The sequence below is a fragment of the Coptis chinensis genome, chromosome 7 (assembly GCF_015680905.1).
Source record: "Coptis chinensis isolate HL-2020 chromosome 7, ASM1568090v1, whole genome shotgun sequence".
NCBI classification, from domain to species: Eukaryota; Viridiplantae; Streptophyta; class Magnoliopsida; order Ranunculales; family Ranunculaceae; genus Coptis; species Coptis chinensis.
The window spans coordinates 82,968,431-83,077,904 of NC_141462.1; the positions used below are offsets into that span (position 1 = coordinate 82,968,431).

The window sequence follows — 109,474 nt, forward strand, 5'->3', positions numbered from 1 at the left end:
ATAAGCCCAAGGGATATCAGCGACCAAGAGCCAAAATTTAACCTTCCCTTTTTATTCCTCACACCTCGATACCAACTTATCAATCTTTGTGGAAGCTCTGTTTCCTCTCCCCTAATCCCGCACTTCCATCACCATTACATTATTCTTGTCACCGCCACCAAACCGCTTGCTATCAAAGAATAATTTAATGGCGAGAAGATGTCGATATTATTGTTGCTCTTGGTCCGGATCCATGTGAGGATCTTCGAATCAATTCGAACTGTCAAGTCCTAAGCCCACCTCGGTGGTGTGATGGTTAAGATCATTATATCTGACCGTGCTTGACTTTTGAAATTGGAGGAAGGGATGATCAAATTTGAATGATGAGGTCTTCTTTGGTAGGACCGGACCGTTAGATGCATTATTTAAGTGGGTTTTGATAGAAAACTTTAGGAACTTCGAGTGGCTCAAAGATAATATCTTGTCCAATAAAGGGGACACATCAAAGTAAATCTGCCTCAAGACTGCAATCGGCATGAAGAAAAAGTAGAGTCAAATAACAATGCGAGTTCAAGCAATAGCCATCGAAAAGAGTAATTGAGCTCCCTGCCATTCACTTAGTTACTACACCCAAACTTTGCAGTCAATTCGAATGCCTCCGCTCCACGGGTATGTCGGGAAGCTCAAGGACTGACAGATCAACATCACTTGCTCCCGAGACAAATCTCCTTATGTATCCACACTTAGAGACCAATGGAAACTGAAATTGGATTCACCAATGAATCAACTTCAGTTAGACCCAATTACTCAGTTCCACTTGAAAAATGTGAATTTATATTTCTTAGCCGAGAGAACCCGTTGAAGTCCGCCCATGTCTTGCTCCATTGAAAGTAGAGACATGTAAAATTCTTGATATGGAGAAAGAGGTAGTTGAGAAATTAACAAAACAGGTTGTAAAGAACTTTATTTCACCCCATACCCTATTTAGTCCACTCACTCTCCATCACACGCGTTAGCATTCCCAGCTCTATCATATGTTCTTTGTAATCCTTATTGTATCCGAAGCAACTCTTGGTGACACTTTTCGCAGTTGTTGGAATGTCGTCACGGATGCTTGTCGAAGGGGTGCTTCCTGCTATGTTCAGTCTGAGTGCTTGGACCTGTAAGGTTCTCCGTTAGTGCTATTGTCATTGCAGTGACATTGAGCACGTTTGTTATCGTACTGCCTCAGTCCACACACACTATAGGTAAGCGAATTGCACCCTTTTGTTCTCAGGTACTTACACTTCAAATATTTATTTTTTGTAGATTATTACTGTGATTGTTGATATGCCAAATAGTTTTTCGCTATAAACATGTTACTTTTTCCTTAATTGCTATACTCTAGATATCCAAATCATATCCCTATCTGCGCTTGCATATGGTGAATTCTACGATCAGTATAGATAACTACAAGGAACAGTCCCACCATGCTTTAACTTCTAATTGTCAAACAAAAAAAAAATTATAGATATGTTCAAAATTAGAGTCATACTAATACTGGAATTCTAATGAAATAAGAAAACCTTTTCTTATCTTTCCACCAACCTATACATATACAAAACATAACGATCATATCTCCCCACTCCCAACGATATAAAAACACTGTGGGTAAACTTTTTGGTTCTCAAATATTTTTTCTGTGTTGAATCAAATATTACATATCTAATTGAATTCCTCTAAATTTTTTCATTGCATAGAATAGAAGATATTGAATTAAGGCTACAGAAAGAGTAACACAAACGGTTAAGGTAGACAAATTTTTCTTTTTACATATACTTCAATTTTATTTATTAGTATTAATAAACATGATTTCTTTAGTCAATGAATTCAACATCAAAAATATATGTTATTGCCTTCTATTAGTTTGTGTTCAAGTATTACTAGAGTTATTGTTGTTAGTTAGGGTAAAAAAAAAACATGCACATAAACTGAAACCTAGGATACAAATGCAAATTTATACAAATAAACTGTTAAGCTAAAAGTTGTGTATCTTAAACTGAGCATGCTAAGTGAGGAAAATATCATTTAGTAGTGTTGAAGACAAACTGGATCGGGGATGCTCGGATGCGATTATGGATCCCAATTCATCAAAAGATTCATATGAACTTTGCATCCAACTCCGGTTACTATTCCCATCATGTAGTTAAGAACCAAGGTTGCAATAACCATCATGCGCTCTCTGCACTGTGACAACCTGACTAAACATAATAAGAACAAGCAGTAAACAAAGTGAGAGAATCCAGGTGAAATTTCACCATATAATACGTTATTTTCCCTGAAACAACCGAAATCATAACCAGAAAAGGAAAGGACAAAAGGAAGTTGGATATGGTGAATGCACCAACTCCATAGTATCCACTGAACCTTTCATGACTAAAGACTTCTGTGAAACAAAAACCTTAAGATAAATACAGCTTTGCAAAATGCAACCTCACTTCTTAACTGTGGCCGTTATGTCACTATTTATTTGACAGAATTTTGGTTATGAAACTTTAGGTAGATTGCAATACTGCGTAGCTTAATGTATCTTGGATGTGTAGTTTACTTCGCTTATCAATGATTGAGTCTGTTTCTTGCTTAATGCTTTGTACAAATTTATATGTTTTGCTGCTATTGTCATTGTTTTGGATGTATAGAATTTGTCTTAAAGCTATTTCGCTACGATAGACTGTTGTTGTGTTTGTTGTGTCAGATAAATGCATTAGGCAAACTTAGGGTGAGATGCTTCTATAGTTGGATGCCTAATAGGACATAAATCATCTTAGTAAATTTTGCTTAATTGAACACAAACTGGGAAACTATGTCAATGTAGGATTTATTCAGTAACTAAAAGTAATTTAGTGGAGCCAGGATTACTGTAGTAAATTTTAATTTTTCTCATTCATAAGAAGGGTCTCATTCTTGACACAATCTCAAAAGGAGAGGTCAGAAACCATATGAAAATTAATATACTGAAAAATGGGATAAAGAAAGTGAAGAGTGAAGTAAAGATGCCATTAACGTAAGTATTTCCAAAACAAATAAGTCGTCTGACAATAACCAGTCTCCTCAAGAAGTATCTTGAAGGATTTGTCTCAACTCAGGAGATTGAAGCTTCCAATCCAATTTTCTACAATACGAAAGCAGATTTAGGAGGCAACAAAACCTATTAAGTCTAAAAATCAAGTATTAAAAATCGCTTGCCTTGAGCTTTGAAAATGTCAAATGTGTTGACAAATTACTAGGGCTATTAATGTTACCTTCTTCATTAAACCAAAAAACTTCGTCACCAATTGGTTAACAATTTGTAATTGTTCCCGTTCAAACTGTAAAACATTTTGTTGTCGTTACTATCACATTCAAAATCATTAACTAATGTAATTTTTAAAATGCAGCTCATGGAGTATGAAACCAAACATAGTATTTCACTCAAGACAGCGTTGAAGGAAATTCTCATCAAGGAAAAAATTGAGGGAGAACCAGTTTACATATCAAAGATTCAAAACAACCAATACGTTGCAGATGTCATAATAGATTTGCCGATAATGAGAGAAATCTTCAAAAATCCAAAATATCCTATAAGCCAATCATTTCCAGGGACGTATCAAACTAAGAAAGTGGACTCAGAAAATGCGGCTGCAGGAAGCATTATCACGCTTTCTACGGAGATATACAAATTTGAGGTTTTAGATGTCAACCACAAAGAAGTCATTACTAAACGTGAAGAGCTACATGAAGCAACTCATAGAGAAAAACAACTTCATCAATATATTGAAAACTTGAGAAAAGAAAATGCCTATTTGAAGTCAATAAATGAAGCATTGCTTATAGGAGGACCAAATTGGGAAATGGACTACCTAAGCATCCCAAATAATTCATCAGAATTCGATGAGGATTAGCGTAGTGTTAGATCAATCAAATTTATTTTTTTAGTTGTTTTCCAGCTGAATTCTATATTGGATGAGGATTAGCATAGTGTTAGATACATCAGATTTATGTTTTTGTTTTTTTTCGATTTGAATTATCTATAGTTCATCATAACTTAATGAAATATTTATTTTTCTCTACATTTGCATTAGATTTAGTCCCAAACATATTTCTTGCTTCAGCTTAGCGCCTTAGCTCCACGCGTTAATTTGCCAAAATGTACTTTGTCCACCGTCCACCAATAAAAGGAAAATAAACTTTTTCATCCATTCCCTGGTGAAAACGGGGGCAATGCGTATGTACTATGGCTATTATTTTGCAAATTTACATAGTCATGTGGTGAGGTTTATGGTCCAAACTCATTGTTTTTCGGTCATTACTTTCATCTCCTATTTATGGTCCAAACTCATTGATTAAAACTTTTGAGACACACTGAAGCCTTTCTCCTTCATACTTTCGAAAACTTTAAACGCTTCACTTAACATGATTGTTACGAATATGACTGCAACCAAAGTTGTCATTGCCATAATATCCGGGTGAATGCCACTTTCCAACATCTCATCATACAACTTGCATGCTTTATTGTAATGAGGAAGCTTTAGGAGTATGCCCGATTCTTTCATGTCTCGGAACATATCAAAAGCCTTAGAAACCTCATTTCTTCTCAAGTATCCATTGATAATACTCCCATAAATGTCTCCATCAAGCGACATTGTTTTGTTTCATAATGCTACAAATTTCTAAAACATCGGATATTTCCATCCCTACACAACCCTTGAACTAGAACCTCAAAATTCTCAGGATCAAGCATTATATTCTCATTATTAAGCTCACAAAGCAATTGTAGCGATTCTCTTATTCTCTTTCCAAAACAAAAACTTCTAAGAATGCATGAATAAACCTTTTGTTTGGAACACGGGAAACATTAATCATATCCTCTCCAACCAATCTAACATCCAATATATTCCCCGATCTTGACAAGCAATTCATTAACACATTATACAAATTCATATCCACTTCAATGTTCTTGCACACCATCTCCTTATAAAACTTCATCACAATATCTCCTTTCCCCGCATTACATAGAGCATAAACGATAACTTCATAAAGCGTTCCATCAGGCTAGAAACCACATTTCCGCATTCTCTCAAAAAGCATAAAAGTTTCGCCAATCAGTTTCGCATTCCCGTAACTAGATATAAGTATTGTCCATGTCTTAATATCCTTGGGGCAAGATGCCTTCTCCATCAGCTCAATTGACTACATACCAACAACAAGTTCACAATAACAACACCATTTAATTCCACCCCTTCACAAACCATGTTACTATATATACTTCTAAACTCAAGAATGGCTCCATATGTTTAGCATATCCACCAAACATACCGATTGGTAGCACAAGCTCTTAAGACTAAAGGAAGAGTATAATACTTTGAGATATAAATTTTATATGATTACATATTTTGTGTGTTTAAGATATAATTTTATTGGAACAAAACAATAATAAATTAAACCAAAACCTTAAACAAGGTGCCAATCAAATTAAGTTTTTTGTATTGAGATAAGGGTTTTATCTTAAACTTAAAGTAATGTCATACCTTATCTTCATCTTTGATTTTCAGCATAACAGTCGGCATATTTGGAGCTTAATAGAACACAAAGTGAGTTTTTGATAGTGAGAGAGTTCAAGGGGAAAGATAGTATAGAAACGTTAATTATACAAATCGAAACCTGTTTTAGTTTAGGATGAATCAATCCTATTTTGTGATGAGAGAAAGTTTTTGGAGCAATTTAGTGTGAAATGAAGCTGCGTGGGAAAAAGAGGTAGCAAGTCAAATTTGAATTGAATTTGAGTACCCGCTTAAAACATATGTTATAAATTTTGTTCGGCCTAGGCCCAATAGAAATAGTAAACCTACAGATTTCTAAACCCAATAACTTCTACCTAATTGAAAAAAAATATATAATAATTTAAAATAGGGTGATTTAGCTTTAGGTCGTCCCAATAATATGGGTATTTACATTGTACCCAAAGTTTTACGTTTCTTAGCTTTAGATAACCCTATCATTAGTTAACGATTCATTTACCAAGTTTGACCATCTATTGTGGTGTGTCTAGTGGTATGCCCTATTAAAATGCAACAACTACCCCTCACACGTTTTGCACGTGTCATAATCCATGCTCCTAATAAAGTCATAATCCATGCTCCTAATAGAGTGGTGGCTACAAAAAAGGAGAAGCTCGCTGTTCCAAAATATCAAAATTTAAGAGATATACAAAACTAAAAAACTAGGAAAAGTGAACTTCCAATCACTTAGTAATACATAATCTATTAACCTAAAAAAAACAATTTAACTACACATATCGAAAAACCAGGTAGCCTATTTTCTTCCTCTTCACCATTATTTATAATTATTTATTGACTTCATTTTATTATGTATATTGCAGATAATGGCGTATAAAAAAAAATGTTAAAGGAAATTCTAGAAGAAGGACTTAACATTCAACAAGAACCGGTCTACAACACAGAATTAGAGAGCGGACGATTCAAAAGATCTGTGACATTAAAGGTACCAAAAGACTTATTCTTTAACAGTGAAGACTTCATAGTTAGAGAAATTGATGGAAGCCCAACATATTCTGTTGCAAAAGTAGAGGATTCCGCAGCTTTTAACGCAATACAGTTTATAAAGGATGAACGTGATATGGAAATTGAAGACTTCAATTTCAAAGAACTTATGAAGAAAAGAATAGAAGTTGAAGAGAAACAGAATAAACTCGACATCCTCAAAAATATTATGCTAGATTGTTTCGTTGATGATAAACACAACAAAGATAAAATATATTCTCTCGAAGAAAAAATTAAAGGAATGAAGGACATGGAGAGTTCCATAATAAAGAAAAGAAAACCATAAGGATTAGTATTTTGATACCAAAATTTTAGTATGTTGATCACATATAATTTTTTTAATGGCCGAGGTTTAACGCTTCTTATTTATGAAAGTTTGTCACTATTAAGTCCTTTAATTTTTAGTTTAAATTTATAATATTAGCACGCTCACTTTTCCAATTCGACTAATTCAAAAAATATAAGTTATTTGTCAACTTTGGAATAGGTATTAAGAGATGGAACTGTACACCTAAAGGAAAAATCATGGTGTTAAACACACATGAAGCAACCAAAAGCAAGAGCTAAGAAAATCTAAGGTGCATCCTAGAGCAACTGCCATAGCTTGAATTTTTTTCCCAAAATGTACTACAGCTTGATGACCGGATAATTTGAGCGGAAACTAGAATTGCCTCTTTATATCAATATTGAAAGCAACATTGAAAAACACCGGAAGCACATCTTCTTTACATTCTCACATTGTTCACCAAAATCTGGATCACCAAATATGTTGAACAAGGCTATCTATATAAGGTCGCATGATGTAATTGGTCCTTGGATCAAGCTACAACTATCTCAATTTCTATTTGGACATCAAACACATAGTACACATAGAGTTCACACGCATTTGAAACCGGTCTCCATGAAATTTGTTACCATATTGCTTGCACCATTCTCTGTGCAAAAGGTCTTCCGGAACTCAAACTTCCCATTCATAAACATATCGTCCGTAGTTTGGTACAACAACAGATATCGCTAACCAACTATTTCATGTAACAAAGTCGCCGGGCGGATATAGAGTGGGAGTTTTGACAAGTAAAACTTCTCCTCAACACTGTCTAAAGATACCACATATAACACTACTCCACCGTACATGGTATACAACCCACTCAAAATGAAATAAAACACGCCTTTAACGGAAATGGACATATAATTAAGAGGGCACCATTTTATTATTTGCTGAAAGGTGTATTTATCCAGTCACATTTACTAGAGCCAAGAGCAAACACTTCACATCCCAGCAATCCAGTCAAATTGATAGCAAATGACACCACTTTGTACTCCCCAGTGCCCCAGTGGAATCAATCTTGGTAGCATTGTCCACAAACTCGCGGCTTAAATTACGAACACGTACTAATCTTAGTTTCACGTATTCATATCAGGACAAGCATATTGAGCACCCAAACGGAGGGTATAACATGTGAGTCGGGGAATAAGCCCAAGGGATATCAGCGACCCAAGAGCCAAAATTTAACCTTCCTTTTTATTCCTCACACCTCGATACCAACTTATCAATCAATTGTGAAGCCTCTGTTTCCTCTCCCTAATCCCGCACTTCCATCACCATTACATTTATTCTTCACACGCCACCAAACCGCTTATATCAAAGAATAATTTAATGGCGAGAAGATGTCGGATATTATTGTTGCTCTTGGTCGGATCCATGTGAGGATCTTCCTGAATCAATTGAGAATCCGTCAAGTCCTAAGCCCACCTCCGGTGGTGTGATGGTTAAGATCGTTATCTGACTTAGGTGCTTGACTTTTGAAATTGGAGGAAGGGATGATCAAATTTGAATGATGAGGTGTCTTCTTTGGTAGGACCGCACCGTTAGATGCATTATTTAAGTGGGTTTTGATAGAAAACTTTAGGAACTTCGAGTGGCAAGATAATAATCGGTCCATTCGGGGACACATCAAAGTAAATCTGCCTCAAGACCGCAATCAGCATGAAGAAAAAGTAGAGTCAAATAACAATGCAGTTCAAGCAATAGCCATCGCGAAAAGAGTAATTGAGCTCCCTGCCATTCACTTAGTTACTACACCCAAAACTTTGCGGTCAATTCGAATGCCTCGCCTCCACCGTATGTCGGGGAAGCTCAAGGTGACGGATCAACATCACTTGCTCGAGACAAATCTCCTTATGTATCCACACTTAGAGACCAATGGAACTGAAATTGGATTCACCAATGAATCAACTTCAGTTAGACCCAATTCACTCGGGCCCACTTGAAAAATGTGAATTTATATTTCTTAGCCGGAGAACCCGTTGAAGTCCGCCCATGTCTTGCTCCATTGAAAGTAGAGACATGTAAAATTCTTGATATGGAGAAAGAGGTAGTTGAGAAATTAACAAAACAGGGTTGTAAAGAACTTTATTTCACCCCATACCCTATTTAGTCCACTAAAATAAATATTTCATTAAGTTATGATGAACTATAGATAATTCAAAGTGAAAAAACAAAATATAAATTTGATGGATCTAACAATGTGCTAATCCTCATCCAATATATAATTCAAACTTTGAAAAACATTCACGTTAATCCTCATCCAAATCGATGAATTATTTGGGATGCTTAGGTAGTCCATATCCCAATTTGGTCCTCCTATAAGCAATGCTTCATTTTATTGACTTCAAATAGGCATTTTCTTTTCTCAAGATTTCAATATCTTGATGAAGTTGTTTTCTCTAGTATTTGCTTCATGCAGCTCTTCACGTTTAGTAATGACTTCTTTGTGGTTGACGCCTAAAACCTCAAATTTGTATATCTGCTTTGTAAGCGGATAAGCGTTTCCTGGCCGCATTTTCCGAGTCCACTTTCTTAGTTTGATCGTCCCCTTAAATAATTGGCTTATAGGATAATTAGGATTTTTGTAGATTTCTCATTATCGGCAAATCTATTATGACATCCGCACAGTGTCGGTTGTTTTCAATCTTTGATATGTAAACCTGGTTCTCCCTGAATTTTTCCTTGATTAGAATTTCTCTCAACGCTGTCTTGAGTGAAATTTTGTGTTTGGTTTCATACTCCATGAGCTGCATTTTAAAAATTGCATTAGTTTATATTATCTAGAAATATATAGTCTGACCATTGTCAGGGCATATAGTAATTTGGTATTTTTAGAACATGTAAATTTTAGGTTTTGTTTTATTGATGGATCTTTTACTATTTTGGAAGCTTTGTGGGAGGATACCAAATGTGTGTCAAAGTGGGCTATAGTGAATAAGTGCAGGTATATATATACTACTAAACTTGGTTCCAGCATTACATAATCTTGATATAAAAACATGTATTTTGTTATACTCTAGTTACATATATATACTATACCGTACCTTATACACACACACCTTTCCCCCTTGAAATAAATTTTTAATCATATGGATGATTTGAAAGTTGATATGTTCTCTTTTGGTTTGCTCTTATATTTCATATAATTTCATCAATAATTATCGTGTTGGATTGATTAACTCAATAGCTTCAACTTGAGAAACTTCACGAACCTAATAGCATGAAGTCAAGTATTTTCCCATTAGATCACCTATATATGGTTTGTATTTGTGAACTGTTACTTTAAAGTTTAAACCCGGTTCGCAACAATCTAAAGGCATAACGACTACCTGGACAATCTAAAGTTCAGTCAATTAGACCCATCTTACTTTTCTATTCAGACAAATTTGTAGTAAAAACTACGGTGTGAAATTAACTATGCTTAATTATAACAAAAATTCGCTCTGTAGGAGAAACTTTATAGTATATATTTTGACTTGGGTGTTGGCTAGGTGCTTAATACCCAAGTGGCCGTCATCAGGCCATGTACACACCACACTTAACAGCCTATGTCCCTAATAAGTTTGTATTTTTGTGCCCTGCGGATGGTGATGAGTGTGTTCTCATGTTTCTTACAATATTCGAAGCTTACTTTTTGAATCAAAACTCTAATTAATGAGCTTCATAGTATCTTCTTCTTTCGATTGAATCCCGGATAATAGAATCTGAGGCTCCGCCGATTCGCGATCTAAATCTCTTTGGTTCTAAGACTCCTAGTATAGGTTTGACTTTTCTATATCTCTTTGAAACTCTGAATAATAAAAAAAACATCCAAGTGATCCATAAATTGTGTAGAAGAAATATGTTTATATATGTATTACTACCTTGCCCGATCGAGTTGACTGTAGAGTTTTTCAATTTGTTGATGTCTTTGAAGCTCGACCTCATCAATGACCACCACCGCCTGAATGTTCGTGTATCATCCCACTAAACCGCTTTTATTACCTCCTCGTTGTTGTTTTAGCCACTTGTTCTTTGAACTTGTTCGCTTGTTTTCTAAATTGGCCCATTTCAAAATTTTCTAAATCATTATCCTTGTAGGTTATGTTAGGCACTTCAACAACCGCCTCACAAGAGAGAAATAAGTGAGAACTTTCGTCTTGACACAATCCAAGTCTCAATTTGAGGCATATGAGACTGCAAATAATTTTTGCTGAAGTGGTAATTGAAAACTATAAAGCAGGGGACATTGTTTGGTGCCATGATTACCATCTCATGTTTCTTCTGAATACACGAAGAAGCACAACAGTTGAAATGAAAGTTGGTTGGTTTATTCATGCGCCGTTTCCTTCTTCAAGTAAGTCTATATAATACTTCGCATTGAAAAGAGTCGCTTTATCTTTATTCTCCACGCTTGATTTGGTTGGGTATGTCATGATTTTTTTTTTTTTTTTTTTTAACTTCAAAGTTTGTTAAACCTTGTTTGTCTTGTTTAATTTAATGTACTCTGTTTGGTATATTCAACGACAATGCTCTAATTTTGATTAGAAATGCCTTTGCATGGATAAACTTTTTGTTCCAAGTGAGAAGTGTCCACTTGGCATAGATATGTGCTTATATAGCAGATTGCATCTCATTTTATGTGTTCATATATAGATATAATATGTAAAATATCTATAAACTTTATAGAGATAATTTGTCCCCATATCCAAAGTTGTGTCCTTAAATAGCTATTGAAAAGTTCAGTATATTAAACTATGCAATGCTTGGTTTTCTAATATATAGTTATATTGGCAGAAGGCCCTTAACGTAGAGTTCCTTGCTCTAATTTTCCTTTGCATCTCATGCTTCCATTTAGATCTATTCTTCATAACGTGAGTTATGTGGATGAATGTGTTACTCTATCTAGTTTCCTTATACTCAAGCTTGTAGGGCATCAATGATTCTAACTCATAAATATTATTCCAGCTTCGGACATATGATTATGCAAGACACTTTGTAAGTGCTTGTAATCGTGATTCTTGGGCTTGAAGGCACACCGAAGGAGTAGCGATTGTGTGAAGCCCGCTTCGGGTGGCAGCAGTAAGTTCGATTATACATTTTTCCTCGATTGTTTATGATTCTTATGATCAAATTTCTTTTTAATAGCCGTTCTACTTATAAAGGAACTAACATTTTTTCAAGAATTTGAAATGGTATATGGAATATCTACTTATTTATTCCAGCTCTTATTTTCCTTGGTTGTTTTGCTTTTGTTCTTCGGTTTCCTATTGGGATAGATCCCGATCGATTCATTAAGCGTATTGCACTTCGGAGGTCCAAAAGCGCATCGATTGTCCGATAAGTGAACTTTCCGAGAAGGTGGGATTTCACTCTCAATGTATGGTAGTATAAATAGAAAATATATGTCCGCTAATAATAATTTATTACTCGGTCAAGTTTCGTTTTGCACATTTGATAAGATTATCAAACTCGTAGAAACATCATCAAATTTTCATCCGGTTTGCTCATTGTATAAGTATCTCGACATCTATAGATTCATCTTCCAAATCAATATCCTTAATACCAAGTGTAGTAAATGTACAACAATTTAACTTGACAAAACAGGTCATAAACCAAAGAAATATAACTACATGCAAATTTGAAACAAAGTCTTACTTACTTGAGACACGGTGTCAAACAATTGCTTGACTTCAAGTTGATATTCATGCATAACGCTTTTTGTTTCTTTGACTGTTCTGTTTCATTTGCTTCTCTAGGAGCAAGTGCTGTTTTGGGATTCTTAAGCCCGGTCTGCCCTTTGATTACGTTAAAAGTCAAATACAAAAGATGCAGTAAAATCATTTGGAAAGTACCCTTTGTGACTCTTTGGACTTTGTCCTTAAAACTTGGAAAGCAGGAGGAGCCTTAAAATGTTATACTGAATTTCCTGTTTATTGTGTTAAGATTGCTCATTATGTCAAGGTAAGCTCTTCCTCACAGTATTTAAAGGTCATATAGGATTCTTTGTTGCGAAAAGGATTTCTTTATGATATTCTCCTTTCTCAGGGAAAATTCATTCCGACTTAACATCGTCCCTATATCGCCAGTAAGTGCTTTTTCTTTTTTCTCTTCACATATGTCAAATTTGTTTTTCATTTATAGTTGTGGAAATTGAGATTACAGGATTTCATATTCAATTGTGGTAGACTATCGGTAGCATTTGTTTTGTGACGTCTTTGGGATTACATTTGCATGTTCTCCATCTTTAGCGGGTAATATGTTTATTTCTTTTATTCTAACCGTTTTCCTTGAGCTCGGTCTGACATCATGATGTTACTCAAGGTGCGAAGGTTGAAAGGGCAATTCAGAAATCTCTATGTGATTATCGCCCGACCACGAGCAAAATGATTCCTTTGTTCATTCTTATTTCAAGTGAGTTGCCAATCACCTGTTATCAAACTGGTTTTACATGACAAAATTATGTTTTGAGGAACTTGGATATGTTGGTTTGGTAAGGTATGGCATGGAGATGACTTGCATTGAAATTAAGCCTTGAAGTGATTATTTCTAATTTTGTCTCTCTTGTAGATTTCCTTTGTATTTTTGTGAACCGATCTTTGGGCTTTTGTAGATATTGCTTTCTAGGCAAGTGGATGTCGCGAATTGCTACTGGGGGAATTGTTAGTTCCAACATCGCTCTATTTTCTCCTTAAGGTTTGCATTAAACTCTCACTCTCTTTTTGTTGGGTTATCCTTGAAAAGTGCTAAAACCAATAACTATATCTTTTTATGGATATAAGTCTATGACTAATAATAATCTATGATAGATCGTAACTTGTTTTCCTACAAAACGAGTCACCCGGACACCCTTTCATGGCACTATGCTTGATCTCTGGGAAGGGTGCTTGGATGGCATACCCAGTCTTGATAAGCTATTATGCTGATTCTGTACTTTCATAAAAAAAAATCTCAAATATTCGAGGACAAGACATAGAATTTGCTGTCTTCAAAAATGATTTAGATGCCATGCTCTTAATCAAGAGTTAACTTCGTTGTTTATGTAACCACACTAATATTATATAGTTGTTAATGGTGAAGAAGGTTGGTGATAAAAGAGAAAAAGAGGATCTGACCTTACTTGGTTGAACAACCATGTGCTGAGGGAAGTTGACTAACCTGTAATAGAACAAATTATTCTGATCATTCACATTTTTGCCTGCAAGAACCTTTTTTCAGCGTTGATTTATAAAATGCTTCTGGCGTTCCTTTGCTCCTGAGAGGATCGGAAGTATTTCAAATTCGTGGTGAGAAATAAACTGGGGAAAGTGATGGTATTTAAGAATACACTTGAAGGATATCAAAAGGACACGGTGGTGTTCTAGAGTTATACCAAGCTTCACACATTGCACTCCCGGATGAAATGTTTTTGGAAAAATTGAAATCCTAGTCCCATCAATATCTGAAATAGGAATTGTCTTTACGGCTCAATGCATGCTCTACTTAAGACTTATGAATCACAATCACAAAAATTCTAAACATATAAGAAACATAAACATGCTAGCTATAGTAAAGAGCTCCTTGGGTTCACCCGACCACGGGGAATGGTACTTATGTACATAGATACATCCAACCTAATTGAGTCTAAGTGTGTCGTATGCATTTTCATATGTATATTCAAAGTCGTTGAATTGGGGATGAGGCACTTGATATTTGTACAGGTGAGGCCCTAGTCTTGCTTCCGTTCAACTTCGGTGCAATCGCGATTGCGGCGTGTAAATGGAGGATTGTCTTGCAAAATGGCATTCATCATAAATATGATAATATACTGGTTTGACAAGAAGGCGTGTGATCTTACCTGTGCAACCTCCACCAGGGCACCCTCTTTTAGTTTGAATTGCATATCACTTCTTAAAGCATCCCTTAACTTTACTTTCAAAATAGCATTTCTTAACTTTACTTCTTGACTTATCTTGTATGGAATGTTTCTCATGTGTAGAGTACAAAATTCTTCAGAGTGGTTTTTGATTCTTGAAGACAACATCAGTGTCATCATAAGAAAATGTTAGTGTTCTCTATGCATATCTAAATTATAAATTATACAGGAACTATACATGAAGATAAGTAAATATCATTGGATATATATTCTGAATTTATAATGTCCAAGTTCTACTGCACACTAATGACCTTACAATGAGTTAGACTAAATCAAGCATTTGAATTGTAAGTTTCGATAAGAACAAACATTTGTTAGAAGTTGCACACTAAAAACTTGTGGCAGGAATTACATGAGACAACCTCTATTTCTCTTATATATATTCTATTACAAATTGACTTTTCTGTTACCACTTTAGTTAGAGTATGTATTCAAGTATGTTATATTGCTTGGATTGTGGCTTACTGTTAGTTTCTATAAATGCAGAATCGGGATCGAAATTTGGCTCAGGAATGTTTTTGCTTGTTCAAGTTGTTCTCTTGTTGGATTTCGTTCATGGATGGAACGACGCATGGGTTAAAAAAGATGAGCAATTACGGTTAATTAGTGGAGTTTCTTTATCTTTGTTGATATGTCTATAAACTATAAAACGTTTTAATTGCAGCTTGATTCTTAAGTTATTATAGCTCATCATCTAATTAAGGTGTAATAATAGTTAATCCTATAAATTAGACTCACTTCAAGCATACACTTTGAAAGATCATCTCTCCCTAGTTGATGGTTAGCCCGGTCGGCCAGAGTAGCGCCCCTATTAAAGTCTCTACTCACGCATCTAAAAAGATTAAAATTATTGAAACTAAATATTGAATGGAGTTTTTGAGGGCTTCGGTGCCCATTTACATCTTGGTTCATTAAAAGCCGTAATGACCTCCAATGACTCCTCAAAAGCAAATTTTGTTCCTCCTAATCTGCCCGGCTTAGCTTTACTACCACTTCGGGTGCTTACGTTTCTACTTCTTTAGCATTTGTAACTCTAAACGTCCTAGCTGCTGCCCTACTCATTTGTCTCCACTGTTCCCTACTATGCTCCCCCAGCAGCCCATCCAGTTCCCATTGTTAAGGAAGCATCAAACCTGAAAAGGATGCATTCATTAGGAAATATAGGAAAAATGCTAGTTTCTTATAAAAACTTACCTTATCATCAATCCCATGTAGTCTTCATAAGAAATAGTATTCTACGGTTTTTCTTGTAGTAACAGAGTCTATTTTGCTCAATTGTATTCCACGATCATTTAATGTTTCACTAATCATCATTCCAGCATTTATTGATCCAAGCAATTAGTTGCGTCCACATCTATGGTATCCATGTGGTTTACCTGCAGTATTTTAAATAATCTTAGTAGCTATTGATAGAAAATTATAATCTTATAATACTATAATCTTAGTACAATAATAATTATTAAGAAAAAAAAAAAAAAAAAAAAATCTTGGTACCTTTGCTTTGTAGCTTTTATTTTTGGTTGGACTTGTACTTTGATTAGAAGTTTTATTAATTAATACTTATCTAAATTAGATAGATATCAAAATTAGATATTTCACTTTGATTAGAAGTCTTATTAATTAATACTAATCTAAATTAGATAGATATCAAAATTAGAGGTTATCAATTGGTAAAAGATAGATTTAACAATAAAAAAGCTAAATGTTGTTTGAGCATTGTTTGGATTATTTTTTGGATTATTTGATATTGAATATTTATATCATAATTTTCCAAGGTTTATGTGTGATAGATAACACATCTTTATTGTCAAAGATGTATGCTACTTATCATAATGGGATCGGAGTCTGAACTGCATTATCTTCATTCTATATAATGATCTCGACTCTGACATTATTATCAAAAAAGTAATGAATGTATTATAATATCTTAATGATTAAGATAAAATCCTAATAAAAAGAAAAACAATTATTCAACTACTGAGAATTATTTATTCCTCTCCAAAAGATTCTTCATTTGCTTGATACTCTCTTTTGTCTTCATCACTTTACTCTTTATTTTTTTAGCTTTCTTTGATGGTCGAATTTCTTCAGTAATTTCTTTGGAAATCTGCTGCTTCATTTTAACATAACAATATATTGGTTATTTATTTTCTTAAAAATAGTAAATAAAATATTCAGAAGAGGAATTCTAATAAAATTTGAACATACCTTTGCATTTTCTGTCATTGATTCAACATCTTTATTATCTTCAGATACCATATTTGTTATGGTAAATGATGGAAACTTTTCATGCATACTATATTTATTGAGTTTGACTTGAAATATCCAATGACTACCAGTATTTTTTTCAAGTTCTTTTCGAATGTCATCAAAATCTTGACCCTGCAAATTATATAATAAATAGTTAATAATAATTTAATATTGAAATAAAATTAAATGTGTTTATGCTTTACTTGCCTTTTTCTCTAAATCAAGAACTTTTGCAATTGGTACTTTCACAATATCTTCTGCTTTGTTACCAAAAGCTACGAAAGCAGTCATTTCAGTTTCATCCTCAACCCGTAGTTTTAAAAGGTATCTCAGAATTAAAACATTTAGAATATTTGTACTCAATATCCTTTTATTAGACATTTGTTGGAAGACTTACCTTTTTTTTGGTCTTAAATATTTGGCTCCACAATCTGTGCATGTATGTTCTGAACCACTATCAACGTGTTTTATAGTACATTTAACGCAAGTTTCGTAGTACCAGTTGGTCCCTAACAACTTAACAAATTTTCCTCTGCATGTGAAGACCTTTCCCTGTAAAAAGTCATAGATTACAAAACTAACTATATAAATCATATGATATTGAAAATATATGACAAATAATGTAATAGTAAATGGCTAACCTGATTTGTTGGTTCCATCCCATATCTTATGAGTTCTTCTATTGTTATCCTGTCCTTGCTCATTTTTTCCTCTAATGAAATTGGTTCTTCGTTGTCTGTTTCTTCTATTCCAATTTTTTTTATCAGGGTCTTCAAATCTTCACAATTGAAAAAGAGAATCATTATAGAAAATATGAATAATTGAAAATTTTGTAAATAAAACTGATCATAAATTACCTTTTTCTCATTTCATGAACATATTTTAAATCCAAATTTATGTAAAGCTTTGTTGCTGATGAGACACATACTTGGAATTGCACTATTAAATTGGAAATAGTTTAGTATGATAAGAATTATTTTGGAAACTAATACAAAGATGATGTTAAAGCTTAAACTTACTTCCAATCTTTTTGAGAAATAGGGATGTCGAGGAATGACAATAACATTTTCTTCCTTATTGCTTATATTAGCAATTGTATCAGACATTTCTCCCCATAAAGCCACGGTCTTCTCATAACCCCTGTTAATTATCTCAAATTGTCAAATACAATTTAATAATAGAAGAAAAAATTGTGTACTTATGAATTAATGTTTACCTTTCGTCTACCAAAGTAATTTCTCTAAAACCTTGTGGTTTTTTATTACCAATTTTTTCAAAATTGTTATGATATCTGTATTACAAATATTGTTAGATCATTCGAATATGCATTATTAAAATATACAACAGATAATAAGTTTATAAAATACCTTTCAAGTCACATGCTGAGGCATCTTCTGTTGCAAGGAATTTTTCGAATTCAACAAAAGTGAACTTGTAATTTTCAATACTCTTGTCATCTTCATTGGTAGGAGTTACTATAGTTGCTTTTGTAAACAAAATTTTGCGTTAAATCAGGGATCGGTAACTCTTGTCTTCTTTGTCCACTTCAAATTTCTCAAAAGTATAAATTTTTCCCTCTTCCAGTTTTTCTCTAAATTTATCTTTTAGGCTGTCCTGTACCTTGGCATGGATTTGATCTCCCTATGATTACAAAATTAAATTATTAAGTAAAAAAAAGTGATTATTAATTAAATGTATATTTCTGACCTTTTCATCAATGAGAAGCATGTCTATTCCAAAAGTTTGTTTTCTGTTCAACGGATTAAAAGGGAACCACAATCTGCTGACACGTGCTTTCACTATACACTTGTCTGTTTTTTGGTTGAGCTCGGCAAGTCCCTGCGGTATTTATTTTCCATAGTGTAATGCCTGCGAAACAATATTATAACATTGTGAATTAGTTCCTTAACAAAAAAATATCAATATATATTGATTGAGAAATTATTGCGTAATAAATCACAAATAGACACTTGGGCACCGCCATCTTGAAGTTTGATGACTGGCATAAGATTCACGTCCAGTTCAAAAAGGTATTATTATTGTTTAGTGCTTGTGCTAAGGAGTTAAACAGCCTTTGACCATAGGGAAAGTAGTCAAACTGGATTGAGATGCAGTGGTCGCATCACCGTAAGAGATTAAGCTAATTATATTTGAATCATCATCGCTGGCAGAGGTATGGGGAAGGCAGGAGTAGGAGTTTACCCAAATAAGAATGAATCGAACCTGATGCGGTCTTGTTTGCCACAGTCTTGTGATAAAACTCACCGCTTTAACTGCAAATGGGATTGATGTGACTCCTTTACACCCGATGTACCTTCAAAGACTCTGATCTGATGTGCCACCCAAATCTGATCGGTTCTAACACGGTATTTATATGTGTTTCACGGTTTTGTTTTGAAGCCGAAGCTAGTAAGCTTTTTACAAATTGTCATATTACAACCTGGATCCGACACGCTCGATTGGGCCTTAATTTGATATTTCTTTTTACGCCTACACACACGGTTTGTAAGAGTGGACGCAAACTACTAAGGTCACCGTTCTTAAAATTGGTCTAGGTGGTCTCTTTGGCTTAGCGGTGTCCAACCGACTTGCCTATGCCCAAATCATTTAAAAATTTGTGGACCGATTCGACGGGTCTAGGTCGATCGATTAAGGGGTCTAGGCGACCTCTAGGCGGTCTAGTCATTTTTTTATCTCTTGTGATATAGCCAAGTAACTCAAAAATGACCACTTAGAGTAGTCAAACAAATGTTATGGTCAAGGTGTTTGGCCCGAGTAGGGAGGTTACCTGGAAGTCTATAAACTACATTTTGAGGCATCGGTAAAAACAAAAATGATGGCACAATAGGGCAAAATAGAAAAACCACAATAACAACATGACTACAAAATCCAACTAATGCTTTTAATATAGTAAGACAATAGTCACCGCATCGACGGCTTGTGAGCACAAATACTCTAAACAATGCAAATGTAAAAGTAGCAATGGTGATTGTGAGGCATCCATTATACCTCATTGGCAGCAAGCAATGGCAGAAAAGTGATCGGCGTTATAGTGGACAATGGACCAGGGATCCTGGTTCCTCTTCCGAGGGTAAGAAAGTTATAGGGCTTAATTTGATACTATTCTCACCTATCCTTTATTGGCAGTTTGAGAGCACATTGCAGGGGGCACTTTAAGGCCCCGTGGGGAGGTAGCAAGTGTGTCTCTCCCAAAGGATTACTTAATTCGATGTTATTTTCTAGTTATGAGATATTATTTTTACTACAATCTACACTTGCAATTGTGGTCAGTGGCGTGTAATTAAATCTAGGTATGATACAAAGTCTATTAGAAATTTAAAATAAGTTACATATGTTATCCTAAATAAAAAAGTTACATAGAAGTTACATAAACAAAAGTTGAAGAAACAAAAGAGGAACATGTTACTTTATAAATTTTGTTAATTAGAGGAATATGTTGTACTGTATGATTGCTTAACTTGAATTATAGAATAACCCGCAATATACAATAGAAGAATTTAGAAACCTGTCAAAATATTTTGATTAATCGTTAGGATTTATATTTATAGTTCTTGTTTTTCTAATAATACCTTTGTTAATTTGAGGAGAGAAGCTTTGTAGATTAGTGGAGTATGGTTTTGGTTGTGATTTATAGTTGTTTTTGGATAAACATCCGTAGGTAGTAATAGAGTTCTAATACTTCTAAGACTGTGAAGTGTTGTGTTAGTTTTAGAGTTTTAATTGTTTAAGACTTCTAATTGTCTAAGAACCGGCGATAGATATCCTGAAAACTCAATGATAGATATCTGGAAAAACTCACGATTCAATTGTAATTTAGGACTGACTTACAATTGTAATACCTAAAGAAATCATTCCAAGGCATAGTAAAAGACTTAGAACCGATTATAAAAACATTATGTCCAAAATAAAAGGGCCAACACCGAACCGAACAATTAGTATAAATTATGCTTAATTAATCGGTTATCGCGATTTCAAACATAATGTGAACATGAGAGTAAATTGTATTACAACCAACCGGACCGGATACCTGAATTGATGCCTAAGCCCTATGTAACAAATAAGTGCCTAACAATTATGATTTGAGGAAAGCTCGATTAATCTTTTCTTCGGGAATCATAACAGGCCAAGTCTCATTATTATCACGATACATTTGCTCGGTCTCTCTAAATCGCCCTTCTCCAAAATCATCTATCTAATGCTCTGTGTAGATGTGTTGGCAAAGATCAAAAACTTGCTCAACTCCGTTAACAAATGTGACTTTGATTTACGGTGGATGGTCATCGGTTCATCTTTGCACTTGAAGTTGACAGGTGGGTTGGATTCCTTGGCTTTTCTAGCATTGCATTGGGCTAAAAATTCCAAATACCGATAAGAAATTTAAATAAAAACTCACTTACGGGAGTGATGTGCATTGTTGACTAACTTGTTTAAGATGAACAAATTTATTACGATTAGAGAGCTAGGTTATTGGTTAGAGTAACTCGATAAAATAAACAAACATTAAAAAAATCAAGTGAGCGAGATAAAGAAGCCGCAAAAAAAACAAGAAAGTACCGATTTCGCAAACTCAACATTATGTCACATTAAATACAATATCGATGCATCATATATATACAAGTATATATATGATGTTCATCGAAGTCCCTTTATATACAGTATATCTTTGTATTGAGTGTAATGTTTCTTGCCTTAGACCCGCTACTTGGTACATTCGACAAATAAGAGTAGTTCTTCTGCTGGGTTACAAACAGAGGATAGATCATTTCTTCGTCGCCAGAGCTATGAATTAAGGAAAAATATGGTAACCTTGTATAAGATGGTAAACTTGGACTATCGCTGTAAATGTAACTAAAATTGAGCAATTGTGCTAACCCATCATTTTGACCACACGTGAAAACTTCGAATTTTGTCACCGGTCGGTTTTCACGCCCTCAGATATCTGCCTCATGTACTTGTCGGTTGCTACTCTAATAAGAGTGTGTCACTACATGGCACACTAATATTTTGCTCATAGTGTGTGAAAAGACTCTACTTAGTAATTACTTAAGGTTTACCATTAATCTATTATACTTGAGAAATCATTGAACCCGTGGATTGGACAAAGATAGGAGGTTGTGTCCTGTGATTCTAAATTTTTTGAGCCATTGCCCGTGGTTTGAGGAGTGCATTAGTCCTTACCGGTGCGAATGTAAGTGGTCAGCTAGTGTATGCATCCGATATTTCGTAAACCTTTGGGAGCACTGTGCATGTGTGTATGATGGTGGTTTGCTACCTTTGGGACGTCTTGGACCAACTCTTGTGGTCCTGTCGGTGCCGTGGAAATTCAAGATTCTCGAGACACGGAAGGTAAAACCAAGTAGATTAGTTTAGAAATTTGTCTCATTACCCAGTTAAATTTAAGTTTCTTTATTTGGATATGCATAGCACCTTGAAAACACACGTTCTTGATGTCTAAATTGGATTGGGCAAGGCTCGGTTGAGTACCGGGTCAAGTTATTGAAGTACTCTTTTGAGTTCTTTGATTATCTAGAAACCATAATAACCTGGCCTGTCCTTAACTATCTTCGGAGCTATAAAATAAACAAACATTAAAAATCAAGTGAGCGAGATAAAGAAGCGGCAAAAAAACATAAGGTACCGATTTCGCAAACTCAACATTATGTCACATTAAATACAATATCGATGCATCATATATATATACAAGTATATATATGATGTTCATCGAGTCCCTTTATATACAGTATATATCTGTATTGAGTGTAATGTTTCTTGCCTTAGACCCGCTACTTGGCTGCGTTCGACAAATGAAAGAGTAGTTCTTGCTTGGGTTACAATCGAAGATAGATCATTTGTTTGTCGCCAGAGCTATGAATTAAGGAAAAATATGGTAACCTTGTATAAGATGGTAAACTTGGACTATCGCTGTAAATGTAACTAAAATTGAGCAATTGTGCTTAACCTATCATTTTGACCACACGTGAAAACTCGGTAATTTGTCACTCCGGTTGGTTTTCACGCCTCAGATATATCTGGCGTCATGTACTTGTCGGGTTGCTACTCTAATAAGAGTGTGTCACTACATGGCACACTAATATTTTGCTCATAGTGTGTGAAAAGACTCTACTTAGTAATTACTTAAGGTTTACCATTAATCTATTATACTTGAGAAATCATTGAACCGAGGATTGGACAAAGATAGGAGGTTGTGTCCCGTGATTCTAAATTTTTTGAGCCATTGCTCGTGGTTTGAGGAGTGCATTAGTCCTTACCGGTGCGAATGTAAGTGGTCAGCTAGTGTATGCATCCGATATTTTCAGTAAACCTTTGGGAGCAATTGTGCATGTGTGTATGATGGTGGTTTGCTACCTTTGGGACGTCTTGGACCAACTCTTGTGGTCCTGTCGGTGCCGTGGAAATTCAAGATTCGAGACACGGAAGGTAAAACCAAGTAGATTAGTTTAGAAATTTGTCTCATTACCTAGTTAAATTTAAGTTTCTTTATTTGGATATGCATAGCACCTTGAAAACACAGTTCTTGATGTCTAAATTGGATTGGGCAAGGCTCGGTTAGTTACCGGTCAAGTTATTGAAGTACTCTTTTTGAGTTCTTTGATTATCTAGAAACCATAATAACTGGCCCCGTCCTTAACTATCTTCGGAGCTATAAAATAAACAAACATTAAAAAATCAAGTGAGTGAGATAAAGAAGGCCAAAAAAACGGTAAGTACCGATTTTCGCAAACTCAACATTATGTCACATTAAATACAATATCGATGCATCATATATATACAAGATATATATATGATGTTCACTGAAGTCCCTTTATATACGAGATATATCTTGTATTGAGTGTAATGTTTTTTTGCGTTAGACCCGCTATTTTGGTCGTTCGACAAATAAGAGTAGTTCTTCTTGCCGGGTTACAATCGGAGGATAGATCATTTTTTGTCGCCAGAGCTATGAATTAAGGAAAAATATGGTAACCTTGTATAAGATGGTAAACTTGGACTATCATTTGTAAATGTAACTAAAATTGAGCAATTGTGCGAACCCATCATTTTGACCACACGTGAAAACTTCGGTAATTTGTCACTCGGGTCGGTTTTCACGCCTCAGATATCTGCCTCATGTACTTGTCGGGTTGCTACTCTAATAAGAGTGTGTCAATACATGGCACACTAATATTTTGCTCATAGTGTGTGAAAAGACTCTACTTAGTAATTACTTAAGGTTTACCATTAATCTAGTATAGTTGAGAAATCATTGAACCCGTGGATTGGACAAACATAGGAGTTTGTGTCCCGTGATTCTAAATTTTTGAGCCATTGCCTGTGGTTCGAGGAGTGCATTAGTCCTTACCGGTGCGAATGTAAGTGGTCAGCTAGTGTATGCATCCGAGATTTCGTAAACATTTGGGAGCACTGTGCATGTGTGTATGATGGTGGTTTGCTACCTTTGGGACGTACTGGACCAACTCTTGTGGTCCTGTCTGGTGCGAGGAAATTCAAGATTCGAGACACGGAAGGTAAAACCAAGTAGATTAGTTTAGAAATTTGTCTCATTACCTAGTTAAATTTAAGTTTCTTTATTTGGATATGCATAGCACCTTGAAAACACAGTTCTTGATGTCTAAATTGGATTGGGCAAGGCTCCGTTGAGTACCTGGTCATGTTATTGAAATACTCTTTTGAGTTCTTTGATTATCTAGAAACCATAATAACCTGGCCCTGTCCTTAACTATCTTTCGAGCTATAAAAAGTAAGTTGATTAGAATGTTTTCTTGCTCTTTGCTTTAGAACTGTGCTTTTATCCTTTGCAACATGAAAAGGGAGAAAATAATAAAACAAAAGGTAGTGGAACCATTTTGGTTTCTTGCCGATTGAATAAGAATTTGGAGGTTGTTGAGTTCGACCTTATGTAATCATCGCTTGTTATTAATTCAATTAGAGCAGAATTCAATCATTACGTTCAAGAAAAGAAGTGTAAAAGTTCCACTAATCTTGCCTGCGCGGCATATGCACTTTGTAGAAGTTAAATTAGTGGTGGTACATCTTTGTAGGTCAATGATGAGGAAGTTGAAGCCATCCCGCTGGCTGCTGCGTCATATGCACTTGCAAAAATTCATATGCATCTTGTATCGGTTAAGACCACCATGAGTTAGGGTTTTCAGTTCCTTGCGGTAGGGCAACACTTTTCTCGGAAGGTCTGTTTTCATTGTAGATAGTGACATGACCTTATCGGGAGAGAGCATGATACATTGTCAGCGATTTTGGTTTCTTGATTTCATTTACATTCCATCTTCTTTTTTTTTTCCGGTACCTATTAGATTACATTTACCACGGCAAAGGGAGGGTTCTACTATTGAGGAAGAGAATGTTTTCGAATTTAGCGCAAGGTAACATCCATTTTCCATCTTTACTTATATCTTCTATGTGGTCCCATGTATCTTAGAAATTAGTTTTACCATTTCCTTAAATTGTTAAGCAAGGGCATTGGCTTCCAACTTGAAATAACAAATCGTTATAATAATACAAATGCTACAATAAGGGTTTACAATATAATTGATTGGAAAAATTAACTATTCAAACTACGATATTCTCTGAACAAATAGTTAGAACTAACTTCAACTCTCCAAAAGCCATGTAGTTGACATCCTTGCAACCCTTTCTCTATAGCTTCTAGCTCCGAAAAGAACATAATTCCTTCCGGAACCACCACAAAAAGCCAAGACAACTTCACCTAGATGATCGCTGCTTGCAGCACCACCATATCCAACGCCAAGACCTGTTTAGATTAAAGTAAACACTTTTTACAAATTGTATCCTAAACCTACGTAAGAGACAATCAATCTAATTCCCTGTGAGATCTTTTGCCATGCCATTGTATTATGCAAGAAATTAATATATATTTATTTAACTTGTTTTTATTTTAATCTTGTATGTGATTCATCTTGAATGTAAAATAGCTATATTAGGACATACCTTGAGTTGATATGTTCATATTGAATTGAAAACTTCTTTATACACGATGTTCTTTTTGTGCCCCCGGGTTCATTTCCGTCCTTTTTATTAGAATTTCAATCCCTTTCTTGAGGTGGTTCATGACAAAGAACATATAATCGGGCCATGTGTGAAGATTGGTCTTGGTAAATAAACACCAACCTTATCAAAAGTCCGACCTTGACTTTTGTTTATAGTCATAGCGAAACAAACTTTGACAGAAACTGTTTCCTCCCCCAAGACGAAAGGCCATTTTGTGTCACTTGGAGACATAATCATTCGGGAATAAAACCGGTTCTCCTATCTTTGTTCCGGTAATAATTGTTGCTTCTATGACTTTTGGAGCAATATTTGTCACCGTGGAGTCTAGTACCATTACACAGTCCTTCACTTTGATTCATGTTTTCGTGATCAAAGATAATAGGGACTCCACGCTTAAGCTTCGATTGTGGTTTGGTAATTCGAAAATTCCAAGTCGTTTAAAAATTCTGTTGGATACGTAACATCTTGTTCTCATGCGACTTTCTGGGATTGGACATAGAGAGTCCCAGACTTAAGTAGCTTTTTAAATCTCCAGGAATTTTTGAAACAACCGCAGAATTTATTTCGCTTCACCGTGTCATTCTTCGGGTGCTAGAATACTCCTCTCTTTCAAGTACTTAACTTCTGTATACTTATTCACCAACACGGATAAATGGTGTCGATGATATCTTCAACCGAGTTGTCACTTTCTGAAATGAGTAAGTCATCGTATTTTGATCCAAGTCGGCTCTATTTCTTCGTTCATCGCCTTTGCGGTAGGTTCCCATCTCCTAAATCTAGAACCCATTTGCTAAACTCATCTACGAGAACTAATAGTGTCATAGTCCATCACGCCACTCTTGAGTCTCATGTTTTCACTCAAGTGAAAAACTTGGCGCTTTTTCCAAAGTTTTGATTTGTTAATCGAAGCTTTAACAACATCAATTCTTTTACCTCTTGGTATGACTGGCAAAATTTGTCTGAAATCTCCACCCATGAGAAATGTCTTTCCACCAAAATCTCTAGTATCTGGTTTCAATAAGTCTTTCAGAGTACGGTCAACGGCCTCAAAGCCGTGCCTATGAGTCATTGGAGCTTCGTCCCACACAATAAGGTCAGCTTTTGAAATAAGCTTGTGTAGTTTTGAACCATGAGAAATATCACAACTTGTGGTCTCATCTGTAGGTATCATAATTTTAAACCTTGAATGTGCTGTTCGTCCACCTGGTAAAAGAAGTGATGCTATTCCCGAAGAAGCAACTGCAAGAACAATTTTACTTTCAGAACGGAGTTTTGAAATGATAGTCTTGTAGAGATATGTTTTCCCAGTTCCCCCACTTCCGTAGACAAAAAAAACACCTCCAGATTGCGTCTCAACTGCATTAGTTACACAGTTGTAAACATTTTTCTGTTCATTGTTGAGACCGTTATAGAGTTTGATATGTTCGTTGTGCAACTCTAAGCAGTTGTAATCCAATTCTTCAAAGAATCAATTTGTTACCATAGGATGCTTGTGAAGAAATATTGAATTTAGGAAAACCTTCAATATCTGTAAGTGTTTTCCCCCTACGAACCATGATATTCTCAATCTCGCAAAGAGTATCATTCTTTATCTGGTCATCACTTAGCTGGAGACTTTGGTTGTGGTTGGTTTTTTCAGAAGCTAAACAAAATATCTTCACCAAGGCTTTTTCTCGATGATTTTCAAAAAGTATTTCTGGAGATGTAACCCACACAGCAAGATTAAAGTGACAAAAAGTTCTCTTAAAGAAGCTGGATTTGCCCACTCGCTTGCTTGCTTCATAGCATCATTCCATTCACTGTCGTCCTCTAGCAAACCGTATGCCTGTAATCCAAAAATGATATAATATAAAATGAAAAACTTGATATTAAGAAATAAATTAACAGGACTTAAAGTAGACTCTTCAGGAATGCCACATCTCAGGCAATGAAAGATTATGGACTAATGTCCTCTCTTGTGAGTATAAAATATTTTGAAATTGTATTGTTGTATTTCTGCTATGATAAAAGTTGAAGTGCACTTGATTGAGTTAGTGCTATGAGAATAGGAGATATCATTAAGTACCTATTGTAATATATATTTTGTTGTCAAATGACATATAACTTTAATAATAATGTTAGACTTTTATTGGAATATAATAATGGTCGAGAGGGATACTGCTTAATATGTTACTTATTATATATGTTACTTACTATATCACAAAAAAGCTGTTAGTAGTAGATGGACAATTGAAATAGTTGAAAGATTACCTGACACGCTGCTTTAAAAGTTGGATGTGGGGTTCCATTAACTGTACGAATATCTTCATAACTCATAGGTCCTTTAACAATATTAAGCAACATTCTTAAGTAGAACCTTTCACCTGATGTAGGATGTGCGTAGTAAACTCGTCCAACTGATATTCCTCGTTTTCGTAGAGTCCACTTATTATACTTTTTTTTCCAAACAAATTTAGTTGGGAAATCAACATATGTAAGTGTCCTGGCTAATTCATACTCTTCATTTGCCTTGAACCATTCTGTAAACTTTGTTTTGGACGCTTTTTCTCGACGCACTACTACTTTTGGATCATCTTTCTCGCTGTAGTATACAATATTCTGACCTTCAAGATGGAATGGCAGCCGCTCGACACTCGGATTTCTGTACTGTATATCAAAATTTAAAAGCCTCCAAACTCCTTCAGAAGAAGAAAGAAATCGACAGTCTAAGAAGTTTGATATTTCATCAACATCCCTGACAATTTGTTCCCATCTTGTTATTGTCAGTCACTACATTCTCAACAATCATTGCAGATGCTCTATCCTTTCCCTTGTTAATATACTTGAATAGGTACTTGATTGACCTTGCTTTGTTGCAGTGTTCAACATTTATGTGGGCTTGGAACTTCACAATCAAGTCCACATTGTGTGGAATGACCCATTTGTTATCAAGAGTTATTCCGTCTTTTTTTGCAGTTCGACCATTGTCTCTCCTCATATAGACTGTGAAGTCATTTTCATCAATCGTTGTCTCGCTACAGAATGGTTTCGGATAGTGCCTAGAACATTTTTGATTCCCATCATCAGTTTTTACCATGCAAGGAGAATCTGGTTTAGACTGGCCACATGGACCGTGAATCATGAATTCCACAACTGCATTATATGCAACTTTGTCGCCAGTGGTCGAGGCAATTCGGCAGATATAACTCGTTGACTTGTGAAGGGGTGGAAGGCTTTGCTGAATTTTCCAAAACAGCAAAATATGAGCATGGGGCAATCCTCTCTTTGGAACTCTATTGTGTAGAGAGCTGCAATTAATTGGAAGTTAGTATCAGATTTTCATACTTTAATAATATAATATTTACTAAAAGTTAATAGTAAATATAAAGACTTTGCAACAAATTGTTTTACGATGTTATGTAAAAAGTTGCAAACCAATGTAGCAATGGAAATAAACTAAGAAGTAGACCACTTCACCACTCTTTGATCGGGATTTGTTCCTTTTGGTATATTAGTTTCAAAATGATTAATTATTCATTTTAATTTCTTATGTTTTCGATTGATTCTCAGCATTTTAGAATTTTCTATTCATTCCCTATTGAAGGGGTAGCTTTTCTGTTGCACTTATGAGTTTTGACAATTATTTGAAGTATGTCGAAAGGAATCTAAGAAATAACAGGGGTACATGGCTGGTGTTACGCAACTTCAGTACAGTGCTGGGGCTGTAAGACAAAAAAGGTGGACTCGTCCTATTCCTTTAGAGATTGCATCGGCACTTGTTTCCTAATCGACCTCTATTCTTAGGTACCCCATGCACGTGGATTAAGAATATAACTCTTGTTGGTTCTATGTATGAGAGGTCAGAGTGAGGTAAAGCTCTGGTTAGTGCAGAATGGTGGTGTAGTCTAAACCCTAAAACATTTGTGTCGGAAGTCATGTTGGATTTCAGCTGGATGCTGGTAGTAGTGTGCTAACCCTCCTACTCTTTATTTGCTATATAAACAAAAGCCAGCATCAATCTGAACAGAATGGATCATGGTCACTCGCTGTCTCTGTATATTCTTTTGTGCTCTGTAAATCAGAGAATATTCAACCTTGACGAAAGAAGCAGCTCAGTTTTTTTATTCTGAAGATTGATTTTGTATCCAAGAGTTGTTTTTTTGTTATTCTAGTGTTCAATCTATTGACTATTTTATTTGATTTTTATATAGGTACGGTTCCTTGGCTGGGAGTGTGGACTTTGTAAAGATGGTGGTGTCCTTGTGTACTTCATTGTTAATAAACTTTATAGTTATTACACTAAGGCAATGATAGAGCTAAGTTATTATCAGTTAAGGTGTATTAAAAAATTTCAAGTGCTTTGACTGCGGTATTTGTACGTCAAATTTGATAAACTATTAATCTTTTCCAGGGAGTGAAGGGAGCAAGGTACAACATGAAGATAGAGCTAGAAGACATGTAAATTGGCATTTGTTAAGTTTGTACACTACTTTTGGTATGTCATAATCTATGAAGGCTAGTATGTCGTGGTCAAATCATGATCCTTTTATCGAGTATATTGGATATATACTTTTGATAGAAAACTGTTTAAAATGTTTTTCTAACTGTACTGTTATCTGGACAGTTTACCAACAGTTCAATTACTTATGTTATTAAAACTATAGTGAAAAAGGATGTTTATTTTCTTTATATGGAAACTAAAAAATTTGTCTTTGTATGCCGTCAGATCTTGATCATTGCTATAATATATTTAGGTGTCTCTACTCTCAAGAATACATCATAGAAATCTGGTCTAATTCCTTGGCTACTGCCAAGAAGAAGGAAAAAGTATCCTTGTTTATGACTATATGCACAATGGAACTCTCAAGGAGCATCTATATAGTGAGTGTGTCCTATCTCTGAAAACTGTCATCTTATTTCTATGGTCTAATGATTATTTGTATTCAGAGGACCCTTGGCACGGGAGAGAAGTATCAGTTGGATCAAGCGTCTTCAGATTGCTGAAGATGCAGCAAAAGGTTCGTATCATAATAATACTTTACTATACCATTTTTCTTTTTCCGGTCAAAGGAGCAAGTAAAAGTCTAATTGGTTTGCATCAACTCTGCAGTATAACCATATAGAGAGGTCTATGTAACTCTTGCAACCCTCAAAATTGTTTGTGGATTGAGTACTTGCATACGAGGTGGTGTGTTCCAACCATTATCCATAGGGATCTGAAAAGCAGCAACATCCTTCTTGACAATCACATGAGAGCAAAGGTGTCTGATTTTTGGTCATCCAAAGCTTCAGTAGATGGAGCTACACATGTGTCAAGCATAGTTCGATTTGTTGGAGTAATTTTGACATGGCGCATCCTAATGCATGTTATTACACTTGCAATTTTGAGATTTTAGTCACACTAATTAGCTAAGTAACATGGACACACCATATTTTGAAAATAAAATTGCGTCGGACATGACACACGGATATATTGTATGTGATATACCTCAATTTTTAGTATTTCGCTGTGTTGGATACTGATACGCATACACATGTCAATGTACCTCAGCTAATAAGTGTATAGTAGGGAATGGAGATAAATTGATTAAATTTTGGGTTTGGTCCCAACTTTTACATTTGAAGCACACATCGAGGTAACTTATGTTTCTTATTGTTTGTAGGTTTCCCCCTAAATCCAACAACTAACCCAGATGCTGAATTGGGTTATGGTGGTGGAAATATTGATCCTGTAAAGGTTGTAGGTCCTGGCTTAGTCTATGATGCTATTGAAGGCGACTACCTAAAATTTCTATGCAGCATATAGTATACTACGGAGCCGACAAAACTCGTATCATTCATGTATATTTCAAGATCTCAAAGATAGGTATGTGCCTGTCTATATTACAGCGTGTTATCATAGACTGCTTTCTTGTTTGGATCATTTAGGCATTTTTTTTTTCTATATTCAGCATTTATTTATAGATTAATTATATATTTGAAGGGGGAGATATTTTTTTCTTAGCAATATGATAGTCATAAAGTCTACAAATGAACTAAAAAGTTAAAAATTACGAAAGAATAAGTTATAAAAACAATTGAATTAGTAAATTACTTACCCCGCCCAAGCTTTTCCGAACCTTTTACGTTTTTGCAAATCCGGCCATAAGTTCATGCAGCTTGATCTCAAAAACTCTAGAGACAATTTCAGGGAAATCGACGTGTGAATATCCAGGAGCAATCTTGTCAATACATTTTTGAACTTCAGGCCATTTAGGATTGCAAGTAAAAGTTATGAATAGATCAGGAGATCCAGCCCATCGACAAATCGCAATAGCGTCTTGGTAGTTTTGCAGCATATAACGTGGACCTCCGGTGAAAGAAGATGGTAAAACTATTCGCCTTCCAACAAAACCTGGTTTTGAATCTCCGAAAGAAATCTTTGCATCAACTAATCCTTGATAAAGCTCAAGACGAATAGTCCTCACGGGTTATTTCTAACCCAATCAACTCTAATCTGTTCTACAGCACAGTAAGAATCAACAATAAGTTGTTGTTTCAAGCGTCCACCAAGAACAATTGTTTTTCCTTCTTGTAGTCTCATTTGCAACCTGAAAGCATAGAACTCCCTCATGCTTATGTTTGTCCTTTTCCCAACTCTGACATTATTCCGATAAGGGATATCAATCCTGTACCCGTCTTCAGCATGAGGAAACAAAAGAGGGTATTGCATGGCCATGAAACTTGGGTGCAATTCATTTATTCTTTTCAGACCATATCCTTTTTTGTCCACCACAATATCACGGTAATTACTAAATTCACTCTCTTCCTCAACAATAAGTGCAGCAACTTCAGATGATGTCGGCATGTTATAAAGTCTCCCATCTTTTTGTCTTGTACTAATAAGCTTTATAACTGAAATCGCTTTACTTCGGACTCTTTAAACCTGTCCCTTGCCATTCTATAAGTTTCAGTAAGTTTGTTTGTATTGTTCAACATATTTATCAGGCCTTTCACAATATCTGGATCCAACTCTTCTTCAGACCCGTTTGTCAAAATTTTCTTACTAAGAGAGTTCATTACGCTCACAACTTCATTATCGATTATCATATATGTAAAGTTGGGAAAACTTAGGGGGTAAACCTTCAGGTGGAAGCAAGGTGCCAATTTTGTGGTGGTTTTGCCCTTTTATCTTGTAGACGTAAGGACCATGACCATTGTTTATTGATTCTTGAACATCACCTCCTGTTGATGTGAAAGCAAACATTTGTTATATACTCTGATATTTTTCATAAACTTTTTGGATCCGGAGCCGTAATTGCAGTCCATAAGCTCATTTAAAAAATCAGGTGTATCTTTCAAAAAAGGTAGCTGAACTTTCCCTCCACCGCAACATATAGAGAACTTTGGATTTTTAGGATTTTTCGTTCGGTCATTCCTTTCTTCATACCAAACAATGGCATCACAATAAGGACACACTGATGTTGGTTCTCCAAAATCCAATGGTTGGAAACAACGCCCTGAATTAAAATCAATATTAAAAACTATAACTAATAGTATAAAAAATAAAATAATATTAAAAATATAACTAATATAATACTTACTTTCATGCAAAACTTCACTTGCTTTCTCATTGGAAACTGCAACTTCCATATGGTCATTTGTATCGTTTTCATCTTCTACTTCAATCATTCCCACCGATTTGAGAATCGTAGTCATCGCCACTTTCTCCAACACGCCCGGGTTGATATAAGTGATTTTTTAGGGAATAATGGTTGTCATCGCTTGTTTCACCATCACAATTAACATAACCATGAGTTTCAACCGGGTGGATTTCTCTAGTACTCAATATCGCCTCCTTTTATATCGGCTATTTTTTGCTTTTTCATTATTTGATTGCGGTCCATCCACTGTATAAGAATAAAACATGTTAAGTACAACTCAAAGCCAAGTAACAATTGAACAATGAAGAATGTCTTACCAAGTTCATTAGGAAAAGGCTGTGAAGGAAAAAAACCATCAAGTTGATGTTTAGTAAATGTAGCATCTGTTGACAAAATTAAACAACATTATAATTATAACGGAAGAAGAAAGGATAATTAATCAAATATTTTTTAAAAGAAAAGACTTGTACTTATGGGATATTCAATAGTAGATCGTTCTATGTCTTGAATAGAGGTATTGTCATTATGATTTGAACCGTGGTTGATCTTTTTTCTGAATTTGATTCGACGGTTCTTGAACCAATTCTTTATATTATCTTCCGAAATTTGACCATGTACTGACAGCTGAGTTGTCAAAAGTTTGATTTCTTCCTTAGTATAATATAAACTCTTTTGATTAAATGCACTTTCAAGTATCTGAAGGTGCATCGTTGTTGGTGACCATCGCTTTCTTGCAAACATAGTTACCTAGTAAGAACTCAGAATCATGTTGGTGTGAAAGAGATAAATGCCGTTCATTGTTAATGTGAAGTTGCTAAGAGAACTCGAGATAGTGCTTTCTATATACTCGGGAGAAATTGAAAGAAGACTTGTATAAATAATACTTAGAAGTTCAAGAATTGGTCGCAGTTTTTTTCTCTTGATTTGAAGATTAATATATAAAGGAATCTCCTTATTTGAGGAGACTCTCTCACTGAAATAAGACTTGTAGAAAGAACTAATTAGGACTCTTCAAATTGTGTATAGATTAGGAAACTAAATTAGAACTCTTCACAGAAAAATAATTAAAGCAATGTTATTAAAGTGATTCTTTGTATAGGAGGTGCTTCTGGGAGCTACTCTCTTGCGTCCTCTGATGATGCTAGGCAAGTTGCCACATACCTATGGAACAACTTCTTGGGTGGGCAATCCTCATCTCGCGCAATTGGAGATGCTGTTTTGGATGGAATAGATTTTGACATTGAAGGATGTTCAAACCTATATTGGGATGACCTTGCTAGGTACCTCTCCGGATATAGCAAGAAAGGTAAGTAGGTGTATTTGACTGCTGCACCACAATGTCCATTTCCTGATGTTTGGTTTGGGGGTGGCTTGGCAACAGGCCTTTTCGATGCAACAAAAATAATGACTGAGCAACAGTGGTAGAGTCACTGGAAACGAAAAGGTACAACATAATTGTTGGGGATTACACCAATACCAATCGGTTCCCCCACTACACAGATAACTTGTATGAACACACTTCAACTCTAGATAAATCTCAAATATCACAAACTACCTATACTAACATGCCCAACTCGCTAAACAACTATCAACAACAAATAATAATGTAAAGCAGTTAAACAACAAACCACAAGACAAAGATTTACCGTGGTTCGGCCAATGATGCCTACTTCCACAAGAGTTCTTCTTAATAAAGTAGGAAGGAAGATTATAATCTCTCCTTACAGTCTCTCACCTTTACTAGATCACTTTTATCTCTTTACTGTGGTTGTATCTCTCGTAAAGGTTCTCTCTTTGTTTTAGTCCGATTCCAACTTTCCCGACTTTGTCCGGTTCTCATTAGGTTAGGTTTTCCAAAACCTTGATTTTTGGTTTTATCTCCAAAACCAAATTCGGCGGTATCGTGAGCAAGGGCCCACGAAAATAGACTCGAGCGCTGGCGCTCACTGAGCGAAGTCGCGCCAAGACTGGAAGACTCGAGCTGGCTGGCGCTGGCCACTTTGAGCTGGTCGCCTCTATGTTATCGAACTCGAAGCGAAGTCGCTTCTATCGTAGCGCTGGGCCTCGACTTACCGCGATGTCGAATTCGCTTGTTTCTCCAGCTCCAGTTCTCTCTCCTCATGTGAGGGATAACTCAACAATCTCCCCCTCAGCGGTGAGGGGGATACCTCCATGCAATTGCCAAATCATCAGAGGAGTGTGCCGCCATTCCGCAATAGCACAACAAACATCAAACTTACCTTTCGGTAAGACTTTGGTCATCATATCCGACCCGTTCTTGTCGGTATGGATCTTCTCGATACACAAATGCTTGTCTTCGAGTACTTCTCTAATCCAATGATAACGCACATGTATGTGCTTGGATCTAGAATGAAAACTCGGATTCTTGCTCAAGTGGATGGCGCTCTGACTGTCACATAGAACTACAAACTGTTTCTGTTTTAGCCCTAGTTCGTCGAAGAACCTCTTCATCCATAGCAACTCTTTGCAACACTCAGTGGCTGCAATATACTCGGCTTCTGTAGTGGAGAGGGCAACACACTTTTGCAACTTAGATTGCCAAGAAACTGCTCCCCCTGCAAAAGTAACCAGATAACCGGAGGTGGACTTCATCGAGTCAACATCACCTGCCATGTCTGCATCAGTGTAGCCTTCAAGTAAAGGCTTACTTCCACCAAAGCACAAACATGATTTGGAAGTGCCTTTGAGATATCTCAATATCCACTTAACACCTTCCCAATGCTCTTTACCCGGATTTGACAGAAATCTGCTTACCACCCCAACGGGCGAAAATGTCCGGTCTAGTCTAGTACACACCATGGCATACATCAAACCGCCCATCGCGGATGCATAAGGAATCTTTTTCCATCCGACTCGCCATGCTCACCCTTAGGACACATCTCTTTGGTCATGCGGAACCGCCACCAAGCGATAACCGACCGGGTTTCGCTTTGATCCATGTTGAATCTCTTCAACACCTTTCAATGTAGCTTTCGAGAAAGCCACAACTTCCCACTTTTTCGTCCACGAAAGTGATCCGTGATCCCAAGTATCTGCTTTGTTTGACCCAAATCCTTCATCTCAAAGGACTTACTCAAGTCTTTCTTCAAATTTTGATATCTTGTTGATGTTTGGGCCAACTATCAACATATCATCCACATACAAAGAATAGCACAATGAAATCTCCATCCGAAATCTCTCAACAAACGCGACAATGATCGGAAGCGGACTTCTTGTATCCTTGCTTTCGCCATAAAGGAGTCAAACTTTATGTACCACTGTCTCGGTGCTTGCTTTAATCCATACAAGCTCTTTATCAGCTTGCATACTAGGTGCTCCTTGCCTTTGACCTCAAACCCCTCGGTTGGTCCATGTAGACATCTTCTTCAAGGTCTCCATGAAGAAAAGTCGTCTTAACATCTAGTCCGCTCAACCTCTAGGTTCATACTTGCGGCCATACCCAATACCACCCGGATAGAAGTCATTTTCACTACAGAGAGAAAATCTCATCAAAGTCAATTCCTTTCCTTTGACCGAATCCCTTCACAACAAGGCGAAGCTTTGTGCCTTGGGTGAGGATTGTTCTCCCTCATGCTTGACTTTGTATATCCACTTATTCTTGAGAACTTTTCTCCCCGTGGGTTTCTCAACTAACTCATAAGTGTGATTCTTATGCAAAGAATCCATCTCGTCATGCATGGCCTTCAACCACTTTTCTTTGTGCGTACCTTCAAGTGCCTCTTGATAGTACATAGGTTCTCCACCATCCGATAGTAGCACGTGACATTATGTGGTGGATACCTGGTTGAAGCTAGTCTCTCTCTGTCGGACCTCCTTGCCCCATCCGGCGGTGCCTCGGGAGAGGTGCACTTCGCTTGCTTTCGGTGGTGGTTCATGCATCTCATCCGTGATCTTCTATACCAATAGGTTCTATCCCATCATGAGCAATAGGATTCTCATCATGAGCTTCAAACTCATGGTTCTCCGCGATTCTCAATGCCTTCTCGCGACGTTCCACAGTAGGAACTTTCGGTTCTCAATCAACAAGGTCATTGGTGAAAGCCCAGCTTTTTCACCTCCTCAAAGTCTGCTATGGTTTGGTCTTCCAGGAACACAACATCTAGACTTCGGTTACCTTCTTGTTAATCGGATCATAGAGTTTGTAACCAAACTTTTCATCTCCATAACCCAGAAAAATGCACCGCTTTGGCTTTGCAATCAAGCTTGGATCTCTCATCCTTCGGAATATGCACAAATGCCCTGCACCCAAATACCCTCAAGTATCCATAATCAACATCTCTGCCTGACCATACTCTCTCTGGATAATCACTATTCAGAGGCTTTTGCTGGTGACAAAGTTGATCACATGCACTACCAGACGCATTGCTTCTACCCAAGTAGCTTCTAGGTAGCTTAGAGTGAGATAGCATGCATCTCATCCCTCTACAATGGTACGGTTCATTTCTCTCGCTATTCCATTCATTCGCGGTGTCTTGGGAACGGTCCGCTTCATGATTTTAATCCCATGACTCGGCAATACTCTTCAAATGGCCCAATGTACTCACCCCCATTATCCGTTTTTAATACACTTCAACAACTTCCGGTCTCTCTCTTTCCACCATGTCGTGGAATTTCTCAAACACGCCAAGTACTTCATCCTTGGTCTTCGGACTATAGGCCCATATCTTTCTTGACGATCATCAATGAATGTCAAGAAGTACGGCTCCCCGGTGGGACTTCACTCTCATAGGACCACATAAGTCCAGGTGCACTAGCTCAAGGACAATTGTCCTTTCGTGAGAGACGGAATCTTTGGAAAGACACCCCGTGTTGCTTTCCTACCAAACAATGAGTACATGTATTTAAATGTGTACCTTTAATGTCCGGCATGGCCTTTTGCTTAGCAAGAACTTCCATCCCTTTTATGCCCATGTGACACGCCTCTCTGTGCTACGTTCAGATGAAGCTTCTTCTTCGCGCAAGATTCGATACGCTTTACACAAACTAGCCTGTGTTTTGTAAAGAGAGCAAGTTTCTTTTCCTCCGGCTGCTACAATGGAACCTCTTTCGGTTCCATACCCCGTTACCAAACGAGTTTACAAAGCCATCATCATCTAATTTCCCAGCCGAAATTAGGCTTAACCGTATGTCAGGGACATGTCTTACATCCTTGAGTGTCAAGGTGTAGCCGACATTGGTTTCTACATGAACATCTCCAATGCCTATAATCTTCGAGACTCCACTGTTACCCATCCTCACTTCACCATATTCACCACAACTGTAGGTAGTGAAGAATCCCCTGTGCGGTGTGACGTGATAGGATGCTCCTGTATCTATCACCCACTCTGTATCCTGACATGAGGTACTCGGGACAAAGACACACCACACCGACACAATTCCCACTCAGGTCATCGACTAGTGCGGTAGTATCTCGCCTGTTTCCGTTCCTCCGCACCATGTCTTCATGTACACGCGGTTATTCTTCTCATCCCTCTTCGTGTTCTCGCGACTCATATCTGAAGTGGCCTTTGGTGGCACAATAGTAACATTGCCTCTGCCTTTAGGAGTTCTAGCTTCACCCCTAGATTTACTTCTGGCCATCACCTCTAGAACGAGATGGTTTTCTCGCTTCGACCTCTCCCCGTTTCTCGCGTGAAAAGGACCTCCGAAGTTAGAAGAGCCGCTTCTTGCACTCCTTCTAGTCTCCTCATTCAACAAAGACGTGGTAGCCATCTCCATCGTAACAATTCCATCCTTGGTCGCTCCATGTAGAGAAACCGCTAATGTCTCCCAACTTTCGGGTAGAGAGCCTAATAGAAACAAAGCCTCAACTTCGCCTCCCAAATTGATCTTCATCAAATGCATCCGATTGATGATATTCTCAGTACTTCATTAAGATGCTTTCCGGACATTGAAGAACCTTCTTGGTACTTCGTGTCTGCAAACTTCTTAACAACTAGTACTTTGTTTCCACCCGACTTCCTCTCATAAAGGTCTTCGAGTTTCTTCCATAGACTGAAGGCTGTAGTCTCTTGGGCCACATGGTGAAAGACATCGCCGTCAATCCATTGTCGAATGTATCCAATCGCTTTACGTCAAGCTTTTTCCACTCCGGCCTCATCGGCCTTTTCTCGGTCTTACTCCCTCATTCTCAATGGGAAGTGCCAAGTCCTTGCAGTATAGCAAGTCTTCCATCTTGGCTTTCCAGATGGTGTAGTTCTTCCTATTCAGACTCATCATACGAGTGTTCACGGAATGGTCCATCTCTACAAGTTATTTAACCTCAAATCTTCTCTCAGGAATTTCGTCAAACACCTTCTGACCAAGATTCGGATAACACCCTAGGCTATTCTAACCAAGGCTCTGATACCACTTGTTGGGGATTACACCAATACCAATCGGTTCCCCCACTACACAGATAACTTGTATGAACACACTTCAACTCTAGATAAATCTCAAATATCACAAACTACCTATACTAACATGCCCAACTCGCTAAACAACTATCAACAACAAATAATAATGTAAAGCAGTTAAACAACAAACCACAAGACAAAGATTTACCGTGGTTCGGCCAATGATGCCTACTTCCACAAGAGCCAGTTCTTAATAAAGTAGGAAGGAAGATTATAATCTCTCCTTACAGTCTCTCACCTTACTAGATCACTCTTATCTCTTTACAGGGTTGTATCTCTGTAAAGGTTCTCTCTTTGTTTTAGTCTGGATTCCAATCCTTCTGACTTGTCTGGTTCTGTTAGGTTAGGTTTTCCAAAACCTTGATTTTGGTTTTTATCTCCAAAAACCAAATTCGCGGGTACTGTAGCAAGGGCCCACGAAAAGAGAGCTGGCGCGCGCTCACTCGAAGCGCCGAAGTCGCTGAAGACTGGAAGTCGAAGGCTGGCGCTGGCCACTTTGAAGCTGGTCGCCTCTATGTTTGGAACTCGAAGCGGAAGTCGCGCTTCTATCGAGCGCTGGAGCTCGACTTGGCGATGCCGAATTCGCTTGTTTCTCTCGGCTCGGTTTCTCTCCTCATGTGAGGGATAACTCCAACAATAATAACAGTTTCCAATGCTAAATTCCTTACTGCATGCATTCTTCGTTAACAAACACCTCAATGAAGGTGTCGACCGACGCCCGACGACAAGTATCTCTTGCTAGACCGGGTTTCTTCGAAATCTAGTCAAATAATTCCACCGTGGTAGGAATTGCAGTATTCTCTTTGTTCCTCTCGGACCGCATTCCTAAAGTGAGCCAAGATGTCGATCCATCTTTGACAATTATGGCTGATTATTACGGATGACATTTCGCGTCTTTATCCTTATTTTCAGCACTCTCCCTTGTCAAGATGCCTCGTGAAGTATTACCAATTTTGAAGATGCATGAAGCAATGGACTACATCCATCGGGTGCTCAAATATTCTTAGGACTACCTGCCTGCTCCCGGGCAGATGGCGATGGATTCATTCCTGTCAACGACCTCACTTCTGAAGTGCTTTCGGTTATCAAAGGGTCAAGCAAGTATGGAGGCGTCGCAGGGGATTTGTTCTCTGAAGTGTTACAGCCACACCAGAGATCTTCTGTCTATAACTTAGATGATGCGGCCATGTTCCAGTGTATATCGATATGTGCTGGAATGTAAAATGGTTTATGTTTGTTGTAGTGCAACGTCGGCTGATATTTGTACGTAACTAAAATTATCTGGTGATTACTCCAAACCGATCCGAGATTTTTTAAGTAATTAACTAAAAATGCGGTGGCGGGCTCGTCGAGTCGATCTCCATGGTGACAATTATTTGAAGCGGGGAACACCATGTGTTCTCTGTAAGTCTGCTTTCGAATTTAAATAGCTGCTAAACTCCCTGTTGATCATAATCAATATTAATAATCTTATAATGGAGCCAGAGCTTCTTTCTTTTGCGTGCTATCTATGCTCAAGGATGTTGTACGTGGATTTCATGATGAGAAGCACTGGATATCGTGTAAATTATTAGGACTTAATTCTTTTGCTCTGAGTATGCTTTCAATTGCAGCTAAACTTCCCGTCGATCTAACAACTCCAATGCCAAGGATCAATTTGCTAAACTTAGCGGGGCTGCCTTGGTGCGCATTTGTATTGGCTTTATCATGCCTTCTATAGAATTGAACGATGAGTCTGAATTTCTTACAAATTTATTGGCGTTGAGCATATTCGTGATAACAATAGTTGTCAACGTTTGTATACAGATATACACTGGTGTTTCATGTTGCTATTGCTCATATGATGTTTAATGATGATTGAAGCATCGATCTAACGTTCAATCTGCAGCACAGTACGTTCTCCATATAGATCCCTTTGTATGGCCTTTACCTTACACCTCTCAGTATGCCTAATATGGTTTTGCAGCTTTCAGTCAAGCAGCTCGGCAGCTTAGTCTAACCTCTTGTTTCTAAAATCCTCCTGTTCCCCGGTTTTTGTTGCCCAGAACACGACTGTAAGAGATATTTTACCATATATCCCAGGAAAAAGGCCTTGTACGGCCACTAAGAGTGGGAAATAAGTACTTGTCCAAACAGTCTCCGGCACTTTCCAATGGGAAACCACTTTGTCCAAAATCGAATTTACATAATAAGTAGAATGACTCATAATCTTAAGACCTTGAATCTGTCTACATAATAAACAAACTTGATAAGAAACATTACAATATGATCACCACGGGTTTGAAGACTTGCAACAATAGTTTCTAAAGTTATATTACATTTTCAACTTAAAAAAAACTCCTACTAACATATTTCTGATTTGGAGGAATAATGCCATTCAACCTTAAGCAAACTTAATATAGTCCTCCTTATATAAGATCCCATAAGATTCCACTCCATTTAGCAATTCATAAGATTCGATGTCTCTTTCTGCTCTGAACACGCTGAAGCCAAAAGCTTCCCATCCACCAAAATATTGGTAATTTTATTTTCCCCATTCCTCCAATATTTAATATCAACATTTTTTCCCTGTTTCTGACAAAGCTCATAAAGCATTGTGAGTGGTTGTTGTAGATTTTCAAGCGGAACAATAGGCTCCAACAGTGGACTAAAGACCTGCCATCAACATTACATAACTTTATAACTAACAAAAAACAAAAAAAGCATCTTCAAAAACTCAGAGTAACTTTTTACCTCCCACATAAACTTCAAATCAAATTTAAGGCCCACGTTATAAAACCAAGCGAAAGAACGGGTTCAACGATATTCGCTAGGACTTTTGGTGCTTTTACCTTTCATTAACCTACCTAAACAATATACAAATCCAAATATCAGAGCATACAAAATAATCTTGATGCCTTTTTGCTGGGAAAAGTAATAAAAAGGACCCTGCATATAGCCTAAGGTAGAGTTGATAACGCTTTTGAGCAACATACATGTATGTCATTGTATATCTAGCGAAAGTAGCGTAGACAACAATATTCCTTTCTCTCCTAATCAACCACGATTATACCTGCATAATATGCTTCATCTCTAACTTTATGCATCCTTATACCCCTTCAAGTTCAATAATCCATTTATCAGTGTCTCATCATGGGTGCGTAGATGACTCACCAAAAAGTTAGCTTATATACACACCCCATTTTGTTGAAGGGTGGCTAAATATTGGAAGATATTGGAAGTTTTGATGTTACAGTTTGGCTCACAATATTAGTTAGTAAGCATTCAACTTATATTGCCTCGCCCATAGATGGGTGTAATATCAGCTTCAATGTAGGATGACAAAAATACTTAGCTGTAATAGTTCAAGTTCTTTGCCTTTAATCCGTTCATCTTTCTTGCGGCTAATATTACACTTACTAACTAATATTACAGCTAAGTATTTTTATTCTATACTTCATTTTTTTTTTTTCTTTTCTACAATATAAGGAAGATTTTATTTATTTTTTAGTTTTTTCTTCATTGTAATTCATGGTTTTTACAATGAAGATGTTAAAAAAGTATCAAGTCATGTTATAGCAAAATCTGGCTCCTGATCGAGTCGTTCATAATGCATTGATAAAATGACATGCAAAATGCAAAGTATGTATATGTGCGTAAAGTATTTAAAAGTTACTTATAACTGGCTGAGCATATTGTCAGTGACATTTTCTATCTGCTGCTGCCATGATATAGCTAGCAAAATCTGGCTTCTAATCGAGTCGTTCATATAATGCATTGGTAAGATGACATTGCAAAGTACGTAAATGTGTGTAAAGTTTTTAAAATGAGCTTATAACTGGCTGACCATATTGCTAGTGACATTTTCTATCTAGAGCTGCCATGATATAGCAGAGAATGCTTTGTCCTCATTCTTAAGTTCTTCTACAATTGGTAAGTATCAGTGTGGTCATGAGGTATAGTTTTTTTGAAACTTTCCTCATATATGTCTAAATAAAACTCTTATGAAGTTTCTCAGTATGTTTTTCAACATTATAAAAAATGTTGCAGCATGTGAAGGCGACAATGTTATTTCCTTAGCAAGATAAATATGTTTTGGTTCATCATAAACCATTTAAGTAATTCTAGTACTACCTTTTATGATTTAAAGCTTGCGATACATGCGTCAAAGTCATTTGATAGAGGTTTAAGTTCACTTATTAGGTTTAGGTTTTTTGAGCAGTCTCTAGTTGTTGACTTGATGCATTTAAAGGAATTGGAATGGTGTGGCGTCAAAAGGTAATACCAATAAAACTAATCAGGTGAGGGTGCGCATCTAAGGATTGTGTTAGTCTTACTGTGCTATTGAGGTCAATGTCATAATGTTGTCTACTGTAACTCATGGTGTACATATGTTAGGCAACAAAATTACAAACTAACAAAAGCAATGGAAGTTAAAACTGGAGAAAGTGAGAAGGGGAGTAGTTTCTAGCATGAAGCAGAGCTAAGCTAGGTTGTTTGAAGGGACTTCCAAGCAATTCTCAAGTGCTTCCATCGAGGTATGTGTACCGCCGACCTTACCTGGTTTTTCTATATGTCAAAGTTTGATAAACTATTTCTGTCTTCCAGCGAGTTATCTTATAGTTTGTTTTAAATTATATCTTGGTAGTTAATATCTTAGCAGTTTTGGTTCATTTAGGCATCTACGAATTGGTCTCTTGGTATCGTTTCTATATTCAGCATCTATTTAGAGTTTAAGTTTGTGAAGGTGACCTTTTTTATTTCGTTAGCAAGATGATAGTCATAAAGTCTAGAAATTACAAAAAATTATAAATAAATATAAATAAAAGCAATTAACTTAAAAGACAATAAACATTTAAATAAGTGATTTTTAGTAAATAAGTGAGTAGTAGATTTCTTACCTGCCCAAGCTTTTTAGACATGATAGAAGATACATACTGATTTTCTTACGTTTCCTATGAATGCATGCAGATATGATATGAGACGTGGGATTTAAATCTGAAATTGAAGTTCAGATGGAGAGTCATTGAGGCAGACTGTTGCTTGAACTTGCCTGATAACAATGTAAGACAATGTTAAATACAATTATCGGAAAATGTCATTTCCCATCGTACTACAACACAATAAAAAACATGAAGATGGTGTATAGTCAAAAGAACTTTACATACTTGATATCGATTTTGAAGATCACCAATGTCTCTACGAAGCATTTCTTCACGAAACACTGCCTACAAAATTAATCCAGAAATTTTATAATTTGTTAATTGTAACAGCTAATAAAAGAGCACCAGAAAATACGTCAGAAGAGTACTTGTTGTTCCATTCTAGTTAAAGTTTGCTTCAGCTCATCTAGTGTTTGAACTAATGCAGGTTCACGTTCACCAGCTTCTCTCAAATGACTTTCCAGTTCAGTTTAAAGCCAAAGATAGCTGCGCCTCAGCCATAATGCTTCAAAACCTCCTTGGCTGCACTTAAAGCATTTGTGTAATGCTCCTTTGGCCGCAAGTTCCGCTTGGTGCTTCTCGATAGTTTCTTGGAGAAAATTTTCAATTGCGACCTTGTCCCTTTTAATGCTCTCTACTTTATTCTCTTTTCTTTGAATAAACGGATGTCAAGTAATGAAATTACCATCGGAAGTACGCGTGCTCATTTGAAACTGAAATCTAATTTCAATCTTCACAGCTAGTGAGCTAGATAAAGATACGTGCAAAAAACAGTAAGTACCGATTTCGGCAATCTCAACATTATGTCACATTAAATACAATATCTGATGCATCATCCAAGCCTGAGGTTATTTCACTTATTACAATTATATACTGGAGACTCTAAGATCAATACTCTCCGTCTCTCCCCTAAATCCATTTTGCAAATGCATACTTTACTTCTTGGATGGCCCTCAATGAGAGCCTCTAATCTCTAGAGACAACATAGATGGTGGACCTTAATTGCACACAGCTTTAGAACCAACTTTGGGACCTTGATTTTCCACTATTAAATGGAAATTTCCTAGGAACCTCACCTCTAACTAAATGGAAGGCCACCTCCATCTTAGATAAACTCTTTATTATAGACAAAAATAGCGTTTTTAGGAATTCCTGTTTCTTTCACATTTTTAAAAACTAAAGAGGGAACCAAAGAATCTTTTGAGTATCAACAACACTACTCTCAACAACAATATTCGCAAAGAAGTGTGTTTAACAAAGACTCCCAACTTTCCTCACAAAGCTAAAGATGGATATTATCAATGAAGAGAATCTATAAACGTTAATCTTGTCAGTGCCTTCCCACAATCGCCTAATCCAATTTCAAATCATAATTGAAAAAATCTATAAACGATTGATTTAACTCCGAAAAACCATACCTGGCGAACAGATTATAACACTTTTCAGCAATGTCTTCTTTAGCCTCTTCAGCTTCTTTAATACAATTCTCTCAAAACCTCTCTCTTCTGGGTTTGAAGAATTGGTGGATTTGCCAGAGATGAGGGACTAAAAGCCAATGTAGACTGAATGTGAGAGGAACTTAGGGTGGTGAGCAACCACTAAAAACTCAACTTCGGGGGGGAAAAATGAAACTTAAGTGTTTTCTTTTTATATTCTAAAAAACTCAAACTTGTAGCCTCCAATTTTTAGGAAGAGCGTGGGTCTTTTTAGCAGTTTTTTTCTCCAATTTTTTCGTAATCCCCCTCATTACGTGGATAGCCTAATAGAGCTAAAAAAGGGACTGCTGTTATATAAATTCTTGGTCGTCAAAGAAAGATTGGAACTTCAACCTTCAAGTTGGGTTGAGATGCGCGAGCGTGATGTTACACTACTCGCCTCGCACATCCAACCGGTCCAAGTAGGTTGAATCCCCAACTCTTGGTCGTCAAAAATTGAACTTCAATCTCCAAGTTGGGTTGAGATGCTTGGCGTGATGTTACACTACTGCACATCCAACCCGGTCCAAGTAGGTTGAATCCCCAACTCTTGGTCGTCAAAAATTGGAACTTCAATCTCCAAGTTGGGTTGAGATGATCTGAAGCGTGATGATGTTGCACCTTTCGCCTCGCACATCCAACCGGTCCAAGTAGGTTGAATCTCCAACTCTTGGTAAGTAAACCAAAAGACTAAACTTCCAAAACTTAAACTTTGTCTGGGCTTTATACATTCTAAGAATTCTACAATTCAATTGGTGTCCTACGTTGTTTATGAGAACAGAGGATATGAGGGGAGTGGTACACTTAACTAATTAACTAATGATTAATTATATAAAATACGTATAAGCTCGGAAAGTGTTCGTCAAAGAAAGATTGGAACTTCAACCTCCAAGTTGGGTTGAGATGCGCAAGCGTGATGTTACACTACTCGCCTCGCATATCCAACCGGTCCAAGTAGGTTGACTCCCCAATTCTTGGTCATCAAATATTGGAACTTCAACCTCCAAGTTGGGTTGAGATGCGTGAGCATGATGTTACACTACTTCGCCGCACATCCAACCGGTCCAAGTAGGTTGAATCCCGACTCTTGGTCGCCAAAAATTGGAACTTCAATCTCCAAGTTGGGTTGAGATCTTGTGGCGTGATGTTACACTACTGCGCCTCGCGACATCCAACCGGTCCAAGTAGGTTGAATCCCCAACTCTTGGTCGCCAAAATTGGAACTTCAATCTCAAGTTGGGTTGAGATGCGTGGCGTGATGTTACACACTACCGCCTCGCGACATCCAACCGTTCAAGTAGGTTGACTCCCAACTCTTGGTAAGTAAACCAAAAGACTAAACTTCCAAAACTTAAACTTTGTATGGGCTTTATACATTCTAAGAATTCTACAATTCAATTGGTGTCCTACGTTGTTTATGAGAACAGAGGATATGAGGGGAGTGGTACACTTAACTAATTAACTAATGATTAATTATATAAAATACGTATAAGCTTGGGAAGTGTTCGTCAAAGAAAGATTGGAACTTCAACCTCCAAGTTGGGTTGAGATGCGCAAGCGTGATGTTACACTACTCGTCTCAAGACATCCAACCCGGTCGGAACTTCAATCTCAAGTTGGGTTGAGATCTTTGGCGTGATGTTACACTACTTCGCTTCGCACATCCAACCGGTCCAAGTAGGTTGAATCCCCAACTCTTGGTAAGTAAACCAATCCTTTGGTTAAAATAAACTTTTTGTGTAGCAGAACTATGACCTTAACATGTATATTTGAGGGTGCTAGACACTTCGAAAGAGTGACTTAATCAATTCAAAGACAATATGTAATCGGTTAATAATAAAACTACAAACTGGACCATGTCATGCCCAATTGAATCATATCATTTATGTTTGACACGTACAAATCATCCAATTTCAGGAGTAAATAGTAACCGGACATCAAGACTAAGTAAAGAGTCACTAAAAACTTGAGTATTAACATCCAACAAAGAAATGGTATTCTCACTATAAGCAATAACAGTTAAAGAACGTTCTTGAACAGCAAGCATACAACCAAAATGTTGAATATTACCACCCCTTTGTATTCTAGATAGGTAAGCAGTTATTTGTTGTTTAGAAAGAAAGTTTTGTGCAGATTTAGTTTTGTGCAGATTTAAGCCCGACTCGAGTAGTGAAAAGAGTTACCCGATTCTCCATTTTCAAAAGTTAATTGATAGACAAATAGCGGGGATCGTCAAGAACACCATGATTTTGATACTTTTGAATCTTGAGAATAGGCTTGACCGGTAACCTTGAAAGTATCTTCTCAATTATCTCATAAGGGAAATCATCGTTTGCCATATATCAGAAACGTAACTGCAAGAGCATTGTAATTAAATTTAACTAAAAAAAAAACAAAGAATTTAAATCAATAATAGTAACACAAATCACTTCCGCACAACTCCTAATAATAATAGTAATTTAAGCGGAAACAATTAAATTTGAAGCTATGGCAATTCACATGAGAAGAAAAATGTAGTAAAATAAGGTATTCGTGGAGAACGCTTACCTAGTGGAGTGAGAATCCAACTAACAATCAATCACTTTTATTTCTTCATTCTCAGTTTGCATCTTTTGTATTACGAAATCGTCCTATTTCAGTCTGGGAAATATAGCTAATTAATGGGTATGTTCTTTTAGCTAATAAGTTTTGAGTAAGTAGTCAAACTCAAAAACTTGATCTATGATTTAGTGATAGATTTGAGTTAGTAGTGAAATTTTTGACAATGAAATTGAGAAGTATCCAGAAAATTCAAGAAGAAAAAAGAAAGGTGGATTAATCTTTGGATGGGAGAGGCTTTAAAGGAAAGGTTTTTTCTTTTTTGATAAACGGAGGACGGGTTTCAGAATAGAAGTGTTTTGTGGCTTGTGAAAGTTTGATCATTAGCTTTCATCATTTTTCAGAGTGTTTTTCTCCACCTTTCTCGTAATCCCCCTGATGACGTGGATAGCCTCATATTGCTCTAAAAGGGACTGCTATTATTGCACTACATATTTCGTTGGACTCTAAAGCATCAGTCTAATCATCGTTTTCTTTTCTCGTAAAATCAAACAATCAACTAATACTGCACCAACTGCAAATAGCATGCATAAACGAATGGGACCTCTTTTTGGTGAGCAGTCAACTAAGTGTGTAATGTTTAAAACTCCATTAGTTTCAATTCTTTCCTCGTAAAATCAAGCAATCAACTAATTAATAGCATAAACCCCGTCGAATTAAAACTATATAAATTTTGAAAAAACATTGTACCTTTAAATTTGATGATTGGATTATTGTAATGCGTGTTAAGGAATAAAGAGTATGCACTTGCGACCATCTCAGTTTGATGATTAGAGAACAACACCACGGTGAGATTTGAGATAGAGAGAGGCCGTGGAGAGAAAAGGACCGGTTTTAGAGTTAGTTGTGCAAACCTCTGTCATTTGGGTTTTCTACGTGAAGAAGAAAGATGGGTTTTGTGGAGTCGAGTTAAACTTCCTTGTTTTTTCTCCACTTTTTTCGTAATACCAATTTTAAATATTTGAGGCAAGAGCTATGTGAAAACGTTATATCTGAAATTTGAATAAGAATTCTCAATTAAATAAGAAGAGACTTGCTCGAAATTGTAATTTACAGACCTTTGTCCGCACCCGAAGGAAAATTAACAATTTAAAAAATTAAATAAACAAATAAATCGTACCTATAATCAATTGAATGAACTTCAACAGCTTTTTCGAGATGTATAGCTCTAGATGACAGAATACACAAAATAAAATAAAATAAAAAAGATCTTGACAGAAGAAGAAGAAGACGCACCTGTGATGGAGCCTCCATCATGGTGAGAAGATGCAAATCTTCCCACTGATTGGGCAGTAGCAGGAAGGACAGGAATGAGGTAGTAGAAGCGGTTAAATAGGTATATCGCCCTATCGAAGAGGCTTTCTCCTCTCCACAGTGTAGACCGAGCTCTTCAATTGCTTCAAGCTCTTTACCAAAGATACAGTGTGATTCCTAATCTAAATCACACACTTTCATATTTTTAGAAGGCTTGAATATTTAGAAACTCTAGAAATTTCTTTTCATCCATCATACTTTCACCAGGATTCGCTGCCACAACTTCAATATTTTGTTCCCCTCTCTCTTCTACAGGGTCAGTAAAGTCAAGTTTAGGGTCTGATACTCTGATGCTTTATCATCCCAAACTCTGTTTTTCTTTGTTATTTTTTTTTTGGTTCCACCTTTGGAGCCTTGTTAACAACAGTATCAGTTTTCTTTCCACCTTTGGTTTTAGCTTCTGAAGCTTATTTACATCAAACACCCCAGCTTCAGAACTCCCATTTCCATTTTTTTCTTTGATTCACAATTCACATGATATTCAACTCTGCTTTCATGCCCATTGGATATTCCATTCTCCAATTTAAGCCCTTAGGATGAATCTTTATCTCCACCATCCTTAGAACCACTACTCTTTTGATTTCCACCGCCACCACCCGAACGCATAGATCAAGAAGTAAAGGAATCTCCATAGATCAAGAAGTTTTGATTTGTTGGATTTTGGAAGAGTAAGAGATGGGGTATTTAGTATTGTGAGGGAGATAGATGTGATGGGAGGAGAGAGAGAGAGGGGCGGAAGCGTACGAAGGGTTTAGTTAACCCATCAAAGAGTTTTTTACTTTTATTTTTTTTTTATTCGGCAGTTTTTTTCTCCCCCTTTCTCGTAATCCCCCTGTCTACGTGGACACCCTCTATGCGCTCTAAAAGGGACTGCTATTATATATATATAAAGATAGGGCATATTCCAGTCCTCCACTCCGCACCACACGAGAAACTCATAATCCAAAAGTCACTATCCCACATTTCCACCCCAAATTAATCATCCCAACGTCAATATAAAGGCCCATGCAAGGACTTTGCCCAACTCAATTTAATAGCCCAAATATATAAACATATAAGCCGAAACCCTAACCATAAACCAGTCACTGGCTAACTGCCCTCATTTTTTTCACACACCGCACACTCTGTTTTCTGTTTTCCCTTCAACACCAGCTTCATCAGCAGCAACAATGGGTCGAGTCCGAACAAAGACAGTGAAAAAATCCTCACGCCAAGTAATAGAACGATACTATTCACGGATGACACTAGATTTCCACACAAACAAAAAAGTCATCCAAGAAGTATCAATCATCCCTTCAAAACGTTTACGTAACAAAATAGCAGGATTCTCAACACACTTAATGAAACGTATTCAACGTGGACCAGTACGTGGGATATCATTAAAACTACAAGAAGAAGAACGTGAACGTCGTATGGATTATGTTCCTGATGAATCTGCTATTGATATTGATCATATTAAAGTTGATAAAGATACGTTGGATATGCTTGCTTCTCTTGGCTTTAATGATCTTCCTGGTGTTGAAGTTGGTGACGGCATGGATTTCGGTGGAAGGAGATATTGAGATGTTGAAGTTTTGTTGGGTTTTTTGTGGTTTTCTTAGTTTCTTAAAAGTTTGAGTTTGATTTATTTTGGAATTTTTTGGATACCATGGAGAACTTTCTTTTTTCATTTCGTTGATCATTATTAATCTTATTTTGCAATGCAGTGTTTTAAGATGGTTTGTTATTCTGATAGAAATGTGGGGTTTTACTGATTTTGATTTGTGCTTTGCAGCATGTTGATTGGTGGGTTTTCCCCACAGAAAGTTGGGGGATTGAATGATTTAACATTTATTTTCATAGTTTTTGCAGTTATGTTACAGCTTACAATGACTTTTTTTATATTTTGTTGAAACAGATTATCTTCTGGTATATATTTAAGGTTAGTTTCAGTGTAACTTGAAGATCTCTGTTTTGTCTGTAGTAGATTGATTCAGGTTCTCTAACTTCCCTTCTGGATATTTTGTCAAAATTGAGTTGAGATTTATCTTTTTTTGAGTGCTATTGATATATAGGTTTGCATGTGATTTACTAGGTGCAGATGTGGTATTGATATAATGCATTAGACTTAATTTTTATTTGATATAAATTATAATGATATAGTATAACTAATTTGCAACATGGGGCTCCCTAAGGCTGGTTTGACTTAACTAGTAAAATGGCAAATGATCAGGTTTAGCTGAGGTTTCTTGGTAACACCTTTGGCCACATGACTTAAGGTCATAAAGCTTGATTAGGAAGTGTGTCATTAACATTGTTTTTGAAAACTATCTATCCCTCTAGTCGGGTTAGGTGCAGCTTTGATGGTGGTTTTGTGTCCTGTTTTGCCATTTGATGGTGGTTTTGTGTTACCTAATGACCTAATCTCTGTTCCTATAGACTATAGTTCAGATTGATGTTAATTTGATGTTTTAAACCTAAAGGGCTCTTGTAGATATGACCATAGATAATAGAAGAAAAAGTGGTTTTCTAGGTATTGCTTGTTAGATATACCACCACTTAGGGACACTACCAAACTACAATTTTAGCTGGTGATCGTTGGTGATGGATGTTGGCCGGTTTAGGAAATGTCACACCCCGAATTACGACAGAATTCGGAAAAAATATTATTTGTTCCCGACTCTTCGATCTCCGAGGTGTGACGTACTCTCAACTTCCAAAAACCCATAAACAGTTTTAAATATGCGGATAATTAAAAACCAATAAAAATTTCAATTAAACAAATGTCCTCTGCATTACAAAAATTTACAACTAAGATTAGGTTACAAATCTCTTTTCAATAACTCCTTATTTAAAATTACAAATGAAAGTACAAATACATTGTCTAGACTGAAAATCTATATCACCTTAAGGGAAAACAAAATACATCCTGAAATGCAATGCTAACGCAAACCACAAGCAGCAGCCAACCCTCTTCAACACTAAACCTGTCCAAAACTTATCAACTATGTTCATTGAATGAACACACCCGATAAGCAAACATGCAAATCGGGTCAGCATTATAAAAATGCTGGTGTGAGTAGCTCTAAAAACAACATATACTTATACAAATATATACATAATCCATACGGCAGTTAGTTCTTCCACCGAGGCGCCTTAACTTTCAACGACTAATATGACATACTCAAGTACAATAATTAAGGTAGGTAGTTCCTCTACTGAGGCGCCTTAACTTCTCATTAACCACACAACAAACTATACGCATCATAAATAATGCATGTAGTTCCTCCATCGAGGCGCCTTAGGTTCTAACTAAACAAATAACCAACCAAGCATATTACCATAATTAGATTATTTCAGGTTTTCTTTGCGTGTCCCTAAAATTCACGTCGTATCTATGTCTTACATATTTTCCCTGGCTACCACAATCGCTACCCAACGCCGAACATGTACATCCACATGTTTCCCCTTACATAATGAACCACTCCGTGCGTAACTACCCTGAGCGGGATGCCGCACACCAGGTAAATCCTCACACGGAAGCAATTATGTAAGTAATGCCACTATTCGGCATAAAATATCGCGCATCATCGTTCTATTTTGCGAACGGAATAATCAAGCCACTATTCGGGTTCGCCGGAGGAGGGCCATTCAAACTTTCTTTATCAAACGCCGGAGGGCCAATCACATTACTTACGCCCGAAGGCCATTCAGATTAACTGAAACGCCAGAAGGGCCGCCCGAAGGCCATTCAGATTAACTGAAACGCCAGAAAGGCCAATCACATGAGTTGTGGTAGCTAGGTTCTAGGATTTTCGTTACGTAATTTATTCAAGTGTCATACATTAATGACTCATAATAAATCTACTATATCACGTGCAGGTCAATTGCCTTATTGCACTAAGCCACAATATATAGAAATATCTCAATATATCTCATAACCATTTTCATACTTTCATGTGCCAATATATTATTGCACTAAGTCACAATTCCGTAGGCATATATTCACCAATCATATACTACCTCATAGTAGCATCTCACATATATAATAATGGAGTGTTTATACATTTATTTCTCCCAAACATATTGCATTATATATATATCCCAACATATTATATAATGTCACAATTACTTCAAACGTAAGCATACATTTTTATAATAGTATTAGGAATATAATGTCTCCTAACATCTCAATATCGTCACGTGTCAAAAATACACAACATCACTGTCAAATCTTTCTTAGATAATGACAACCAAATATATACCAGCTTCCACAGCATTTTATTACTACATATGTCCCTATAATATACAACATAAAACGTAGCACAATTAGACAGTCAAAAGTCCACAATCAAAGCCCAATATGTATATGCTTTACACACTATTCACGTCAAATCTAAATTAGATAATGACCATTCAAGTTATATAATATCGACAATATTTTATTACTATATTTGTCCATACAAATCAAATATGTGAAAAACTGAAAAAGTCAACATTCCACAGTCAACGGTCAACGGTCAAAGTCAACAATCAACAGTCAAAGGTCAACATGTCATGGTCAAAGTCAAACTATCCTGGTCAAAGTCAACATGTCATGGTCAAAGTCAAACTGCCATTTCCAGGTTCAACAGGTTCAGGGTCATAGCCATGGTTCATGGCTAATGTCAAAGGTGCATGACTCATGGGCTCATGACTAAGGTAATGGTTCGGACCCAACTGGCCAAGCCCAAACCTTTGAACCCGAAAGTCTAAAACCAACTTATTAATTCTACCCGACCCAAATGGGATCTATATTAAATTATATGGATCGCCCAAGCAATATTAAACGGGCCCAAAAACAGTTAAGTGGTTCGGTCCAAAAATTAAACTGAAACCGGCCCCAAAAACTTAATTTACACTGGGCCCAAACTAAACTTAATTAAACTGGTCCAAAGCTTAAAAGATTAATATCGGCCCAAAACAGAAAAATTGGATTTCGGCCCAAAAACTGTAAACTGAACTGGTCCACAAAACAAAGGCTAAAAAGAATTGGTCCAACACAAAACTGATGTGGTCCGGCCCAATTAAAATGCCACCCAAACCAACAGCTAATAGGGTCCGGCCCAACTAACCAACCCAAAGCCCAACCATCTAAACCGGCCCAAGCCCAAGCCCGAAATTACTGTTCATCTTCTCCAACATCCTCCACCACCACCAGCCACCAAATTTTCCGGCCACCCACTCCCATTTCATCATATCGGTTTTACTCACAAACAAAAACCCTATAACTTTAATAAAGACAATAACTCTAATGTCAGTGATTCAACCTCTTCCTCAAACTAGATCTACAAAATGTCGACCTCCATTAAAGCTTGTTACAAGCTTCCAACCGCCACCGTTTACATCCTAACATTCACACCTACATCAACAACCCACCAAATCTAAAACAAAACAGTTCGAACGATTTTACACGCATAAACCCCAAGTCCCAGTATCACAGTAATGGCAGTAACGCATTAACGCCTCCCTCAACGCTTCACTGCCCCGACATCACGCACCACCCAACCCAACTTCAACCCATTATCAACAATCCATACAAACCACTACAGACGACAACACTTTCTCCATACTGAGCGTCAGCCATTAACGACGTTTTTAGAGCTTGAAATTTCATCCAATCACCGACGACCAAACCTCCAAAGACTCACTCAAACCCTCCCCACTAATCTACAACCCATCATCAAACAATACAACAACCAACAATGCCGGTCCACACAAAAAAGTTTATTGGCGAAGTTCTCCAAAGCCGCCATTAATGTCCGTCGAAGCTTCAAGCTTCCAAAGCTTTAATTCAATCAAATTTCGATATTTAACAAAGTTTATTAAATACGACACGCGACGATGTCGAATAAAACGGGATAATAAGCGATATAAAAACGAAATAGTAGGCGATACCGACATATTTAAAACTACAAAATCGGTGAAATAGCAAAATAGCTACTCACCTGTATTCACAGCTCCTACGAATTTCACAGCTCCTACGAATTTCTCGGAGTCCGAGTCGTCGCACTCCACCGCTCGAGCAAACGAGCTTCAAACTCTGCCTCCATTTTTAATATATTTTATTCTCTATGAACCCTATTCTCTAGAACAATGTGTTTATATCTTGGGTCCGAAATCCAGCCCAACACGACTTCGCCCAAAACTGTGCCCACATGTCCCGAGTCCAATCCAGCGAATTTTGAAAATAAATAATTAAATTAATTAATTAATAAATAAATATGTATTTTAAAAATACGGGCGTTACCGGAAATGTGCATCTTTAATGTCGTTTTAGAAACCTAATCTCATGTGGTCGGATTAGGTAATGACCGTAAGGCCATTTGCTGCTTTTGTTTGTGACGTTGTTATTAATCTTCCTGGACAAAGAATGGGAAGTTAGAATGCTTACTGTGAACGTTAGATCCAAGTACGGATTGTACATTATTTAGGCTCCACGTCTAATACTAGGACCCCATCCTTAAATTACAGGACTTTTTAATCCAGTAATTCAATATTTTTCTCCAAGGGGAATTGGGGTTGGGTGATAATTACTACTTTCAATTTCATTACAAGGGTACTGTGTGAGAGTGATTTTTTGCTCCCAGCGGGATTTGCTCCAAGAGCTCCAAGCGAAACAGGAACCAACCATGTGTCAACAGTTATCAAATTCCTTCCTTAGAACAAACTCTCTGATTTGCCCCCACTAAAAATAGAAATAAATAAAAAGAAAAAAAAATTAAAAAAATCTCATTGTAAAATATATAGGAGTTCTTCCCATCATTAGCTAAAGATTTTTTTTATCTTTTTTAGTTTGAAAGAAGTGTCACTAGTTCAGCACTTCAAGTTTTTTATTCCTTTTTTTTTCCCAACAATTAAGACCAAAAACTAGATTTTGTAACTGGTTAAGTTTTTTTCTTTTATTTTTTTAAGGTTGGGGGTAAATCAGGAAACATATATTAAGGTGGAAATTTAATAACTATTGACTCCTTTTCAGGGACACTTGGTTGGTTCCTGTTTCCCTTGGACCTCTTGGAGCAAATCCCGCTTGGAGCAAAAAATCACTCTACTGTGTGACACGGTAACACGGTACTTTAATGTTTAATAGCAGGAATGTTGGCGTCACGTACTCCTCCGGTGGAGAGACAAGGAGATGCATGCTTGTCTGGAACAGGGCCTTCACTTCTACCAGAAAGGATTGTATAATGTCTTGGGAAAGATATTTGATTAGATGTTGCCACGCATTTACAAATTGGATTTCTGAAGGTGACAGCTGGTTGGAGGGGAAGTTTTTGACTTATCGATGACAGTTTATTATTCTCCCTTGCTATATATGTTCAATTGATGTCTGTAGAGTGTTGAAAAGTAGTGGAACTAATTTAGGCTGTGTTTGTCTGTGCACGAGAATTTTTCCATGAGGAATCCATTTATTAATAGAAAACTTTGCGTTAATGTAATATTTCTCAAGAAACTTATTGTTGAAGGTGGAGAAAGACTCCCCAGTGTGAGCAATCAAACACACACTGAACCCGAGAACAATATGGAATAATTCAGTGATACACCCACCGCCGCATCATAGGGGCGTCAGTGCGTTTAGTTGTTTGTTCATCAAAAGTCAAAAGTTTCAGTGATCAACATAAGTATAATTTGATTCTTTGATGATCACACTGTAACAATCAATGTGGACGAATTCATAGAGGAGCTAAAGAAACGGGGTATACAGAGGTGACATTGATATATATATATGGAACGTGAGAAAGATCAATAGTGAACCTAAAGTCACCGGGAAAAAAAATAGTCTAAATAAAAAAAAATCACCCAATCCATTATGAAGATTCATAACCACTAGAATGCCCTGCAGAACCATAACCACTAGAATGCCCTGTAGAACCAATATTTGTATGCATTGTATCCCTCTGACGACGTGACGCTTCTCTATCACGTTCTATCTCTTCTTCTTCTTCTTTTTCTTTTTTCTTCCTCTTCCAATAATCCTCTTCTTCTTCTTCTTCTTCTTCTTTCTTCCTCTTCTGATTATCTTCCCGCCTTTGTAACTCTTGGCAATCCTCCTCCTTTGTGGAAGTAGTTTTGTCCCACCCGTAACTGTTGAATTTTCGGAAACCTTCAGTGACTATGCTACTTCTTGATTCTTTAATATCCGAAACACAAATTTCAGACTCGGCAAGACGGGAAAGTGAGGAAGAGATGGTTCTACAAGCATAAGTAGATGATCTCGCAAACATGGCTGCTGTTGGAGGGCTTGATCGGATTACCTAGCTAGGCCTGCTATGTTTTAGTGGTTTGTTATTAGGTTTTTCCAAAGGGACGTAAGATTCGATGCTTATATACCGTGAAAAAGAGGTCGAAGCACGGGTTGTAGATTGTTTATGCTCCACGAAAGAGTCCAAGACTCGGGGGCCATCCTTAATTACAAAGACTTGCCAATCAAGTAATTCAATGTTTATCTATATGGCTATTTGTCTATATTTATTAAGCAATTTTGTTTTATTTAACTAAGCTCATATATCTTTTTTTTTTATCAAATAGTTTCCGATTTCATTAACAGATAGCAAATAGTTCATACAGACGTGATTGGACTTCAGAAAAACCAAGTTTCACAGGCATAGGAACTTGGTTATTACAGACTAGAGGATTATGAAGGGTTGCTGATGCTGCCATGAGATGGGCGTGTCTGATCAACTCCCTCGGGCAAAAGACAATCTTGCATAAACTAAAACTAGCTTTGAGATTAAGTATCTCATGCAAAAGACCCTCACAACACCAAGACACTGTAGCAGAATCTCCATTGAGCTCTTGAACAATACTCTTATTATCTGAACAAACCACCACCTTGCTAACACTTAGCTGACGAGCTTGTTCCAATCCTACTTTTACTGCTTGCAGCTCTACCTCTTTTGCTGAGCCTGCTGAGACATGCGTGCTTCCTGCAGAGCATAAGTCATAAGCCCATTTATTTAGAGTGTAGCCTACACCAGCTTGTGAGGAAATAGGGTCGAAACTGCCGTCACATGCAAGCATAAAAAGGTCAGGAAGATGAGAGTCAAGTATCAGGTATTTCAAAATCATTGGAGAATGAGTAGGAATAATACACCTTCGTGCTTGTTCCAACACCTGAGATGGGTTAACATCTTTATAACGAGGAAAAAAACTAGAGAATTTCTATCTACCCAAATTATATAGGCAGTAGATGCTAAGATAGATAAGTTAATTAAAATTAGTACTATCCTTTGAGTGACAGTAAGAGATAACTTTAGTGATCACATCACCAGCACTAAACTGCTGATTCCAAGAATGAAATTGCATAGCAAGGGGTTAGGCAAACCAAATTTTATCTAAATTTATACAACTGAAAAGGGCATGCTCAATGCTTTCAGTCGCAGAGTAACAACGAGGACAGGTAGGCACAGGACAAACATGTCGATCAAACAACACTTTCCTAGTTGGCAAAATGTTGTTAAGAATTTTCCACATGAACAACTTGACTCGATGCTGGATATGAAGCTTCCAAATATAACACCAAGTATTTTTAGTAGCAGACAAAGACCTAAGAGGCCTACCAACCTTAGATTGACTGAGAAACCAACTATATGTCGATTTGACAGTGAAAATACCATTCTTTTCTAAGTTCCAAATAATTTTTTGATCCAAATTTTTGTGAGAAAATACGAGTTTGTAAAATCTCATCCCTAACATCTGTAGTGAACATCTCATTTAACAAGCTAATGTTCCAAGAATTTGTAATATTATCAATCAAATCAGAAACATACCTAACAGATCTCAAAGGACCCGGTTTAGGTCTAAAAGGTTTCTTAAAAGGCTGAGAAGGGATCCAATTATCCTCCAACAGTGAAGAGAGGAGATGTCATTTCTTACCTTGATGATGTTTTTCCACCACTTCGAAGCAGAGTTACTTTTCTTGGCTTGCAGAAAGGAAACATGTCGAAAGTACTTATCCTTAATAATCTTAACCCATAACAAATCAGTCTCAGTCAAGAACTTCCAACACAGCTTAGCTATAAGAGCTTTATTCTGATACAGAGATTGTTTAAATCCTACCCCACCCATGTTTTTCTTACTACAACATGCAGACCAATTTAACATATGCAACTTATTACTACCATGTTCATTATGCCCCCACAAAAAATTAGCATTTATCATATCCAGGTTTTGACAAAAAGAATTATTAAACAAGTTAGTTTGCATAGAGTAAACAGGGATAGTAGACACGACACTTTTAATGAGAGTACTTCGACCAGCCATAGACAAATATTTTGTGTTCCAGTTTTGTATCCTAGATAACACATTTTTCATAATCTTAGAGGTACTAATATGATTGGGTTTTGCAGGGTTAAAATCAATACCTAAATAAGAGTTACTAGTATTAGTTAACGAAAATTTTAAAATCCTAGAGATGAGCTTCTTATGCTTATGATGCAAGTTATGACTAAACAACAGTGAAGACTTGTTAAAGTTGACCGATTGACCAGACATAGCACAATACTGTTTGATGCCATTTAAAATATGGTGAGCTTCAGCTATGTTAGCTCGCATGAACAATGAAATAATCATTAGCAAACATGATATGAGTTACTGGTACAGATGATCTAGAAATATGAATGCCATGAATATGCTTGGAAGTTAAAAGAGAAGAAATTTTCCTCGATAAAAACTCTGAACATAAAATGAATAGAAAAGGGGATAAAGGATCCCCCTGTCGAATGCCCCTAGATGCATAAAATTTACCAAATGATGAACCATTAAGGTTGAGGGAGAAAGAAGTAGAAGTTAAGCAAGTCTCAATCCACTTGATCCATTTTCGACAAAAACCAAATCGTTCCAGCATTTTAAAAACAAAGGGCCATTCAAGCTGATCAAAGGCTTTATGCATATCAAGTTTGATGGCCATACATCCATGTATGCCTTTTTTTCGTTTGAGCATTTGCAGCAGCTCATGTAAAATGATAGTGTTATCAGATATTTGCCTCTGTTTAACAAAGGCAAATTGTATAAGAGAGATCAACTTATCTAAGAAATGCTTTAGCCAATTCGCAAGAATTTTAGAGATAATTCTATATACAATATTGCATAGACTAATAGAACGATAAGAACTAACTTTGTTAGGATGTGGGATTTTAGGAATTAGAGTGATATTAGTGTGATTAAAGTTTGAATAAGACTGTTATGTTGGAAAAAGTCTTGGATGACATGCATAAGATCAGTTTTAATCAAATCCCAGTTATCTTGATAGAATAGGGAAACCATCAGGTCCAGGAGCTTTACCTGGATCCATAGCAAAAAGAGTTGCATGTATTTCAGTTAAAGTGAGATCTTGAGTTAACAAATCACTATCCAGGTCAGTTATAAGATGATCGATATAAGGAATATGATCAGGAATGGTGGGATTAGAAGAAGAAAATAGAGTTTGATAAAAATCAACAATGTGATTACCTATGTCTGGCCTGTTATTTAACGATGTATCATTTTCATCTTTTATCATTAGAATTTTATTCTGATTTCGTCGGGCAGTGGTTATATTGTAAAAAAACTTAGTGTTATTATCTCCTAAAGAGAGCTTCAAAAACCTGGATTTATCCCTCCAAAAGGCTTCTTGCTTAAGATTAATCTCACTAATTTTAGTTTGTATCTCATTCTCCAGAGCAAGAGTGTTATAGGAAGGAGTAGTTAATTGGATTTGGCTTAAAGTTTGTAGAAGGTGTTGGATCTCGAAATGAGTTTTACTGAAGTGATGTTTGTTCCATTTTAAGAGTCCAGTTCTGACCGCATCCAAGTTATGGATAAAAGTGTTGGGTGGGTTTAGAGAGGACCAATTCTGTGTGACAATTTCTTTATATGAAGGATCATGAGTCCAAGCACTTTGAAAGTAAAAAGGTTTCCACATTTTAGGTTGTTTGGGATTGGAATAAAAAAGGATCATACTATGATTAGAATGAATAATTGGATAAGAGAAAATAGAAGCATTTGGAAAAAGTTGAAAAGGTGGTTCATTGAAAAAGGCTTTATTTAGCCGCTCTTTTGTTAGACTGAGGAGACTTTGGTTATTTGACCAGGTGTAGGTTGTGAGGGGCTAATATACACAACCAATGTATATTATACACGTGTCCAGCACAACTCATCAAGAGAGCATTCCCCCTTTCATAATAGCTCGCTTTATAGCGAACCAAACTGTCTCTCTGTCACGAACTGACACCATCAAAAGACACCTTTACATTCCCCCGACGAACTCATGACAAATCACTTCACAAAGATCCAGCAAACTCACTTCACCTAACGACCCCATACACTCACCCCACGACCTCATTTCAAAGTGACTCGAGTCGAATGGACGACCTCGTGCTGGAGCGACCTCCATAGTGCTCGCTCACCCTGTTCCTTAACGACTAGTAACGTACGCTTTTACTGATGCATTTAAGGCCGCAGCTTCAGTCGCGCATCTCATCAATCGCCATAACTCGCCATCATGACCTATAGACCAGGATCTGACCTGACGTTAAAGAAGAGGAAGGACCGCCAATATTTTTCTATATAAAGGGCACAGGAACTACGTCTGACCTGATTTCAAGTCTTCCCCCAGAGAGAGAATTTGATACGTAGGCAGTTCGTCCAAATGAACTCGGTCAAACCCAATCAATCAACCCATCTCCTTTGAATTGCCTACTATAATAAGGTTAAACGAAATATAACCTTTACATTGGCGCCGTCTGCGGGTCGATTTCCTAGATAAAATATCACAATCAAGTCGTTTTTCTCAAGCCCACGAAGCATGGAAATCCTTATGGATTCAGTCAAGCAACTTGTCTCTACTGTGAGTACAATGCAACAAGCAATCTTAAACTTAGAAGAAGACAACCAAACCCTGAGAAGAATTTCACTCCTAACCGGGCGCTCTGCATCTGGCATCAATGACTTCAACACCTACGAACCACTCCAGCCAGAAGATGACTCAGAAGACTGAACCAATGCAACCACAAGGAGTACGCCGTACATTCCAGTTCCATACGAACCAGAGAACCATCACAGCCATGACAACAAATATAGCATGAGGAACGCAATACCCAAGCCTGAAGCAGCTTCAAACCACCAGAAGAAAAGAGCGCGACGAGGGAGCAGACAGTTCTACTTGCTATCCAAACCAATGGAAGAAATCCTCGAGGAAATCAAACGCATTCCATTTTTTCAACCCCTCCCCCTGAGAGCAAACAAGCTCCCCAAGAAACCAGGCAATCTCTTCTGCCATTATCACCAACTCTGCAACCACCACAGCAATGAATGTCAGCACTTGAAATGCCACATTCAAGACCTTCTCGATAAAGGTTACCTATATGAGTACCTAGCGATTCCACAAATCGAACTAGTTACCCCCTATGGCACAACTCAATCTGCGAAACTCTCTAGATCGTTAAGCCACATTTTCAACCACATCATAAACACTTCATTTTTCTAACCGGATATCAAACCAATACCAATCGTCACTGGTCAGCTGTTCTATCAATTCCACCAAGTTCACTATCATTACACTGACAAGTGTAAGTGCTTGAGAAATTACATACAATACCTGATCAACAAATGTCTCTTGAAGGAATTCGTTGATAACGAACTGCAACAATCTAGCAGAGGTCCAGAACAAAGGGACTACATCCACCAGTACGCCAACAGTGGCGAACCACAAAAACAAAAGAGAGGTCGAACTACTGGGGCTTTTACTTAAACACGCGTCCCAACAGTCAAGACCAGAATAGAACATGACTCCCCCCTCCCCCATTCCACACTCCCAGTTCGCAAATGGATTCACCCATATCGTCCAGATTCACTGACCTACAGTTAGGTCGCATACCACAACGACGATGTATGGCAGTGCACATCAGCTAATCCAGCACGGTACACACAGTTTGCAAAGCACCGCCATCATCTGAGCAAAGGAGTATCTATGCTTTCTCAAAGGTTAATTCAACATGTTTTCTTTATTTCGTCAATGTCTTATCTCTCTATTCATCAATAAAGTTATCCCTCTTTCATAGAACATGTTTTGCTCCGTACTTACAATTCAATATAGAAAAAGACCTAGTTCACAATGTCAAACCAGTTTGCTTCCACACATACGTAAGAACGACTAACGAACTGCGATAACTATGAAGTCACACTTTGACTCCCTCATAACAAAGGAGACAAACATTTCACCAGGACGATGCACCCAAGAAACTCTGTCCATACGAAAAACACAGTAACTAACTTAAAACTCACTCTTACTCAAGAGAGACGTCACCAAACCACATAGTACGAAGCATACTAATCAACCAGCAGTATGCTCAAATACGTCCTGGCCACAAACAACCCCCGATCTCACATACTCAGAGCAGATCGATACCAATCATATGTCCACACCAAGATCAACGCGTAATCATAGTCACACAGCGTAAACCATACACTAGGGGCTTCGCCAATAAACAAATGCACTGATAGAAACACCCCACCAATCTGGATAGATCTTCTACCATTAGTATCAGATAATGGCGAACGCAAGGTCGCATTTCTTTTTCAGGATCAATTCCACATGTGCTTACCTCATGAGCTCACTCCAAAGTGACTTCAGCCGAGTAAATAGTCGCTAGCTGGGGACCTATATTTCTAGGACCAGTTCAGGATCGAGCTATCATGATATCATACCAATGGATAGCGAAAGCTATGAGCAACTCAACATGAACTTACCTCACGAGCTCACTCCAAAGTGACTCCAGTCGGGTAAATAGTCTCGCCAGCTGGGGACCTAAATTTCTAGGACCAGTTCAGGATTGAGCTATCATGGTATCATACCAATGGAGAGTGGAAGCTAGGAGCAACTCAACATGAACTTACCTCACGAGCTCATTCCAAAGTGACTCTAGCTGGGTAAATAGTCTCGCCAGCTGGGGACCTATATTTCTAGGACCAGTTCAGGATCGAGCTATCATGGTATCATACCAATGGAGAGCGGAAACTAGGAGCAACTCAACATGAACTTACCTCACGAGCTCACTCTAAAGTGACTCCAACCGGGTAAATAGTCTCGCCAGTTGGGGACTTATATTTCTAGGACCAGTTTAGGATCGAGCTATCATGGTATCATACCAATGGAGAGCGGAAGCTAGGAGCAACTCAACGTGAACTTATCTCACGAGCTCACTCCAAAGTGACTCCAGCCGGGTAAATAGTCTCGCCAGCTGGGGACCTATATTTCTAAGACCAGTTCAGGATCGAGCTATCATGGTATCATACTGATAAAAGTAAAAACTCGTGTTACTCCTACTTAACTAATTAAACTTAAACATAAGTAAACGCTATAGTAATTGTTTCTAGATTATCAAAGTTATCTACTCTCTAGAATCATGCAATAAATGGAATAGAGAATTCGTTCCACTTCTAGTCTTTTAAACGTAAGTTTCCGCTAGTTTAATCGATACTAACAAAATAGTTGAGAGTAATAATTTGAAATTATACTACGATGGCAATTGAACTTAACTAAGATATTTTAACTTATACTATGATAATAGAATATTGAAATGTGAATATGGAGAAGGGATTAGGGAGATTTGAGTCCACTTGATGTATTCCTAATATGCTCGTGTCAATTATTGCAGTTCTAATCAATTAAGATTAAGTGTTGATCCCTAATTACTCATAACAATCTCTGCCAACTAATAATTAGCATGTGAGGAACTCCAACTCATTCTCATGGCGAATCAACTATCCTTCTAGAGTGAAACTATTAACAAACAATAATTCTAACTAACATATCAAGTCTTTATTAAGCTTCATCAAACCCCTCTAATGGAGGTTTAGCTAGATGTCATTAGACTATCATAAACAAATATATAAGAAGGAGACATAATGAAGAATCACTAATGAACTTTTATTAATCTAATGAATACTGAAGAACAATAAGTAACTAAGGTTTAAACTAATAACTAAGTCTAAAATCTAATTAACTATCTCTAATTAATTATATCTATCTAAGTCTAAGTATATAGAGAGTTATGCCTTAGTCCTCTTTATAAAAGAGAAGTTAGGTCTACATTTTCGTGCATGGGCTTTGGAGCCATGTTTTGGGCCTTTGAATGAAACCAAAAATCTAATTACATAAGTCTAAAAAGGGTTTCTCTGCTAGAAATTACTGCAGTAGCTTTTTCATCCACTTTTGCTCCTCTAATTAGGTCAAGGCCTAGACCCTTAGAAATCTCTTTCTGAGCCGGTCGTTTTGACATATAATAGGCCCAATTTCGGGGTCTGAGTCCAAAGATACGGCCTGCGGAAGTTCTATTGACTTTTCTGCTCTATTTCTGCCAGTGTTGACTTTGACTTTTCAGCTTTGACCGGCCTTTAAAAAGATTTTTTTCTCCTTGAATCTTGGCCTTTAATCATAGAACTTCTTAGCAACCAACCTTTGCTCCTTTATCTCACAAAAGTGACATGTTTCTTCACATATTTGACTCCAATGCCTTAAATACATAAACGCACGTAAACAGTACTAACTCTTATTTATTATACACATAATTGGTCTAAATGTAATGATATTAAGAGGTTAAAACTACAGTTTTGGGCTCTTATCACATACCAATGGAGAGCAGAAGCTAGAAGCAACTCAACATGAACTTACCTCACGAGCTCACTCCATAGTGACTCCAGCCGGGTAAATAGTCTCGCCAACTAGGGACCTATATTTCTAGGACCAGTTCAGGATCGAGCTATCATGGAAAGCGGAAGCTAGGAGCAACCCAACGATGGAATGGCCACTCAGTCTATTGAAGCACCACCTAACCTATAGATCGGTCACTCATATACAGGACGATCTGAAGCCAGGAACAGCTCATCACATACTCGCCCCACGAGCTCACTCCAAAGTAACTCAAGCCGGGTGGACGACCTCGTCTAGGAAAAACTACCATTTGGAACGGTCACTCATTTGTAGGATGATCTGAAGCTAGGAGCAACCCAATGATGGAATGGCCACTCAGTCTACAGAAGAGTCATCGACTCTAAAGATTGATTACTCATACACAGGAAGATCTAAAGTTAGGCGTGTTCCAGCACAAAACTACAAGCTACGAAACTATATATACTTCTAAGATCGTAGAAAGTACATACTTACCACCTTCTATCTCACTAAATGAAGTCTTATAAAGATTTTTAGTCAACTTTGCTGCCGACTTGCATCTATTTGCAAAATCTTCAACTTTTACCAACTTAGCTCGCTCCATCTCGAGCTGATGTACCAAATCGCTATTTTCCAAAGCCAATCCAAACTTCTCCGTAGCCAAATAGTCAGATTTTTTCTTCAAAAACATCCAAGTCAAACTCACTAAGGTTAATAGTTTTAGGAGAGATGGACCATCCATCGCCAACTTCCCATCACAAGTTCCCACAGTCCCCACATTATCAACAACATCACTGACCTTTCTTTTCAAATTTGGCGGTCAAACTGCCATCGTCACTTCCTCCAGATCAAAGAAAGAGCCTTCTGGGTGCAGAAGACGTTCCGGGTCAGTTTCACCCACAAGACGCTTGCTAACAGAATGCAGCATCAAATTATTTCCAGCATTCGAACTGCCCCCAAGGCTACTACCAGTCCTCATCCAGTTGAAAGACACACACCTCTCGGTTCGTTCACAATAGCTTTAGCCACCTCGTTCCCCATGACAAAGTCCGAATCACTCACAAGTAAAGGATGTCTAGTCATTACCTTATATGCTTCCCACGTGTGAACTTAAACTCTCATCATTTCGCCCAATCAGCGAGGGAGCGAACTAATGAGAGGGGTTGTGTGAAGGGCTAATATACACAACTAATGTATATTATACACGTGTCGGCAAAGACTTCATCAAGAGAGCACTCCCCTCATAACAGCTTTCGCTTCATAGCGAACCAAACTGTCTCTCTCATTTTAACCGACACCATCGAGAGACACCTTTACATTCCCCCGACGAACTCATGACAAATCACTTCACAGAGAACCAGCAAACTCACTTCACCTAACGACCCCATACACTCACCCCACGACCTCATTTCAAAGTGACTCGAGTCGAATGGACGACCTTGTCCTGGAGCGACCTCCATAGTGCTCACTCACCCCATTCCTTAACGGCTAGTAACGTACGCTTTTATTGATGCATTCAAGGTCCGCGGCCCGGTCGGCGCACCTCATCAATCGCCATAACTTCGCCATCATGACACGAAGACCGAGGATCGACTGACGCTAAAGAAAAGGAAGGACGCGGGGGTTTTCTATATAAAGGGGACGGGAACTACGTCGACCTGATTTCAAGCCTCCCCGGAGAGAGAACTTGATCGTGGAGGCGTTAGTACAAAAGAACTCGGTCAAACCCAATCAATCAACCCATCTCCTTCAAATTGCCTACTATAATAAGGTTAAATGAAATATAACATTTACATAGGTGACTCTAGAAAAACCTATATCATTGATATTTGCATCATAAACCAAATTTGTGAACTCATTTGAGGTTTTTGTATGTCGAAACGGTTTTCCAAATTTTTCCCAAGGATGGAGCAATTCATTAAAATCACCTATCATAAGCCATGCATCCTGCATAAAGCACTGTTAGTGAGACGTCCTCTTCTAGATAACATCCACCCTTCTCCCTATAGCCTCTCTCCCCTTCTACCCACAAGCTCTACCCTATCTCTCTCCACCTCTTTCCCCTTCTGCATATAATCTATATCACATCGTTACTTCAAGTCAATTTTCCACTCCTCCATATACATTATTCTGTGCTATTAATTCTAATTTTTTCCAGTTGTACCTTCTAGTTTTCTCTATGTTTTTTCGTTTTCTCTCTTTCTTCGGGTTATACGGTGATTGGTGGGGATGTCGCAGTCGGGGCTTCGGGTAGTCGGGTTCTTGAGCGACAAATTGAGTCGAGTTTACTTTGGCACTAAATATTACCCGCAGCGAAGCGTCTACCCCGGCTCCCCGCTATTGATGATTCTATTGTAAAACTTTGGAGGCTAAAAGCTTATGGCAAACTCATCACTCCGGGACTTTTCTTGAGAACTATATTGATCAACAATTAAGAATTCAATGGGATTTCTCAAACTTCCGATTCAGATAGTCAAAACAAGGCTTTTCCTTTTTGATTTCCACCACAAAGAAGGAGCTAGATTTTGTTCTCGACAATGGGCCTTGGATCATTGGCGGCCATGTAATGTCCTTCAAAGCTTGGGAACAAGACAAACCTCTCGAAAGACTCAACTTCTTTGTTATGTCCTTCTGGATTCAACTTTTCAAATTACCTTTGGAAAGGTTTACTGCAGAAAATGGCAAACAGCTTGGGTCGTCCATAAGGGAGGTTCTATCACCCAACAACATTTTGATAATGACGGAGCTTATATGCGAATGCGAGTGCGAGTTATATTACAAGCCAACCGTCCATTACCATTATTCGCAGAAGCGCAAGATCACACTTATAACATATTATCCTTTCCAATCAAAATTGAAAGACTTGAGGCTTTCTGCTATGAATGTGGTCGACTTGGACATGAGAAACAACTTGTAGTGTGAAGGAATCAATAAATTGGGCCAAGAACCTCATCAACAAACGCCGGTACACAAGCTGGCTCAAAGGTGGTGTTGCAAAGAAGCTGAAAAAGGATGCACCGATGCCAAGAAGGCGAATGCAAGAAAAGTCTATCCAGCCTGAAGCAGTGGATCATCACTTGGACGCTTAATTGCCAAGTGGCTATGCTTCTTTGGTAACTAAGGAAAACCAACATATTCATGCATCACCTAATCAACTATCACCTAAACATGGAAATCCAATTGTTCCATCCGTTAAGGAGTCTGAAGAACACTTGGCAGCAACTTTATCTCATGCAGTATCAACGTGTGACAATTTGGCTGTTGTTGAACCACTTTTAGCTGAAAATCTGCCACGTGGCGAGCAGGAAGAAAATCAGAATCTTGATGTACATCTCCTGGCTCGACAAATTGATGCTATGCAAACCGATGACGTAACCGAGGAGAGAATCATTGCTCCTGAAAGATCCAGGAGTTGTCCTGTCTAGCAACAGGAATATCAAAAGGTAAGGAACCACTCATCACACCAACAACTTTCGTCAATACCGGTAAGGAACCACTCATCACACCAACACTATTCATTAATACCCAAATACATCAGACAAATACCATGCATATTAATAACTACCAATTTCTTAATCACACCTTTTCAAAAGGCCTTTCTTCACTCAATCAATCTACAAACAACAATTTTATACCTACACAAGCCTCATCGAGTTCCCAAGTCCAGCCCCTAGATATCTCCCCATCCAAACCTTTAAAGTTCTTTAAAATACGTCCTAGAAACATGTCTTCTTCCCACATCACAAGCAACTCCCCAACCCGGTTCCCCACCTCACCCTCCTCTCTCTCTCTCACTTCTCGTAAGCATCCACGTGATGGCAAAGATCACAAAGTTGTTACTAAGTACTCTCCTCGCTAAAAAAGGAGACTATTTCTAAGCTCCTGAAGATGCCATTAATTCAAAAGTGGTTGTGGACATACAATGCATTGTTATGGAAAGAAACTCCGATGATAGTGATGTTGTTGAACCTAATCGTGGCAATGTTGCTGCTTGCATGCAAAGAATTGGCTACGCCGAGCAACCTTGAACCGCAACTCCCCATCAATCCTCAAGTACATCTCACACCGGATTCCCTTCCCTACGCATTATCACATTATTACATTAATCCCACCTAGATTTCATTGCATCTCAACCCTTTTGACGTCTCTAGTTACACTAAATGGCCACCTCCATCTCTTCTCTAAAAATAGCTTCTTGAACTGTCGAGAGTAAAAACAATCTGATTAACTATATTATGCAACAATTCAATATCTATAAATTTGATATTTGCTACATTATGGAAACTAAAAGCGATCGGATACCGATAGTAAACTAGCGTCTTGAAAATCTACCCTTTACAAATAAGTTTTTCCTTCCATTTGTAGGCCTAAGTGGAGGCCTCTGGCTCATGTGGACACCAAATATTATTTTAAAATTTGTTTTTTCCTCTCAAAACATTATTCATGCTGAGATCTTTTTTCCTAATCACCCGTCCACTCTTTTTGTCTCTTTTATTTATGGTCCGCCACAACCAAAAGATAGATTTTTTTTTTTAATTTTTTAATTTTTTAATTTTTTTATATATATATTTTTTTAAGCTCATACATCATCATCAACAAAGTTGAAGATATCTAATTATAAGGACCTAAAATATTGTGAAATTAGACTATGCGCGTTGGGCCCATAATATCTGTAGAACAGAGTCATTGCAGTTCTATCATAGCCGAACAGTCATAGAGATAAACATGTTACTCCGACCCCTAACCATGAACAGTAAATGTCTCATGGCAGTTAGCAAGATTGAAGGAATGCAGGGAGCTGACTCTTTGGATTGAATCAGTTACTGAGATTTTGTTGAAATGTTACGAGATTCCAATACTGTCAGAGTATTTCTTTCTGGTATGTACCGAAAGGTTCGAGATTTTGAACCAACAGTAGTGACTACCAGTCAAACGTTGAAAACACGCAACTACTTTTTGTCTACTTCTCTCACTAACCAAAAATTGGTCGAGGCAAAACCCGAAATGTGTAAAACCCTCTGATAGTGGTACTCAAAGATATTAATGAAGGATGTCGAGATCGTTGGTTCTTGTTTTACTACTTTTGATACTCATAGTCACATCTCAATTTGAATGGAAAGAACAAACTGTGAATGAATTTGAAGCAACTCCAAGTGTTTCCAACAAGCAGCACCTCTATTCATATAGACAAGAAGCTGTTAAAGAAAAGGTAATCATAAAGTCTTTACTACTTAAAAAAATTATAATTTTTTTTTTTTTTTTTTTAAATATTGAACTTCTCACTTCTAGAATGTTTCTGACGAAATGCCAAGGTTGATGAGCGTTCTGAAAACTATTTGAAATTCAGTGGGATCAAATTCTCCACTCCGTACTCCTACTCCTTGGTTTAGTATCGACTATCGACATTAAGGTTTGGATAGGGATGTCTAGGACAATCCTTAAATTATATGTACTTTTGTTCAAACACACAGTATCCTTTTTAGACGAGATAATTTTTTATTTTTTATTTTTTTTTTGAAGAAGTAAATTATATATAGGTTTGTTCAAACATTCACATTATAGCCACATTTTTGACATACAAATGAATTAAAGGCCTAGTTTTTTTGTGGAGATGATCTCCCACCATGAATATCATTCTCACAAAAATCATAATATTTGGATATGTCTAACCATGTAAAAATTAGTGTTCATTTGTGTTCATTTTTGAATTTTTCATCTAACGGTCTAAAAGTTTTGTGAGCATGTTCTAATGTTAGACTTCTTTAAATGAGCTGAATTTTTGTGAGCATGTTCTCCATGGTGGGGAGATCATATCTACAAAAAATCAGCCCTTAATTCAACTTTTAAGTCTATGATTTTGCTTGGATTAATTTACAATGTGGCTATAATGTGCGCATAAGAATGTGGCTCTATCCCTCCCCATATATATATATAAACCATATAATAGCAATAATTACAATATAGGATATCCTACTAAGAACCGAAAAACAAAAGACAACAACAAGGAAAAACAAAAATACAACAGTGATTACACATCTTGGAAGATATCCTTCCAAGAAAATGCAAAGGACCTGAATGGTATCTCCTTGAACTCCTTCCACCGCTTGCACCAAATGTGCAACGTCAAGGCTTCTATCCTCGAAATGTTTTCGGTTTCTTTCCAACCATATTCCCTATAGTATCGCAAAGAGAATGATACTCCACAACTTCCTCTTAGTATAAGTGGGGGACCATAGGCTAGACCACATCATCAAAAAATCACAAACAGACCCCGAGGACATACCCAAGAGATTGAAGCAAGTTCCAAATGGCATAATAAAAAGGGCAAAGGATAAAAGTGTGAGGAACAGATTCTCCTGAATCATAGCACAAAGGATAGAAATTAACAATAATCATTTTCCTTTTCTGAAGATTGTCAATAGTTAATATTCTACCCAAAACCGAACACCAAGTGAAGAAAGAAACCTGAGATGGAATTTTAGCATTCCAAATGAAACTCCAAGGATGAACAAGAGATGATAAGATATGAGGTTGGTTAGGTAAGGCAAGGAGAGCTGAATACCAAGATCTAACAGTAAATGTACCTTTGGCATCATGGGCCCAAACCTATTGATCATCTTCGAGAGTGATATAAGGCGGAAACCCTAATCTCGTCATCAAGGTAGCCAAATCATCAATCTCTTAGTCATTGAAAGTTTGTCTGAGATCAGTAACCAGATGATTCTTCTTGTCTAACATGGCATAGAAGTTCCCAACATCCCTACATAAGGCTCTATCTCCATTCCAAACATCCTCCCAAAAGTTGACCCTATCTCCTTTGTTGATTTTATAGGAAATATTTTTCCTATAGTCCTCCACTTATTTCATAATCTCTTTCCACACTCCACACCCATAAGAGATCGTCACATCATGGCTTTCCTACCCAAAAGGACTCAAACCATGCCTGGAGATAATAATTCTCCTCCACAGTCTCTCACTCTCAGTATCGAACCTCCATAACCACTTACTCAAACGGCATGATTCATAAAATGGGTTTTCTTTAAACCAATGCCACCTTGATCCTTAGAAGTACATACTCTATTGCAACTAACAAGATGGTAGTGATGTACCTCCTAGGAATCGCCCCATAAAAATCTCTCGAAATCTTGTCCAACCGCTTAGTAACACTCAATGGTACTCAAAAGAGCAACGTGAAATAAACGGGTAGACTAGACAAAGAGCTTTTAATAAGGACAACTCTACTCCCTTTCGAGAGGTGACACACCTCTCCAAGAAGCCAATTTGTGCTCACATCTCTCTATCACCGGGTCCCAATTAGAAGCAGACCTATTCGCAAACTCGCAATGCTCAAACAAGATAATTTTTCGCCAGTTATAATGTGGGACCACTGATTCCATTTTGCAACCAGTGTTTGATTGCAAATCTCGGTTGGATTATTTACACCATTTACTCCCAAAGTCGGATTTGGAAATTTAACCTCTCCCCCCAATAGAAGTATCGACAATCTGCTTCTTTATAGCCAGGTGATAGAGAAGTTCGATTGGTGCTACAGATCCACAATGGCAAATATTTGAGGAGTTCACTGATGGAGAAGACATACCTGTAATTACAAATGTAAAACAAAATCAATTACAAACAAACAGTAATTAGACAGTCAATTGAAAGAATAGATAATGACTTACTGGATTGAGAGAAGATGACCATTGGTGGGGATGATTTGTTTCAAACACTCGAATCACATGAGCACCGCGTGATATAACCCTAGCTGATGTTTTGTAGTAATTACACAGTCAGACTAAAGTAGACAATTCTGACTTGACATGTAGGCAGTTGCTTAGACAACTCAGCGTTCTGGTTCTGGTGATGGCCGTAAGACTAAAGTGGAGTATTTTTCCAAGTTCATGGCCAATTTAGCATGAAAATAAGTTTGAGGTTCAAAGTGGACAAAGAGATTTGTTGGTCCTTTATGTAATAAAGCCTTAAACTACTGTTACTTCTTCATGGGAGGATGACAAATGGCCAAATACGACCAGCAGCGAAATTTACTTTCTTTTTCAATTTTTTTTAATCCTTCTTTAAAAGTATATAAATTTATCTTTGGATTTTATTTTGGCGATCCATTCCCTAAGATTTTATATAGTTACCAGCCAACCTGGACTCGGCTCTCATTATTCCTGCTAGATATTAAAACCGTAAGGATAGTTCCTAGACATGACTGCTGTACAGCCTGTATGGCACTATCTCTGCCTTTCAAGCCACGGGTTTTCGATTTTTGATGTAAGTATTTCGTTTTTATCTTTTTCATTTTGTTTCATCTTCAAAGGTGTCTGTGGAGTGTGGATCCTTGTACCCGAATAAACTTCTTTTAAAAACCTGGACTGGTATAAGCAACCTGCTATATCTAGTATTTCTTCTTTTGTGCGATGGGTCAAAGTGTATTTAGTGTAAAGTTTGTATTTTAGTTTTGTGTGATACAAGGAGAAGAGGAAGCTGTGAAAGGAACTTGTTTTTTTTTATACTTTCCCTTCTATCTTCTAGAAAAGATCAATGGATATCACAAACGAATAATGGTTAACAAGAACGGAAATGTGTTCGAAGGAGGGTGTGTTTGATTGCACAACCCTGGCAACCCACGTTTTAGTAGAAAATTTACTGACGGTGAGCAATGTGAGAACAGAGAAGCAAAGAAGTACGTAGTGGTTTTCTCGTACTTGCTTAACTTATGTTTTATCCCAAACAAAGTCAGATCTAAATCATTTGGATGGTCAGGGAATGGGCAAACTTTCATACTTGGAAATACATAAAAACTTATGCTAAGAAGTTTCTGTATTAACTGTTAAGTAGGAAATGATTTGGTGGCATTAGTTTGAGCTTTCTCGACTTTAATTGATATCCATTTGCTAGCAGATCCTCATATCTCAAGAGAGGGACATTCAGCGACTCATTGAGCTTGTGCGTGGTCTTCGCGAGCAGTTACAGCAATGTAGAGGCAGTAATGACACCAGAAAGGGTGTTGTAAAACAGTTAACTGAAAATGGAAATGGGCATGATAAGCAAAAGATTTTGGAAGACTGATGGGGATCATTCAGCTGTGTTTATGTGGTAGGTATGTATCAATTGTGGGTCCTCTTACTATCTAAGTTACATTGACACAGATACGTGTGTCTGTATCCTACACGGATATGAAGTGTTTGATATGGCGAAATATAAAAAATTGAGGTATATCACATATTGTATGTCTCTTAGGTCCATTACGCACGGTTTGATACATTATCCGACCGCGAATTATTCTTAAAATATGACGTGTCCATGCAACATAGCTTATTATGGTACTTTTTTTTACATACTAATTAGCTTAACTTTAAGGTTGATGTTAGCCTTGCAAGTATAAAACATCCTAAACCGTCCAACGTGGGTTATCTTATATATAAATCTCTTGAGAAGGATGTTATGCAGAGATGGTGACACTCTATGTATTCATTTATGCATGCATAGAATCTTAAAAAATGCTTTCCAGAAGAACCTTATGATTGGTGAGTTAAGTGGTAGGGCATAATGAGGAAGCGTTTGTCTCACATTACAAATACTGAGTGGGAACAGGATATATAGAGTAATAATCGTGTTCATCTTATTCAAGTAACAATTTGTGCTTTTCTACTAATAGAAAATCTTTCCTTTTAAATAATGACTGATCAAAATAATGATGACAGATTAATTTGTAGTGTAACATAAGCAAAACATAATTTGTTGTTACTAATATTGTAGAGATAGATATAGGTTTTCTAATGCTAAATAAATTATGTTTTTTCTTGCTAGGTTGATCTTTGTATCAAAGCAATTAGATAGATACTTTTTAGTGAAGTACTTTCCATGAATCCATGGAATACGTTTATGAATTTATATTGCAGACATTGTCACCCTCTATTCGACTTTACGTGTTGTTTCTCGTTTTTGTATTTCCTTCCATGTATCTTGATTTTCTTAATTTTCTGGTCAGCACTCAGCAGATCCAATGCTGTAGCCTTAGTAATCAATTATATATATAAAAAAAAAAATACATACTTAATACTTGGTAAGAGTGGTATATCCAATTTTAGGAATGAGTGTTTGTATGTTAGGAGTGGCATACTTTGTAGGCGGATCCTATGATCTTCCTTACCAACCACCCTAATGGAAAAGACAGTACTGATGGTATTCACAACTCCCCTAATTATGCTCTTAGTTATTCAGGACATCTTCAAACCTATTGTTTGTACATGTGGTGCGAGTGGAGTGGAGTCATGTAGAGACGGTTATCCTGAGCTGGATATAGTTTGTAGGAATGCAGAACTATTGCTGGTTACATTCTCATGTTTGTTTGGCTAAAGTTATGCTATTTTAGCTCTTTGTTTTATTTTTTTGATTGGTATTTGAGCTCTTTGTTTGTGGTGCATATAGTCAATGCCTAATTGGTACCTGGAGTTTGTGTTGACTTAAAAAAATTATTGTAGTTACAGGTATGTGGGATTCTCAGATTGCACTAGTCGTCAAGCTAGCATTCTTAAATCTTAAATGGATGGATATCTTCTGCAGTGACCACAAATTTATGTAGTAAACAAATGGTGTCTTTCATATCTTTTCAATTACTTGTAAATATAAGTTTGTGGTGCTGTAAAACGCTTGATATTCTATGTTATGATCACCTTGTGATTTTAGTTTAGCTTGAAACATCAAGTCCGATTGAATATAAATCATCCTTGTTAGGCATATGATGGGGGTAGATTATGCATGACCTCGGTCCTCTGATAGAACTATATATACAGTTAAGTTGAGCCTGTATCCCGTTTTGGCTAAACCACAGATAGAAATTGAGCATGAAACACAAATTTATCTCAAAGCCTATGACTGCAATGGAAATTCAACTATAGTTGTAAGATTTATATTCATGTTGTGTTAAATTTGGTGACAGCAATATGCGAAATCAATTTTACTGAACTAGCAAAGTCAGTAAAACCTTTGGGTGATGATACCAGAGGTCTGGGGCTCGAATCCCGTCACCATCAAAGAGTTACTGATCTCATTTAAAACATACTTACCAAAAAAAAAAAAAAAAAAAATCAATTTTACTGAATTAGTGTGTGTGATCGCTTGCTTGTGCTTTTGGTTGTACGCTCAGTTACTAGTTGATGCAGAAACTATTGACACTGCAGCTAATAATCTGGTTAAAAAGCAGGTGTGGGCTCCTAGTTTCAAGAAACCAGAATATCCTTTTATTGACACTGCAGCTAATAATCTGGTTAAAAAGCAGGTGTGGGCTCTTAGTTTCAAGAAACCAGAATATCCTTTTGGTTACGGCACTGGTTGAGTCTTTGGAATAATGATCCCAAAAGATGAAATGGACGGATTACGTCCATATCCACTGATGCAGACATGCAGTTCTATCTAAAGGTATGAAAACTGAGTTATTTTGATCAGTTGTACGGTTGTATTCTTCTTTCTTCTGTACGTGATCCAAGTTTATGAAGTACTCGAGTTTGATTCTTTGAACAGATACAGCTCAAGTTTTTCCTTCAGAGCACGGCATAGCATGCAAGTATGCTACCAAAACCAAATCCATTAAAACTGAGCAACTTGTAGTGCGTTGAGTTATCAGGTCCATTGGTCCCAACACTCGGTTCGAGTTGCTAATGTATCAGACCTGAACAAGACAGGTTCTGTGATCAACATATTGAATCTAGGTTCCTCTTTTCCTTCACCTTTTGCCGTAAAATATCCTTCATGTAAGATTGCAAGTGTCCCAAGTTTTTTATATGTAGATTGGTTGGAATTTAATCCTTTATTTATACTTTTAACTGAAAAGCATAAAGGAGATGTGCACTATTCTTGGACCATATGATGAAGAATTACCCCTTTTAACAGAAAGTAGATGTTCTAGTGTGTTGGGTCACCGTCCTTTTCAATCTCTCACCGACCATATTCAGTCAATGGCATCTATGTCGTTTCCTTGTGCTACAAAAGTATGTTTTTTTAGCAGTACGTTCTCTGGCCTTCTTATTTTAATGATTGCAATGCATCTGTTTTTCTTACTTGGCAAATTAGAAAATGGAATGCCATCTTAAGACTTCAAATTTAACACACTTTGAATTTTTTTTTAGGGATATGATCATATGACCATCTCAAAAAAAATCAGCTTATTCCAAAATGTCGGTTAAAAGTTTGATTGCATGAAGCCACCCCTAGATCGCTTGCAAACGCATTGTAAAATCTCCTTGTTTACCATGGTTGCAATTCGTAGGATAAGTAAAATTAGACGTGGCTTCAAAGCTTTGTCGTGAATCATAGGGGGCTCCACCGAATATTGATTGTCAAAACTTATCGTACATGAGTTATTGATAATTAGGTCCCCGAGAACCTGGTTTATGTCCACAGAAATCAGAATTTAGCTAGTTACTGGCCATGCCTGGATCACCTGAAATTAGCTCCATATAAAAAGGTGATTCTACCGGGCACTCGTCAAATTAGATTGGGCAACCCTTTCAAAAAAAATAAATTTTATAAGTTTGTCATATTACAAATTTGCCATTAAAGCCCAAGCCCAGCAATCAATTCAATCGGTCTCGCCAAAATGAAACTCTCGGGCCGTTTGGATGTGCACTCAAACGATCCCGTCATGTTGTTTGAGTATACACTCAAACGGCTTGACCACATCGTTTGAGTGTGCATGAAAACGACTCCACCACATCGTTTCAAAGTACACGCACACAGTCTGAGCCTATCGTTTAAAACTTGGCTCTCTGGAATTCCATGAATCGGTCTGAGCATGTTGTTTGAGTGGGTCACATCGTTTGAGTATGTATTTAAACGGTTTGTACATATCGTTTGGGGCTTCTATGGACCGATGTGGTGAAGTCATTTGGACTAAAATAATTGAGAAGTTATAAAAACCAAGGAAATTCCTGATTAACCAATGATTAGCCCGATTAACAAATAAAAATTGATTACATAAACACCAATTACACTTTTCTTATACATATATAAGGCTCTGTTTGCCAGTGTGAATAGAGAGTCCTTATTCAGGAATTGGTGATGTGGCAGTCATGTTTATCTTGTATAGGTGTTTGGTCAGTCTAAATCATGGATACTTTAGTAAGCCTCTTGAATTGCGGGAACACAAAAGTGTGGATAAGCAAATCCAAAGGAAAAACCCAGATTCGCTAAAACATGTTTTCTATCTATGAGAGAGAAAAAAATAATAAGAAGAAAAACACGTCTCTCCTTCTCCCCCTTCTTCTCACTATCTCTTTACGGGAATTTTAGTAATAGAACCATAAATCTTATGTATTTCCTCTTTCTCCGTCTTATTTATTTCTTTTCATTAAATTTTTTTTTTCTTTTATTTTTTTTCTCTAAAAAATAGTGTTTAAATCTTCACATTATTCATCAAATTATGATTTTTCTTTTTTTGGGGATGTTTTTTTGTATAAATCAATTAGGTGTTTATGCATTCAATATTTAATTAGAGTTTTATTCATTTTATTTGTTTTTAAGTTTTTATTTGCAAATTTTGTTTATTGAGGGTTTTTATGGTATCAAAAAGGAGTATATAGGTGTGAATGTCAACCAAACAAGAGCTAAGTAAAACATGTGGATGGGATAAGAAGCAGGACGACAAATAGTTCTTCTCATGACTTATATCACCTAATCATAGTTAAGTAATACAATATCTCTTGACCAAACAGAGCCTAAACACACGAGAACACTTTTCTTATAATACAAATCATTAATCGATCGTAATTGTACAATAATTTATTTAAACAATTATCTGCAAAATTGAATTAGTAATGATTAATTATCAACACATCCCAATTGAATTAGGAAAATTGAAATCCGATTTAAAAAATTGGGTTAAGAAAAACACAATTAGTTACTCCAATACAATTACATGCACTCTGCAATATTTATTTGTTATGACATAGTATCTATATAACCAAGTTAAAACATGTAATCAAGCATGCCAAAATCTAAAATAATAATTTGTTTTATATCTAAACTTGTTATTTATTTTTATTTTTTCCAATTGTGAATCATAAACTAGTTTGGGGTTTGGAGTTTGGGGTTCAGGGTTTACAAATTTCGTACCAACATATTTCACTTAATTACGAAATAATATTTTGTTTTATATCTAAACTTGTTATTTTTTAATTTTATTTTTCAAATTGTGAATCATAAACTAGTTTGGGGGTTTGGGGTTTGGGGTTTAGGGTTTACAAATATCATACCGACATATATATATATATATATTTTTTAATTTCAAACATATTTCACTAAATTATCCAAATCTAAAATAATAATTTGTTTTATATCTAAACTTGTTATTTTCTATTTTTTTTTTCAATTGTAAATAATAAAATAGTTTGGGGTTTAGGGTTTACAAACATATTTCACTCAATAATTTGAAATATATCAAAATTTCAAATTCCTCTATATAGAATACTCAAGTTTCTCATTTACTCCTCCTTACTCTTTTTTTTCATCAAAATCCTTACTCCGGCGATCCTTACATAGAATACTCAAGTTTCTCTACATACTCAAGTTTATCTACATATTAGAATACTCAAGTTTCTCTAAATGGAACATAAAGATGAAGAAGAAGCATTTGAGGTAATGTTTGAGGTGCAACAACAAATTAGAGAAGGAGAAAATAGAAGATATGTTGAAAGTGAAGAAGTGGAACAATATGTTGAAGGTGAAGGTGAAAAATTTGAAGATGCGACTAGTCGAGTAAATGAGATGCCGAGAAATCGTCGACGACAAAGTGCAAACCTAAATAATGAGGTAACACTTGATTAGAATGAATACAAAACACATGATTGATTGAATGAATGCAAAACACTTGAATGAATGCAAAACCCTAGGCTAAACGACATGGCTGGGTCGTTTGGGGACATTATGGAACGACATGGCTGGGTCGTTTGGAGACACTATAGAACAACATGGCTGGGTCATTTGGACCCTATATGGAACTGCATGGCTGGGTCGTTTGGACTAAATTTAGTTAGAAGTTCATTTTTTTGTGACTTTGAAATCCCTCATTACCTAAATGCAAATTGTTTGAGACTCTTGTTTTATTTTTCTATATGCAGGATTCTTTGCCGCTATCCGGGAACCGATCCTCTGTAAACTTGAATGACGTAGATTGTCAACCAATTTTAAGTGATGCAACAGAAATTTTTACTACGGAAGAGGTATGATTGTGTAGGCATTGATTTCATATATATATTTTTTTAATTTTCTAAATGTAATTTTATTAGTGTATTAATAATAGTTGTTGTTTTTTTATGTGTTTAGGTCTTTCATACACGTAGCGAGGCAATCGGTTGGGCAACTGCTAAAGGAAAACAAGTTAATGTTGTTATGGTCATTGAAAAGTCGGAGTGTACCAAGGGAAACCGAGTAGCAAGATTGAATTTGGCTTGCGAGTGCTCGGGTGTGTATCAGTCACACAAGAAGGAAGGCGAAGGGAGGGCTAATAAGAGAAGGTCGGGAACCAATAAATCGGGATGTTCATTTAAGTTAAAGGTGTTTTCATTAATCGACACTTTGCCGATAGTTGGAAAATAGAAGTTAGAAATGGTATTCACAACCATGTATTGGCGAAGACCCTTGAAGGACATGCATTTGCTACTCGTCTGACCGTTCCAGAGTTTGAGTACTTGTCAGAGATGAGTAAGTGTGGAATAAAGCCTAAACAAATTTTGGATTCCATCAAGAATAGGTATTATGAAAACATATCTAGTATATCCCAAGTCTACATTACAAGGCAGAAGGTGAGGAAATTGGATATGAATGACCTCACACAATTGTAGAGATTGTGTGAGTTGTTAGCAAAATAACATTATTTTGAGGAGTTGAGACAGGATGAGAATACCGAGGAGATAACGGGGTTGTTATGGGCCCATCCAGAAGGTGTTAAGTTGGCTCGGATTTTTCCAACAGTTTTCATGTTAGATGCTACCTACAAAACTAACAGGTATCGATGGCCTTTCGTACAGTTTGTTGGGGTGAGTTAAACGTGGAAGTCTTTTACCGTGTGTCAGGTGTTGTTTCAGTCTGAAACAACAGTCAACTATGAGTGGGCCCTACGTCATTTTAGTGGCTTGCTTTGTGACATAAGCCCATCCGTGATCGTGTCTGACAGGGACTTGGCCCTGATGAGTGCCGCTGACAAAGTTTTCCCTAACACACACAAGCATCTATGTAGATGGCATATCGCTACGTGCGTCCTTTCAAAATGTTACAATATTTTTCCAACTACAGAACTTGTAGAGAAGGCCCAGTTCTTGTGGAACACTGTAGTCAAATCGAAGACAGAGGTTAATTTCTAGCGTAGATGGGATGCTTTGGAAAAATATTACAGGGTTGAGTACTCCAATTTTGTTAGTTATTTGCGAGAGACTTGGTTTCCTCACAGGGATTGATTCGTATGTTGTTGGACTGACCAACACATTCACTTTGGGAGTACAACGACCAATAGAGTTGAAGGGTCTCATGCTCAGGTGAAGCGTGTACTACGGAATGCAAACTGTCATGATTTTTTGAGTATGTTTAGTTTAATCCACCCGATTCTAGAGATCCAGATGTCCAAGATTAGAGCTACCTTCGAGAGAAGTATGATTGTAACTCAGCACCATCACTGGATTCCTTTGTTTCGTGAACTCAGAGGCCTTGTCTCATGCAAGTGTTTGGACTTGCTATTTGAAGAAATAGATACCCGCGTAAAGCGTGTTAAAGATGGAGAGATCAGGTGTTGATGCTATTTGCGCACGAGCCATGGACTGCCATGTGCTCATGAATTAATTGAGTTTGAAGAGCAAGAGCGGTCCATCCCTTTGACTGCTATCGACCCCTTTTGGAAAACATTGTCTGTTTCTCCCAATGTGTCAGTGGGTGTTGGTCCTAATGTTACACCTTCGATGGACTTGTTTATGAATAGGTTTGCATTAGTTTCTGAAAATGAGCAGAGGGTTACGATTAGGAAGCTTATGGAGATTGTTGTACCAGAAAGTACATGGCTAGTACCGCCTCATGAGGAAGCAAAAACCAAAGGTCGGTCGAAAGGTAGCTGCAGCAGAAAGCTTCCAACTGGAGATGAGAACTCTTCAAAGCAAGATCCATCTCATTTTGAACATTCTCAACGTGACTATGAAGAGTGGGTCTCATCACAACCAAACACTACGCCCACCAAAAACACTCACACCACACCAAGAAAGAAGCCTTCTCCAAAAATACCAACCCAAAACACCCACACCACACCAACAAATAAGCCTTCTCCAAAAACACCAAAAACAACTACACCAAGAAATAAGCCTTCTAAAAAAACACCAAAAACAACCACACCAAGAAATAAGCCTTCTCCAAAACAGCCACACCACAAAATGTGAGAAATGGGTTAGACTTTGGAAAGACGAGGGGTCCTAAGGATTATGGGTTGGATATTCCTGAAGAAATGCATAAATACATTGTTAGAGTCCATGACCCTGTTGGCGATGGCAAGCTGGTTATAGAGCTTTCTGCATTGCATTAGGAAGAAGTCAAGAAGAATGGACGCAGATGAGAAGGGACTTGTACGAAGAGCTTACTGACAACCTCCCCCTTTATTGTACTTTGTACAATCAACGTGGGGTTTTTTATGCGATGAAGGAAATCCTACATGAAGAAGGTTACGCACCCTTAAATAAGTGGATGAGCATGCCCTTTGCTGGATACCTATTTGCTTTAAGATTTAATGTTGTCCTCCTGTATTTAAGAGCTCGTCAGTGCTTCCTTATCATGCCGCTGAGAACCCAAGAAAATCTTGAGAGAGTGAAAAAAGTGTTGGGTAGCGCACATGTTGGTGGAAATCATTTTGTCAGTGTTGAACTTGTTGAAGATTGTCCGGTTCCTCCAGTAATGCGCCAATGGCTTAGAGCTCGATATGATATTGCTGAAAGTTGGAATTTGGCCTTCACAGCAAGGCAATTGCAATTTATGGTTTTGAACATTCCCAATCTAATATGGGAAAATGAGCCCGTTGAAAACCCAACAGTACATGTTATCGACTAAGTTGTTTGTATGTTGTCGATATGATATTTTGATGTAATTTGTAAATTCATTTTGACATGTTATTTTAATGTAATTTGGAACAAGTGTAATTTTATTTTATTTTTATGTTATTTAGAAAAAGTTGGAGTTTGGGGTTTTATTTGATTTGATTTGGAAATCGAGTGATCGACTAAGTTGATTCGGACGGCAAACGAGTGATTTGGAAATAATGTTCATATGTTGTCGATATGATATTTTGATGTAATTTGATTTGATTTGATTTGATTTTACTTGATTTTACCCCAAACGACATGGTCAAGTCGTTTGACCTTTATACCAAACGGTCTGAGCTGATCGTTTGGCCTTTACCTTAAACGACATGATCAGGTCGTTTGGACTTTATACCAAACGGTGCGAGTCGGTCGCTTGAGATGAGTTGTCTTTTTTTTTATCCAAACAGTTTGAGTTGGTCGTTTGGCCTTTATGCCAAACGATGTAGCTGGGTCGTTTGGCCTTTATGTCAAACGGTCTGAGCTGGTCGTTTGAGACAAAGTTGTCTGTTTTTTTATCCTAACGGTCTAAGTTGGTCGTTTGGCCTTTATGCCAAACGATGTGGCTGGGTCGTTTGGACAAATTTTTTTTTCGATTTTCATTTTGTTTTTACAACACTCTCATTTCCAAAAAACAAACAATTTCCACTTTCAAAACATCAAATTCATATACTAATACATCAAATCGCGATCAAATTCATATACACTTTGATATAAACTCAAATTCATAAACTCAAGTTCAAATTGATGTTGTCGCAGTAAATTCATATACACTTTAATATAAGCTCAAATTCATAAATTTACTTTGATATACCAATACATAAACTCAAGTTATTTTTTACGCGCCCCCCTGTTGGCGATGGCAATAAAATTTAATTCGAATACACAATCAAATTCAAATACATAAACTCTGTAAAAAACCTAACTTATAATTCCTGAATTTTTTTTGCCATAACCTCCTCTGTTTTATTGACATATATTCATATCCAAAACTCATCAAATAACATGCTAATAAAGAAGTCATTACAAACAACAATCCCAAATGCCATATTACAAGTAATGGTGCATAATTATTACAAAATACATCAAATTCAAAAATACATAAATTACATCAATATCGGAGGAAGCCAGACTCAAAAATCAGTTATGTCCGTACGCCCACCACTATACTTGCACCTACTCAAGTTATGCGCCTCGAAGCTAAGACTTTGCTTCTTCGAATATTATTCCCACCCAATTGCAGACCTCTCTCTAGCAATTGACTCGTTTCATCGATGACGTTGTTCTGTCGAAATAAGAATACAAAACAATTATTAATTACTGTTTTAAAATAAGAATGTGAGAATAAGAATAAGAATAAGAATAAGAATACAAAACAATAAGAATACTCACAATCGGTACATAAGATGAAAGTGTCTCCATGGAGAAATAGATAGGAAACTGCTCGCGATTTATCAATCGAATGTGAGAATGCCTCACATACCACTCCATGTACTCTGAATAACACTCTCATGGATAAGTACAGATAGGTCCTCGATTGTTGGGTTGGATCACGTGATTCTGCCACGAGTCCCAATATGTAGGCCCAACAGTTGTCCATGTCTATTTCACTTCAGACCCGCGTCTGGCTACAGTCCTCAACGAGTAATTTGGTGTTGGAGGAGTTGCAGGTATAAACTGCACATGACCCAACTGACGTATGACCCTTGCAACGCAGTAAATCTCCACGACGTCAAAAAAGCAGATCACTCTCTCAAAAAAGGTAATTTCATCGACTGGGCGTTTATCTCTGACATTCTTGTATGGACACCAATCAACCTTAAACAAAATAAAATGTGTCATTAATCACATACTCAAATAATCAATTACTAAAAAAAAATTGAAACAAATTAAAATACTTACAGTCCACCGCTATCTCATCAATTATAGTTCGGTAATACTGCAATGCATATGTTGGGTTCTTATAGTGTGTGTGGCTTAGCTGCGTGTCTAAGAACATTGACCCGACCTAACCGATACTCAAAGTTTGGGATTGGCTTGAATAGTCGGAAGTACTCATAGATCCACGCCTAGATATATACACACACGCAGTTAACATACTAATAGAATAATATAATTACATTAAAAAAATAATCTGCAAAATATTTAAGTTAATTTTACAGAGAAGAGTCGGGGAAGCCGAAACACCTTTCACCTTCGCACACGAGGCAATCCCAAGTGCTCTATACAAAAAGGCCAAAATTGCTGCACCTCAAGCATACTCGCTGATCTCTTTGAATTTCAGCAACTTCGTCAAATAATAAATAGGCACTTCAGTCTCAGACTTGTCGGGGAAGATGGTACATCCAAAGAAAAATAGTAGATAAGCTCTTACAGCCCTCTGTAACTCCGTCAAAGTCGACACCTTTCCCGTTACACCTTGCCCTTTATTGCAGACCTTCCCAACAAACTGGCTCCGCAGGAATTCCATCCTTACCTTTGAAATGAACCGGGTCACGTCCATCTCCTTTTTAATCACAGGCTCCGAGACACCCAGAGCACAGTGTAGGAGACTCTCCGATTGTTCACGGGTCAACTCCGTGTTCCCTCTCACTGTTCTGACTCTAATTGCGACGCCTAGGATTTGGGAGACATCATCTAAAGTCACAGTCATCTCCCCAAACGGCATATGGAAGGTGTTGGTCCCTGGATGCCACCTCTCCACAAACGTAGAGATCAACACTGGATCTTGATGTTTGTAACACCCAAATACCAGATCATAAAACCCAGTCCTCCTAAGCTGATTTTCAAATCTGGGAGATCTTTTGAACTCCTTCTTGAGATTCCACTAGCTTAACTTGGCTAGATGCGGAATACACTTCAACACTCCGTGCTCCGCCGAAAACAATAAAGACTCAATGAGGAGAAACAAAAGGTTTTGTAAAGACAAAGGAAAATCAAGATACTAAGTCTATGATAATATCTTATGTTCCCAAACATCACGAGCCACATGCACCGAATAGTCATACAGAAGCTGAGACTCAGTAGGGCCCCCACCATATACACCTCATGTGTACTCCAAATCATCTTTGAATTTTCTCACATAGTCTACCACTGGAGGTGCTTAGACTTCGACCGGTGCTTCCACTTCCATAAATTCTTCTTCTTCCAAATCATCATCCTCCTCCTCTTCATCACCCTCCTCCTCTTCATCACCCTCTTCATCACCATCATCATCTCCATCCTCACCATCATCCCCATCATCTCCATCCTCATCATCATCATCCTCATCATCATTAACTATACTTTTCCCACGATCCATTGCTACATTTACATCTACATCATCTAAATCTTTATATACATTAATCTCGGTTTAGGTCCCGGTCTCACTCTCTACATTTTCGGAATAACCTCATTGTGGTCCCTCTATGCAATGAGGTCGAGGTGTCCGCCTCCTTTTCTCTTCTTCTCTCCTTCTACATCACCTACATTTGTAGGATCATCATCTGCTTTTCTATTGCCTCTACGGACTGAAGCCGTTGTTTTCGACCCCTTTTCTCTCTTCTTCTCAGGCTCAGGCGCGTCACCGTGACCCGAAGAGGAACCACTGCCACTAAACAACTTCTTTACACCATTGAATGTAGTTTTCGCTACATTCTTGATATTCTTTGATCGAGGCATTGCTATAAAGAAAAATAAAACAAGTATTAGTAACTATAATAAGTTTAATCAAGCAAGATAGAATGATATACTATCGAAGACACCTTAACACCAAAGGAAACCAACCAAATTCCTTTTTGCAATAACACATTTGTTCCCGATAATATTTTCATACTCAAAACAGTAACGAACATATACAATTATATTCTCTGTCAAACTATTTCTCCTCTCTTGATATTGGCCCCCCTAAGAATTTTGCAAGTTCAAAGTACTGCCAAGTGAAACTACACATTGAACAAGCAAGCATAAAAGCTCAAATGCCACGTTTTGAGTAATACAACATTACAACCAAGTAGCCATACCCAGCTCTGAATTGTGTTCAAGATCAACACTAAGTATATTATGCATAAATTATATATCGAGCTGCATTTAATTGGCAAGATGAAGAAAGACTGAAAAAAAAAGACAGAAAATAATGCACATACAATGTCCTTTCAGACAAGCTTGCACTGTGTAAAAACTAATCAGCAGAAAAAATAAGAAAAAGGTCAAGCAACCTGTTGTAAACATTTCTCGTCTATGCATACAATCATGGTCTATCCATTAAGTACCTATTGGCGGTTAGCCAAAGTGCCATACATCTCTCGAAAGCACTTGAGAAGTTGAGATAGGAATCACTTCTTCTGCAATTCCAACTTAGATGAGTCAACTGCCCATGCCTACATGCTCCATTGTCCTTGATGACCTTACAGTTTTCATTTAAGAAACTTGGAAGCAAAAAAATTCAAATATTATCTCCACCATTTCCCTGTCCTCACTCCAATACAATTTAAATGCCAACCGAAAGCCAACAAATGCAAGCACCTATCGAAGATCAAGTTGAACAAAAGCGAGCCCCGACACACTTCGCAGATCCTTAAACCTTAAAGGGCTCATAAAATGAGTCGTGGGAAAAGCCAACTAATCAATCATGAGAACTAAAGTCCTGCCCAAAAACTGAAAGTCAACCGCAAGCCTGACATACCCAGCCCAAACTCAACATGATAACTCAAAAGAGTGTACACTAAGGGGTGTCAATTGCCACAATGTCCTATAGCTATTGTATATAATATTTCATGCCGTGCTTGATAACATACTGATAATGTTGTATCCTTTGATGGAGCATCTCCCACGAGTCAAGGACATCAACGATCTTAGAAACTTAAATGGGAACAATAAGGGTTTCTTTTATATGCATCACTATTTTGTATGATTTGGACTTTTCAACACTACACATTGATACGTTTGCAAAACATAAACAAACGTAAACCCAAATTCATGAAGGACCAAACTAAGATTCAAAGAAAGCACATTGAATAAAGCAGCAATTATTTGCAAAATTTTGATAATATATCTTAGATAAGGATCTCTTGTAAAAGTAAAACATATATCACCAACACTAATGAACCATTTTAATATTCTTGGCATGCCAATATTTGATAGGTGTTTTGAGGTGGAAGAAAACTCCTCTGAAATTGTGACCATTAATTTTTAGAAGAGTGTTTTATAACAGGAGTAACTAGCACTGAAATACACAACATCATCGTCCATTGTGGTATTAACATACATACATCCTAGTGGGTCAATGCTGTATTAGGCTATAAGCAATGCTCAATTTTATCACTTAAGAACTTGCTATATGCATCCTGCATACCTTGAAAATGCAGATCCAAATGCGGATTAAAATCGGTGCCACAATCCAAATGCGCGCTGTCCTTGAATCCAAATGAAACTTGAATTAAAACGAACCAGCCAAAACAAATATCAAATGTAATCTGAAAATGTATCTGAACAAAGAGCTTAACAAAGAACGTAATGTATTTGAACAAAGAGCTTAACAAAAGAATGAAATGTATCGAATGACATGTTAATTGTTCAAATTCAACATATGGACTTATTGTGAGCAACACACACACACAAACACACAAACTCGCAACTCACAATTATCTCGCAACTCGCAACACACACACACACACACACACACAAACACACAAACTCTCCAATGTAACAACTAAATCTGCCAAAATCAATTATCTCATCAATGTCCAACTCACAACAAAAGTTTATCTAACAAATAAATATCGACACATAATGAAATGCAACAAAGATCAAAAAGAAGTTCTTACCTTCAAATTGGAAATGAATGCAAGATATCTCCAGTGTGTTTAAAAGGTTTGGTTTGGTTTTAAGATATCTCCCTTCAAATTAGGGTTTAAAAGGTTTGGTTTTGAGTATTTTTTGTTAGGTTTTTCGAAGGGTTTTTCGCGAGAGAGATGACCGGTTAGAATAGGTTTTCTCGGTTTCGCGATTTGGTGGTGGTGGTGGTGGTGGGGGGGGGGGGTATTGGGCTTTTGTTGGGCTTGGGCTGGAGGCTGCCCAATCTAATTTTAGTGGCGCCCAATACAGGACCCTATAAAAAACTCAAGACCAACTCGAGACTAAAAAATATCTAGATGATGTGTGAATGCTCAACTCTTGTTAGCAATTCGAGATATGGGAAAAATTCGGTACGAGAATAATTCAAAAATTATTTGTGACTTAAAATGATACGGTCAAAAATTCGCAATACAGTAATTATGCGGTGTTTAATTAATACGCGTTTTAAACGTATGGTTGCAAAATTTCAAAAGTCAAAAATTCGTGATATTATGTTAGTAAATATTAACAATAGTTGTCATTCTTTACAACATAATAAACATATCTAAGCAATTTAGCTACTAAAACATTGAAACCAATTGAACCCACATAGGTGTCTTCATTTATTTGTTTTTGATTTGAAATTACAGTTCAAACTTCAAAATACACACACTATGGCATGACAACATTTAAATTTTGTCCAAAAAGTATAAAAACAAAACTTTTAGATTAATTTATCACTAAGAATGTAAGAGTGGGGGACTTAAAATAAGAGTGAGGACATAAAGTACATAAAAAATAACAAAAGTGCAACCGAATTTTCATTATTTTTTATTTTTATTTTTATTTTTTTTGGAGCCGAATTTTTGAAAAATTCGCCAAAACTCGTATTATACGTTTCAAAACAAAAAATCACAAATTATTCTGAATCTTTCAAACATTCGGAAGTATTATATGTAGAGGACGTCTAGGGTGCATCACGATATACGTGTGCGCAGGACATCTAGCCGTTCACAGTACTTCTGCCTTGCAATACACACGAACCCCCTGCCTATATGAGTGGCCAGAGGCCTGCGTATGGTACACTCTGCACACACTAGATTTTCGCTTATATGTATTGCCTTTCGAAAATTCGATTCGCGGATAATTAGTAATAAGGGGGCTCAACTTTGCAGTCTGATTGATACACAACATAGCTCCTTAAACATGTGACAAAATTAAATGTTTGAGACAGATTTTCTCTCTGAACCTAGCATAGTAGCATGGGCATGAAATCATGAAGAACCACAACATGACTCTTTAAACATGTGAAACACAAACGAACTTAAGAGTTCACACCTTTGCATTCAGCATTCCTCCCTACGTACTCACCTATGCAAATTAGGGGTTCACACAGTTGGCCAGTTGGGTTCTTATGGCAAACCAATACAAAGTTTAGCTAGTGGGTAACAGAGCTCAAATGCATCGTCATTAATTAAATGCAAATCCACTATTCTGCTGTCAGTTGTCACATTGAGCCAAAGAATCAAATGTACTAAAATTCGTGGTGGTGTTTAGCTTTTTTTAGCTTAAAATATTGTCCATCCAGTTTGTCTTAAAAAGGTATGAGCACCAATTTGGCAAGGTATGAGCACTAGATCAATTCTTACAGCTGCCTACTCAAATGGGCGCAACCGAATTGTTGTCGGCCATCCAAATTCTTTCTACAGAAGTGAGAATTGAGAATTGGGTTTGCATAACAATTTGACGGCGCCCATGACTGACAAGTAAAATCTCTTCTCAAACGAGAGTTCCAACTACAATTTGTTTTGTCAAATCGTTCAACAGCTAGATTAGATTGCAATCCAAGTCTATTCGGTACTTAAATATCTCGTTTTTAAACTTCCTTTGTGTGTTTGTGTGTCATTTTCGATAGTACCCACCGTGCAATAATAGTCAAATTGAAGCAACATTTTTTGGCATGCATGTAATGCTAAAAGAGTAAATTCCAACGTTTTGCAAATCTTTTATCCACATTTACAGAGTTTACATCTTCGCATCACATTCGATGTAAAAGTGAAAAAAATCTCCTTTCTCACTTATTATATGATACATTTATTCTCTCACTGATGGCAGTTCAGTAGGCACACTTGCACTCCCTTGTTCTTCCCTTCTTGACTATATAAGATGCTTTCTATCGTCTTTCTGTAGAATATATTAATATATGGTTAACTTTGAATAAGAAAAATGACGTCGAGATTTCTTGAAACCGTCCTATAAAGTCTAACTGCATATAGTGTGTCGTAACTGTTTAGGCAATGAGCAGCAGTACAAAGATGTATGTGAATGTAAACGAAGATAAGAGGGTCATTGATGAAGAACAACCTTTTAGTCCAGACTGTATTCGAGATGTTTCTTGTACCACTTTTAACATTCTTGCACCTATCTACAAGAGATTGAATAGTGAGGTAAGCGTAACACTTCAAACTGCACTTCGGGTCTACTTGTTTAATTGGTTTCTTTGTCTTATTTGTGATTCTATGTCCATAAGCAGAGCAGGAGAGTGAGTTTAGGGAGTATTGGCTTAGCAGAAATCAAAGCATCTTGGATAGGCTACTACAGTTAAGATCTTCAATTATATGTTTACAGGTACGTTGGATTGTAGACTCAACTTCTTTTATTTGGTGAAAGGAATGTTTTTAGTTTTATCTTAGGGTGCTTTCCGTTATCAATTTCAGGAGTTTTGGGTGGGGAATGAAGAGCTTGTGGGTATGTATGAAAGGCGACTGAATGATGCTGGTTACGCGACTTACAAGCTTGCCCGAACAAATAACCGTGGAGATGGTAATGCATCTTTCTGTATCTGTTTGAATTTTATATTAAACCAATTTGTTAAACTGCATCCAATTACTGAAGCTGCCGAAGAATGTCAAGTATTTTCAACTTGGGTTGAAGTGTTGAACTATGATGAGTGAACTTTACTGCTTTTGGGCATGACTGCACGAGTCCCTTATTCTCTGCCTCAAAATCAAGAAAATCAGTTATATCAATGAGGAGCTCAGACAGTAGCCAATCACTCGCAGTAGAGTATCACAAAATTGCAATTATATATGGAAGTCCATAATCAACTGATCTTCCTTTGTATTCTTTCGTCTTTTTATCACTTGTAGTTGAATAATATTAGAAAAGGTTTATAATTCTGGTTATCTCATGTATGTGGGTGACTGGATGGCTAAATTTTTATTGTTTTACAGGAATGAGAGGTTTCTTTGAGAGTTTTTAATACATATTCGAAGTTTGAGATTCCTTTCTGACGGAGTAAAGGCAAGGGTCGACGCTAAATCTTCATGAAATTCCACACATCTAATTGCATAGATAAAGAACTTACTGAGTACATGACCCTTACCTGCTGTTTACAGCAGTGCTGGGGTCGACTTTTTTATTCAAAATCGCGACACAGAAAAGTCTAGACCAAATGTGTTTAACATTATCGTTCCTTTTCATATCTAACTTTAAACAAGAGTGAAGCTCCATGTACTGACTTAGTAATGATCTCATTGGCTGCAGGACTACTAACTGCAGTGCGCCGTAGCCAGTTCCAACTTCTGCATTACAAGCATTTGTTATTCAATGACTTCGGGGACCGTGTGGCACAACTTCTGCACATTGATCTAGTTCTGCATTCTTCTCAAAATCAAGCTACTAATGTTAAGAAGGAAGCTCTTCTTGTAAACACCCACTTACTGTTTCCTCACAACTCTGGCTATTGCCTCCACCGGTTACAACAGGTAGCAAATTCCCCTTTTTTTGCTTTTTCTTAGTTCACAAAATGTTTCTTTCTCTCTTCTTTTTTTCTTTTGGTTTTTGTTTTTGTTATGTATGTATCTTTTCATGTAAGTTTAGTTGGCTTCATGATCTCCATGTTTCTTTTCAGGTGTACAAGATGTTACAGTACATCGAGTCATTTTGTGAAGAATACCAGCTTCCACAAATGCCTATCATACTATGTGGGTAAGTCTGATTAGAAAATAATCAACTAGTTCCTGCAGAACTACATCTATTCTTTACTAATTCAAATACGTCATACTAAAACGCAAATTTTGTGTGTATATCAAACTATCACCAATTGGGTGATTGTAGGGATTGGAATGGAAGCAAAAAGGGTCATGTCTACAAGTTTTTAAGATCTCAAGGTTTTGTGTCATCCTATGATATTGCTCATCACTACACTGACAGCGATGCAGATGCCAATAAGGTGAGGTATCACTTCTATAAGTATGTTAAGATAAATTTTTTGAAAGTATCTGAAGAAGGGATCCTTATTTTCCTTGTCATAGTGGGTTAGTCATCGAAACCACAGAGGAAATATATGTGCGGTGGATTTTATATGGCTTCTTAATCCCAACAATCCTCGAAAGCTGTTAAAAGAGAGCTTCATCGAAGCCGTTCTAGGAAATATTAAGGTGTGTACTAATTCACGTTTCTCTGTTTTAAATATAAGTCAATTAGTCACTTAATCGATATGCTTTTCATTGTATAGACTCACCTAAGTGAAGAATCTGTGGAAAGCGCTGACCAGATACATGTTCTGAGAACCAAATTCAACAATAGCAATTACATTACATATTCTCAATTTTGTCAATCTCTTATCAAGGTATCTTCTGCAATGGATTCTCCATTGACATCCTAGTAGATAATTTCTACTATTTAATATATGTTGTAGTTGCTAAAAGAATTTGCATTCTGGTTGATCAGTTAGGCTTAACAAGTAATTGTCCTTATGGGCTAAGTGATGAAGAAATAAAAGATCTTTGGGACTATGTTGACACCGATAGAGACGGAGTTATTGATCTTTCTCAGTTTAATGTAAGTCTGGTTCTTTTTCTGTATTTTTTTTCCTCCGGCCTGTAGACCAACTCTTATTCATTGTTTTATTTTTTAATTTTATGGTGCATTATTAATCTTTTTTCTGTCACTTTACAGACCATGAACTCCCCGTCATTTCAACAAAGAGAGGACAAAAGTGAAGATACAGAGATTCAGGAAGAAATATTACCAGACAAGTCCAAGATTTCAACAACTATCGGTTTTGATGTGAAAAATGCCGTGCTCTTTCCCCCTGAAGTTGAACATGGGATGTGGCCCGAGTATTACTCCCTCTCCGACCATGCCCACCTAACTGTGGAGTTTGCACCGATGATGATACATTGTTTATGACATGACTAAAGAACACAGTACGAACATTCCTGAATGGATTGATTTGAACAAATGTTGAGTTACTGAAATACCAAACTTTAAAATTATTCTTCCTTCAGTTTGAACTCTTGTGACCAAAATCATTGTCTGAAAATGATTGAAAGTTGAAAACGATGCTTTTCCTCTGTGGGGTTGTTAATACTTTAAAAAACAGAAAGGGTTTATGTTGCTCTCAACCACGTATAAATGAAAAGCTTGTTGTAGAATGTTATTCTTCTCCAGCACCATAATTTATTCGCACATTGTATACACCATAGGCACTGAATATTGTTTTACGAATATGTTAGGATATTAATACTAGTAAATCTCTGTTTCTATTTTTTATTTTATTTTTTTTGGGTAACAAATTCTCTGTTACTATTGATATGTTATGTTATGAGGACATCTAGGGTGCATCACGATGTACGTGCGTGCAGGCCATTCACAGTACTTCTGCCTTGCAATACACACGAACCCCCTGCCTATATGAGTGGCCCAGAGGCCTGCGTATGGGTACACCCTGCGCACACTAGATTTTCGCTTATGTTATAACCAGAAAATTAAAGATTAAATTTAGGAGCAAATGCCTATGTGTATTCAAGTTAATACTGTTGTAAATAAGTCCATTCCTACTCAGACAAGACTGAGTTCACATATGAATCGATTGACACTAACAGTGAGTTGGTAAGTGTAGAAGGAATTGAACAATTAGAATTCTGACTTTCTCAAAGAGCGCCAAAATATTGTTGGAATGTCTACTGAAAACAATTAACTATTGAGCAAAGATTTGGAGCCACAATTGATGTCCAATATCTGCCTTGTCCAACAAAACATGCATATGTACTAACAAATTGTTGGAGAAACAAACTCCCTCTCTTGTACTAACATACTTAATCTTTACTGATAAAAAGGAACTTGCCTATTTAAAAGACTTGTCTACGAGTGTATTACATTGCATTGTACTAAACATTAATGATTACAAATTTCAACACAAATCCAAAACATTCCCAAAGGTGAAGGAAGAAAAGAAAGAACAATCTAGAGAACGGCTATAAATAAGCAACACACCTGTATTTTGTTCTTGCATCTTGGTGACGAGTGACATCAGAAGACTATTCACTTGCATTGTGCTACTGCCCAAACATCTCTGTAGCTCTTGTTGCTTCAACATTTCACCGGCCAGAGAAACATTATCTGCTTCACATTCGTAATGACATTCCAACCAAATATTCACCAGCAGCTCAAGCACACAATTGCAACTGAGCTGAAAGGGGCATTTGAGGGCTTACAATGACATTTCTGGTAGCTGATGACACCAATTCGTGATACAATTGAATATAAGGAACGAAGGCATTCACTCAACCACAAAAGGCCCAGATTTGATATTAACGGAAACTGGGCATGAGTGCTTTAAATCATACCGAAAAAATATCCATGGGGAGAGCGCTCTGGCAAATAATTATAAATGCATAGATCTTAATGCAAAAAACAAACATAATTCTATGTTACATTTTCTTTAGTTTTCTCTTCATGTACATCCTTCTTAACTTGTTTAGAACTGTTCTTTTTCGCAAATCTCTCTGTTGAGACGCTCAAGAGTTTGTTAAGAGACATTCCTTCCCCTAGTATCTTCTTCTTCACTTCATACCGATGCTTGATCCTGTCATCAAGTTTGTAACCAAGGAAAGCAGGAAAAGCCAATAGCTCCCCAATTTCTCGACCTATATCCTCGATCAAGTATTCCATCTTCTTCTCCAAAGACTGATGATTATATTGCAAAACCTGAGGATGTTTTTTGCTCATGGCAAGAATGTCTTCACTAGATAACCCGTAGTCCAAAAAGATCTCAATTACCTTCTGCATGTTCTCACAACTTGTTCTAGTCACTGCTCCTATTGCTATGGCGAAATCCTTTGTTCTATTCTCATATCCAATCTTTACTAAAAACCCCAGTTTCTTGGAAAGGTTCTCTCTAAAAGACAAGCTGAGGAACAAGGGTGCTTTACTAAGGAACTTAAAGATATCATTCGAGTTCAACCCGCATTGCTTCAGAAAGTCGATTCGAGGATGCAGTTTCCTTTCTCTACTTACACTCATCACATTAGGATACACATGAATAATCCTAAAAATTTCTGAGTCACTCAAACCAGCAAATGATCTCAAGAACTCTACATGACTTTCTAAATGTTCCAAACTATAAGTTAAAATAGCTGGCAGTTTGCGCAACACTTCTCCAGTAGCATTCTCATCTCTACCACTCAGTTCCACTAAAAACCCAATCCGCGGAATTAGCTGACTATTCAAATCAAAGTTCAGTAAAGTAGGACGTTGAGCAATCAACTCAATGCCTCCAAAACGAACCAAATAAGCAATGGTTCTTTCTATTTCGTCCACGGTCTTACTGCAAAATGCCTTAGTAATATTAACACTGTTAAGTACATAAATAAGCTTCTCCTTAGAAATCCCATGATCAAGTAACGAACTCACTTTCATTACAAATCCTGCAAACAGACTTGGGTACGTTGACGCCAAAAGTTTTTCAATCTTTTCAACTTCAAGCTTACCTTCTAACTCATTGTAAATGTAACATAACAATGACTCAATTTCCTCACTTATTAGTACCTCGGGGCGCTTCACAATTACACGATAAAGCGCAATGCCATCGATACCAACAGACCGCAAAGAACAAACCCGAGTTTGTAAACATTCCAGAGATGTGAATTCTAGTGTGGGGTGTTTCTCCAAGAGAAGCTGAGTCTCTTTTTCATCAAGTCCAATTTGTTGAAAGAATGTGAACAAAAACCCTGAATAACAAAATGATGCATTAACATATTGTGTTTCTTGGATAGACTTGTATGTAGTTAATATATAATTATATATAACTCACTCACCAATGTCTGTAGTGTGAGGTGAAGGTGAAGAATAGCTTTTCATCTTGGTACTTTTTCTTGAAAGTGTTTGAAGAAAGTCCGCAGAGAAAGAAACAAGTGTAAAATGCTGACGTGACTTGGTTGAGATTATAGGATGAGAATGTTTGTAAGGAAGGGAAGTTGGAGTTGGAGGTAATGGGAGAAAGGGTTTTATATGGGAAGGAAAATGAGGATTGGGTAAAGTTAATGTCATTATTAGCATTGTTATTATTTGAATTTGAAAGAAGGATTATCAACCAATGTATGGCTGAGTTTTTGAGTCTGGAAATAGGACACTCCTGAGTTTGTGAGACATCGTTGATATATATCAGACGACATAGGTTATCGATAAAAAAAAAGACAATTCAAATTGCAGGTTTGTCGTAATCCTAATTTTTACAGTGAGAGAACATATATACTACTGAACTCCATAATTAATCATCTTCCCTCGTGTTTTTACATTTTGTTTCACTTGCAAATATGTAAGAGAATATCCTAATCATATGTACGTATCTGAGTGTTGAAAATCATGTAGACTAATTGATTATTACAGCATTGTTAATGTTACCAATATGCTAATTCGACTGCACCATATATATATATACTTTGCATTAAACAAGTAATATATATTTGAAATTTATTAGAAAAGTCGAACCAAGTGCTACATTTTCCTGTTCAATTGTTAATCGCCGGGGATAATACTTATTCCGTTTAATTATCTTGTGAAAATGATCTGTAGTACATAACAAGTTAATATAAGTCCATACAACTCGACAAGACAGTGACAAAGACGTCATACGATCTAAATGGTTAATCGTCGGTGCAAGTAATTGCTTAAACACACGAGAAGTTTGTGTTAGATAGATATAAAACTCGAACGTGGATGTTTTCTAGCTGATGATAAAAACTTGTGCTGACATTTTCTTTAGTTAGATAACTTATGAGAGAGAGCAGACCATATTCTTGGGTTTCCTTCATCTTTCAGAGATGTGTCTATTCTTCACCATTGCTTTATGGTAGTTGCGTCTTTTACTTGTTCTTTGTTGCCTTGTTCTAGTGCTTGTGTGTGTTTTGATTTGCTTCCGTTTCTTCAACAGATATCTGTGCAGTCTCCAGTGACTTGGAACAGCAAATATGAAAAGAAAAACAATGGGTGCCGCCTTTTATTCCTTTATGCTCTCTCTTTTCTATCAAGAGATTCCCATTGCAGCCTATACTTTAACACAGTCTCAATCTATCATTGATGGACAGACCTTAATTTCCAAAGGTGCAACTTTTGAGCTAGGTTTCTTCAGTCCCTCCAATTCAAAAGACCGATACTTGGGAATTTGGTACAAACAAGTTTCGGTTCAAACACTAGTTTGGGTAGCTAACAGAGATTCACCACTTAATGATACATCAGGAGCTCTAAAGATAGGCTCCATAGGTAATATTGTCATTCTTAACAGTACTCAAAGTGTTATTTGGTCATCGAATATGTCAAATGCAGTGGAAAATCCAATTGTAGAGTTACTAGATTCTGGAAATTTAGTTCTGAGAGATGTAAAAGATGGAGACTATAAGAGCTATCTATGGCAGAGCTTTGACTATCCGGGCGATACGTTACTACCAGGAATGAAGCTTGGGTGGAACTTAAAGACAGGTAGGAACACTTACATGTCATCTTGGAGGAACTCTGATGATCCTTCTCAGGGGGACTATACTTTAGCCATGGACCTTACAAAATATCCTGAATTAGTAATACGAAACGGGTCTAGCAAGTACTACCGTAGCGGACCATGGAATGGACTTCAATTTAGTGGCGCACCTGATTTGGCAAGTAATCGAATCTTTAAATATGAAATTGTCCATAATGCGGATGAAGTATACTACATATACCACGTTATTGATCAATCCGTTACTTTGAGGATCGTGTTGACACAAACCAGTACTGAGGGTCGTCTTCAACATCTCATTTGGGTTAATGACGCCCAGATTTGGCGCGTTGTTACATCAATTCCAAAAGACCGTTGTGATGACTATGCACCATGTGGCGCTTACAGCACTTGTGAAGCTATGAGTCAACCATTTTGCCAGTGTTTGAAAGGGTTCAAACCTAAGTCACCACAGGCATGGAATGCAACGGACTGGTCTCAGGGATGTGAACGAAAGACCCCTACGAATTGCAGTCAGGGAGAAGGATTTTTAAAATTTTCAGGGGTGAAGGTGCCAGATACAACTGGTACATGGGTAAACATGAGCATGGACCTTGAGGAATGCAGGGTAATTTGCTTGAGGAACTGTTCATGTGTGGCTTATACTAATGCTGATATTAGTAATGGTGGAAGTGGTTGTGTTACGTGGTTTATGGATCTAACCGATATAAGAAATATGGATGAGGATGGGGCCGGACAAGATCTTTACGTTCGGATGGCAGCTTCCGAACTAGGTTTGGATTCTGTACTCCTTTTTATGTCTGATTCTAAACTAGCATTATTACAAAGTCTAACATCTTAGTATTCTAGTTTTTCCTCTAGAACTGAAATTGGTGCAGTCGGAGTCAAAACACTTAGGGGGTGTTTGGCAACTAACAAAAAGCTATAAGCTACCAAGCTCAAAAGCCCTTATCTGATTTTTCACTTAATGGAAAGTATAAGTACGTTTGTCAAAAACACAATTTCTAAAGCAAAAAGACGAAATTTAAAAGCCAAAAAGTTATAAGTTTGTTTGGCATAAACAATAAAAAAATACTACCTAATTAGCAAATATTACAATGCCCACTAAAAAGTTACATTGGTAGTCTATAAAACATACTCATCCCCCTACAAATACCATCTCTCACTATCCCCATATCTCCTTGTACTTCACTTGCACTTGACGAGCTTTGTCCCGCTTCATGACTACTACCCACACCTTGCACAACAATATCTTCTTTTTCAAACGTCTCAAAAAAATCGTCTTTAAGAGCATGCTTCCTTATAAAATTATGAAGAGCACACGAAGCAATCACTATATTTCTTTGCTTGCGAAGATTATAAGATGACATTAATTCCAAAACTTGAAACCGACATTTCAACACACCAAAACATCGCTCAATTATGTTACGGAGTGACGCATGAGCAAAATTGAATTGCTCCTTTGCGGTTTTTGGTGATCTTCCATATCCGCTATACTCATTCAAATGGTATCTTTGTCCTCTATACGGTGCTAGAAACCGGGGGCATTAGCATATCCGAGTCAACCACATAATATTTTCTGTTAAAAGCAATTTAGTTAAAGTGAAAAAAATAAATAATTAGAATGGTATTGAACTTAGCTTAGCTGCAATTACCAAGTAGAGGTCGGGGAAAATTCAAGCTGCGGATCTTCAATGGTTTCTTGTAGAATTCTCGAATCATTTCTTTGAACCTTCCCAACCGGCAAGAACAAAGTAAAACACATATCAAAGTCGCATGCACACATGACATTTTGAGTTGGTATGCCTTTCCTCCCTCGATCACGGTATTTGTACTTTACGGATGGCACGGCTATTGGAATGTGTGTCCCATCAATTGCCCCAATACAATTCTAACAAACAAAACATACTAAACTTTTAATATGATATCACTAATATAAAATGTACACCATATAAAACATATACATTTTAAAATGACAAAAGCCTCTAACATGTGAAAATTGTTACCTTGAACCAAGGGTAGTACTTATCGTCTTTGCTCCTTAGATATGAGTGTGTAGTAGTCATGTTGGGGGGTAATATAACTTCTTTTGAAAACTTACAAAAGCGACCTTCAACACTTGTTTTGAAGTGTGAGATCTGATCTCTCGAATGTTGGAACTGATCGGCAACAGTTCTATTAGATTGGTTATGACCAATAGTGTACAAGAATATACACATTTGTTCTTCCACAGTAACATACCGTGTGTCCCTAAGTAATCCCCTGACTCTTAAAATATCACACAGGTCATATAAGACGTTTGTTTTTATCCGAAACATATCTATGGACCTATTTTCATTTCCTTCAAGACAATTGATCACATACTGCTTTCCTGACAATGAATCATTATGATATGGTTGCTTATTTATATGGTTAGTATATTGAATAATAGCCTCCGTTGCAATCAATTGGCAACTTCCCATTCTTTATCACTTGTATCGATTCGAGGTAGAACTTGTTGAACTCATATATATATATATATATATATATATATATATATATATATATATATATATATATATATCTATTGAATTTGAAAAAGAAATATAGTATTAATTTATAATTACATTAGCAATATAATGGAATTGAAAGATTATATTCATGCAACTAAAAATGGTCTTGAATATGACTAAGAAGGTCTTGAATATATATGTGTTAGGAGAGAGACCAAAAGATAAATTGTCTAGGTGTTCTATCAGGGGTCACCAATTTGAGAGGGTGGATTTTGGCCTTGACTTATGGGTATTGTTTTGGAGTGGAATTGACGGTGGACAACATAATTGCACAATACTTTTATGACAGGTTCAATCTAAAGCTCCAAACTGCCGGAATCATTGCAGCAAGTTTTGGTCTAGCGAATTTAATTTCTCGACCTGGTGGAGGATTATTCTCTGACATTATTCTCTAGAAACAAATTAATGGTTTAATTTATTAAATGTATGGTACAATATTAATGTGAACTACGGGAACACACGGAATTCCATAGGAAATTGAAGGTGTAGTTTTCAAGCAGCACGATGTGAGTGAGACCAACCATTCTAGTGCAATTAAAAAATTCAGTATATTAAATCATCTTACTGAAACCAATACAAGCCCAAGAACAGTAAGAGACAACTAATACCATATTATTGTGGGATGTTACTTATGAAAGTTAAGGCACCCATTATGAAAACATGAAAGAGTGAAAATGGTAGCTAACTTTGCTCTAGCCCTCTCTTGGTCTAAGATACATTTCGAGTCATTGTGAGGATGGATGTTGTATCTTAAGGTGTTGGTAATTTGCTTGTGAACCCGAGTTTGTATATGATTTGGTTCTTCCATTTTTAACAAAGAGGAAATGATGATTGTGTAACCAGATATGTAAAAGCAGTGCCGTCCCTACGACAACTTATTTGAAGCACTTTCTATAATATTAACATTTGCAAGATAGTCTCATTGTTTCAGAGCAATCCATGTAATCAATTAGTCATCAAGTAAGAAGAAAAGTCTTTGACATGTAAAACAATATAATAGTGACTAGTGGTGGCATTCATGTAGAGCACGTTAGTAATCTATTCGGGATTGATGGTAGATACCTAAGAGTCCCAAATTGAAGCTGGTGAAGAAGTTTATTTGTACAAAACAGCTTACCCTCAAGAAGCAACTCTCAGAAATTGAAGCAGCGATTTCAGCACCAAAGCCTCCAGTTATTGGCGCTTCGTGACTAACCTATCAATGGGACAACATAAACTTGGTTAAACTGCAGGAGCCACAATTAGATAAACAATTCCTATGGGATTATCTCACTCACAAGTAGCTTTTATAGTCCGTGTGCATAATATGGGAGTATCTCACTCACAAGTAGCTTTTATAGTCCGTGTGCATAATACATTTATCCGTGATGTTGATAAATGTATGTATGGTACATTGTTACAACTGCAATAGTCCAAAGGTCCACCACTAACATATGTATGATTCATCGAAACAGTAAACGAACTTAACATGGGGAAAAAGAGCTGCCAAGATACCTAAAAAGAAACCAGCTCTCTATGATGGGTTGAGTGACTCGAGTATGGAGACTACGAATTTAGTATGCTTGTCATCTTTAGGGTGTATAACAATTGCTGTATCGCCCAGCATTGTTTCCACTCTGGTTGTGGCAACAACTATCTCACCTAAGTTTCCCTCTAAAGGGTATGCAAAGAATTCCAACACACCAAATTCCACTGGGTCATGGTGGTACCCAGGAACCTCTCTCATAGTTCGAATATCGTTTATGATCTTTAATGGAACCAGTAGTGGAACAGACTGATAGAAGAAATAATTTGGTGGGGTTAAATAGACAGTTGCATCATACCCAAGTGCAACAAGGGTCTTCGAGAAACATCACAAACAATACCCACCCCAAAAAATCCATACTCATTCTAAACATCCACAAACAATACCCACCCCAAAAAATCATTGTCATTATCATACCCTTATCATTTCTCTACTTATTTCAACAAACTAACAACATGGGCACACTTAAAACATACAAAAAACCAAAACAAAAGAACACCATATAACAGTAACTTGGTTTAAGCATGAAACAGTCAAATCCTGACACAAAGCACTCATAGTAACTGTAAAAATGAAGGACATTCGATAGATATGGATTCAAAATGAGAGAGGCTAACATATGCGACTCAAAGTCATTTCCCAAAAGTGCATACCACTAGTTTCAAGTAAGCATTTACAATTGTGGAATCTAGCAATGAAAAATAAAATAAAAAAAAAGGTACCTTTCGATAAATGGATTGTCACAAACAATATTGCCTCCTTTACTTCAACAACATCGATCAAGACGAGATTATGAGAAAACGGAAAAGGGGTTTTCAATTGCTATAGAATGAAAATCTAGGGTTTTCAATTGCGATTGAAATCAATAATCAATAATCAATAATCTAGGGTTTTTAATTGCGATTGAAATGATTGAATTGAGATGCTGAGTTGAGATTGAAATGATTGAAATTTCTCGAAGGGTTTTTGGAAAAGAGGTTTTTGTAGGAGAGAAACAGTGAAATCACGGGAAGACAAAAGGAGAAAGCAATAAAAACTGACCATCCGAAAACGAGTTTTTGGACTTTCTATGAAGTCATTTTTTTTGCTTTCCCACTTTTTACATTTTTAGCTTTCTGAGATTGCCAAACGTGCTTTTGACTTCTGTCCTTCTAGAAAGCCAGAAAGTGACTTATTGAGGTGTTGCCAAACGACCTCTTAATCTTACAATTTTACTCCACAATCCATTATGTTAATTTCTGCTCAAACTCCGAACATCAACCCTCAGTACTAAGGTTTAATAATCCCCGTTTATGGTTTTGCATTGGAAAGAGGATTCCCTCACGGATGATTTGAAATTTCTAGCAATTGCATTTGCTCTCTTTCTGTATTAAAAGTATAACATAACATTATGGTATGCCATTGCCATGCATGCCTAAAACCAAGTTACCAAATTTCCCTTACCATGAGCTTGTAATGTTGCAGAGTAGATCTTGGCAGACATTGTCTGACACCTTGTATATGAAAAATCTACTGTTCCACACTAAATAGAATCTCCGCCGTTGATCTGTCTTCTTTTCCATGATATTGTAGTAACACACAAAGCCGCCCCCCACCCCAAAACACACAAATTAAGTATGTGGAAGAAACCTTCTCAACAACAATTATTTGTCTTATTTCATTGATGTGACTTCTGAATTGCTTTTTATGCTATTTCACATTTATGATTAATGTGTATTTATAGTTTCAGAAACCAAGTCAGGAACGAAGAAGCATGTGGTAGTAATAGTAAGCAGTACGGTTGTTGCTGGGATAATAGTGTTGGGCTTGGGGAGCTGGTGCATTTGGAGCATCTGGAAGAAGAGAAGTCTAAAAGGTGCATTTTGTTTATTTTAATTATTCTTTTTATGAGAGGGGCTAAGCCCTCCCCTTTTGGGTTCAAAACCAAATCATACAATAAGTATTGCAGCACAAACGATCACAGCTTTGAACATATAAAACTCCTACCACCAAGACATGCATTATAAGCAAGCCTCTTCTTCTGTATCCATAGTCACCATCTCTGTAGTCAAATATGCATTGTTCTAAAAAACAACATGCTAACTAGACATCGTTTCATTTACTTAATAATCATCGTTTCATCTATTTAATAAAATGGTAGGGGTTTTTCACCCCCTAAGCCAGCCCTACAAAAACAATATGCTAGACAAGAGATGAGGTTCTCCGTTCAAGCTAGTGCAGTAGTGCTTACACTTGGAATGATGTAAGTACATCACTATTTTTGTCTGACGACAATGGTCATTTTTTTAGCAGGCGACCATGGGAAAGATGACCTTGAATTACCTATATTTGATTTGGCTACAGTAAAAAGTGCAACAGATAACTTCGCAGAAGCAAATAAGCTTGGCGAAGGTGGATTTGGTCCTGTTTATAAGGTAAGTTCTATATCCTACATCCAACTACATGAAGTCAGGGATGGAGGCAGGATTTTTTCTTTTCTTTTTATTTATTTATTTTCTGGTGTGTGTGTCTGTGTGGTGGTGGGGGGGCGGGGGGTGTTTCTTTATCTATGACATGTGAAAATTAAGCATATCACCTGCCTAGGGGGCAACTCAACATCTTCCATTTATTGTAAGCCAAGATGTGCAACATTTTAAGCCAACTTAGAGACTATGTTGTCTGTGCTTCTCTGTATACAACCAATTGTGGTTGTTGGGCTGTCCCCTAGCTAGATAAGTCAAAGTGGCTGTTGACTTAGAATTTCCCGTCTAATATAAGTTCTTTGTGATTGCACTATCCCAAGAGGGTAAGTTAGAAGGTGAACAAGAAATAGCAGTGAAACGACTCTCAAAGAACTCTATACAAGGTCTCAGTGAGTTCAAGAATGAAGTAATCCTAATATCCAAACTTCAGCACAAAAATCTTGTTAAGCTTCTTGGATTTTGCATGCAAGGAGAAGAAAAGATGTTGGTCTATGAGTACATGCCGAACAAAAGCTTGGATTCATTTATATTTGGTTTGTTTCTTATTCGTCATATGTCGCTTAACTGATATAGCTTTACTTTGACTTTGTATCGCGAGTAACCCGGTCATTAGCTATTTTCTGTGTCCTCCTAATCTTAGCAAACCGATGAACGAAGAGAGCAATGTAAAATTTCATTTCAATGCAGATGAAATGACGAAAGCAGACTACTTGATTGGCAGAAGTTTAATGGACATTATCTTAGGAATAGCTCGAGGTCTACTTTATCTTCATCACGATTCAAGACTCAGGATTATACACAGGGATCTCAAGGCAAGCAATATCTTACTCGATAGTGAAATGTTACCCAAAATATCAGACTTTGGCATGGCAAGACTTTTCAGAGGAGATCAAAACGAAGCAAATACAGAGAGAGTTATGGGGACATAGTAATAACAATCTTACTTTCACAATAATTTATTACGCCGTTCATGAATAAACTACTTTCTGATGCCATATATTGTATTTATTAATTTAATTCTTGACTTTGTGTAGCGGTTACATGTCGCCTGAGTATGCTGTTGATGGCCACTTTTCAGTAAAATCTGATGTATTTAGCTTTGGAGTTCTACTTTTGGAAATTATCAGTGGCAAGAGGAATAGGGGCTTTTTTCATCCTGACCATGAGCTTAATCTTTTAGGACATGTAAGTCCTAATTTGATGATTAATTTCGATCTTCTTCTTCTAAATACTACAACTCTGTAAATACACATTTAACACCCACCCACTGTATACCTTTTCGTTGTTTCAGGGTTGGAAACTATGGAGTGAAGACAGGTCCATGGAATTGGTTGACGAGTCGATGGACAATTCATGCCTTGCGCAGGAAATTTTAAGGTACATTCACATAGGACTATTGTGTGTTCAGAAAGGTGCAGATCAAAGGCCAACTATGTCATCAGTGGTGTTGATGTTGAGTAGTGAAACTGTAGTACTTCCCAAACCTCTACCACCTGGTTTTTACTTCGAAAGGAGTACTCCCATCAAAGACAATTTATCCTATAGTAATAAAGAGTCCTATGTTTCATACGACTCAACTATATCATTGGTAGAGGGACGTTGAAGATTTGTCTCAGAGTATGTGTTATTGTCTACAAGCAAAGATATACATTCATGGGAGAGTTGGTGATAAAATTTTGTATTTGAAAATATAACTTCTGATAGAGACATACATCTGGAGATGTAGGCAACAAGGCCGAACCATGTAAATTACTCTACTCTTTGCACTCTTCTAACTGTGCGCTTTACTGTTCTTTGTTGACGATGTTCTAGTGTTTGTTTGTGTATGAATGTATGATTTAACTTCCCTTTGCGCAACAGCCAACAGTTTACTGTCCCTCATGAGTTAGAAATGTTACGTCTTTGACTACTGACTAGATACTTGGATCCTCTTAAAACTTTTATGCAAGAAAATTCTCAAATGTGAAGCAAGAAAGAAAAGAGAAACAATGGCTCTTCTTTATTTTCTCATGCTATATTCCTCTACATACTCACTGTTTTCTCTGATGGAATTCCCATTGCAGCGTACACCTTAAAACCATCTCAATCCATCATTGATGGTCAGACCTTAATTTCCGAAGGTGCAATT

At 37.0% G+C, this 109,474-nt stretch overlaps 7 protein-coding genes and 2 long non-coding RNA genes across 11 annotated transcripts; 5 read left to right on the forward strand and 4 right to left on the reverse strand.

The window, feature by feature from the left end:
* Positions 1–16,763: 16,763 nt before the first annotated feature.
* LOC147489398 (uncharacterized) lies at positions 16,764–18,037 on the reverse strand. Its single transcript, XM_086574631.1, has 6 exons — positions 17,887–18,037; positions 17,671–17,807; positions 17,427–17,581; positions 17,237–17,357; positions 16,988–17,161; positions 16,764–16,889 (listed from the first exon to the last, which is right to left on the reverse strand). Exons 2-6 carry the CDS (start codon positions 17,731–17,733, stop codon positions 16,764–16,766), a joined length of 639 nt encoding a protein of 212 aa, XP_086430757.1. The 5' UTR covers positions 17,734–17,807; positions 17,887–18,037.
* A 7,637-nt stretch (positions 18,038–25,674) lies between these two features.
* LOC147489399 (uncharacterized) lies at positions 25,675–29,213 on the reverse strand. The gene is made up of 6 exons (XM_086574632.1): positions 28,936–29,213; positions 28,343–28,826; positions 27,863–27,917; positions 27,573–27,788; positions 27,026–27,448; positions 25,675–25,835 (listed from the first exon to the last, which is right to left on the reverse strand). The coding sequence occupies exons 1-6, from the start codon at positions 29,211–29,213 to the stop codon at positions 25,675–25,677; spliced, it is 1,617 nt and encodes a 538-aa protein (XP_086430758.1).
* A 1,067-nt stretch (positions 29,214–30,280) lies between these two features.
* LOC147489400 (uncharacterized) lies at positions 30,281–32,149 on the forward strand. Its single transcript, XR_015202813.1, has 5 exons — positions 30,281–30,335; positions 30,483–30,566; positions 30,826–30,952; positions 31,021–31,089; positions 31,735–32,149. It is a non-coding gene; the product is annotated as an uncharacterized LOC147489400 (long non-coding RNA).
* Positions 32,150–42,496: 10,347 nt separating this feature from the next.
* Positions 42,497–45,523, reverse strand: LOC147489401 (uncharacterized). 2 transcript variants are annotated; one of them, XR_015201128.1, is made up of 4 exons: positions 45,421–45,523; positions 45,278–45,337; positions 45,011–45,162; positions 42,497–42,785 (listed from the first exon to the last, which is right to left on the reverse strand). It is a non-coding gene; the product is annotated as an uncharacterized LOC147489401 (long non-coding RNA). The 2 variants fall into 2 exon arrangements; XR_015201127.1 differs by lacking the exon at positions 42,497–42,785 and adding an exon at positions 42,911–42,976.
* Positions 45,524–51,485: 5,962 nt separating this feature from the next.
* On the forward strand, positions 51,486–52,140 carry LOC147489402 (small ribosomal subunit protein eS17w-like). The gene has a single exon (XM_086570865.1). It carries the CDS (start codon positions 51,609–51,611, stop codon positions 51,999–52,001), a length of 393 nt encoding a protein of 130 aa, XP_086426991.1. The 5' UTR covers positions 51,486–51,608; the 3' UTR covers positions 52,002–52,140.
* A 19,916-nt stretch (positions 52,141–72,056) lies between these two features.
* LOC147489403 (uncharacterized) lies at positions 72,057–79,006 on the forward strand. 2 transcript variants are annotated; one of them, XR_015201126.1, is made up of 4 exons: positions 72,057–72,314; positions 76,013–76,211; positions 78,318–78,532; positions 78,635–79,006. XR_015201126.1 is itself a non-coding variant. In XM_086570866.1 (3 exons), the coding sequence occupies exons 1-2, from the start codon at positions 72,156–72,158 to the stop codon at positions 76,178–76,180; spliced, it is 327 nt and encodes a 108-aa protein (XP_086426992.1). In that variant the 5' UTR covers positions 72,058–72,155; the 3' UTR covers positions 76,181–76,211; positions 77,596–77,812. The 2 variants fall into 2 exon arrangements, 1 of the variants encoding a protein (XP_086426992.1); XM_086570866.1 differs by lacking the exons at positions 78,318–78,532; positions 78,635–79,006 and adding an exon at positions 77,596–77,812 and having other exon boundaries at positions 72,058–72,314.
* A 14,516-nt stretch (positions 79,007–93,522) lies between these two features.
* LOC147489404 (putative calcium-binding protein At1g02270) lies at positions 93,523–96,470 on the forward strand. Its single transcript, XM_086570864.1, has 9 exons — positions 93,523–93,657; positions 93,747–93,852; positions 94,576–94,796; positions 94,943–95,019; positions 95,149–95,263; positions 95,346–95,471; positions 95,549–95,662; positions 95,764–95,874; positions 95,992–96,470. Exons 2-9 carry the CDS (start codon positions 93,780–93,782, stop codon positions 96,223–96,225), a joined length of 1,071 nt encoding a protein of 356 aa, XP_086426990.1. The 5' UTR covers positions 93,523–93,657; positions 93,747–93,779; the 3' UTR covers positions 96,226–96,470.
* A 1,131-nt stretch (positions 96,471–97,601) lies between these two features.
* On the reverse strand, positions 97,602–99,629 carry PTAC15 (plastid transcriptionally active 15). Its single transcript, XM_086570862.1, has 2 exons — positions 99,135–99,629; positions 97,602–99,047 (listed from the first exon to the last, which is right to left on the reverse strand). Exons 1-2 carry the CDS (start codon positions 99,373–99,375, stop codon positions 97,744–97,746), a joined length of 1,545 nt encoding a protein of 514 aa, XP_086426988.1. The 5' UTR covers positions 99,376–99,629; the 3' UTR covers positions 97,602–97,743.
* A 399-nt stretch (positions 99,630–100,028) lies between these two features.
* LOC147489406 (G-type lectin S-receptor-like serine/threonine-protein kinase At4g27290) lies at positions 100,029–109,205 on the forward strand. The gene is made up of 7 exons (XM_086570861.1): positions 100,029–101,580; positions 106,608–106,739; positions 107,177–107,298; positions 107,669–107,879; positions 108,034–108,274; positions 108,381–108,531; positions 108,638–109,205. The coding sequence occupies exons 1-7, from the start codon at positions 100,287–100,289 to the stop codon at positions 108,947–108,949; spliced, it is 2,463 nt and encodes an 820-aa protein (XP_086426987.1). The 5' UTR covers positions 100,029–100,286; the 3' UTR covers positions 108,950–109,205.
* The last annotated feature ends 269 nt before the right edge of the window (positions 109,206–109,474 follow it).

Excerpts from the sequence above, each read along its gene's own strand:
- LOC147489398 (XM_086574631.1), bottom strand. The coding sequence starts at position 17,733 with ATGAGCAAGGACAGGATAACAATAGAAGAACTCATAAGATATGGGATG. Across the intron at positions 17,358-17,426 it reads TATTTAAGACCAAAAAAAAG|ATACCTTTTAAAACTACGGG; the intron begins GTAAGTCTTCCA and ends TTTAATTCTGAG. Across the intron at positions 17,162-17,236 it reads TTCTTGATTTAGAGAAAAAG|GGTCAAGATTTTGATGACAT; the intron begins GCAAGTAAAGCA and ends TATAATTTGCAG.
- LOC147489399 (XM_086574632.1), bottom strand. The coding sequence starts at position 29,213 with ATGATTCACGGTCCATGTGGCCAGTCTAAACCAGATTCTCCTTGCATG. Across the intron at positions 27,789-27,862 it reads TGATGCTATGAAGCAAGCAA|AAATACTTTTTGAAAATCAT; the intron begins GCGAGTGGGCAA and ends TTACATCTCCAG. Across the intron at positions 27,449-27,572 it reads TTCTTCACAAGCATCCTATG|TTGAGACGCAATCTGGAGGT; the intron begins GTAACAAATTGA and ends TAACTAATGCAG.
- LOC147489402 (XM_086570865.1), top strand. The coding sequence starts at position 51,609 with ATGGGTCGAGTCCGAACAAAGACAGTGAAAAAATCCTCACGCCAAGTA.
- LOC147489403 (XM_086570866.1), top strand. The coding sequence starts at position 72,156 with ATGTCGAGATCGTTGGTTCTTGTTTTACTACTTTTGATACTCATAGTC. Across the intron at positions 72,315-76,012 it reads AAGAAGCTGTTAAAGAAAAG|ATCCTCATATCTCAAGAGAG; the intron begins GTAATCATAAAG and ends ATTTGCTAGCAG.
- LOC147489404 (XM_086570864.1), top strand. The coding sequence starts at position 93,780 with ATGTATGAAAGGCGACTGAATGATGCTGGTTACGCGACTTACAAGCTT. Across the intron at positions 94,797-94,942 it reads GCCTCCACCGGTTACAACAG|GTGTACAAGATGTTACAGTA; the intron begins GTAGCAAATTCC and ends GTTTCTTTTCAG. Across the intron at positions 95,875-95,991 it reads TTGATCTTTCTCAGTTTAAT|ACCATGAACTCCCCGTCATT; the intron begins GTAAGTCTGGTT and ends GTCACTTTACAG.
- PTAC15 (XM_086570862.1), bottom strand. The coding sequence starts at position 99,375 with ATGCTAATAATGACATTAACTTTACCCAATCCTCATTTTCCTTCCCAT. Across the intron at positions 99,048-99,134 it reads ACCTCACACTACAGACATTG|GGTTTTTGTTCACATTCTTT; the intron begins GTGAGTGAGTTA and ends TTTGTTATTCAG.
- LOC147489406 (XM_086570861.1), top strand. The coding sequence starts at position 100,287 with ATGAAAAGAAAAACAATGGGTGCCGCCTTTTATTCCTTTATGCTCTCT. Across the intron at positions 107,299-107,668 it reads GATTTGGTCCTGTTTATAAG|GGTAAGTTAGAAGGTGAACA; the intron begins GTAAGTTCTATA and ends CTATCCCAAGAG. Across the intron at positions 107,880-108,033 it reads CTTGGATTCATTTATATTTG|ATGAAATGACGAAAGCAGAC; the intron begins GTTTGTTTCTTA and ends ATTTCAATGCAG.